General features: G+C 49.1%; 1 protein-coding gene across 1 annotated transcript; it reads left to right on the top strand.

The window, feature by feature from the left end:
* The first annotated feature begins 43,103 nt into the window (after nucleotides 1-43,103).
* Nucleotides 43,104-106,918, top strand: Delta (neurogenic locus protein delta). Its single transcript, XM_076366620.1, has 6 exons — nucleotides 43,104-43,243; nucleotides 52,365-52,667; nucleotides 71,478-71,541; nucleotides 82,858-83,109; nucleotides 94,522-94,582; nucleotides 104,762-106,918. The coding sequence occupies exons 1-6, from the start codon at nucleotides 43,184-43,186 to the stop codon at nucleotides 106,794-106,796; spliced, it is 2,775 nt and encodes a 924-aa protein (XP_076222735.1). The 5' UTR covers nucleotides 43,104-43,183; the 3' UTR covers nucleotides 106,797-106,918.
* The last annotated feature ends 3,410 nt before the right edge of the window (nucleotides 106,919-110,328 follow it).

The following is a 110,328-nucleotide window of genomic DNA, read 5'->3' as shown; positions in this document are numbered from 1 at the left end:
ATTTTCTATAATCTACCAACACATGGAACATCGAAATAAAATAGTTTCGTAACTTAATTTATCCGAGGCATTGTTTTATATTAATTGTAAAAAATAACATTGATATTTCATGAGAAAATAAGGAATGTTTGTGGCGAAAAATATTCTCGAGTGCAAAGGGTTCTGATAATAACGGTTGTCAGTCCCATTCGTGAAGGGCTGGTGTAAATATGTTGACTTCCGAGTTACATGACGCGACAGAGGGCCAACGAGTTTATTACAGTGGGAAACGATGGGAAAACGATTACGAAGCTAGACGATTGACTCGCCAGAGGCTCGAGGTAGATAAGGGAGGATCCGTTGACGCTGGAAATTACAGATATTAGAAGGGGTACAAATTGGATTGGCTAGAATAATGGGAAACATTGCTCGGCAGCTGGCCTGCGCGAGAGTTCGACGAAATTATTAATGCCTCCGGCACGCTCGGTAATTATGCCGATTATTGCCTTCATTTATTTGAATCTCACTCGCTGCGTCGAACCACGAAGATATCGAGTCAACGTTGTTCACTCCAAACAACATCATTCATTGCTAAATGGTGAAAACTGGCATCAGTCTTAAGAATCTGCAGTATCAAATTAAGTAAAAATAGAAAGCAAACTTCTAAGATAATAGATTAAACAGAAATAACTCGAGAACAAATGAAAGAATGAAGAAGAGGAAAAAATCAGTGAACATTACGGTGTTCGAGAAGAGTCCCCGTTAGTTCCCATCGCGTCGACATTAATTTCCAGCGCGAATAATCCCGAAAAATAAACAGACTTGCTATGTTTGCATTTGCACGGGACACGGTTCCCAGACGCCGAGATCCTTCGACCCCAGGTTGATCCTGATCGATTCGAAACAGGCCGCGCGCCGTTGGCTTCGTCCTTCTGGGCCGGCCTGCCGGGGAACGACCGTTGCCGGTCGCTGTCAGCGGCGATGACGAAGAAGAAGATCGGAGGAAGACAAGAGGTACGGGGCCCTGGGCCGTGATTCAAAAGATTCCCCGTGCTTTTCGGGGTGTCTCGCAGCTGTTCCTCGCCCCCTACCTCCCCGACCGACTCTCGGCTGCGCCTCCGAGCGCGTCTTCTTTCCGATCCGCGAGCCGTGCACAGCCGTTTCTCGTCATCTAATTGTGAAAATAGCCGGTGCACTCCGTTACGCAAGGGAGAACGATTTAACCTCGCCAACCCTTTCGGCTGGATCCCTTTCAGACGAGAGGATCTCTCTCTTCTTTGGAACGAATGTTACTCGAGGCGGTGATGTATTCTTCACCGCTGTTTCGTAGATTCTAGATGCTTCGAGTGGATTAAATTGTGGAGATCGAGTCTACGTCAGTTTGTCCGATAGGTTGAAGTATTAGGAAACGATACGGTCCTTCAGATTTTGTTGAATTATTCATGTTTCATCTTAACCTAAGTTCAGCAAATTACTCAAAACCGGCGTCCAAAATCGCAAAGCTGCAGAATTCCTGAAGCAAACCAAAGATGCATCAACGATAAAGCTAAAACCAAAGATTCCAAGATCCAGCGAAATAAACAAGAGCAGCTCTACTTCAGGAAAAAAAAGGCGCAAGGATAATGAAATCCATATGACGTTCTCCAGATCCTCCGAGGAATCCTGAATAGCCCCCGCACATTGTACCCGTGCAGTTACGGCAACAATAATTCCCCTGCATAATTACGAAGCTCTCGGTTGCGTCTACGCGTATCGACAGAAGGATTTATTCAAAGCGGGCAAGGGGTGGACGTCGGGAGGACGGCGGGGCCGGGCGGAGAGGGAGGAGTTGAAGGCCTTCTGTCGGCCCAGAAGGTCCTGCGGGGCCGGAGAAATCCTCGCAGGGAGAAGAGGAGTCAGTCGTGTAGCGGCGTGAAACGAAAGGCCAGCGAAACGAAAGAAACGGGCCGGCCGGCTGGCAAACCCTCTCTCTGTCTCACGATCGAAGCCGGCAATCTGTCGTCTTTGCGCCCTCCTCGATCCTCCGGGATCGAATCCTTCGCCGAGTCCTCGACGTTCCAGCCATTTCTCCCTTTATCGCGCCCTCTCCTCGACCTCCTCCTTCCATTCCGCTCCAACCCTCTCCCGGTCTTATGTAATCCTCGCGAGGGAAGATCGCAGATACGCCAGAAATCCTGGCGTTCGCAGGAATCCTTCGGAAGGGGTGTCCGCCGAGAAACTACCAACCGGGGAAACTGTATCTTGATCGGAGACGCTGCTTGGGACCTTCTGCGAGCTCCTTTTTTAAGGGTGCGTCAGAATATTTGGGATTTTCGGAGACGGAAATCTCGCGCGCGGTTGTTTTACGTTTCGGCGAATTTGTTAGGAGTCTCGTTAACGAGCAGCTTGGCAAGTAATACCCGTGGAAAGCCTCCACGGTGGACCTGTGGGAACTTTGAATCTGTAAATAGATTTATTTGGGGATGCTCTTCCGCTTCCCGACCCCTGACCGGAAGGCAGGGCGCAGGTGGTGTCCCGGGAATTCTGTGACTGCCAAACGAGGAAAAGTCTGAGAAAAATTGGGAAATCTCGGTTCCGTGCCTCTGTATTCCATCCGAATACCAAAGTGACTAAATACTTCGTATATTTGAACTGGAAGTTTCCATGTTTCGAACACTCAGTTCCAAACGAATGATTTAACTACTTCAACCCTTAGCAGAAATATCCAAGCAAACCAATAGAATCCGCGTTTAACCCATTCGAGACCGATTGCACGTGTGTGCAATAATAATAATAAAGCAATAAGAAGATTGAGTTTCTATGACCATCGTCTAGAGATTTTAACCCCTTGCACTCGAAAGTTTTTCACTTGAAATATTCCACACCTAATTAGATGTGGACAAGATTCTTTAAAATGAATTTACCAAGAAATCACACATAAATTAGGGAACGAAGCTATTTTCCTTCGATATTTCACGTATTGATGCAGTATACGAAGGTTAGTGATAAATACCAAAGTTTCTAATTTTCCTGTATCGAGCCATCTGGCGACTGGGAGTCGCCTCTCGAGTGCAAAGGGTTAAAAAACCTAATCGGAAGACCCCGTGACAGAACTTCGCTCCTGGTGTTCGAAAAAAATCGCCGTCTCGAATGGGTTGAAGGGATGGCGACGAGAAGAAACCCTTAGGCGTTGCCCAGGGCGAGGCCCGGCCGACGCTCGCATTGATTTCAATCCATTTACCGAGCAATTCCGGGACTTCGATCGGCTCGCGAATTCCTTGGAAGCGTTCCCGCGCCGTTACGAGTCCCCGGCCGCATTACGGGAGGGACGCGGAGGCAGGAAAACGAAAGTGGAAAGGTCGTAAACCACGCGGGAACTGCCTTCTTCCTACGGAAAGGGTTGCCAGGACCTCCCCCCCTGCTGCACGCCGTCTGGCACCGAGAATAAGTCTCCGGAGCTTAATAAAGAAGCTACGCGAGGGTTGTTCAACCCTCAGCTCCTGGCATCGCGGCAGATTTCTGTAGTCTCTTCTTCCTCCCACTTTTTTTCACCCCGTTTCCCTTTCTTCCCCCTTTTTTCCATCGGCTTCTCGCATCGGCTGCCGCTTCCTGCGGTATTTTCCTGGAAGGGTTGATCGATACTCCGGAAAGGGGCGACAGCCGGGCTTTTTGCTCCATTTTTTTAGCGCATCCTCGTGTTTTGGGTCGAATTAAGCGGAGCAGTGAGTTAAGTAGGAAATATTAAACTGCTCCTCGTATAATCGGGGGATTAGCCTTGGTACTTTTCGTGAATCAACCTTTTATACGATGTTCAGGGAGAGGGATTGATGAGTGTTTGAAAGTAGGTTTAATCGTGTTTATGGTTACATCATTGGATCGGTACTTTATTTTATATCGAATCTGTGGCATTAATATTTACTTCGAAGTATCTAAGGAATTGAATGAATCACTCCATAATCTGTGCAACGTTAACTTTTCTATAACATTAACACTAGAACTACCGGGGATTTAATACGACTAATATGTAATCCCTATAAAAATTGTAAGAATAGATTATTTTCAGTTTCTTCAGACATTCATTATAGTATTCAAGTGAAACTATTTATTTTCAAGATCATTTCGAATATTCAATGCTTCGAAGATATCAATAATTGCTAAGCAAAAAAATCGATACCAGTCATTTTGTACGGTAGTTCTAGTGTTAATCTTCCTGAAACATAAACGAGAAAAACATACTTCAAGTAGTCATAGTCCCCGCGTATTACGAATTAATTATCATCAGGCGACCACGAAATAGAAATACTCAGAGGGAACTTGAGTTCTCGGCGGAGGATATGACACAGTGTGAATAGTCGCTGTGATATCTCTCGGCAAGAACGCGTCCTCTCCGGCCATTCATTCCGTCACGGGCGTCGTGTACAGATTGCCGGGGTGAATCTTCATGAAAGTCATGAGGGGCGGGCTCGTCCACTCGACACGTTTCTCCGATTGGAAGCTGGAACCGGATCAGAGTGACGAACCTAATCAGCGACCATTGCTTCCCGCTCGTTCATTGAATGAACCGTAATCCCGGCGAGGCTGGGTTAGGTCTGGGTCAGCGTTCGTGTTCGCACGTTCCTCACGAGGATTCTAATCTTCACCAATGAAATTATTTTTGCGCCTGAATGTTTATGGGCGTGTAGCTTGTCCTGGAGTAATCTGAGATCTGGGCAGCCTTTCGTATCCGTCATCATCATCGATATTTTTTAACATTTAAATTATACATTGAACTCCAAAATATCGAAGGAAAAGAGATCTGTGCGTTGATCCTGTGCTATTTGATATAACAATTTCACGTTACTAAAATGACACTCTTCAAAGGGTTAATTAACCTTGCGATAGATGACTTAAGTCTTTAGGATTCTTTAAGAGAACCTAAACAAGTGAGTCTAAATTTATAGCACTAGAGATTCGAAGATAACTACATAGAAATGATCAATGATCTTCCAACAGAAATTAATTCTAGAATTAAAAACAACACTAGAACCACCGAGCACTTAACTATCTTTCCAAAATTCCTTTGCAAAATCTGAAAGCGTGGATTTATCGAGACTTCAGTTAGTTCGTATTTCAGTTTAAGTATTACTAAATCAGGTCACTAATCCTTTCTCAAACAACTGTCTTAGTTTTAATAATTGCAAAGACATTAGGCACTGTCATTTTGACCTGGTAGTTCCAGCGTTAACTCTTTCTACAAGACTTACACTTTCAGTGCTTATCCTCTCCAACCAAGAAACTCCCAAAGAAACAAAAAGGGGGTGAAACAATCTCCACCACTCCCATCCCCAGATAGCTCATGAATCCTAAACAGGTAGCTCAGTCCGTTATCCCGGAAACGCGAGCGATAATCCACGAAGATGATTTCCGGGGGTTGCGGGAGTGGCGCGGTGAAAAGGCTCGGCATCGAGAACGAAGAAAAAGGGGGACCTGTAGTTGGTCCACATATGGGGGACACCGTGTTCCCCCGGCGTAGCATCCGCGAACGACGGCACATGCACCGAAAGAGAGGAGCATCTGTTGCATCGTGCATCGACACCACCACCACCACCACCACCACCGCCGCCGCCATCACCGGTCGCAACCACCAGAAGGCACCATCACTACCACCGGCCCTGACGACCACCAGGTGCTACCCACCTTCCGTGTCTCCCCATCGTCGTCTTCGAAAAAACCTTCTTCGTGTCTCTCCCCTGCCCTCTCTCGCTCTGGTGGCTCTTTCTATCTCTCGCGTTCTGCTCTCGCCTTTATTCTCCGAGATTTCCACCATCTGCGTCTTGGCTCCTTCTTGCTCGCTCCTCGCCACGGTGCACCCCTGCTGTCGTCCTCCTTTAACGTTCGATCGCGTTCGGAGGGAGAGCGCGGTTCCTCGGCGCGGATGGATCCTCGGGGACTTCTGGCGAGCTTCTGCTGGCACGCGGCTAATTTCGGCCGATCGTTAGTGGAATCGGTTAATCCTACGTTCGCCGGCTTTTAAAAGATTTTATTGGTTGACACGTCGCACCGCGGACGGACGATCGTTAAAACTTCTATGTAGCTGTTGAGGAGGTTTTTGTGGCCGAGGGAAACTGGCGAGTTAACACTAGAACTACGTAACAGTCGAAATGACTGGTTTCGATTTGTTTGTTTCGAGAGATGACCCTCACCACATGATTTCATGCAGTAAGACTATAATATTTGATATTTAATATTATACTTCGTATAGTGCATCAATTTGAGAAATATCGAAATAAAACAGCTTTGTTTCTCAATGTACGTGTGATTTTTCGTCGAGTTAGTTTCACAAAATATTGTGTTTATCTCGTCAGAAAATATTCAAATATTTTTAGTGGAGAAACTTCCGAGTGCAAAAGGCTAATACAAAAAGGAAATAAGTAGTATCATACCAGAGAAACTGAAAATAATCTATTGTTACAATTTTTATAGAGATTACATATCAATCGTATTAAATGCTCGGTAGTTCGTAGCGATTCGTATGGTGTTCTTGAGTGTTGCGTAATGGAACTTGATTTGTTCGATGGCGAAGAAAATTAATGTTTATGGTTATTGATTGAGATTGGGAGGTGAATGTGTAGCTGTTGGAATGCATGTTTACAGTTGGAGGTGTAGAACTGGAAAGATCTTCGCGATAGTCGAGGATAGATCGATCGGCGTCTTCTAAACCGAACGTTCTAAAATAAGATGGAGTTTTATTGTAGAGATTTATGAAGTATTTAACGTCGGAGTCGTCTCACTTTCCCAGCTAATCGCGAAATCTGCTCGATCTTTTTGTTGCCCGGCCGAATTGGGCAGGACGTAATCCGATTAAAGATTGAAGGTTCCAGTTAACGTGGAGTCGTGATTACTAAGTAATTTGGTAACTGTGATGGATGAATAAGGGATGCAATTAAAGCAAATACAATCAACCGGCGTGATTAACTTAACGACCATTAGTCACGAAACGATTGGACTCGGATGGATTTCTTGCGTTCTGCGAGTGCCTCATCCTTGGAAACTCCCGACAAAAAATTAATTGTTCCTCCATTAAACGAACGCAAATTACTATCGACAGTTTATCTCGGTAAACGTTGATCACTTATTATTACTATTATAATTTAATATAATTACTGTGATTGTCACCAATAATCATAGTAATCACAATAATAATGTAATTACCATCATTCTTACCGACAACGATAAAAATTAATCGCCATATAATCTATTGTCATTCAACTTTGCCATTACGTTTTCAACCCCCATCGTTTCTCTTCATAAGCACCCATTTCATTCGTGAAATTAACGTTTTTTCAAATTATTTCACGGTTTCTAATTCACGTATTTCGATCGTTAAAGCGATATAAATTATTTCACTCCCCCCCTTAGCAGTAGAACTACCGGTTCAGTCGAAATGACTGGAGTTTGTTCGTTTTTCTATTGTCGATGCGTTCGAAGCATTGAATATTCGAAATGGTTTAGAAAATGAATAGTTCTACTTCGATGCTGTAATGAATGATCGAGGAAACAGGAAATAATCTATTGTCACGGGTTTTATGGGGATTGCATCCGCTTATTCTTGCAGGATCGTTACGCGGAAGGCGAACCCCCCGCAGGAGGGTGAAAAGTTGCCGTTTCCCTGTTTTCAACGGACGCCGCCGACCGGTTCGTTCTGTACGGTGTCGTTAATGGGACAGACGGTTGCGCGTCTGGAAGAAAAGGCGACAAGGGTAGATCACCGGCTGAGAAAAGGGGGAGGGTGCGCCGCTGGTATTCTTCGCAGCAGGGGTACAGGTATGTGGTCCCATTGTGATTATCACGGAGACACCGGTTCCTTGTATTCTTATGACATTCGTTAATTTGTCAACTGCTAGGAATCTTACGTTCTTGTGGCAGATATTAGCGATATTTATATTTTGGTATTTAGTGATATTCGTATTTCGGTATCTAGTGATCTTTATGTTTTGGTAGTTAGTGATATTTGTATTTTGATATTTAGTAATTTGTATATTTTGGTATTTAGTGATCTTTATATTTTGATATATAGTGATCTTTATATTTTGATATTTAGTGATATTTGTATTTTGGTCTATAGTGATACTTATATTTTGGTCTCAGAAAAATGTTTATTGTTATTGTGAATTTTGGTCTCAGAAATTATATCATTTATCGTCATTAGAGATTTTGGCCTTAGAAAACCAAATTTATTTTGGAATAATATTAGTCTGTTATTGTTGTCACGAATGGATCCATTATGGAGTCCAAAGTTTTCCATAAATTCTTGGAACGATTTACCGATTCTCACGATATCCCTCTGAAACAAATCACGCGACGAGAAGTTGAGTAGCAATTTACCGAAAACAATTTCATCGTGGTCGAAATGAAATCACCTGGCTACGAGAGATCGCAATTAACGTGATCCTTTTGTTCCCTCTCTCTTGATCACTTTAATTCAACGATGAACAGCGATTGAGTTTACTCAATGATCAAAATATAAAGCTTTGTATCCACTTGTACATCGTATAACAAAACGATACACAGCGCAACAAGTAATACGACAGTTACTCTTAAATATTCAAATTCCTCCAATGCATTAACAAATACCTACAATTCCCAATCCTCTTTCCCCAACATCCCTTAATTCCAACTAAAAATTTCAAATTCAAACGCTCGATCCACCGACCAAAAATTCTCAAATATCCCAAATGAATCTGAAATCGAAAGAAAAATCTATCAATGAATACTAATCATTCAAACATCGAATATTCCTTTTTTCTAATAGTCCTTCAGTGTACACCTACATAATTCAATTTTCTACGAAATGACCTTTCGGTAATTCGACAAATTCTCGTGTCGAATCGAGCGCAGAGCAGTGGATACTCGGCTTAAACGCGAGGTATCGGTCGTCGCGCCGCGTTTAATGCTTCGCGATGATCCCGAGGAGATACTGGGCCGGACGGTAAACGCTGTTAAGTGGGCATGCGTGGCCGCGGGATGGGGGCCCGGTAATTACAGTTATAGAATCGGGCCGAGACGGTTCATCGGTTCAATGGGAACGATTATCATCGTTAAAGCGAGCTCCCGGCCCGGCCGATTCGTTTCTAATATATTTGCCGAACGGTATAACATAATCGCCGCGCGGCTCGAGATCTGTAGGTAATTACCGCGGACGGCACTCGGCGCGCAATCACTTCGCGTGATACCTGTCGGCTGTGGAAACAGGTTGCTCGGGGGAATTCGATGCCACTCGGCTTTTTGCGGTCGACTTTTTTGGAATAAGCACGTTTTTGCTTTCGATTTCGATCTCGGCGCGCCTCGCGCCCTTGGAATGTTCGTTTACTGGAAGATGTGTATCTTTGTACTCTCCTTTTCGTTTATTTGTCAGGTGGAGCTTGCATCGGTTACCTTACTTCCGTTCGATTTCAACTAGTTTTATTGCTTTTGATTTGTTCAGCGTTTTCGACTTCGATCTCGATCCCGGCGCGCGTCGCGCTCTTGGAATGTTCGTTTACTGGAGGATGTGCATCTTTGTATTCTCCTCTTCGTTTATTTGTCAGGTGAGCTTGCATCTGTTGAGTTACTTGCATTTTTTTATTGCGAAGGTTTCGGGAATCTGGGTTTCTTCTTGAAAAGGACACGTTTGAGAATCGAATACTCTCGAAAGCGGAAACTAGGAAGTATTGAGAATCTTTTAGAAACTTAAAGCTTCACTTTCGAAGCAAGAATATTCGCAGCTTTCGAAAATCTACGAAGTTCGACGATTTGGCTAGCTTAGAGTCCCAGGAGAAAATTGTGAATCTTCGAAGATCGAATACTTTGTTTTAGAAAGTAGGCGCTCTAAACTTTTGAAAAGCTTCTGAAAATTCAAAGCTATATTTCTCGAAGCAAGAATATTCACAGCTTTCGAAAATCTACAAAGTTCGACGAGTTGCCCAGCTCAGAGTCCCAGGAGAAAATTCTGAACGCTTGAAAGTCGAATGCTTCCTTTCGGAGCTTTCTTTTCGAAGCGGGAACATTCGAAAGCTTGGGGAACCTAATAGATCTCTATCAACGGAACACCCAGCACGACAATCACGCGTCCGTGACAACGGCAGTTGAGGTTCGCGCCGCAAGCCTCCCTCGAAACGACGCGAAGAGGCGAGTTAAAAAGTTTCTGCTTTCACAGCTGCTCTTCCCCGGTCCCATTGGAAAGTTGTTTATACTTTCGCGCGCGGGCACGCGTATTTTCGAGAAGAGTCACGAAGAGGATGGACGGAGGCTCGCGAGGAAACTCGAATGCTTTCGTAACAGTAACCGTGTATCGGCTCAAGTTTGCGCAGGTGATGCAACCGGCGGGCATTTCGCCGGTTGGGCTTAGTTTCGCGGAAAACGACGAGATTGCTCGGGCCGCGCGCACACCGGTGTCCCCTGTTGCGATTATCAGCATCGTACACCCTCCGTCGCTGCCATTTTTTGTTGGGACTTCAGCTTTTGATAGTCGGATCCTGACATCTGCGCGTCGCGATTCGTTGAACAGGAATTTTTTGCTAACGTTATTACTGGAGTTTCTTGAAATACTCTCGCCAGACGGTTTCAAGAGCGCCGGCGAGTGATTTTAATCGTGGGTACAATTGCTTTAATTTGCACTTGATTAATAGCAAAGTAATTGTAGCAGTCGTTGACGCGAAAGGTACAAAGAGTTGAGAGTAGCGTCAGAATTACCTAAACTTTTTGCTGAAACTTCTGCTTCATTAATTTCCCTTTGGAATATTTTGATAATTTTTTAACAATCAGTTGTGCGAATGTAGGATTTGAAACGAAGATTGAGAGTTGCGGTGGAACCTAGCAAAAATTTCGCAAGTTTACTCGGAAAATTCGATTTGGATCGAATTTCGCAGTGGACGGAAAGCAAGGACCATCGAATTATCCGCGTCGAATAACGAGCCGGTTTGATGGGCCTCGCGGAAACGAAAGTTCGGGTTCTAAGCAACATCGCGGTATAGAAAGCACCGACATTCCGCCGCGCCGGCTGCCCGGAGCAATCGATTTCTCGATGCTCGCAACGGAGGCATTTCGCGCTTCGCGATTAATTAGCCACGAGGCAGTTTCGCCTGAGCAGCTCCTCGCCGCCGTTTCACCTACCACTCTGTCGCCCCGTTTAATTTTTGCTCGACAGTTTCGCGAATCTCTCCATCTCTTCTGGGCCAGGTCTCCTAGACATCTTAAATGCAATACTCTTTCTTTGCCATCGACAATTAACACTATTTCTACCGTAGGTGTCAAAAGACACTTTCTGAAATTTTAACTTACAATCCTCTTCTCAGTTTAATAATTCTTCCCCGATTGAATTTTGGACAGTCCCCGTAGCTAACGTTATAATCGTTATTGGTAAAGTCGAAGGTCAGTTCAGAATATACGACTAAGTTTGGAAAATAGTTTTAATAGTTAATTAAAAATTGATTGATTATTAAGGTATTAATAGTTAATACCTTCCTTCATCGTCATACAGAAAAATTCAATGCCCACATTAGAATTACGGAGCAGTCAACTAAAGTTCCCAAATTCTCCTATAAAGACTCTAAGAACGCACCTACCGAGATTTCAATTAACTCACGACTCAATCTGCGTATTACTAAATCAGTTTCTCTAGTAATTTCGCAGAGAAGCATCTTTTTAATAATCTGGAAAGAAGAATTTAGGGATAAGTCAATTTGACTCATTTGGTACTATCAAGCATCTAAGATCTTAATTTTTTCTAGTCACTTGCAGTCTACTTCTATGTCGAACCCTCTAGAAATGTTTAAACGCTATCAATTTTATCGTTGGCAGTTAATATCTCCAGACGAATCTCATTTTCTACATGTTAGACTAATTCCTTAATTACTAAGCACTTTCGACATATGATCATCCGCCTCCAGTCTCCCGTCCCTAGAAACGATGCAACAATCTGTTCTCTCTCGCTGAAAACAATGTTTAGAAACGTAGGCGTTCCGCAGGACTGATTTCTCTGGACTGCAGGCAGGCAAGAAACCTCGAAAAACGCGGTGGGAATTAATCAGTTGCAAATTAAACATAACCGCGCGGCCACGGTGGATCTAGCAGTCGCGCTGCGTCGTATGCTTCACTTCTCTCTCCCTTCATGCTCCAATTCGTCCGAGCGCTCGCTCGTTCCGCGAACAACGGAGCGCTCGCCGGAATTTAATAGTCGGCGATCGACACGGCTCGCCGTGAAAACTATTCGAATCGTGAAATTCACCTGGGAGGAACGAAAGGATTCGTCATTTACATAATCTTTCCTCCGTTTCTTCCCTTGCCATTTTTCTCGCGCCTTCTTGCGCAGCGTTACATTCAAGATTTATTTGTATTCGATCGTTTCCGCGGTGATGTTGCGTAATAGTTCCGGTGTGAACACTGTCGCTTTCGATATTATTAACCACTTGCGCTGGAAAGACGTTGCTGTTGCAAAACTCTCAATTGATGCCTCGTTGATGAATATACGATTCTTACATTTTTCGTCTTAACCCTTTGCCCTACAATCTCGTGTCGCGTTGAAGACTTCAAATAAAATTTAATAGATATAAATATCAATCAATCCTTCCAAGTCCGAATAGAATATTATTTTCCTATTATTAAATTTAATGCTTCCAAACGTAGACATAGAATTTCCTTTCTCTACCGAATTATCAGCGCTGAAATATCTCTGTCGAGCGCAGCTCAGAAATCACAAGGCAAAGGGTTAACAGCGACACAGCGACGATTTCTTATTTAGAGTTCGTGGTGCAACCTCTTAGCACCTAGGTTGTCAATCAGCAGCAAGAACAGGGTGAATAAAGCGAGAAGCGTGTAAACGGGCACGCGACGAATTCGCAGACAAACGAGCACGCTCGATTCATCTTAATCCAATTACGATAACCCAGTAGCACTGTTTCTAATTAGCGCCGCTTTCGCGATAGAGATCGCGTTACACTTTCGCTTATTCGCGAGCCGCCGAACCGTCGACCGGTCGATTCGTCTTGCGCAGTTTCGATTTCTGTTGCCGAACCTTGCGTTCTCTGCCAGCAGTGGTATCATACTCGACGCGTTAATTGTGATTATTACAGCAACAGATTCGAGAAGATTCTAGTCTCTTGGGACTTCGAACTGTAGCTCTCGTTTGACACTTTGTAGACGAATTCCAACGAGGCTTAAGGTATTCCACTAGAACTACCGTACCAGTCAAAATGACTGGTTTCGATTTTTTTGCTTAGCAATTATTGATATTCGGACATTCGAAATGATTTTGAAAATAAATAGTTTCATGTGAGTACTACAATGAGTGCCTGAAGAAACTGAGAATAATCTATTGTCACAGTTTTTATAGGAATTGCGTATTAATCGTATTAAATGCTCAAATGGTCACCTTGCAAGACTCTTTAAACATTGACCAATGATAAACCGACCGCCTCCGAAAATTTGAAAAATCCAAACGAACCAATCCACCCTCATCACTACTTCAGAAATTGAAGCGTTCTCCCCAAAAGAATAGAGCCGCTCAAAAATTCCAAAACTTATTCATCGAACAACCTGAAAAACAGTGTCACCAACAAACAAAAAGTAACGTGTCCTCCCAAGTGAAATCCACAATCCCCAAGCCCCGTTGTACTCGAAATCCCGAACGACCGTGGATCGAGGCGACAGCACAGGTCCCGACGCGGATTCAACAGGCGTCAGCTGTACGCGCCGCGCAGCGCGCTTCTGCTAGCGGCCACGAGGAAGAGAAAGAAAGGAAGGAAGGGGGCGAGGAGTAAAAGGAAAAAGCAGAGAGGAACGAAAGGAAAGGTGCAGGCTGCGGATCGCGGGTCCAGGCTGCGCCAGTGCAGCGCGCCGCGGCGGGCGCCCAGAAACGTCCCACGGTTTTCGGGGTTCACCGGGGTTAAAAGGAATTACATTATCGTGAAGCGTTCGGCCGTGGGAGCACCGGGTCCCGAGGATCCGGCTGATGCACCCGTTGCACCCGTTGCACCCGCGACCTACCTTCCGCACTTCCTCCTCCACCCACGGCCGGTCTTTAACGCGGAGCCTCCCCTTTATCTTTTCATCCACCTACCGTCCCTCGGGGAACCCCTTTTGTGCCGGGGATGCACAGGTGGGGAAGACTCCTCGGCCGGAGGAAAAACAAAAGTGTTTTAAGTCGCGGACGGGGGTGTGTCCGCCTCGTTCACACGGGGATCCCTTCGGAGATCTGGGCCGATGTTTGCGGGAAAATTGATACTTTAATTGGGCAACCCTGTTTTTGCCCGGTTTTTTACGCAGGTTTTTGTTTTCAGCCTTTAACCCTTGTTTTCTGTTATCGCGGATTACGGTGTTACGTGCGCGATACGGAGCGAATGTCCCAGCGTTTCACTATGGAACTAGTGAGAAGTTTCTGGAAACTTAAAGCTTCGCTTTCGAAGAATATTCGCAGCTTTCGAAAATCTACGAAGTTCGACGAGTTGGCTAGCTTGAAGTCCCAAGAGAAAAGTGTGAATCTTCGGAGATTGAATGCTTTGTTTTAAAAAGTGGGCGCTCTAAACTTTTGAAAAGCTTCTAAAAATTCTAAGTACTAGTGAGCAGCGAGACTGAGCGAATAAGAGGGCTAAATTAAAATGGAGTCCGGACAAATCTTGCTTAACGGATTATCATCTCAGTTCCAAATTCTTCGAAGCAACTACACATTTACCAATTGCTTTAATAAAGTCATCTTCGAATGATCGAGAAAGATCTCTCAAACCAGGACACACATGATGAAGACAAAATGAATCCTCAGTTCCCAAGAAACACGGTATCATATCAAATATCCTTGAGAACCTTATCGAATCGATGCTGATAGCGAACAAGGGAACCGGAAGTGCTCGAGGGAAGGAATAAAGAAAAGTAAACGGTCACCTGTCCTCGGAGGAAGTGGAAAATGATGGAAATGACACGGTGCGCCGTTCCGCATCGAAATTCCAGTGTTTCCACGGTCGCGCCAGCTTCCAGGGGAAGCAGACTGCGTGCTGGACCACTGACAGGTAGCCGGTGCGCGAGGCCGTGCGTGTATGCGTGCGCAGCAGGTGAACAGTAGGTCAACCCAGCTCGCGTGTACATTTATATATGCGTGCGTACGTGATGCCTGACGCGGGAGAGTTCTTTGTTTCGATCGAGGGACCACTCGATCGTCGTTAAATTAGCGAACGAGTTCGGGCGAGCCAAAAAGTTCCCTCCGTGTAATTTTCTTCGTTGGTGCTATAGCGTTTTTCTTTGTGAGAGGGAGACTGTCAAGGTCGAACCGATATTTATCAGCCTTTGTGCGTATCTTCGAAAGAGAATGCTTCCTGAAACCTTCGCGGGCGAAAAGGTACACAAAACTTGCAACATACGCAGCTGAATTGTACATCGATTCCTTAAACAATAGAAAAAGAGTCAATTTTGCCATGTCGCTCGAATTCGGGTGACAGCAGTTTCTCCAACTTGAAAATTCATTCTCTTGGTGACGTATCGAACTGCATTTTGTTAGATATTAAATATAGAAAGAACAGGGCAATCGTGAAGAATTTTGACCTAAATTTCTGTTTTATTGAACATTGTTTTGATCGAGCGGAGCTTTTGGTGAGCGTTTATTTGGCAGTCAACGTGTTAATTACAGCCACTGCTGCGACTACTTATTCATCCGTCAGAGCTGCCACATTAGCAGCCTGTCACTAATCCCGCTTACTCTCAAAGATTCCAAGCAAAATGCAACGAGCGTAACAATTCCTCAGAATTCAAGTGATCATTCCTCTCTTCCCAATCATTATACACCCAATATACACTATCATCAACGATTCCACGTTCGATACCATTAGCCCCAGAGGAAACGCGACCGAAAGCAATCGGAGAAATGAAGATGCTCCAGTTCCTCCGATCGCAACACACCGCATCTCAGCAAATTGCCGAAAGATGTTCGACGATCCCCAATCAGCAACCCAATTACTCGGGGCCGGTCCAGCAACGGTCCGGACGCGGTTAATACGCGTTAATGCGCGTTAGGTTAATAACGGTGTACCCGAAGCGCGAATAATCCGAGTTTCACGCGCAGCCGGTAGGAGAAGAGGGCCGCGCGCGGCAACGAAACGAATCACTCGCACACAGACAGAGAGCACCGGAGTCCCGGGAGTCAGGTAGTAAGGTGGGTAGGTGGTTGGACGTTAGGTAGGTAGGTAGGTAGGTAGGTTACCTGGTAGGTAGGTAGGTAGGTAGGTAGGTGCATACGCGTAGCGTGGGAAGGTCCGGCAGCTGAGAGCTGAAGGGGCCCCAAAAAGCGGCTGCAGCTTCTTCTTCTTCTTGCCCGTTCGCTGCCGCTGGCTGCCTCTCTGCCTCCTCGCCTCTCGGCCCTTCCTCGTCCGTGGGACCTGCCCACTCCTCCTCGGATATACGAGCCCCCTGGCCCCGACCATTCAGACGGGCCCCCGGACCCCGCGACTTTTCCGTTTTCCTTCTGCTCGCCCGCGACTCGACGCCTCTTCAGCTGCTGTCTTCGGAGCACTTAGGGGATGGGCTGGCCAAATCGTCGCGCATGCGCCAAACTTCGCGCATTGGACGATTGCATTGCAATATTGCATCGCGTCCTTAAGTCTACTTGTTCTTTTTGAGTGCCCTAATAAACGTGTGCCTCTTGAACTCACGTAAATTAGTTCATTTAATCATGAAATTGAGTTACTCCTTTTCCTCATCTAAGCGAAGCAGATCTTGCTCCTATCCCTATTTTCCTAGCACAACCGTGAATGGAAGGAAGTCGAAGATGTGCTTGAATTGTATGGTGCATCTGAACTAGTCTGTGAACAAAATTGACGTATGGTTTGCAAAGGTTGAACAGCTTTGACTTAGCAGATGGGATCGGAGGAAAGTGATGGAGTACTGCAGCCTGTTTAGGTGATGATTGAGACTCTTTCGGGTGGGACGTGTTGGGTAGTATGTGGGAATTGAGTTACAATTTACACCCTGTAAAACTATAAGCTTTGATATTTAATATTCTACCTTATATAACGCATCAATTTAAAAAATATTGAAATAAAATATGATTTCTCTGCGAGTTCCATAAAACATCGTCTGTATACAATCAGGAAATGCCCAAATATTTCTAGTAAAGCTTCCGAGTGCAAAGGGCTAATATTGAGCGAAAATATTTGCGTTATTAATGAGACGAAAGCACTCGACCCTCTTCAGAGATTCGTTGCTTACCCAGAATTCACTTCGAATTCGCCTTAATTCCTGTGCACCTTAAACGATCGTCCGCTTCCTTACACTCTAACTTTCAACGTGAAACTCTCCGATTGCTCCGTTCGGCGTCTCCGAATCGAAAACAAAAGGAACCGCAGATCGACGACGCGAATTCCTCTAACTGGCACCAATCCTACATTCATCTTCTCTTTCTTCCGTTCCGTTTGTCTTTGAAACGTGTCCAATAGCTTCTCATCGCGGCGAGGTAAGTTTCCACGGTGATTCCCGATCGCGGATGCGAGACGTCGCTGGACGACAAGAACAACGACGACCACGACGACATCCTGTCCCTTGAATTGAAAGAACGATGGGGCCAGGGGGAGGCATTCGGTGAAGGTCTCATTATTAATTGTTCGAGTTCCTGCTCTCTGAAACGCTGAGATTAAATCCGGGAGGAACTAATCCGGCACGTAGTGGCCTCTTTATTCCGCCTGTCCCACGTAGGGAGGGATCGGCCGCGTTCCCGCGCACGTTCTCGCGGGCTGCGCGCCGCGTTCCTCGAGCGGAGCCCGTTTTCAAACGAAAACAAAGGAAAAAATCATTCGAAAAAACTCTGTTTCTGTAAATCACAGAAGAAACGCGAGTTTGTCTCCTTCGAGGCTCGCTGGCTCGATGATACTTATCGTTTACTGTTCAAGGTAAAGGCACCGGTAATTGATCATTTTCTCTGTATTTAATCCTTTGCACTCCGATTTTTAATATAACCTTTCAGCAACTCCGAATCAGTTTTAATATGAATCAGCTACGAGCGTGTCTCTGTAAAAGACTTAAGACCCTGCTTTGTCATTAAAAAAGCGCGTGTACATTTTAAAGTTACGTTTGACTAAAAGCGAAGTTATAAACTTGTCCTACAATGTCGCCGTTACGGCGACAAAGTGCAAAGGGTTAAAGGAGCAAGCGTTTGCTATTCAGGCTGAAAATTGTCAACTGGTGAACCACTGCTTTTACCTTAATTAAGAAAACTGTGCATCGCAAAGTTACGGAATGCGGTTGGAAGGAATAATTCCAGACGTTATGCGGTTCCTCTTATTATAATATAAATGGTATTAATGTAACTGTCATCCGTCCGACGTCGGTCTGTCAAGCTAAAGTCCAAGAAAAAAGAGTATAAAGACCTCCTCGGTTCCACGACACGAATTTATCGCGTGATTTTGAATGATCGTTTCACCTTGGAGCACGTGAAACGTGGATCCCCGTATAATCGCATGATCGTGGGTACACACACGCTTAACCGGCTCGTTCGCTGTGAGGGTAAATACTCGGCGGTCCGGTCCGTGTAATCGTAGAAATTTCATGAATGAAATTTCAACCCTCGGCGCTCTCGAGTCCCGTACCCGGCGCGATTGTACCTTCTCCCCTGTCTTTTTTCCTCTCCCTGATTTTTTGTTTCTCGTTTCGTCCATTCCATTCCGACTGGACGATTGAAAATACCGCGAGCCAGTGAATCAAAGCGAGCCTGCGAAACATTCCGGCGGTGGGGGTAGGAATTATGGATTAGGTTACTCGGCTCGCGGGACGCGCCTCGAAATTGTAATTCGAGACATCGTTCGGGGACCATTAACCCTTTGCCCTGTGATCCTTTCTCGGCTATGATCGATATCGCGTTTTTATTAATAACTCGAACGACAAAATTCCGGGCGCATTCCGTGTCCGCGTTTGCTCTGAACCAGAAGAATTGACAGTAGAATAAAGTTTCGTTTAGATTCGAAGAATTTTTGAATGTGCAGTCTTCAAAGGAACTCATTGATACGTTTAAAATCTGTTGGAAAAGATCGCCACTCGCATCTAGATCCTGGATCAATCTCAATTCTGCATATTTCTGATTTATATTATTAAGCCCCCCTCGTCATCATTCGACCGACGAAAATACGTTCACACGAGACAAAAGTTCCCGGTATAAATTAGTAACAGCCACACGGACGCACTGTGCATTTAAAAAGAAATCAGGAGACAAACAAGCAGCGATCACGAGCCCGCATCCGAGGTCCATTAAACGGCCCGGATCAACTTCTACGGCCGCTATTGCGGAAGAGAAGAAACTGAGAAACGGAGAGGAGAAAAATACAAACAACAGCCTAGTCGAAAACCAGCGAGAGATCCAGTTTTAAAAACACGGCCGTGTTTACACGCGGATCCGCAAGCCGGCTCGAATTCGTGAATTCGAATGCGGGACAGGAAGCGCCGGGCTCCCTCGTTCTCAGCCCTCGCACGTACCCACAGGAACAACCTTCTGCAGCCTCTTCTTCCTCTCTTCCTCTTCCTTTCTTCCTTTTTACTTCTTTCGCTGCCTTCCTCCTTCGTTTCTCCGTTTTCATCGCCTCTTCCCTGTTCCACGTTTTCTCTCTTTCACCCCCTGTACTCTTCCTCTTAACTCTGTTTCTCCTTTCTTCCTTTCACTTTCTACTTCCCTCTTTTCCCCTTCGCTTTCCCTTCATTATCTCACTCTGTCGCTCCTCCAACTTCCTTTTCTTCGTCTACTTTCCCTCTTTCCCTTCACCACTTCTCTACATTTGCCCTTGATTACCTCACCCTCTCACTTTACCGCTCCTCCAACTTCCTTTTCTTCGTCTACTTTCCCTCTTTTCCCTTCACCACTTCTCTGCATTCGCTTCATTACCTCACCCTCTCGCTCTGCCGCTGCAACTTCCTCTTCTTCGTTTACTCCTTTCTCACCGTGCCCGTTTCCCTCCGGTCTCTTCCATCATCGGCGTCCCTCCGCCCAGTTTCTCGCTGCGTTCCCGATGGCCCGCAAAAAGGCGGCGCGGCAACAAAACGCAACAAAAAGCGCTTCCTTCCGTTCGGTCTGCGGATACTGCATCTGGCCGTCCGATTGACCGGCCACTCTCTCGTCGCCTCTCGATACCCTCCTCACCCCTTTCCCTTCGTTTCGCGTCCACGTACGCGTTCCTCCCTCTCTCTCCCTCTCTTTCTCTCTCTGTCTCGATAGACCTACCAAGGCCCTTTCCTCTTCTTCCTCTTCTTCTTCGACGCGACGCTCGAAGTACGAGCGCGGTGCCGCGTCCCTTTTTCCCACCGAGGGCCACGGTAGTAGTGCCTTCTGGCGCGCGAAAACGCCGGCTGTCGGCGGACCTCCCCCTCGCCCTCCTCTTGCCCTCCGACCCTCCGGCCAGCCCTTATCTTCGGAGAACGAGGCGCAGCATCCTTATGGCACAATCTGTTGCCAGGATCTCCGGGACCTTGTTTCGGAACTCTCGACGCGTCTTCATCCCTTTCGCCGGCCGTAGCCTCGAACAGTCTCCCCGGAGAGTGTAGAGCGCGTAAATATTGTGTTCGTTCGATTAAGGTCGTATTGGATTTTTCAAGGTCACACCGAGGTCGCCAGGTGAATATGTTATGGAACAACGGTTAGATTAATCGGTCAGTAGCTGGCAAGTTCAAGGTCGTTGGGTAGCAGGTTAATTGGTAGTAGTCATAAAGCGATTAATTTTAAAACTATTAATTTTCAGCGTCGTATCAATGGTAGATACTTTCGAGATATCGGTAATTGCGAAATAAGAAGATTAAAACCTGTTTTGCCGGGTACGGCTCCAGCGTTAATTAATTAATATTAATTTAACCTCTTTCGTGTTCAGGGTCATCCCAAGTTCACAGAGCGAGCTAAGAGCGATAAAAATCCTTAAATTGCCCTGGTAATGAAACGTTCAGGTGACCTTGATGGAACATAAATTGGGTGCCTTTGAATCGAACTACGAACTTCATCGAGTTTATAATCGAACTTCAAGCTTCATCACGAATATCGTGCAGGAGATTTAGTACCCCGCTCCGGATTATAATTAGTTGGGACTGGCCTCAGTTCTAAACTTCACAGTCAGCAGCTTTTAGGCAGGCTCGGGAACCAGTCCCGGCCGAGCTCGGAGCTACACGGGAGGGCAGAAATCAGGGCCTCCTATCAAAATCTACTATCATCTTCGCTTGAACGGTTCTCCACCCCCCGGGGTGGGCGTGGAGCCGGCCACCCATCCGACGATCAATCTACGTCTTGGTTACTGGCTGCCTAAACTGCTCGCTCCTGCGGGTCAGGCTGCGCGGATTCTGGGTACCCTTTGGCTGGATGAAGATTGCTCGAGCAACGGAGATCTGAGGAAGCGAACGCGCATGAGAGGAACAGTTAGTCTTAACCAGCTAACTGTGGAATTTAGAAAAACCTCTGGTTCTGCGCGCGATAAAATCGAAAAATAGAGTGTATTGTAGAGTGTATTTTAATCCCTTGGCGTACTATTTACTTTCGTTACTAAGTTCGACAATTTGCGAGAAATGTAACAAAATTGTCTGTTCTACTTTAACACTGACTGGCAATAATCAAAACTCCCGTGCAATCGATTCTCTTAACCCTTAGTACTCTGTAGGCTCCAATATTGCGCCAGTTATAATATTAAATATTTTAATGAACCTTAAAGAAACTACCCTACAATTATTCGATTTTTCACACATCCAAATTTTAAGAAATGTTATAGCATTGTTCATTTTCGCTAGGGGTACTATAAAAATTAGTTGCTGATAGATTACAAAACCATCTGGAGTGCTAAGGGTTAAAGGTAGCATTCCAATGACTCCCAAATATTCTTGAATAAACAAATAGAGCGTCATACTAAGCTGTAATTAAATGAACTAACGTCGACGTGAACCTCAAACTGAGAAACCAAGAGCACTTCGGACGGCAAGAGGTTAAGCATAGCAATCGCCAACGGAATAATCTTCACTTAAAAATAGCCGAGTAAGATCTGCGCTGTAAATATTCAATTAAAATCTCCACGAGCCTGCACGCCATCGTAGCGCCAGGGGTTGAAGCGCGCAACAGCCGAGTACACCCGCGAACAAGCTACCCGGAGGAGCGAGTAAAAAGGAAAACCGGACAAAAACGAGAGGAGAATGTATAAACGGAGGAAGGCGGAAGAGCGCGAGGAGGGATCCGCGATCGTGCGAGTGCCGAGCCCCGGGGCAGGGCGTGTGCGGGAAAGAAAACAAGGAAGGAAACGGGAACGGCCGCCGGAGGACCGAGAGGACCACTTATTTTAGGCCTCCTCTTCGCAGAAGTAAGTGGGATACACTCTCCAGGACCCTCCTTCGTACGTAACACGTGTGACAAGAGAGAGACGGATGAAAAACACAAGGTGGTTGTGTGTACATCGCAGGCCCCTCAATATAGCGGAAGCCAAGGTGGTTGCAGCCTCCCCGAGCGGCTCACTTCCGCCCACTACATCCCTCCCCGCTCTCCCCGCTGCTCCTCCGCGAACGTATTCCCACCGAGCTCTCCTGTAGGCATCCTTCGGATCTTTTCTCCATCCCTCGTTCCTCGTCCCTCTCCTCCCGTTTCTTTCTCTTGGTCTTCTCTTTATCTTGGCGTCGTCTCAGGGACGTCTTCAACCCTCTGCACTCGACTATTTTTCACTGGGAATGTTCAATGTTCTCTTAACTTAGCTTTGTTGCTTAATTTATCCGTGAATTATCGTTATTTTATTGAAATACTTCACGTAGTAATACAAAGTTTCATTTAAAGTTCTAAATATTCAACTGCATAGTGACTGAGAGTCTCCTCTCGAGTGCAAAGGGTTAATCTTTGGAATCAAAATCGTTTTGTATTGCTAGCAGATATTCTTATCGATGTTTGTACTTGTTTCGTCTGAACGCTGGAATGAATAGATTCCTTGATGTATCAGATTTTTATTTGAGGAGGTGATAAATGTATCTAACAGAGGAAAATGTGTTTATGAAAGGAAGTTGTACGAAGAATCTATGCTAACCGGAAATTTTTGTAGATTTTAGTGGAATAATGTTGTGTAGTTACAGGAGTCACTCGTTTCTTCGTCTTTTCTTGGTCAGAAATATGTTGTATAATCATTTTAGAAGCCAGAACATCAATTTTCTCAATGTTTCTTCTCTCGACTTAATTGCGTTGGCTTCTGAGCGACTCGAATGTTGAAATGTTTCGAAAGTTTATAGGCATTTTATGTATGTGTTTATGTTTTTGCCAGGAAAATATTGAAGAGATTTTATTTTGTTTATTCTTTTGTTTTTTATTGAAATATTGGGATATCGTAGTCAGTCGTTACAATAGTCATCGATGAACCGAGGCTCAAACCGTGGCACTTCGAAATTGAAAGCACGCGATTTAGGGGGCTCCGTCTCGTAACTGCGGATATTGACTTTCGAAAACCTGCTGTTGCCATTTGGCCGCGTACCAATTGTTCGTTTTATTGTTCCGGTTGTCTCGTTACAAGTCAGTGAAAGTAACATGTGTTTCGGGAATTTTTCGAACAGTTGCGGCACGATTTACAAGTTCAAGGTTCATAAACCTCTCTCTCTCTCTCCGATAAAAAGATGCATGGGCCCCCTTAAATTCAGTCTCCTGCGACACTTTATCGCATAAATTAACGATCCCGGGTCTCATTACGACGGTGCCGTGTTCCCAAACTTTCGAAAACGAAGCGAGCGACGCCGATGATACATTTGTTCGCGCAGTGACAGGTTTCACCTGTCGATTGAGTAACGCGTAATGATAATTAACACTTTGCAGCTTCTGAATGCTTATCGCGTCCCCGGATCACTGTGCTTGCAGCAGAGATTTCTTATTAAGAGGATCGATTCGTTGCGCCAGCCATTTATTGGTGAAATCGGTTACCTTCGGTTCTCGATTTTCTTTCGATCGCGTTATCGCAGCGTTTGATCGACTCTTTATTGAAAATAAGTTTCCTTATCACTCGATTTAGCACTAGGGAATAATAAACATTCTCTTAGCCATGCAAACATTGCAATAATGAAGATTAAGTACACACTATTTCACGCTTTTTACATTTTATTAGATCAACGCTACAGTAATAATAAAGCAACGCACGTCCTATAATGTTTATTTCATTCTCCGGTTAAACGGGAATTTTAGAAAGCAGTACCGCATCATGTTTCTCCTTTTTGTTTCGCGAAGTCAACCGATTCGGCCAACGGCGGCTGATATATACCGTAAGAGAATGTATTTACCCTGTTTTATAAAAAGGAAACCTTAAAACGCGGAGAATCGTGCGAAGAATGTCCGAATTTGTCAAAGATCACGGTGTTGCTTGATCGAAAATAGAAACTCGCTTCTCTCCGGCAACATCTGCCCTTCCTTTCACACTTCTCCCCTTTCTTCCTCTTGTCCGGCGACCGCAAAGGGTTGACCGTGACTTTCAGTACAGATCGAACAATAAGAGAAACGAATCTCCTCGTCTTCGGGGGAATTTCGTTCTATACTTCTTCTTCATCATCGATTTTTTCAATGTTCTACGTGATATCCGCCGACCCACCCTCCGTCGTGCCGTTCCCAGCCGTTTTTTTTCTCTCCTCCTTCTTGATGGGCCATTCAGGAGAAGTCTTGCGAGCCGGCCGAAGCACAAAGAGCCATTGTTGCGTTCACGTTCCAGTGCAACAAATTTTCCAAAGTGAATTGCGCGGCTCGACGCATCGAATTGAGAACATTACTCCCTCGACTTAACGATAATGTTGCTAATTAAATTCCATTCTAACCCTTCGTCTCGAAGTCGTGTCTATTGTATCGAGCTTTCTATACATCGACATGCGAAACGTTCAAATAAAATAGTTCTGTTCCTGAATTTTTATATGCTTATCAATTAGTTTCAAAAAATTACTATTACTGTTACTAATATTCAACGTTCACATTGAAGAGTAACAATTCTAACGAATAAAATCACTAAAGAAAGCGAGAGACGAAAGCTCATCGGACAAGGAGCCATTTTTTCACCCTTTGCACTCGAGAGGTGCCTCTCAGTCACTCGATTGGTGCATCAATATTGTAAAATTCCGTATTTAACATTGTCTTAAGTAATCTGTCGATACGTGAAATGGGGAAATAAAATACCACTGTCCCCCTTATTTTGTGAATAGATTGCTCGTTAAGTTAGTTGAACAAAATGTCATCTATATCTCATAAAAATAAATTCAATATTTCTAGTGACCAATTTTTTGAGTGCAAAGGGTTAAATGGTACAATTGTGGTACTACAAATAAATATAGAAAAAATTGTTGAAACAGATAGAGGTTGCAATAAAATAGAATGTCGAGTCTGACTAGACATAGGACTGCTAAGGGTTAACGTCCAGTCCCCTCGTCAAGCTGTGGATCGCTATTCTAGTGGATTTCCTGGGGAATTAGTATCGTCCGACGCCCACGTCGCCGCGACACAGGGCGCGAAGCGAAATTGATTAAGCTGCGAACAGAGTTAATTAAAATTCGGCCCGGTTAGGGGTTGGGGCGGGGGTGGACGACGCCCGGGGTCATTCCGCAGCTGACAAGATAATCGTCGGGCCACGTCAGTTGGTCAATTTCGGTAAATGGATGAACGCGGCCTAATGAACCGGGAAGACGGATCGCTTGCACGCCTTCGTTGCTCGAATATTTCCAGCGTTGCTCATCTGAAAGTCGACCTTTATCGCGTTCGCTGCCGTTGACGTTGATCCGCGTCATTTTAGAACCCATTGCCCCGACGTTACTGGATATTTCAATGGAAATTTAATCTAGACGTTTATTTCAAACCTCGGAGGAATACAAATCGTTCCATTAATATGGAACAATCGTATTTTATTCTATGAATTAATGGTATTTGTTAATTGGTGGACTGTACTAATTGGAAACTGTAAGAAACAGTACGATTTTTGTGCTACTTACTTTTATGCTCAGAAATTAAGATAAATTTCTCAATTTTTATAATCTAGTGAACCTTTTTCTATTTCTATGATCTAGTAAACTATTTCTGATTTAATTACAATGCATAGAAGGATAGCCTATAGATATAATAAAGTTCTTAGTCGAAAGTAACGGGGGAAAGGTTTCTTTTGAATGGAACGAGGAATGATTTTTAAATTGCAAGATGTTTCGTCTACAGAGGATATAATTATTCGGTTATCTTTATAGATGGATTAATGTTACCGGCGCGGGTACGCTTCCTGGTTTATTTATTAAAAAAGAACGGATCCCGCCTTTACTTTCGTTGCGAGCCAACCGTCCCGTGAAATTCCGGGACAGATTAATTAAACGTTTAACGCCGACAGATTCCGCGATCGCCGGTCCCGCGATCGTGATTCATTGTTAATTAGTGGACTGCGGATGTTTGCGCGCAAGCGCGCGGAAAATATGCAGGATTCCCGGTTTTGTATGCAAAATAAAACTCTCGCGCCATTAAAATTCTTCGGGCACGTTTTTCGACTTTGTAGCTACACAGTTGTTAACAAGTTGCTAATATTTTATCAATCGCGCCGCCCATACTTCAAAGAAAACGAAGAATCCGAAGATAGCATCACTCATTTATAATTATCGTATTATTCTATTAGTTTCCTCGCTTGATAATTCATTTATTTTTCCAACGACAACCAGGTTCATTAGTCATCGAACCAATGAGAATTATTTCCCGACGATGCAGATTGCTTAATAGTATGCACGAATACCCACACAAATTAACATCATCGCAAAAACAAGGAAAAAGATTCTTCCCGTCAATTTTCCCCGGGCAACCCTAGGAAACGGAAATCAGCGCGCAGACCCCGGAAGTTGAATACTTAACGAATTCATTCCGTGCGTCGGTCGATTACCATTTCCCATAAGTTAATCACCTGTCGGTGGAGCAGCTTTATGAATTCATAACGGCATGGTTTGTGGTCAAAGATTCAATTAATACGTCGCCGATTAGTATCTGGCCTGTTAATTAGCAATTGGGAGAAGGGAGCGTGGGTACCAGCGTCTCCTCTCGTCTGTGATTCACCGTGGCCGAGGCCTCCTCCGCCAATTAGCATTTAGTGGATACACCAAGACAATGCCGAACAGGCGTACGAGCTGAAGGGGGCTGACGGGGAGGGGGGGACGAAGGTGAGGACGGTAATAGGGAGGCCGTTTACCTCGAAAGACCCGTACTTTCGGAAAGCCGACGCCGGCCATACCAAATGAATACGCGTGTAACTCCGATCATCGGACGCCATTCCTGGTATTTACGTGAGACGCGTCGGTATAGCGGCGGCTAATTGCGCGACAGCTTCCATCTCTGCGTTCACGGCTTGAACGAACCGGGATGAGGACGAGATGAAACGATCGAAGTTACCTTGGAATCTTATTGTATTTCGTCGTTGCGTTTTCCTTGAAGATAATTTGTTTCTCGAGGGTTTAGGTCGGTTGCAAGTGAAATTCGTTAACCAGGATTCGGAAATATCTGAAATTCAAGCGAAACAATCTCATTTCTCACTTGATTTCGTGGTAGTCGAGGGTTCAAGCATCCTCAGTCTTAGATGATCTAGTCAAAGGATGGGTCCCAGTCCTAATTCTTTCAAAAACAATCGTTTTTCCCCGATTTTCGATAGATTCCAACCTAAACTCATTAACCTGTAACTCTAACAAATCTCAAATTCAAGCACAACGACGTCATTTTCCTCTTGATTTCGTGGTAGTGGAGGGTTCAAGCATCCTCAGTCTTAAATGATCCAGTCGATGGATAGGTCCCAGTCCTAGTTTTTTCAAAAACAATCATTTTCCCCCAATTCTGGATACATTCCAACTTAAACTCATTCACCTCTAACTCTAACAAATCTGAAATTCAAGCGCAACAGCGTCATTTTCCTCTTGATTCGAAGCTAACCGATACTTCGAGAATGCCGATACCATATGATCGAGTCGATCGATGGATCCCAGGCCGCGTCGCCGATAAATCACGACTCCGCGCGACTCCGCGCGCGTACTTACTTACGCACTCCCATTAGCGCGACGGATTCGCGTCACGTAGGAGCCGCGTGTGGGAAACCGTGGAGACAATACGCGCGCTCACGGCTATGACGAACCACACCGTGGCCATTGTCATGGTAAAAATGGCCGGCGACCGCTCGTCTTCGCCGGGTAATCGGCGCCGCGATCGACATGTAACGCGCGTCGCTGCTACCTTTCTCCTTCTACCCCGGGTTCCGTGATTTTCGAAATTATTCGACGGACACACCTGCCCTCCACCTTTCCTTGCCTCCCCCTTCTCGCTCGCCAACCTCTGTGCCGCTCGAGTAATTATTCGCTCGAACTTCAACTCGCTGGAAATAGAATTTCGCGTTTATTCGGCAAAACTGCATCGATTAGACCGACGATTAATAGAGGATAATAGATTTTCTATTGTATTTTCCAGATGAAAGAGGATTCTAAAGGTGACTCGCAAATAGTTGTTTGGATTTGGAAAGGTTTTTTTATTTTTACAAAGTTGTTCCATTTAACCCTTTGCGCTCGAGAGGTGACTCACTCACCACTTGATTTCATACAGTAAAACTATAAAATTTGATATTTAATATTATATTTTCTATAATGCATCAGGTTGATTTCTCGTCGACTTAGTTTCAGAAATATCGATTTTATCTCATCAGAAAATGGAAAAATATTTCTAGTGAAAAATTTCGGAGTGCAAAGGGTTAATATTTGCCGAGGAAGACTCGACAGCGTTGAAAATCAACTTCCCTTTGCATCTGCAGCACTGTTATTCGAATAGTTCTAGCTGTTTCGTAAGAATTATATTCTTAATTATTTCCTAAGAGTAGCTGATTCGTTCAATAATTAAAAATTAGAATCTATACCTATCAAATTGATGTTAATCGAGTCAGATTGTATTGCCTATATACATAGCTGCAGAGTAATCACGTCGATTACAGGCAGTTTCTCTCCGCAAAGTAAGATCGCAAGAAGGTTCACTTTCTTGCAAGAAGAACGGCTTCAACCCCGTCTTTCTCTAAAGGGGTCACCGAATAGCCGAAGGTGAGAAACCGTGCAAATAAGCCAGAAAAAGCGAGTAACAAGACAGCGGACTTTCGAGCAAGAATCGGCCGGCGATTGAGTCGTCGTCCGCCAAGTTTTTCCCGGCGTTCCCTGTCCTTTTACTCGCGCGCCGCTCGCGGGGAATGTATTCCAAAAACACCGAAGAATTCGTTGATATTCGGGGGAAGCGTCCGGCTCGGTCGCACGGTGAACAAAAACCGGCGATTTCCATTTACCTACGCGTCGCGAGGAGCCGCCACCCGGACATCACGAGTCGATGGGACGCGTGGATTTCGGAATGAACCTGGTATTATTCGAGGGAACCAGTCGACGGGTCATTGTCGGTGTCACAATGCCTTCTTCATCCTGTTTTTCTGAAAAAAACCACAGGAAAACAAGACACCGAGAGACCTTTATATTCCACTTGCATTTTTTCCTTCGCGCGCTGGTCGCACCGAATCGTTCGACTTCTGGAAGCGCGGTATCAACGCCGGCCAATGAATTACAAGGAACATTTAACCCCTTGTACGATAACGAGTGAGACTCGCGATGAACATTTCTAGACTAATTTAATAACAATCGATGCTCGTTTATTTAGATTGTGGAAACTGGAGATTTGATAGTAGGTAATTGGGGTACATGTCAGTGTGATCGCATCAATCGAAATCGGCGTAAACATTTACAAAATAATATTTCTAAAATCCAATATGCGCCAATTTGACGCGTTCCGTAAACCTAGTGTTAAAGAGTTCATCCGAACCGATACTTGAACGCTGCTAAAAATACATAGCAAAACCGAGGACCGCTTAAGAAACCATCGCAAGATGTCCGAAAGTCTCGCGACATTCGAGCGACAGCTTCTCAAAGAGCTCGATATCGAAAAATTCCGCAGAGTCGACTCCACTCGGGGCAGAAACTTAAAATTCCTGAGAAGCATAGCCTCCGGAGCGGTGGCGATCCGAAATCCGACTAACGAGAGATCGGCCGGCCTATCCGAAAAAAGACGAGGGTCGAGGAAAAAACGAGCGGAGCAGCCCGACCCCGTTGACACCGGAGAAAGGGGTGGCGGGTCCAGCCAGAGAACTGTCTCCTTTGGTTTCTGCCGGGTGTCGCTGGATGCGAGCATTCTGCCGAGCCGCCGGCCCAGAAGGAGCATCTCCGGGGCATATCGGTTCAACCCGTTACGCCTCCCTTCTGTGCGGTCACTCCGAGAGGCCTATTAATTTCCAATGATCTTCGGGGTAACCAGCTGCCCCGGCGAACGAAACTAAAAAGACCGTCAGGAGCGCACCACCGAAAAAAGAAAGGGAACCACCGGCGAGGGGGGCACGGGGAAAAAATCGTTCCGAAGGTCGGGAGTATCGATACTCTTCTCTCTGCTCCTCTGTCGGGCCACTGCTTCTTTTGCGCGTTCGGCGAATGTTCGGAACGAGGAATAAATTTTGGGGAATTGTTATTTACGAGTGGAGGATATGTTATTTACCTGTTATTGGGAGGTAGTGAATCGAACGTATTCGTTTTTGTTTCGTTATTTAAGTTTTAGATGGTCCTCGTCTGAGCTGCGGAGAAGTTGCTTTGGTATTGGAATTGGGAGTAATAGATTTTCCTCGCGAATTAATAGAGTCAATGGGTGAACAATTGGAAATATCATGTTTCGGCTTCTGAAGTGATTATACATATTCAGAAAAAGGAGTAAATCTTTGAGTAATTAAGAAGAATATTATTTATTGAAGCTTCACGAAAGTCAGAAAATTCCAATCGACAACCACATTAGCTTCTCGACTCAACTGTTTCTAGACTCAACTGTTCAGCTAGATGAACACGCAACAATCATAATGCAATTCACTCGAATGATTCAATATTATAATTCTTCTACCTAAAATTATTACGTACGTATTATAGTTCTTCAATCTGTATCTCGACGAAATCGCGCATAATTGTTCGTTACTTCCGAACAAGGTGCTCTCCAATTTTCGTTGATTGCAACGAACAATTTCTGGCTGAGCGGAACATTGGTTCTCGCGCGCGAGGCTCCTTTGAGCGTCGTTCTACCTGTCTCTGTCTACCTGCCCCGGGTATACGCTACACGTTGCCTCATCCCGGCGAAGAGAAAAGCGAGGGAACAGATGCTGGCTGGCTGCCTCCTCGGCCAGCCGCACGAACGGGCGCCTCCTTGCTCCCTCCTTCGAGCGTTTCCACGTCGCGCGCAGGTAAACGCGCCAGTCAGATGCAAATCGACGCTTTTCCTGTGGAGGTAGGTCCTCCGCGACTCGAGTGGCCGGGGCTATTGTCGCTGCCACTTCTGCCGCTTTTTTCCCCTCCGGGCCTTTTTTTCCCTGTCTCCGTTGTGTCTTGGCGCTCGGAGGACCGAACAAGAGGAGTCCGGGGAAACTGGCGAGGAGTTTGTGGAAATCCTCTTTGTTGGGACGGCCTTTTGTCTTCTCGGCTTGCGGCTGAGGGGATTCGTTGCGCTACCGATGTGGATCCGCTGGTGTCTTTAATGATGGCTACTGGAGCTGGTCCCTCCGTTTTTGTTTTCTTTGTTGTGGCGTTCAGCCACTTGTTTTGTTGGGGATAAGTGAGATTTATTGTGGGATTAACTGTCAGTATTATTCGGGTTCAGTCGGAAGCTGGGATGTACTCTTGGAACCGACTTAATTGCTCGATAACATTCCCTTGCTTCTAACTGAAGACAGCGTTATCTAAGATTCAGGGTTGAATTCAAAGCTGAACTTCAGAATGTAGAAGTATCATTTTACACGAGAATCCGAAGCTTTCCAGAATTCACTGCGGAAACCAGAACGCTGAATCAATACTTCGAGCGAAAACAGCAAACTCTAGCTTTCAAAACATAGCTGTCCAAGCGAAATCTCCTCGAAGAGGCTCACGCACGGCGCTCGGTAGTTATTTGTTTAGGAAGCTGAGGGGCCTGAGAAAGAAATCAGGCCGCGCGAGCCTCGGATAGGTCGTCCAAGGAAGCGAGGAAGGAAGGAAGGAAGGAAGGAAAGGGAACGGAACGGAAGAAGGAAAGAAAGAAGGTCCGCCTGGGCCCCGCGACGGGAGAAACAGCAGCTGCAACACCCGATACGTATCGTGTGTTGGGTCCGGGGCGTGGTGGGGAATATGCCCGGCAGGGTCACTCCGCGGAGAGAGAAGGAGAGAGAGAGAGAGAGAGAGAGATTATTATCATTTGTATCGGGCCCAGGTTCGTGGGTTCTCGTGCATCGTCGGCGCAGATCGGGCGCGTGGCACGCGTGCCGCCGTCTACCCCCACCACGTTCACGCCACAGGCCGACAGAAGAGGGCCCATTCCGGCCGACCGGCCGGCCGGCTCCTCTCTGTGGTCCCCGACAGGGTGTCCCGGGGATATTGCGCCGGAGACCGAACAGAGGAGCCGGTCGGCCGCTCGTAAACGAGGATATTGTGCCCCGAATGAATGCGGAAGAGCTCTGGGCCCGCGGACACCGCCTATGCTTTCTATATCCGGTATCACCGATGACATTATTAGTGGTGCACAGGGGGTGGATGATTGCAGACGATTCGTAGGATTTAGGTATAGTTTCAGAGTTTTCAGGAGTTTGGGAGTTTGGACATTTGGGTCTTGGAACTTTGGGATTTTGGGGTTGGAGACTTTGGGGTGTTGGGAGTTTGGGACTTCAGGATTTTGGAATTTGGATTTTGTGCTGTGGAACTTTTGGTTGGAGACTTCAGGATTTTGGGAGTTTGGGACTATAGGACTTTGGGAGTTTGGGACTTCAGGACTTTGGTAGCTTGGGATTTTGGAACGTGGATTTTGTGCTGTGCAACTTTGGGGCTTAGAAATTTTGGGATTTTGGGAGTTTGGGACTTTGGTAGCTCGGGATTTTGGAATTTGGATTTTATGCTGTGGAACTTTTGGTTGGAGACTTCAGGATGTTGGGGGTTTGGGACTACAGGACTTAGATAGATTGAAACCTTAGAATTTTAGAACTTCCAGATCCCCATAAATACTAATTAATTCGATAGACCTTTTGATACAATACCCAAGTTCATCCTTAGAATATTCCCATAGCATTCTACCATTGAAGCCGAAATGACGATGCTCGAGTCACATTCCCCCATCTATCCCCTAAACTCTACACTCCTCAGACCTACTTGAGAGCCATTAGAGGGTGAAGAAAGGTGTCCCACAGCTATCCGGGCATCCACGCAAGATCCTTCTCAAAGAACGTCGAGCGCACGTCCTATAACTCAGCCGGCGTCGGCTCGAGAGAGTCATTAAAAGCTATAAAGCATGGTCCAATCGACATCCAAAGAATAGCACTCCTCGGAGGATCGATTCACTGGACATCGTGGCAGCTGTAAAGAGACTTTAATTCGTCGCGGCGTGACGGAGCCGGCCGGGCCAGGCTTTCGGGCCCCCCCGCCCCCGCCAAGGTAGCAATCTACCCTCGATAAATCTCTGGCAATCGGCTGGATACGTCGCTCGGGCATTAAGGGGATTCTACGGAGGATTACGAGTCATTACATGAATCACCGGGCGAATCCTAACGCGGCCGGATACCTAATAAACGAGTCCGGAACAGGCTAAACGCGATCCCGTATTTCGCGTCACGAACTTCTATCCGGCTCGATTTCCATCCCCCGCTCTAATTGCGGCGTCGGAGGGGTGGCTGCTGGGATAATCCTCGGCTGCGAGATCGTTTCATTAAGATATCGTTCCCGGGCCAAGCGTTTTTCGGTTGCAACGCGATCGAAATATACGAGTTTAGAGTGTTCCGTAATCGCGCGACCCTTGGGAACTACCCTCTTCATGCAGGTCTGGGGTGGAAGGCTCGCGATAGGGATTGGCAGATATACGGCAGAGGATTAGCAGTGCGTGGGAGTTGAGGAGAGAAGTTTAGAGATGCTTTTTTTAGCTCTGCAGAGTGGGAGGGCTGAAAAATCGGAGGCTAACTGGTATCTTCGCTGATGAATGCCCTTTTGTTTGGGATAATGGATGCACCTGTTGTGGCAAGTTGTTATTGTTTATACTTTCATCTTGTTTCTATTATTTTTACTATATTGTAACGTTTATGTACAACTAGTTTTTAATGCGCTCCAGTTTTCTTTGTTATTCTTTTCAAATTATTGCCATCGTCTGTCAGCTAAGACTACGTGAACTATTAAGCGTTCACGTTATTTTGAAGTATAGTATAAATTCAATCAATAAAATTTGCATTTCACGATCGTTCTGTTGGAAGAAAGATAGATCAGAATATTCGGATAAAATAAAGTGACACGGGTTACTTTAGATCCGAAAGAGATACCGCAACCAACATGGCGGCCGGCCCAATTCGAATAATGCCGGTCGTCGCGCGTCCAACTCCGCAAAAAGGGTTCATTCGGCGCGCGGTCGATTCCTCCGCGTTTCTAATTAGGATGATACCAATGCAAACTGTTCCACGTGCCACGCTGTCGCTGATAAGAATTATTTAGGATAACGCGAACACGAAACCCGCATTTCCGTGACTAAGCCGATAATGTCCGCTTTCCTCCGAACCGTTGCGACATCCACCGCTGTTCGTTACTCGAATGAAGCGATCGTGAAAGCAAAACCATTTCTCTAATTAGACGTAAATAAAGTTGTCGCATTTCTTCGGCTGATTACGATTCGAACGTTCACGTTGAACTTTACAACCGAAAAAGACATTTGTCGTCAAAGCATCTTGATAGTAGAACCGACAGAAATAAATTAAGAAGTGTATCAGTTTATTCTTACATTTAATTTTTTTAAATAGTTCAGTTGACATAGATAGTGTCTTTTCGAACGATAGTGTTATCTATAATTTCTTATAAAAATCAGAAAGACATTCGAAATCTGCATCTCACCGTCAAGAATATCCTATTATGAACTCAAAATTAACTCGAATGCTTCATAGATAAATAAACAAATCGTTCATAAATATAAAGATTCTCTCAACAGAAAGTTTCTTTTTCCAAAAAATCGAGAACAATGCATCGCATTCCCACGGAGCAGCTCTTCAAAATTGTTGTGAATTTATTTTACTTTCGATAGAAGCTTTGGAATTCCAGTAATCCTACAATATTTCCAACCGAACGATTCCGACTCGTCTGTGAATTTTACCGTGAATAAAACAACTGCCCCATGTCAACGTCCCCATAGCGTCGAGTCAGGTTCACGATGGACGAGATCGAGTTTCGCGAAATCTGTACGGAGGCTGTATTCGGCGTATCAACTGTTCGACGCGATCATCACGGGTCCCCGATCAGGGGCAGAATGTCGAGCAATTTTCGGTTTCACCTGCGCGATCGTGGACCCCGAGAGAAACTCGAGCCGTGCGCATACCGCACACGCGCGCGTCGCCCACGTAAACGCGCAATTAATCGAATTAACGGCGGCGTGTCGGCCGGCTTGTACGCGGCCGCGTACACGACCGCTCCGCCGTGAACGGAGTGCATGCCACCGACGGAATCCTCTCTCGCCATCTTGCAACGAGGGAACCGATGTAACTGGACCCCCGTCGAAGTGGCTCGCTAATGAAATTACGGCGAAAGGTGCGGGCGACCATGTAAATAGCCAATTTCCAGAAATTCCAGCGCACTGGGCTCGACCTCTTTCGGCTTTGGACATCTGGACACGTGGCAAATTTCGTTCTGTTGGAATGCGTACGGTAAACCGACGCGAATCGGATCGGTACGGATTTCACGGAGAAAATAACAGTTGAAACAATTAACGCACGTTTTAGCAGGTTTCTTGTCAGTAGATATTCAGCCTCGGTATTAACACATTGCGTACCGGGTAATTTTCAGAAAACTGAATTGTGCGGATGGCAATTTTCACTGAGGTCAACTTATATCATAGAAAAACTCAGATATCATATTGTTATGTAATATATTTTAAATAGATAATCAATTCAAATTAAATTTTATATTTTTTTCAATAAGTGTCTTTATATAAAAACGAGATTTCTCGTTACCAGTGCGCAATGTGTTAACACTTTGACTGCTAAGTAAATAACCATTAGAAGTCTCGTGCAATCGAAACAGTTCTCTTAATAAAGCAAAAACTAGAGTCAAGATTCTTCGTAACAATTATTTCACTACTCTTCGTATATGTTATACATTCAATAAGAAGTTCGGTCGATTCAGCAAGAAATTGAAGAACTTAGAAACCATTTTCCTGTGAGATTTCTCATTTTCCATGTTTCCGCTTACCAACTTTTGTCTTTTGATGCAGCTAGTACGTCTCAGGTTTTGTAATGTACAATTCCATTTGTTCGATTTCCATCGAGAGTCCATCTAATGAAGTTTCAAAACGTCAAACTTCAAAGTCCAAATCCGCAACCCCACTTTCCCCCTGACCCAATTTCCGTCAATCGGAACTCGAGCCACGAAACCCGAATAACCAACAGTCCACGTTTGAAAAAGAAATCATCCTCGGAGCACCGACGACTCAACTACCAGTCACAAGCCCAAGATATCAATCAGCCTTTCACATACCTGAACAAGTCCCGAAGACATCGGTACGATAAACAAACTCCCATGATTCGCAACCCTCAATGATCCCGGGCCTCTCCGTTGCTCGTTCGGTCGGTGCTCGGCGCCGATCGAGTCAGCAGATGTCGCGATCGAACAGAAATTGAACCGTCGGGCCGTGGGACGCGGAATAAACAAGCAGATGGACAAGATGATCGTAATAAAAGGGTGGCGAGGGGGGCGTAGAGAAAAAGGAAAAGGCGGCTGGACGGGAATTAAGGAAATCACCGGTTATTCGCGCGGCCCGCTCGATCGACGGGGGATTAACGAACCGATAAAGCGTACGGGAGCGCGCAAATCGCCGGTCTCTCGCGGGGAACCGTGGCGGACGACCGCAAACTACCAATCATAGCGTGCGAGAAACCCTTTTTCGCTTCCGCGCGTAACACGTACACCGCCGCGCGGAGCCGTTCGGACACTTTCGCGTTCGCTAGGCGCGCGTGAAAGTGAAGCGACTCGATCCAACGATTTAACGCGGCACCGATGATGACATTAACCCTCTGTAGGCCCGTGTAACTTTGAAGTCACGCGTCAGTGTATCGGCATCTCGTTCGTCTATTTGATTTTGCACTCAAAGTGGTGAATAAAATTAACACTAGGTTTACGGAACGCGTGAAATTGACGCATATCGGATTTTAGAAATATTATTTTGTAAATGTTTACGCCGATTTTGATTGATGCGATCACATTGGCATGTACCTCAATTACCTACTATCGAATCTCCAGTTTCCACAATCTAAATAAACGAGCATCGCTTCTTTTAGGGATAATAGAATCAAGTGTACAATAAATGCCCGTAAACCTAGTGTTAATAGTTCTGTCTAATAGTTAGAAATGCCACTGAGTTTCTTCGCATTCAAATTAAGTATTATCTCTGTTATCTGCCAATCCGTATTATAAAATATCGTCTTCATCTCATCGGAAAATGTTGAAATATTTCTAGTGAAAAACTTCGGAGTGCAAAGAGTTAATTTGAATGCGGAGAAATTCAGTGGCATTTCTAACTATTACATAGAACTATTAAGTATCATCTCTATTATCTGTCAATCCGTACACCGAAGATACAGAAATCCTATCTTCAACGATAAATTCTGAAACGACCCTGAGACATCGCAGCCGTTACCGTACAGAATGCACGTGTTGCACAGAGGATTCGAGCAGCTTCGCAACGGAGAGAATGCGACGCGCAGCACGGTGCATCGAGCTAGACTCTCTCCCGCACTTGTGCTACCTGAACCAGTCGGCAGTTCATTGAGTCGCGGCTCCTAAGTGCGCCGTAACCAGCGCAACGAGCGCATGTGCCGGCGCGCACGTTACGGTCTCTCGGCCCTGGTCCGCGTATACACGCGTAACCGGCGCGTTGCGGTGGCTCGTCCTCTACACAGGCCGCGGTGCTACGTATGAATGAAACACCGACGAACGAAGAAAGGAACGAAGGGAGGTCGCGTGACGGATTCACGTGTTCGTTCCTGCTACCCGCGACCGGCGAGTCGACGCGCTCGCCCCCGGGAACTGCCGCGAGAAACGGTCTGCGACCGATTTCGGATCGTGCGTCCGCTGGATCTGTTGGCTGCGTGATTTTTTGGACGGTAGCGAGCCGCGTATGTGCCGAAAGGATCAGTTGTTCAACCCCTTAACCTAATGTTGACCCTTAGCACTCGGAAATATTTCGTTAGAGATACTTAACATTTTCTAACTAGACACAGACGATATTTTTTGAAATTAACTCGAAGAGAAATGGCAAGTGAAGGGAGAAACGAAGCTTTTTTATCTGAATATTTCACCGATGCATTGTACAGAGTTCAATGTTGAATATCAAATCTTGTGTCAGACTCGTGACGAAAATTTTCAACTGAATTTGACAAATCTAAGTGTTTACCAGATGAGGCAGAATGAACCCAATTTTTTCCTTTAGTATTATTGGAAAGAGATACCTGTTTTAGAAATTATTGCGGAAGATTTAGTAATACCTAAATTGATAAGACAATTGAAATCTCTGGAAAAAGGTCTGCTCTTTATTTTCTATATCCTTTGAACTGTTGCAGAGCAAGGTCAGCATACAGCGAACCTGAAAGATCGAACATTCGTAAAACTTCGAGAGGTTGCCACTCGAACAACGCCACTGGCAACTGAACAGCAGTTATTTTGATGCGTGGTGTTTGAATGGGAAGAATGGAAAGCGTACCATCGATCATTCACGGACACCCAGTACAAGTGCGATCGGGGGATCGAGACGCGGCGAGTGCGTGAAGCGGGTAAAAGGAGGAAAAGGATGAAAAAGGAGGAACTAGCGGCAGCGCGCGGCGGTAGAAGCGGGGCCGGAAGTGGTTCCATCTGGCTCCCCCGTTGGTCTGACCTGTTGAACCACCTCGTGACCGGAAGTATACCATACACCTACGGGCACCGTGCGCTCGTCGTCCCCCGGCCCTGCGGTGCACGCCACCAAAACAACAAAGGCTTCTTTCTGCCCCGTGACACCTTATCATGGCTCCTTGTCGGCCTGTTTACTTGATTACGTGGCCATGATTTGCCTCCCTCCTCCGCCCTTGGACCCTTCTTCCTTCCCTCGACCGCAATATCCTTGGAAATTGCATCGGTTTTACTGCAATCGTTATTACTGCAACGAACAGGTTGGAGATACGCCTTTTCGAAAGTTTCTTCGCGGAAGTACGATTCCATTGTTGAAAACTACGTTTGATTTCTAGCGTGCGACGCTGTTTCACAGGACATTGGTTACGCGAACTCGAGAACGTACTTCAAGGTCAACGAATATGGTTCACGCGGAATACTTTCACGAAGCTTCAAGAAAATTGCATTGGCGCACCCTGTATGTAGATGAGCTACAAGTAAACAACGAACTGTCCTACAGAAACTGCAAGCTGCATGAAATCAGAGTCAAGACATCACCGAGGGAACCTCGAATATCTACGAGGTGTACTTAAAAAACAATTTTCTGGCCGAGACGACGCCGAGTTAGCGTTGGTTAATAGTCGAGCAACGGGGTCGTAACGCTGGATTTACGAGCGCCATTGGCTTCGACACTTTGCGGGACAGGCTGCGAAAGCAAAATAAAGGGTAGGGAAAAATGCGATTCGCGCCGGGGAACAATGGCGCTGGAAGAGATGGGGACGCGGATGCGTGGCCGAGACAGGTCCAGGGCATTATGTTTCGAGCACAATGGCTCGCGAGGAGCAGTATGCGCTCCGCGGTAATCCGTCGCCCCGTGTGTACTTACGCGTCCTCGTTGCGAGCAGGGGTCGGGCCTGGGGGATGGGGTGCAGCGACGTGTTTTCGCAGCGAGTGACGTAAGGGAACGGCCCCGGAGACTTTCGCGCGTTGCGCGCTCGTTGAAAGGGACCGGATAGGGTGGGTAGAGCTCTGGTTGCTGGGGGTCGCACGTAGGAACCTCGCGGACCGATCGTTTCTCGCGATGGACGAGGAGTTCCGGCGAGATGCGTCGCGCAGGGTAAATGAATCATATTTCTTTCGTGTTCCAAGTTTTGTATTTATTGTATACTTCTATAATTTCATAATTCTATGGTTCCAGAGTTCTGTAGTCTGATAGGACAGCTCGAATCCTGCATCTACCCTAAATCAGTCGGTCCATCAGCTCTATCAAGATACTCGTCGCCTCGCCGAAAAGGTGCGCACGTAGCACTTTCACGGAGAAATCTCATTTCTCCGCGAGAGAGCGACTGTCAGGGCCGTGCGAAGGTTCTCGCGAGCCCTACAGGCCCGCATGTTCGACGCAATAGTCCCTTTTCGTGCGCAGAGCACAAGACTATCTCTCGCTCCTCGACTCCCGGCTCGAATAACCTGCAGCATCCAGGATAATCGGGGTCTAACCAACTGCGGCGTGACAGTAATCAAATGATCAGAGGAGAGGCAGCGGCGGGACGGAGGAAACTCGAGCGAGCCGGGCCGGGCCGGGCCGGGCCGGGCCGGTCCGAGGCAGCAGTTCACCCGTTCAGCGAACGGGTGGCGGCGGTGTATCGCGGCCCGTAAGAAGCGTAATACGCTTAAAAAGAAGGGTATGACGTCACGAAGAGGTGGCACGCCGCGGCGCGTGCCGTCGGATGGGGTACGCGGGTTTATCGTGGCCCCGTGGGGAACAGAGACAACAGACCAGAACAGGGGAGTGTAACCGGTGCAACCTGGCCTCTGTGGCAGCGCAGGGGCCCGGCGGCGGGAGGGGGCAGAAAAGCTTCGGCGGAGGGACGAGGACCGACGAAGAAGTTCGGCGAGCGAGGAAGACGGACGGCAAGATAGAGAGAAGAGAGAAAGGAAGAAGACAGGCGCCCCGAGGAGTCTACGACAGGCGAGCAGGCAGGCAAGAAGTCCGCACGAGTGGCTGGGGTGTCGTACAGGGGCTACGGTGGTGGGGGTGGGCGCGTGCAGCCGGCCTGCAGCTGCCTCGTTCCCCGTCCCGTGCCCCTCCCTCGGCGATCACGTCGCGAGCCACCGGCGCAGCCGCTACCCACCACCCCTCTCGGTCGGCAACCCCTCTCGCCGGGGGCCCGGCGGGACCACAATTATAAGTAGGGGTGCTCCCGGCTTACTACCTCCAGTCGAGGGTTGCACGCCGTGGTGTAGACGCTCGGACACAGACGCGTCCCATCCAAACGTTCTAGCGCACGCGTGTAGCCGAATCGTAACACAGTTTTTCAAACGTTCCTTTTCTCTCCTGTCGTATCAGTAGACGGAGGATTCGAGGTTGGACGCACCGGTGCGCGACAGAGCTCCGTCGTGGTCCAGAGCAGGATAGAAAGCATCAGGACAACATAGCCGGGGATACGTCTCGGTCGGAACTGTTGGAAGGTTCGCAGGATAACCGACGTTTCGAAGTTCGTTCCAATCGGAGGACTCGCCATCTGTCGATCTAGTGCCTCGTGACCGGTCGACGTTGCCCAGTGGTTCCGGGAGTAATCGCGGTGTGGCGCTAGTGTCGGCTCCGTTAGTGGCGCGCGCGGTAACGAGGACCCTCCGTGAGCGAGAGAGGACTGCCCGAGGAGTAGAGGATAGAGAGGATCGAGAGAGAGAGGGAGTGCGTCGAGGGAGGAATCTGACGGAGAGAAGAGCACCGACCGACAAGCTGTTGTACCGTGGATACACGTATACGCACGGACAGCCGGGCACTTTCACAAGGAAAAGCCGTCGTACCAGCACGCCTGGCAAGGGGCGCATCTCTGGATCCAGTAGTAGCTCAGCTGCGGAGTGGTGCCATTCGTGCCGGTCCTCTCTTGGCGTGTTACTTCTTCGTCTTCTTCTTCTCCCCCTCCTCCCACCTATTCATCCCGGCCCCTAACGAAAAACTTCCCCTTGCTTCGCGGCCGAAGCACATTGACTCTCTCCCCCGTTCTCTTTGACTCCTCGTCGCACACGAAGAGGGTATCGCTCCACCTCCACTTGGTCCACCACCACCACCACCACCACCACCACCACCAGCACCAACCACCACCACACCACCAGCAGCAGCAGCAGCAGCAGCACCACCACCACCGTCGCCGCCGCCGCTACCCTTCCATCGCTTCTTCCTCCCACTCCGTTCACCTCCACCAGTGCTACCACCACTCCTCTGCCGACAGTCTTGCCGGTCGCCGAGGGAATTATTCCTCACGGTTCGTCGACGGCCAGTCAGTGCGCGACTCGTCGTTGTTGCGACGGTTGGCGAGGCGAGAGTGGTGTTTTTTTTCTCCGTACGTGCCCGTTTTTTCTTGGTCTCTCTCTGGGATCCGACTCCCGGCGGAAAGGGAATTATGCTCGTGGCGAATCGTCGCGACCATCGTCGACGACGTGCTGGCTTGTGCTACGCGGACGAACGCTCCGCGAGAGCGTAGACATAGAATAGAAATACACACACGAACACACAGGCGCGCAAACGACGCGAAGAGCCGACGGGATTTTCTTTTTCTCTCTCTTCACGTCGGAAACGAGCCCAAGAGGAGCGCCGACAAGTACGACCGAAAGGATCATAGGTACCCGGTGTGTTCCGCTGATTGTCCTACGCTCGACAGCACTCTCTGCCATCCGATATACCCTGGACGAAGGCTGTTCGACGACTCTCGGCGTCCCACGGATAAATGGAATAAAGTGTGTCACAGCAGTGTTCAGTGATCGCGCGTGATTTATATATATATATCTCTGTATATCTATATAATTCGCTCGCGGGAAAATCTACGGGTGTAACGTACCCGGCGACCAGTGTATGTATTCAGTGCGACAGACAGACCAGTGAACACGCGAGTTTAACACCCTCGTTTTTCTTGCCCCCTATTATTTTTGTTGATCTCCTCCTGGTTTCCGTTGCTTTTCTCAACCCCCGTCGCGTTCCGATATATCGCACACACGTGAAACCGAATTGCCTGGTTCTACGACTTCTTCTCTCTCTCTCTCTCTCTCCGACGCCAAGGATTACGCATAATAATTCGACACGCACACGTACCTCGGCCGGCACACGCACACACGCACACCGGGCAGCCGTGTCCGAGGATCGGGAGAGTATAAAGGGTGCGACGGTGCGTGTGTTACGTGGTTCACAGTGGGCTATGCAGCCTCGCGAAATCAACGCGAGGAGGTAACGCCGACGAGCGCACACACACCAGGGCACCACGGTCCACACACACGCAGATCCGCCGTCGACAACGCACCGGCGGCGCGTAAACATCGGGAACCGAACCAACCACCAAATATGTGGACCACGATGCTCGTGTGGACGGTCGCCGTCGTGCTCCTGCCGGCACCCCGAACGGTAAGTGTCGTCGCCTTCTTTTTTATTCCCCATGATCTCGTTCTCTCTCCCTCCTCCCCCGTCTGTCTCGCTCGCGGGACCAAAGTTACCGAAGGTTACCGTTTATTTAGGAGAACGACAATTTCCGAGAGCCGGGAATCTTTCCATTTATTTTTAGTGTGCTCCGTGGGATGCGCGAAACCGCCTTTTTCCCTTCCCGTCCGGGGTCCTCCGGACGCGCACCCTCCCCCGAGGCTGGAGTCCTTAATTCACCCGTAACCTTGAAACGCGTTCGAATATCTGATGGAGATGGTTAGGTTCGTTTTATGGTTTCTTAGTTTCCCACTCGTGGTAGCTTAAGTGTCCTATCATCTCGTGGTCCCATGGTCGTCCCGCAGTGCCGATACTTTCCCACGTTTTTAGCACTGCGGTTAACACTGCAACTACCGACCACTTAAACCGACTTTGCAAAATTTCTTTATAAAAGCTACCGCCGTGAATCTATTCGGATCTCAGTCGATTTACGTTTCAGCTTAGGCGTTAGCTTCGTAATTTCTTAGAGATATTCGTACCTTCTTCGCGAAAGAAAAGGTCAAGGAATGGGTACATTTTTGCCCATCTGGCAGTTCTAGCGTTGACCTATCAACGGTCCTCGAACCAGCGATTCCGGTGAACCCGAGAAATCGAAACGTTCGAGGTGGTCCACGCCGAACCGCGGACACACCGGAAGGATTATTTTGCGAACGGATCCACGGTGCCGCGAGAGTGATGTTGTCAAACCCGACGGATACGTTTGTCAACTCCAGGGCAGGCCCCGACCTTCGTCGGCTGTCGATGAATGGCGGCGATGTTTTGGTTCGAATTCCAAGACGTTCCCATCTGTCAAACCGGTCGCCTCGCCGTAAGCCCTGTTGGTATTCGCGGATAAAAACGACGACACGTCGATGGGTTCCCGTTCAGAATAGAATCCCTCGGTCTATATATTTACCGTCCGTCTTCCTCTCGCTCTCTCTCCGTTGCGCGTACGCCTTTGCGTCCCCTCCCTCCCCGCCCGCGCGCCGCGTCTAATTAAGCACTTGCGTAAGTGCGATCGCGGCTTATATTTATCCAACCTATATCGGTGTCAGCCTCGCGTAGAATATCCTTCTAGACGCCGCGCGTGCTTTCCAATCTACCCAACGAATCCGGGATACGCATCTTCTCTCGGATTTCGCCGGTGAGACCGTACAGTCGTCGTTCAGGTTAAATAGCCGCGGACTGAGAGTGATTCAGATCTAGCCAACTTCGATCAATCTCGTACAAACTTGATCCAGTTCCAATCGTGACTCAAACCCTTCGCGCAGGATTCTTCAGAATATAGAAAACCTACGAAGCTTATACTTCGATTGCTTAGGTAATTAGAAAAGAAACGACGTGATCTGCCGTTAGTAATTAACCCCTCGTACTACGACGAGTGAGACTAATAAAGATTTCTAAACTAATTTAACTATCTTGTTCATTACCCACGGATCAAAGCAAACTGTTTTGCTATTATCAATGTATCATCTTCAAATGAAATTTCCACCTGAAGTAGAAAATTTTGTTGTACTTACAAATTGTCGATAGTAAAATACTCCAAGGGGTTAAATCATTCCTTCGACTCAGCAAACACGATTCGTTCGTCCGCAAAGGGTTGATCGCGAACCGAACCTACCCAAAACTCGAATGCCTCGAGAGTACTCGCGACTTCTGGACTTTCGTACAATGTATCGCCGCGGCAGGGACCGTCCGCGTCCGCGGAACTCCGCAGCATTGTAAACGCGGCAGCAACTCGGCTCGAGTTTCAGCCTCGCGAGACAGCCAAGAAATAGAGGCTACCGAATCCTGCATTCCGCGTTTGCTCGAAACGCGTCGGACAATACGTCGGAGAGGATCGTCGTCGAGTCTTCGAGATTTCGATTCTCGAGAGCGAGTGCCCGGCCACCAGGGGCCAATGGTTCCTCCAGCAGGAGCAGTGGAAGACGACGACGAGGTTGCGTGTCCCGCTAGTTTCGTTTCAGTTTCGTTTTTTCCCCCGCGCAGCCACCCCGCGGCTATCCAAGTGTATTCTTCCTGGGAGAGATGTTTTTTTCCCCTCCCGTGGTTCTCTTTCTTTCTTCCCTTCCTTCTCGGTCCTCGCCGTGCGCTCGCCTCGCTCCTCCTGCCGCGGAGTCACGCGCGGACACACAGATCGGGCCCAGACCCGAGCCATCCGGGCGAAAGAGGAGAAAAGGCAACAGTATTTCGCCGGGTACAACAACTCTAAATCTGGAGCCACTCTTTTAGACGTGTCTAGCGCGGTGATGGCTAACCTTTCTAGTCGGGCTAAAATTGGAAGAATATTCTATGACACCGCGATGCTACTTTGCAACTCGACGCTCGAGGCGTTGTATCGGCTGATGGGGTGTCTTCGATTTCCACTCTTTTTCTTTCTTCTCCTGTCTCATTTCGAGAGATAATTATACCGCATAAATGTATCTACTTTGCAATCGGAAATTTTTCACTATTCAGTGTTTAGATATAGACGCTCTATAAATGAAGAAAAGTTATTTTACAGAAATATTTCATATATACATTATACATTATATTATATACGACCTTATAATTTTCTATCGAATCAAGTGACCGAACCTCTCGAGTGCAAAGGGTTAATGGAGAAGTTTGAATGAATATGTTGAAGGTAGAATTTTCTATTGCTCAACTGTCGCCGGTCGGCGATCTACCGGGTGTCTTCTTCGTCCTCGGTTTTCAGCAGCGGCCGCCTCTCTCTTTCCCGTCGCGTCTCGGTCCGCACGGTGCTCGACCTTCACGGGACACCCTCGGAAATCGCCGGATCGGACTCTTTGTTTCCTCGTCGGGTCTCGGATAGTTTCTCGATTTATCGAGAAAGCGGCGAAGAGAGTGCTCGGAAGAGACGGCGTCTCAAAGGGTGCCTCTGAAAATTGTTTTGTGACGAAATAACGTCGGTTGTTGTATCCGTAAATAGTCGGCGGCGGCCATTCCCGTTCCGAGAATAGCGCTCCAGCGCGCCAAAAATGAGAATTCCTCATCGAGCGGCGGGAACAGCGCGCACCGAGCCGCTTTTACGCTTGTACACACGCATAGGTACATCACCGTCCATAATTGTTGGTGCGTTCCAGTCGGTCGCGGGAAATGAAAATGAAAATGCCGATATATTCGGTTCGTTAATGCATTATTCCTTTGCAGACCCCTCAGACTTCTCGTTCGCTTTGATTTATAATTAAGTATCCGTCTTTCTGCTATAATTAATCGTATTCAAACATTCCTGAATCAGCTATTAACGTCACTTTAATTGAAACGACTTATAATCGAATCAAATGACGACGCAACCTTCGAAGTGGACTTTCTGCACCATAAAGACTCTGTATCACAATAATAGTATATATTCTACGGTAAACGACAGTATGTACAAGAAAAATTAGCATGTCAATGACAGGAATTAGCACGTGACAGACGTGGCATTCGCGTGTAGAATAATTAGCCTTAATAGCTACCGGTTATCGGCTAGATATTTAATCAATGGTTACAGTATCGTTTAATCGAGTAGGTAATAGTTAACCCTTTGCACTCGACAATATTTTTCATTGGAAATATTCATTACTTTCTGGCCAAACATTAACGGTATTTCTCGCAACTGATACAATTGATTATCCTCTATAAATTAAGAGACAGAGCTATTTTACTTCGATGTTTTATGTGTTGATACGTTACGCAAAGTTTAATATTGAAAATTTTATAAGTTTGCTGGGTCGAATTCGCTAATTACCACAGTATTGAAAAAATATAAAATTTAATTCGAATCGATTATCTATTTAAAATATATTACATAGCAATATGATATTTGAGTTTTTCTACGTATAGTGATGTAAGTTGACCTCAGTGAAAATTGCCATCCGCACAATTCAGTTTTCTGGAACATAGCCACGCGAAAAAATGGGATATCGGTATCGTTCGGATAATTATGGCCGGTAGTGTACCGTGTGTTTCAGCGATACGTAACGAGAATAATCCTCCGTTGAATTCGCGGACGAGCCCTCTCCCCCGTGCACTGTATATTTTTCCAGCTCGCGTCCTTACGACTCATAAAGGCCCGCCATGTTTCTCTTACCTCTCGGCGGACGATCATTCATCGGTGCCCTCGGCGAAATGAAAAACGTCGCCCCGATCATGGGAAGCGGTTTCTTTTTCTAATTCCGAACCCGTAACTCGAGAACGACGCGCCGCGGAAAAATGTTATTCGCGCCGCTGACTTTAACTGTGAACCGTTAATCATCGATAGGTTATGTGACTGATGAGATAGGCCGGCGGTACGGTATTTTTAGATGCAGTTGAATTCCATTTGCGGCGTAACCGCGTCGACGTATACGGAGATCCTTCGTTAACTTCGATTCCGAGCGGAATTTTTCCGATTCGGTTCCGTTTCCTCCCAACTTTACGGCGCACGCGTCGTGGACTATTTTTCGACGCGATGCGAATTCATTTACAAAAGTAAATAGCGAATAGCCTCTCGCTGTACTCTTTCCCTTTCCTGCCGGCGCGTCGATCCAACAAACACTCGAAAACCAAAACCTCCGCCATCTTGCCACAAATACCTTCAGTCGGTATCCCAACGTTCACGCCGCATATAATTGCAACTCACACGTAACACATGCAACAACCCCTTCATTTCCCTCGAACCTTTCCGTCGAAACGTCTGAAATAATTTCCACCTCACGTTTCAATTTCGCTTGAACGAAATTCGAGACAAACGTCTTCCAAGACGTTTCCACTCGAACTTGTCGGGACGCCAAAAAATGGCTAGATGGAAATTCCATTGACAACGCTAGATCTACCGGGTGGATCGGACTGAGCTATTCCTGGTTGCTTCGAATTCTAAAACACAATTCTCTGTTTATTAAGATTTCAATTGGTTTATATTTCTGAGTAGGTATTACGAAATCAGCTTCTTTGACGATTTCTCAGAGAATCTGTACCTTCTCTGACATCTGGCAGTTCTAGTGCTAAAGAAGTTGCTTTAGTAATAATATACTGAAATATAAGCCAATTGATATCTTTTATTGAGATCTTTTAATAAAAATCTAATAATTAATAATAGAAAATCTAGTAATTTCAGGGTAGTTTCTCTAATTCATTAAAATATTTAATATTATAACTGGAGCGATATTGGAGCCTACAGAGTTCAAAGGGTTAAAGTGCTTGGTAGTTCTAGTGTTAAACTCATTCCTTCCGTCGACAAAAGTCTCACGAATTCAAAAATCTTAGACAAATATATTCCAAATCGTTTCTACACACTGAAACTTGCCCAAACACTATGAAATGGCCAGCTAGAAATTCCATCGACCCAAAAGAAAAATGTCGGCGCTTCTCACCCTGGATACCACATGTTCTTTCTTTTCGTCGAAAAAAGAATCGCGAATTCAGTACGGGGGTGTAATGGACGGTAGGGCCGAGGTGACCGGCGAGATCGTAAAACGATCCGCAGTCTCGATAGTAAGGTTAGTGCGCTCCTCTCGTTCACGTGAGACGATATATGTATAGTTTTGCTCGGCTATACAATGTCTCGTGGGAAGGCTCGCTTGTCTGCTGCCGGCTGCGCGCCTCTCTCTCTCTCTCTCTCTGTCTCTCTTCTCCTCTCTTCGTCCGTGAATACGTGCGCTCGCTCGCTCGCTCGCGCGCGCGCGTCCGTACACGCAGGCCATTGTCCAACAGTGGTCAAGAACTGTTGGCCGTAGCGCTAGCGAGACGAGAGGGTAGGAACGGGAGAAATATTGACGCAACGGCTCTGTTTACACTGGATACTGTCGCACAAGAAAAACGGGGGTCCCCCTGGATCACTCGAGGAGACGAGGCTAGAAATCTTCGTCGCGACCGTAACGCGAGTGCCAATCGATTTTATTAGTAACCTCTTGCCCCATGATTTGTTTTCTAACTGATCGATACAGTAACCTTTAAAAAAAGAGAAAAATTCTGTGTAGATTTTATATCTACATTTGCAATATGATCATTGATAACAGAAGAATATCTAATTAGAGTTCAAAGTAATTGAGCGGTATTTATGTTCGTTAAATTCTATTTGAAATTCACCTTCATTACAAGGTTAACCCTTTGCACTCGAAAGAAATATTCAACAGTTTCTGGTGAGATGGACACTTTTGAAAGTTCGATTGTTACGAGATCATTCAACGAAGAAACGAAGCTACTTTGTGTCGATGTTTCATATACTGATGATGCGTTATGAGCTTCATATCAGGCAGCAAACTTATAAGTTTTTTGTGTCACATCATGTGGCGACTGGGAGTCGCCTCTCGACTGCGAAGGGTTAACCGTCCGCACGCCAGAAGTTTTTCACTGGAAATATTCGACATCGAATATTGCCGAGAAATCGCGTGTACATCGAGGAACAGAGTCGTTTTGATCGAACGAAGTTCGATGTTTAATATTAAACTTCGCAAGGTCACTGTGTCGAGTAGATCATCGACTGAAACGCCTCTGGAGTACGGAGGGTTAGTAAACTGTTCGTATTTCATTATTTGAGAATACGAAGAGACAGAGTCGCGATAGATATCTTTCTTGCGGCGAATGTTGTACAAAACGCTTTGTATATTTAGCTTTCTACGTCTTGCACGGTCTGTGAAATTCCGTGTTTCGCACAAACGAGAAGTTCACGGTGTAATTATTAGGTTGCCTGAAAAGTTAATGGGCCTGCCGTGTTTCGCTTGTGTCAACTATTTTCACTGATTCCGGAGTCAGATGTTTAGTGCTCGCGTTTCGAGGCTCCGTGTTCAGGTTGTAACAAGTAGCTCCGGGGTTAATTGAGTGATTAGGTTCTTGGGAAACGTTGGTATATTGTACCTCTTTTTATTTGCCTTTCTTTATTGTGCCATTGTCTTCCCTTTTCCGATCGTAATCTGTTCATCTGATGCATCGCGCGGTCTGTTTCGCGCTGTAAAGTTCTCTGTGGTTTCTTTGTACCTCGGCGAGTCCTATTAGCTAGATTAGGGTGTGTCTTTGCGTAGCACTTTCATACTATCTTACAGGACTCGTCTTGTAAATGCTACAAAATTAATGGCACAGCGGTTTCTGCCCATTTTTCACATGCTTTCCACAGTAATTGCACTTTCCACCCCGCGCCATCTCCATCAGCTGATAATATAGTTCCACTCGCTTCTGAATTTGATAAAAATTCCTACGATATCTACCCTCCTACCCTTCAACCTTTCGCACTATTCTTTAGCCGGGCGAATTCCGAGCCGTGATAGCCGCTGGTATCTCACTCGTGATATTTACGCCTGAGAGACTCGTCAAAGGGGTGCAACGGGTTAAACACCTCGGAGGAACGAGATCTCGTCGTCGCGAACTCTACCATTCCACTGCTCGAAACAACCCTCCGTCGTATCCCTCGCGTCAACCCTTCGCACTCGACCGCCTTTTTCAAAAAAACTATTCTATTTCAACAATCCGCATATCAATGCGCTACACAAAGCTTAATATTACATACAATTATACAATTCAAATGGCAATCCTTAAGTGTTCTCCAGACGTTCTCGAGGATTTCCCACCTAAACCATCCCTTATTTTTTCAACCAACTCTTAACGCAGCTGAAACATTTCAAATCAACCAAACTGTGAATAGTTTCCATTCCAACAACATCGACAAAACCGATAAAACTTCACCATACACACCATTACTCCCATCAAAATCCCATGCCCTTACATAAGACTGCTCCCTCAACAATCAAACTCCACCTCGATAACTTATCTCAAGACAAGTCGAGCGTCTCGAAAACCGGCATTCTCCCGACAGGGTTGACTTGGTTCCGTGAATCGGTCGCGAGAGCGAAGGGGTTAGAAGCGACGCGGAGCGGTTCGGTGTCGCCCGCTAATACGTTTACGAGCGGCTCGGTTTTTCACGCCTCGGGAGACGCCCCTCGCGTTCCACATGATCCGCGCGTGGCGAGATGTCCATCTGCGCCGGATCCCCCCGGCTCGCCCCCTGAGCTCTCCTCCGTTCCGCGTCTCGAAAGAGCCAGCCGAAAAACCGTGGCCGGGGAAGAGAGCCTTTTTGCCGCGGGGTCACTCGGCGCGCGGATATCTCTCCTCCTGGGAGAGGCGCACGCCTGCGCAAAAAGCCGGTCGCACACGTGCTGCTGCTGCCGGTGGCGGCGGCGGCGGCGGGCGCGCGCCCGACGGGCACGAGGCGCGGAGACCGACCCCCGGACGCCCGCATCCTGATTCTCTCGCGGAGAGGAGTCGCCGGGCCTCTCCAGAGAGGGTTTGCTTCGGGGAAACAAGTAAACAAAGCGGCGAGGCGAGGCGAGAGCAGCCATGTGTCTGCTGGAACGTGCCAACCGTCTAGACGGTTAAGCCTTTGGCTGCGGGGGTGGCTCTCTCGCCCGCCTTTGGTCGGCAAGGATTGAACGCTGCTTTGTCCGCGGAGCTGTCCGACGACGCTTTTGTTCCCGGGGTTTCGCGAATTAGGCGACTCGCGGCCGAATGGGTGCTAGATGCGCCGAAATGTTCGCGTGCGGACTAGTCGCGAGTGATTCAATTAGAGCGAGATAACGCGTGGTTTCCTATCTTTGTTAGCTTCGTGTGTTGAGTTGCACGTTTCGAAGAACTTTCGTTCGCAGGATGTGCCTGTAAAGTTGGGGGCTTCGAGAAGTTGGGAAATTTGGATGTTTCAACCCCTATGATTCAGTGTGTTGAGGTTTTGTACGTTTTGAAGAACCTTCGTTCGCAGGGTGTGCCTGTAAAGTTGAGAAGTTTTAACCCTTATGATTCAGTTCCGGGAGAAACTGGGGTTCAATGGGAATAGTTCTGATATGAAACTACGATGAATACCTTCAGTCTCTCCGAATTCTCCGAAATATTCCTTCATGAACCTTCAACCCTTAAGATACGGAGATCCAGTCGAATCCTCTTCCTCCTACGAAACTGTCGGTGATAAGCCACGCTAATTGATCGCGAGGCGCGAGGTTAGAGGTTAGATTTTCCGCGAGACCGTGAGAAATATCGCAGGTTTCCAGCAGGTTTCGCGGCGAGAACGATCCTGCGTCGATTGGTCCCCGTTTACGAGCGTTGATGCAAACTCCTCGGTTTCCAGGTAAACGCCTCGGGGGTGTTCGAGCTGAGGCTGAAGTCGTTCGTGAACGAGTACGGGAAGGACAGTCTGGGTAAGTGCTGCTCGGGCAGCACGTCCAAGACCGGCGAGTGCTCGGGCGTCTGCAAGACCAGGTTCAGGGTGTGCCTGAAGCAGTATCAGGTGAAGATCGACACGACGACGCCGTGCACGTACGGCGACGTCGTCACACCCGTCCTCGGCGAGAACATCGTTAACCTGAGCCCGAACGTCGCCATGCCGAGCTTCACCAACCCCATCAGGTTCCCGTTCGAGTTCACGTGGCCGGTAAGTCTCTTCTGTTTTCCTTTCGAACTTTTCTTGTTAACACGTTGACATCCCCGTGTACCACCGGTGGCTCACGTTCGAGCGTGGGCATCATTGAACATCAGATGTGTCTGTCGTGAAATATGACTCGTTTAGCGCGTTGAACGCGATTTCGCAGAGGAAAATACACAGAATGGAAAATATGATATTAAATCATTCGATTGAATTGCATTACTATTCCACGTATTATGTAGCATCATTTACAATATAGAAATGTTTTCATATAATTGTTTCATTGAGTGTATAATTCGATTTGGTCGGGGGTCACCGGTGACCCCCAGCATTCAACGTGTTAATCGATTCGCTGGAAAAAGTTGTCGCGTGAAATACGAGATTCGTCGAATCGATTCGCTAGAAAGAATTGCCGTGTAGTTGAAAATTTGAATAAGTTAAGAGCTGTAGGGATTTGAACGTGTTAACAAGCTTGTAGCGTTTTACAAGTTCCGTGACTTCAGCGATTTACGCGAGTAGTAGACTGAAATAATTGTCGGATTAGAATACTATAGTCCGAGATGTAGTTCTTAGATGTTGCTTTGAGTACTGTATTGCGTAAGTGTCTGTTCGGTTGCCATTCCGGAATTCGTGGATCGACGAGTAACGAGGGGATTCGTTTATCGAAGTCCCTTCCTCCGGTGCGAACGTATCGAGTTACGATCTGCATTTATCTTCGCGATTCCATAAAACACTACTCGATCGCGGTAATTACTCTCGATGGGTGCTCGAACGACCGGAGATAATTCCGCGTCGTAAAAACCCGGAGACAATAACAGTCGCTCGAAAGGCACGCCGAGAAAAATTGGAAAACAGTTGTAACGGTGTTTTTATTGGTGATTTTCGCGTGGTAAATCAATGAGCGGAGTCGGGATTACGTGTTCCGGCACGCCCTGTGCAATCGCGATCCGAGATAAGCGAAAAGCCGCGATTCCGCGACATTTCCGTGCCTCTTACTCCGCTTTTTTTCCCTCTTGTTTTCGCGATCCCCGGTCGATTTGCATATTATCGCGTGCGGCGGCGTGGGACGCGAAAAACGGCTCGCAACGGCGAGCCGCGCGAACGGAACTCTTATCGCGGGTACGCGTAATGAATCGCGGAAAAACATCGAATCGTTACATGCGACGGCCAGCTCGCGATTCGCTTCTCACGTTCATTTGCGAAACATCGATGGCGCTGGCGCCGCGCAAGGGACTGCTCCTTTTAACGGCGACGACGATCCTGCGATTAGATTCCAGCGCGAAAAAACATAGGGACAATTAGATCCGACTACCGATCGCGACGATCTCGATGCTCTGCTTTTAATAGGCGCTACTTATTCCATGAAAGTAGATAGAAATGAAGAATTTAGTCGATTCTTCACAATTTTCTACCGAGATGGATTCTTCGATTTTCCAGCGACTTTCGAAATTTCAATGAAATAAATGCGTCGTTAAAATGAAGTGTTATTATAGAACTATTTTCTGCTGAACAATTTGCCAATAGTAAAAGGACACTCCCACTATAAAGCGAAATTTACGCCGACCATCGAGCATTAAATTAATTACAGAAAAATATCGCGATAGTCGTAAAGGATTGCTTCCAGAAAAATCGTTTATCGTCGTTTGCGTCCTCGAGATCGCCATCGAAGGATCGTTTAAGGACACTTCGTCGAGGATTTGATTTCTAACATGCCTAGCTGCGAGTCTCGTTTCCAGATTAATTTATTAAATATCTTGCGCTGTTGGTAATCGACCGCAGGGGGTTGAAGGGTTTAAGTTCCTCGTTCGAGTCGCGTCTTAACTGCGAGACGGGGTAAATCGCGGTTACGGTGACCGATCCTCCGGAGGGAGAGCCTAGCGTGCGACCGGCCGTTAACTTTTATCTGCCGGTGGTTCGCCGACGCGCGTTTCACAGCCTCGTAAAACGATCCCCCGGATCGCGGCGTTGCGCTTCCCGGTTTCCGTTGCAATCGATAACGAACAATTGAAAAGTAAATTGGCTGATTAGGGAAGCGTCCCTTTTAACGGCCGCCACGCTTTCGTTTTAACTGCTATCTGTGCTCGAGATACGTGCCAGAGGAAATTGTTACTTTTCACGATAGTTTGTTAGGGATATTGCACTTTGAAAGCTTCGGTGGTTTCCCGTATCTCAATGATGATTTGTATTTTATAATAGAGATGGTCTTGGTCGACGATTTGGAAATTTGAATATTTAAAAGTTTGAAAATTTCCAAGTTTGAAGGTTCGAAAGCTTGGATATTTAGAAATTCGAAACTTTCCAAGTTTGAAGATTCGAAGCTTGGATATTTAAAAATTTGAAAATTTCCAAGCTTAAAAATTCGAAAGCTTGGATATTTAAAAGTTCGAAAATTTCCAAGCTTGAAGATTCGAAAGCTTGGATATTTAAAAGTTCGAAAATTTCCAAGCTTGAAGATTCGAAAGCTTGGATATTTAAAAGTTCGAAAATTTCCAAGCTTGAAGATTCAAAAGCTTGGATATTTAAAAACTCGCAGACTTTCCAGTTAGAAAATTCGAAAATCCAGTAACTGAAATAGCCTAAAATAGAATTCTCACAGCGCGGACGCTACACAAGAGCAATCCCCAAAAGTTAGCACTGAAAGACACCTCCCCTAGAAGAAAGCCTGGCGCACTCTAGAGCCGAGAAGTTCCGCAGCTCGAGGGATCGATGAAAAAATAAGCGCAAGAGATACAGGGTTTGGATGAGAAAAAAAAGGGAAATCGCGCAAACGAAACGCGGTCTTCCTACTTTCTCGTGGTGGCCAAAGAAAGGCAGAACACGAAAGCGGCGGGCAGGTCGATCGCATTAAAAACGAGCATTTCGTGGCACGCTGCACGCGTGCATGCGCTTCCCGGGTGCGACGAGGATCGCGCGACCGAATGGCAGATGGTGCCAGAGGCCCGCCGCCGGAGAGAGACGGGAACTTCGGTGAAAAAGAGAGAGACAGAGAGAGAGAGAGAGAGAGAGAGAGAGAGAGAGAGAGAGAGAGAGAGAGAGAGAGAGAGAGAGAGAGAGAGAGAGAGAGAGAGAGAGAAACGATGGCACTTGTCTCTCCCTCCCGCTGTTCGCCGCTATCGTTCGCCGGTCGTTGTTTCGATCATTCCTCTCGCAACGGCGAGATCGGTGAACTCCTTTAACACGAATTACAGCTCGCTCTAACCTACATTGCCCCGAAACTCCCGCCATTTTCCGAGATGAAACGCCGCGAAAAACCGTTGATTTGAAATCTCTTCGCGGTTCTCTTAAGAAACGTTACAATCGCTTGAATAAACTTAAGGTCTACTCGATGACGATTTAAATACATCGTGTTCCATTAGAAATCACATTTTACTATCTCTCGTTACATTCAGTCGCAATGAACACGTGTTGCAGAGTTAAGTTACAAATCGCGGCGAGTATTTCAAATTCTCTATTTTCAGTTACTTATGAATCTTGAATAGAAGTTCAACTATTCCTACGTGTTTGCTTCCGCAAACATCTTTTTAATAAAATATTGACTCACTATCAGATATCTGGATAAAGTAACGATTAGATAGAAAGATCGACGGACGAGTAAACGCGAAATTGTATCGGTCGCTGAGCGTTGCGACTCGAGAGAAGGCTCGCGCCTACGCCAATGCTCGCACGCCGTCCCTGGCGTACGTCAGCTCTCTCGTCGCCGTTCGCGCACTTCTGCCTATGAGACGCACTGCAGGGCCACTGGCAGATGGCTAGGCCTTTTGTGCTTCTATACTTCCCTCGTAATCTCTCTAATTCCCTCTTTCTCTGGTCCGCGGGCGCGGCCTCGCTCGTCTTCGGGGCTCTCTCGCGGGCAGAGTTAAATTTACTAACCCATATGGCGCCCCTCGCGCCACCTCTGCGACCGGTTCCCCTCGTCCCTCCTCGGGAACGTCTCTTCCTTCTGGTCGGCCGCCTTTCGTCGCGTTTCCAGCGCGCGCCGACCGTTCATCCCTTTCTGTTTCCGATCAGATTCCGTTTATCGTTGCGTTCGGGGATCTTCGAGCTGGACGATTGATCGGAGAGACGCGTTTCGGAGTCCTCGTACAATGGTTACTGAAAAACGCGTGTTCTCTGGAAGCTGTCGGGCGAATGGGGTGTTCACCCTTTGAATTTAGCGTAGCAACGTTGCGGTGTAGAATAAACTTTGCGTCATACGTCGATGCAGGAAGCATCGAAGTGAGTTTCCCTCGTTCGACGCGTGAAGTGTTAAATGGCTATTTCGTTAACGCTCCTCCGAGAAACACGCGTCACCAGCGCGCACAGACGCGGTTCGCGGGAGAAGTCTTCCAACAATAACCCTCTGAATCTCTTGAAACGTTCTCCTATCTCCTCTTGTTGCGTTCGGCCATATTGGTATCGGGCAGATATTAGCGTCTATATCAGTCGGGCCGGTTTTCGGACGCGGGAACACGTTCCGGCGAAGGGAGACGGAGGAGGGGCAAAAAGAGACGGCGAAAAAAATGGAAGAAAGAAAGGAACGAAGGAAAAAGAAGTTGCGTTCTCGGAAGAGAGGCTGCGCGCGAGAGGAATCCTGCGAGAGAGAGGCAATCTTTCAGATCCGGCACGGTAGTCTGTCTACGCCAGTGATGAGCAACCCGCGGCCCGCCGTACGCGCACCTCGAAATTACGAACTTCAATTACAATTTCGTATAATTCGTTGTTCCATTAATAACGCGTCGCAGTATTTAATCCGTCGAGTATGAACGTGTCGCCGAACTGTCACAACTCGCGGACGAATGACTCAATTATTCGGAACAAGTCGAAACCAGTCATTTCGACTGGTACAGACGTTCCAGTGTTAATGTTAACCCTTTGAACTACGTAGGCTCATATTAGGTATTTTAATGAATCTTAAAGAAACTACCCTACAATTCGATTTTTCACACACCCAAATTTTGCACTAATGAAAATGAAAGATCTAAGAAATGTAGCATTGTTCATTTTCGCTAGGGATACTATAAAAATTAGTTGCTGATAGATTACAAAACCATCTGTAGTGCTAAGGTTAATAAACAGCAAGTTGTCAGTGTTCTATGTTAACTTATAGGCTCCCGTAAAGCGTTAACAATAATTGAATTCTAATTCAACAATTCCACTTTCCATTACTCATACATTATATAAACGTGACTATTTCAGATTCGTTTCATTCAGTTCAATTCACTGTTTCGATAGTCTCAATGCACTTGTTTAAAAACACGCGTTGACGCATTCCGCATCAAAGGGTTAAACACACCCTATTTAGTTTAATTTCCCGGATAAAAAATCCTTGAATATTCGAGAGAACTCCGTTCCGAATCGAGTTAACGTCGCGTTGGATAGAATATTGTTCCGAGTTCGCAACCAGAAGAAAACAAAGGTTGCTCGTCACTGGCGCGCGACGCGCCGCGCCGGGGAAAAGGAATATAGCCGGCGATGGCGGCGGCTGCGGCGGCGGCGTCGTAACGTGTAATCGCTATTCGGAGTGCCGGATTTATTTTCGTTGCGCCGGTGCGTGAGAATGAGCTTCCGCCGGGCGAAAAACCCGCGCCGCGCCGCTCCGGACCCAATAACACGCGCTCCGCGCCGCGCGCCCGTCGCCCCCGCGGCCGCCGCATAATAATCGCGGCCCCCACGACTCGCCGGGTACACGGAAACGCGTTCCACATCGCGCGATTCGCTCGGGCATGCCTGTTTTTGCGACGGTTCGCGAGGATTCTCCGGGTACTCGTTTGGATAAATGTTGCGCGGAGATTTTCGGCGATTCGGAAGGACTCGAGGATCAGACCGGACGAATGTCGACATTCTAGCGAGATGAAATTGTTGCATTCGGAAAACCAGGTCGCGAACAAATGATTGAATTAGTCAAACAAGAGATCAGCACGTAGTTTCCTTCTTCTTCTGTTAATTAAGCAATTGGTGTATTTAGCTTAAACTCCTGAAGGTTTCGTATATTTCAAAGAATTCTTGAGATCCTCCAAGTTTATGAGATCTATTTTCCAGTTTAGGATTTCAACTTTGAAAATTGCAATTCGCGCACGAAACTTTGCGAATCGGCGTGCATGGGATTGTCCAATGTAGAATCTATCGAACTCCGCAAACTGGACTTCGCAGTTCACGTTCCTCGAGCACGATTTTCCAAGCGCTGCGCTTCGAATTTGCTTTCCAAGCAGGATTCCGTGGAACTCACTGAACCCCGCGAAGAGCAAACATCCGTAATCCGCCTCCCGACCCCGCGGCAACCCGGGAAACATCGTTAATTGCAAGATTACGGATGTTTATTTATGAGCCTCCGTCGAAAGGTGCGCGTGCAGCGTTCCCCCGCGAGAGCGCGTAATTGAAAATAGCAGGGAACGGGGTGACGCGTTACGCGCGAGGGTGCGGGGGTTGCTATTGACGCGTTCTCCTCGTTTTCACGCCCGCGGACGATCCCGCGCGGAGGCCGTCCGACGTCGGAGCGCGGTGTTTCGCGGTTCGACGTAACCGGAAACGCGTTAATTACTGGAATTATCGCGATGCACGCAGAACCGGGAGCAACAATGTGCCATTAATAACAGTTAGGCGATCGGCCTCGGCTCGGCCGGGAGAGCGAGATTCTTTCATTCGACGCTGCGAAAAAAATAGAAGCGTAATTGCCGGGCATTGTCCGGCGAATTTCCACGCGGAATCTCTTCCTTGCCTCTCGCGCCGCGCCGCCGTGTCACGGGACAATGGGATTCTTCGTGTTCCTGGTACAACTTTGTTAACTAAAGTGTCGTCCGTGCGTTCCCCATTGTCGAAGAATATAGATCACCGGTGACACTGCGAAAATTGGAGTTTCTTAATTTAGATTTTTGATTTACGATTCGGTTTGCGTATTTCTGACCAACTTTAGTAACATCTCAATAGTTGTGTTTCAAGTAGCGCGACAGAAGAGTTAACAAACTACCGAGCATTTGATACGATTGAAATGTAATCGCTACGAATATTGTAGTAATAGATTATTCTCAGTTTCTTCAGACATTCATTAGAGTATTCAACTGAAACTATTTTCAAAATCATTTCGAATATTCACTGCTTCGAAGACATCAATCGCGAAACAGAAAAACTGAAAGCAGTCATTTTGTCACGGCAGTTCCAGCGTTAAACATCTTCCACTTTCCAATAGCGACGTCGAGATACGAAGGAAAACGGGGAAACAAAGGCGGTTGCCAAACTTTCTATGCGTCAACCGCAGACTCTCTGGAACGGTGTATCAACCGTTCCTTTGAGCAGGCTTTTACAATATTTCTCAGCGCATCCTTTCATCCAATTATCAGGCGGCCGGCAGTCAGCCGTTAATTACCTCCTGCTTTCCGATCGCGGGGCAGATAAGTCCGAAGAAAACGGGACGAAAAACGCGGGGAGGAGTTACCGAAACTGCTCTCGCCGGAGTAATAGACGAGGGAGAAGAAGCACGACGACGACGACGGTGGCTCCGGTTGCGCAAAGGCGCGTCGGTTTCGCGAGCGGAGAGGGGAAACGCGCGTGTCTGCCGTTAATTAAGAGGCTGGAAAAGACAGAGGAGCCGTGCTTGATACGTAATCGTAACCTTCGTCTCGTTGGATCAAGATCGGTGTCTCGGCTCTCCTCTCCGGCAGTTAATTGCTTCACGTAACCGCTGCCATGCTGCTCGACTTATTAAAACAGCACGACCCGCGACAGTGCGGCCACTGTGCGCCGCATCGCGCTGCATTTTCCGCGTGCCTTTCGCCGGACATCCCCCAAACTTCTGCGGATCGTTCGTTTACCTGTTCCTCGACTTTCTTTCTGCTCGTTTGTCGCTGAACTATGCGAGGTTCAGCGTTCCTTGGAAAGTTAACCGTTTTCTGGCGAACGTCGATATTTCGGCGAGACAACTTTCATGTTTTAAATGCTCGAACAGCAAGAGAGCACTCGGTTTCCTCTTATTTCGTTAATTATGCAATTGGTGTATCATTTAGCTTCATCTGCCGAAGGTTTTGTACACTCCAAGTATTTTTTGTGGCGTTCAGATGCGTTTACCGAACTTGCAAATACAGTTGCAATTTTAATTAGGAATTTACTTGAATTTATGATGCAATTAATTATCGAAGCACTCGAATATTTGGACGTTCAAGAATTTGGCGCTCGGTGGGATGCCAACAGAAATGGTAACTTCCGTGGGAAGTACCATCGGGACGCGAAACAAAAGATATTCTTCGGGAACGTCGTGAGAAGATCGATTCGAAATCGGAGAACGGAACGAGAAACGGCGGCGTAGCGTTGACGAGCCCGGGAATAGAGGAAGTAAGCGACGAGGTGCTGAAAAGAGGTCGATCGCGGGTGGTTCTAAAGATACTCGGCCCGAAATCTGTAACATCTGGCCCCGGCCGTGCAATAAGTTCCGCGCGCCACCGAACCAGAACCGTTTGATCTCGCGACATTGTAGAAAAACGGAGCGCGCCGACGACGCGCGTAGAAAACCGCGAACGATTCGATTATTCCCGCCGCGACGCATATTCGGTGACAATACCACCGCATTACTCGGCCTCTGCTGCAAATGATTGCACAAATCCGTTCGAAGTTCTCTTCAAAGAGCGCCGAAAATATCATTTACCTCATCGTCGTTCGATTCGATCATCGAATCGATTTCCGAAATATCTTCGATACTCGAAGCGTCCATTAATTCCGCCGAACAAAAGAAAACATGAGCTCGCGCCAAGGAGCGCGCAACCCGCGCAGAAATAATTACAAGTAGATTGGCAATAACGTACAATAAATAATTACCGTGCAATTACCGGCGAGGTAACCATTAGAAGCTTAACGAAACGAATAATAATGAAATTCCGTCTGTCCGACTAGCCGCGCCCGGCAAATCCGCTAATTCCCAAGGCGGCCGGCCGGCTCCCAAATCAAATTTCCATCTCATTTCCTTTAATCCCCGAATCCCACAGTATTCCCATCGAAATTAACGATTCGAGCGGAGAAGTATCCGATTCCCCCGCGCCGCGGTACTTTCCCCTAATCTGCGCCCGCTAACTCGGCGAGAGGGCCAAAAAAAGGGAAGCAATTAAACGCGCGGAGGATCAAGAGTCCGGGGCCGGATCCTCTATCTAAGACGTAATTTATGCTAAACGCTTCGCGTCGTGGAAGCCGCGCGCATCGCCGAGTACACCGAGTCGGCCATTCATCGGACGCCCTTCGTCCGCTAGTTCCTTCGTCTGGGACGCGAATCACGCAGCCTTTTCGGCCGTGGGACCACGATCCTCCGTCCTCCTTTCAGGCCCACCTTCTCTCTCTCTCTCTCTCTCTCTCTCTCTCTCTCTCTCTCTCTCTCCGTCCCTCTCTCTCCCTGTCGTTCCACCTTCGAGCTGGTGTGCGCTACCTTTATGCGCCCCTTCTTTCTCCGTCTGTCTCGCCGTCTTCTTTTCTTTCGCCGCGGTTCCATCTTTTTCTCTCTTTCCATCGTCGTCCCGGGTTCGAGCGTGTGTGCATTACCTTTATGTGCCCTTTCTTTCTCCTCTCGTCTTTTTCTCCTTCGGTCTTAACGTCCTCTTTTCTTCTGCGCCGCTTCCATCCTTCTCGCTCGTTCCGTCGTCACCCCGTCTTTAAGCCTGTGCGAATTACCTTTACGCGATCCTCCTCTCTCTCTCGCTCTGTCTGTCCGTCCGTCTCCTTTTATTTCATTGCGTCTCCTTTCATCCAGCCGAACCGAATTACCTTCGCGTACTCTGGCTTTCTCCTTCTACCTTCCACCTTCTCTCGGCGTGTTTCCATCTTCTTATCTTCCCCATCGCCACGCCACCTTGAAGCTCGTGTGCGTTACCCTCGCGTAGCCCTTGCGCCTTTTCCTCCTCCCCTCTTCCGTTTCTCTCGCGCCGTCCTCCTTCCTTCCGCGCGCCTCCATCTTCCTTCGTCCCTGTTTCCCGTGGCACCGTCCTTGCTTCGGTGCCCACGATACGATCCACGGGGTACACGCGCGTTATCCGCCGCTCCGCGGACCGGTACACGCCGGAGACAGGATAACGACGAACGGAATTTTTTAATGATCCTCCGGGACCCGGCCTCTGCGACCCGATGACCGTCCGCGGCGCTGGATTCTTCGGCCGAGGAGGATCGGGTTACCGGCGTTCGGATAAACGATCGAGGGATTCGCCAAGGAAATACGCGGTGCCGCGATGGAGGAGAAAGTCTTACGAGTAGCTTGCTTTCTATCGAACAGCTTCGCGTCTTAACACCGCACCGTAATCAGGAATCTTTTGTCCTCGCGGTAGCAAGGATCATTTCTCGGGAGATCATCGGACGTCAGTTTCACTAATCTCAATAGCTCTCGATCCTGTCCCTCCATTTTCACAAAATTTCGAGGATACCTGTGAATAAATGTAAGATCTCTTTGCATTTGTTCGATAGCTTCGCGTCGAAACTTCGCAAACTCGATGATTCTCCCGTGAAAGGAAAAAGCGACGCGGCCGAAACTCGAGCCTCTCCGAGGCGCGAGCCCGCGTTCCCATAAACGAATCCGAAAGCGTGGATTATTGCGTTACCTAACCCAGACACGAGGAATTCCATCGCTCGGATCGGTATCCGCGCGAGCATCCCGGCAACGATTATTATCGTTGCGTTGCTCGCTTCCACGCCGTCGCCGCCCGTAAAAAGCCGGCGCGATGATACCGTTCCGATCGCTCGTCCGGGCACCGAGGGAGTCGTCGAAGGAAAACACGCGAGCCGGGTGGCGCCTCTCGTCGGGTTTATATTGTTCCGAATCGTGGGAAAGCCGGCTAATTAACCGTCAAAATCTAATTAGCGGTATAACCAATTAGAGCGTTCCGCGGCCGCGGGCGTATAATCATTACAAACTCGACGGGAACTTATCTACAAATAGCTACTAAGAGTCATCGGTAGCCTACGGGTACCGGTTTTACTCTCCGAGGGTTGCTCGGGTGTCGTTAAAGGATCGCCAGAGGGGGCAGAGGAGGGAAAGTAGTCCTTCTACAGGGTGATCGGAAAGAAGGGTGTCCTGCTCGAAGAACTCACCATAATCCTTGAGAAAATCGGAAAGATCGATGCAGGTTCCAAAGCGATTCCTATTTATTTATCCATCTATCTTTATTCGTGTATCAGTGTTAAATCTCGCAACACGCGCTCAAAGCTCGCTCGAAGTAATGACAACTGAGATTTCAAGATACGTTACTCGAAGGTGTCAGCCTCGATTTTTGTAACACTGTATATAATGCCACTGCTCCCTTACGCGCGTCCGGAGGGAACGAAAGAAGAGGGCCGCGTAATAATGGCAGAGAGTGGCTCCGTGGCCGCCGGTTCCCGCCGGGCATCTTTTTGCGTTTGACCGCCGCGGATAATGCCACCGGGGCTGAAAGAGAGACGGAGAGGAGTCGACGGACCTGTCTCTAACGTCGTTCGCGACGAGATGCGCGTAAAACGGTCCTCGGGTGACTGGCCCACCTGGGACCGACACGTGGTCGTCGTCAGCTGATGGTGTTGACGTTGCGGCTTGTTAAGCCTCCGCCGGTGGCTGGGTCTAATTTGACCTGGTGTTATCACGGCTCAGTTTGCGGAATTACTTAGCTTCCTTGTATCCCGCGTAGACGAAGAGGTCGAAGGGATCATCTATCGACCAGTCGTCAGCTCGAATTCCGTGGTTTCTTTACGCCGATTCTCGTCGCGAGAAAATTAATTCGAAGCCATCTCGGACGTTTCCCCGGAGCGTTTATCCGTTTCGAACGTCGGCAGCAGCACCCTCGTCACAATCGAAAGACCATCAGCGTCAATTACGTCGAGCATTCCTCCCCGAGGGTCGGACAGGTGTCGAAGTAAAAGGCGTTTCGAAAGAGCCGCTCGCCGTCGAAGTAAAAGTTCTGTTTACAGATACAACAGTGCGCGCTCGTTTTTTCCCCCTTTTCCCTCTATTTATTTTTTCGTGCCGAGAGCCGCTCGTTTTTCCAACCGACGTTTCCATTAGAGGCCCCGGCGTATTATGGATCGCTGGATCCGCGATCGGTATCTCGGTTTCTGTTCCAGCACGTTTCACTTTTTGCGCCCAGGGACTCCTCCCGGCGACGCGCCGCTGCTCCTCTTCGCGTCCGCCGGACCAACCTCGCGGGGAACCTCGCGGGGAACCCCGCGAGAACGATCGGCCGGGATCGAGCCGGCGAGGGGGCTAGAAACTCTAGACGGAGGGAAGAGTGAAGCGATAAATCGAGGTCCGCGGAATATATATCCATTAACGAGGGAACCTGCGCGAGTCAAGAGGGCTTATGAAAGCGTGACTTTTGTTCGCATTACTCGAAACGAGGAAAGGAACGAATAAAATTATTCGGTTGGCGTAATAATCCGGTGTAACGAGTCGCGATTGAAACGCGCGCGCTCGCTCGCTCGCGCGGATTCGAAGAAACGCGTTTCCAATTCGCGCCGATCGAATTTCTCATCTTCTTGCGACATCTCCGCGAGATTCTCGAACCGCCGATCGTGCTCCGGAGATACGTTCCTTTCGAAGACACGGTGACGGGCGATTCCGATCGTTCGCGTCGCTCGAGGACCGCCATTTTGTCGCACGGGCGGCGACGTTCGAATTCCGTCGAACTCCCGACGAGTTTCCGACGCGAATTCCGCGGACGCGGACGAGACTGTCGCCGCTCGTTATCCTCGGTTTCCTCTTCCTCCTTTCGACGCCGAATGGAGGCCACGAAAATTTCTCCATGCGGAAATGCCACGCTCCTCGAGCGCCGAGCCGAGACCCCGGCCGCGTCTACGCGCGAGAGACATTAAAGCGTGAATGGATAAAAATAGCACCGCTAGGACGACCGTGTTTCCGCGGTGCCTCGTCGAATATCGTCCTCTCCTCCTTTTTTCCCCTCTCGCCGTTCGGCGACCGTTATCTCGTTTGCAGACGAACCTGACAATCGGTCGCTCCCCCCGATCATCTTGGGAAATCGGATTTATCGGACGGAAACTCGCTCGACGTCCGACGCTTCTCTCCATGAACCGTTCGAGTGCCACGGGCCTTCGCAAAATTTACATCGAAAAGCGCCGCGATCGAGCTCCGTTCTTTTCAGTGCAGAAACTGAATCACTTTTCTGTGTTCGCACAAAAAGATCGTGAATAGCGCGATCGTAGTTTCTCCCATTTCTAAGTAGGCACTAAGCATGAATAATTCGAAGGAAAACGAATAGATAAACTCGATTCGATGCGGCGAGCCGATAGCGCCGGTTACTACTGAAACGGTTAAAGCAACGAATCCTAATGAAACCTAATGAAGTCTAATGAAATCTTTTCATAAAATAGCCTATCAAAGAAACAATGATCCCCTCCCGCCTCCGCGTTACACCGTTCCGTTAGCTCTGATACCCGATTCGACAGCCATGTTGGAAAAGCCGACGGCCAGAAGAAAACCGGCGACCTCTCGTTCCCCGTCGGCGAATTTTTCTCGATCCACCCCGGCACGACAATAATTTCTATTTAACGACACGGTCACGTGTGCGACACGGTAACCGGTTCGAGGCCTCGATCGTCACCGTTTTCCCATGCGGAGCGTCTCGAAGTCGCCTCGACGTCCGGCTCCCGTCCCCACCGCGCGCCGATCCCCGATGAATCACCGTCTCTAAATCATAACGAATGATCCGCGAGAGAGTCGGTCGGCTACCTGTTCCCTCGCCGTCCCCCTCCCCCGCAGCCTCTCGTTACCCGCGACCGTTTTCCACGATGATTAATACCCTCGCGGGGATGCATATACCTACGCGGCGGCCGCCTCGGCGAGCGGACTGCTCTTTGCCGGTACCAAAGAAGAGATTAGCTTGCGGTGGAGGACCGATGTACCGTGTGGCGGCGAAGTCCCGCCACTCTCGGCGCACGCGTTTCACCGAGGAAACTCGGATAACGCTCGGATAAAGCCTCTGTCCTTTCTTTTCCCATGAACGCGACAGCAAAGTTCGAATCGCGATTCACCTGTAAACCGAGTCGCTTCGACCTCGACTGAAACTATTCCGTAGAGAAACCTCGGAAATCTCGTCACCTCGGCTTCTAAAACGATCTCCGAATCGGTTCCCGAGGAAAAGCCAGCACGCGAGCGGCAGAGTCCGGTGTTGCATACCCTTGGCAGGAGGCCCGAGAGAGCGCGAAGCGCGGAAAGAATCGGCGTAGTTAGATAGTCACTCGATAGACGCTCGGCGAGCCCGCTGGAAGAAGAAACTCGCGGGACGAGAGAGTCGGATAGAGAGAGAATCCGGCCGGCCCGGTGAACCACCGGGCGTGCGGGCGGACAGAGACGGCCGAAACGTGGATCCCGCTCGCCGGAGAAAGACGCCGCGACCAGCTATGCCGCTCGCCGGAAAGAGAGAAAATCCGGCGGCGGGAGAAAGAGAGAGGCGAGAGAAGGTGGAGGTATGCTGCGCAGCCGTGGGAACCGACTCCCGAGTGAACGAGCCTTGTTCCCTTCTCGCTCGCTCCGATAAGCGCCTCGTCTGTATCACCGGCCGCTCGCTCCGTCGGTCGGCCGATCGCGGCGATCGCTCCGTCCTGCTCCCTCTCTCTTTCCCTCGAACCGTGGCCGGTTCTCCTCTTCCTTTTCATCATCCAGGTTCCTCCTCCAGCTCTCCGTTGTTCTCTCTCTCTCTCTCTCTCTCGGTCCCTCTCCCGGTCGGAGAAACCGCTTCTCACTCCGTCCTCCTCCGACGCGTTCTCTCGTTACCCTTATCGCTGGCATTTTTTCCTTTATCCCCTTTCGTTCGTCTCTGTTCGCCAGCGTTCACCTTCCTCCTTTTCCCGGCGCGCACCGGTCGCGCTCTTTCTTCTTCATTCAAACCGTTCCTCCTACTCCGTTCTCCGTCCCTCTTCTTTCTCGCTCGGCCCTCTTTGTCTGCCGACCGGGAGGGGAAACGTTCCGCCGAACACACCCAACACATTGTTCCGCGGGATGCCTGCGCGGAGCTTTTTCAGCTTTTTGTCGGCTTAATTCCGATCCCCGTAATAAATTAGCGGACGATCACGGTGGCATTTGTCTCCTCGACGATTTATTTCCGTCTCCGATGCCCCCTCCCCCTCCTGCGCGCCTCCTCTTCTTGTTCCTCTTCTTTCGAGGTCCTCTCGAGGGTCCTACCCTTCCGTGGCCTCTCCTTCTTTCTCTCGCTCCCTGGAAGGCTTCGTCCTTGCCGCGAGAGAAAAGGGCGGTCAACGATTCTCCGCTCCGGGGCCCTCTCCCCTTTCGGCCTTTTACACCTTGCTGCCGACCCGTTCCTCCATCTTGTTTCGTTCCCCACCCCTTTTTCGCCTTTTTGCTTCGCCGTGTTCCCGGCCTTTCCTCCAAACCGTCTGCCCGCGGAATCTCGCTGGGACTTTCTAGCGCGGTGACATACCTGCCGACGGGCCCTATCCTCTTGCCGGGAGACAAATTGCCGTGCGGCAAATTTGTCCTTTTTTCGAACCACCCCTCCCTCCCCTCCTCCGCCCCCTCGCCCGGCCATGAGAACCACTGGGATAAGGAGGCGAGCATCGGGTACACGCTACCGCTGAGAAATGTTTGATCAGCGATCTCGAGATAAAAAGAGGACGGGGAAGGGATGGACGGTTTGTTCTCGGCGCTGGCTAAGCTCCGCGTTTAGGGGATTCGGCGTGACGCTGGAATTGGCTCGATCGCTCGTTTAGAAAGGTGCTTCGAGCCTCGGTTCGGACGCGATTCACGGCGAACGAGTAACTCTCGATTAAGGAAACGCTTCGACTCGGCGGCGAAGCTTCGTTTCTACGGTTCCGACGGAATCATCGGCGGAATGTATCGCAAATATTGAAGTACTCGTTGAACTACGGAAAACATCGAACTCGATCTTGCCCGAACCTCGACAGAACTTCGCGATAAGTCCCGAGCGATAAGCTCCTGGGAAACGCGAGCAGCAGCGCAAACACTCGAACGCGACCGAGTCGCGCGCTACGGAAACAGACTCTGAACGATGGAAGCTAATCAACCAGCCCCAGAAGCATTCCATCCCTTAACCATATCGCTGATCACGCGATCCATTAGCAATCATTTCCCCATCGACGCGTGCACACGATCACCGGCGCAGCCCATGAATCCTAGCTGGCAACTGGGTTAAGCAGCGCATCGATAAGCGAGGAGACAAAGATTGACCGTCGGCCGCGCGAAAACCGATTTCACACGCGATCCTCCGCGGCGTGCGGGTCACGTATTTTTTTAATGATGGAGTCGTTCCCAGTGGCGGTCGTTTACGCGAACAGGAACGGGCGACGATGACAGGGAGGCCGGATATAAACATTTATTATTCACGGTGCGGCAACGACTAACGAGGTCGTGTGTAATACCAGCCGCTCCTCTCCTCTCTCTCTCTCACTCTCTCACTCTCTCTCCCTCTCTCTACCCCTCTTTCTCTCCCGCTGGCCGCGAGTCAGGTACACACGGCTTGTCTCCGTGTCTGGGTGCGTGTGACGTTAATAATTAAACGTCGCATTATCGCGGCGTGCACACGTACCGCGTGTACGGCACGTACTTATTACACAATAATACGAGCGTGCGTTGTCGCCGGGCCCCGGAGCGTGGGCCGCGCCGATGTTTGTCCATAGGGAGGTATCGCGGCTGGATTTATGGTCGCGCGAGCGATTCGACGCCCACCGCGGGCCCCCGCCGCGCCCGCCGGACCCGCGGGCAGCCTTTCCCGCCGATTTCCACGCAGACGCGCGCGCGGACCGATCGGATCGGTTTCCTTTTCCGCGGACGCGCGACGTCGTAGGTGGCCGGGAATCGATTGCGGGGACGATGTGTGGCCCATTGTTGGGTAATCCGTTGCTCGCTGCTCGCCACGGAACGGGGTTTCTAATGAAATTCGATGGGAAACCGGGGGAACGCGTCGCGACGCGACGCCCCGGAGATCGTAAATCGCGAGATTTCGCGGATTTTCGATCGGATCTTTCGGTGATCCTTTAGCTACCGCTGGGAACAATGTACGAAGCTGAACACACCGAAGCTGACGATTAAATTGACTCGGGAAGTCGAGAATAATGGACCGGTCGTGTTGGTTCGGTAAACAAAGATTCTCCAGTTTCGTCGTACCGAGCGTTCGCCGCCTCGAACGAATCTCCGTCGCGAAGACAATGATACTGCTAGAGAATTCCGATCAGATTCGAGATCAGCGAAGTCAACACGTGTTGCTCCGATTTCCTGTCGCGAGCGTCGGCGTCCGGTAACAGGTTTCCCTGTTCCGGGGAGCGCGCATTCCGTGTAAACCTTCAACCGGTGTCTATCGATTATTTATTTTCGCGTGGCGATTAACCGTCACGAGCGGCGGGGCACGTGGCGTCCGCTCGTTATATAAAACCGATCCGCAACCCCCGTGAACGAGGAGGGTTGCGTCGGACACGAGTCGACTCGTGTATCTGTCCGCTCGTGACTCTCGCTTCCTCTTTCTTTCCGCCCCCACCAATTTTCCACGGTAATTCCGGACGGGGGCTGACTGCGGCGCAGCGGTTCTCAACCGTTTCTTTCGTCCTCTTCGAACGGACGCGAGCGAATCGGCTTCGGATTGAAATCATTCCTTGAAAGAGTGCGAGCTATGCGATGCAACGAGAATCAAATATCACTCCACGATAGTCTATCCAAATCACTCAATTAAAATTCATCGAGAATCAAATAATCTTATACGACACTCTATCCACAAATTAATTAACGAAAGTCGCGAAAGAATTGGTTGAGAACCACCGCGACGGAGGGTTGCCACCGACACGCTTTATCTATCCCGCGACCACGTGACCGGGTCGCGCGCCTACCGGCTTTTTAGGCAGGCGCTCGCCGGCCACGGCACCCTTCTAATGCGCGGCAGGTGCGCGCGTGACGCGCCACGCCGCCTCGGGACGCTTAATTTATTGTTAATTGCGATATACGCGACGGCCGGCGCGCGCAGCTGCCGCGTTTTTCGCGCCGAAACCGGGACATGTTTGCCTTCCTCGCGTTCTGTTCCGCCTCGTGTTCCCTCTCTTTGTTCCGTGAGTACCTGTCGTTCGATCGCGCTGCTGTCTCGAAGAGGACGGGCTGTGCTCTTCGACGTGTCACCTGGGCCGGGAGAGTCGTAAACAGAGGAGGGTGTGTTAACCTTTTCAAGGATACGAGGACGTTTAATTCTCGGTTGATCGTCGGGGTGAATGGTCGTCGTTTCTGCCGAGTCCCAGTCCTTCGACCGGGGCACCCTTGATTGGCCGAGGGGGTGGCGAGGGACGCGAAGGAAGCTAACGAACAATTCATTATTCTCGCGTCGCATTCTTGATTTCTTCCTTTCGCAATGATTGGAGGGATAACGCGATTCTCCGAGAAATCAGTTAGCTCAGCGATGATCGGACGTCACTGTAAATTAACCCTTTGAACTCTAGGCTCCAATATTACCAGTTATGATATTAAATACTTTAATGAATCTTAAACTACCCTAAAATTATTAGATTTTCTACATCCGAATTTTGTACTAAGGAAAATAAAAGGTCGAGGAAATGTTATAGCATTTCTCATTTTCGCTAGGAATACTATGAAAATTAGTTGCCAAGGGTTAATAGAAATCCGAAACTTTTCGAAAGTCAATTAGGTAGTTTTACCATTGATGTTGAATCTAGTAGAGCAACCGAACAGATCAGAGCTAAGAAAGCTACACAAGAGTGAAGCTAATCAATTCAACTATCTACATCATCCACGTGAACGTAGTGTACCATAAACTTTACCAGCAACTACCGATCTAGCAGTCTACCTTCGAGACAAGCTAGACGGAAAGGGGCTGGATGCCCAGGCCACGTGATCGATACGCTAACTCTGGTCCTTTCTGTTCCCAGGGCACCTTCTCGTTAATAGTGGAGGCTTATCACGACGCAGACAACACGACACACCACTCATCCGGTAAGTAACCTTCCTATTAAGCGTTATCTGCCAGTGCGTACACGAGCGGCGGTGGCGGCGGTGGCGGCGGTATCAGCCGCAACGGGACCAGTGCTTCCGCACGCGCCCACCGGCTAAAAAAACGAGAGAGGGAACCAGCCGCCCGGCCGCTCGCGCTCGCGCTCGCGCGTCGTTGAAAGAACAGAGAAACGGCTGAGGAAAAAACCGGCGAGCGGGAAAAAGAAAGGAGACGACGACGGAGCCTCGGAGGATGATCTTAAAATTAGTCCCCGGTAACGTTCTCTCCGTCTTCTGCCTCTGTATGGCTCTAAATACGGGGAAGAAGGTTTTAAATGGTTCCCGGGCATGTGCAGTCCAGCTGGGCCGGCCCGATACGCCAGGCATCAGGTCCGAACCAGTCGAGAAGCCACTTCCGGCCGCGCGACACTCACCAGACGACGTAACCTCCGCGCGACCTACTCCTTTTTCCCTTCTTATGGTTTCGATACGGTTTAAAACCTTGCTCCCTTCCGTTCGGCCTCTCCCCCCCTCTCTCTCTCGCTTTCGTGCCGGCTTCCTGTGCCGCTGACTGACTTTTCTGCGGACAAATATTTTCCCTTTTTTCGAGAGCTCTGGTTAACTTCCTCTTGTACTCGTCTTTCTTCCGCGTCCTCGGGGGCTGCGTAAAAACCGGATGAAGCTTCGCCTTTTTTCTGGTCCGTCGATTCCTCGAGTCAACGAGCGGACTGTTTTCGTTCTTCGACAGACGATAGGTTTTCCTGGGGATGATATCGAGTTTAGGTAAACTCCGACTCGTTTCTCCTTCGTGTAACTCGTGTCGGAACGCTCGCACGCTGGCGCCTGATAGCAGTTCGCCACTCGATCGCGCAAAAATTCGAAGATCTCGTCGAGCTTGTTCCTCCACTCGTCGATTTTCCGAAACAAGCTGCTCTCGCTCGCATCCTTCGGATCGCGCAGCGATACGCGGCGCTTCCATTTGCCATTCCGCCGGCGCGTTCGGCTTTCCCATCGAGACCGGCGGCGGCGGCGGCGAGTTGCCCGCATTCTGCCGATCGGTTCCAGCTGCCTCTCCCGGTCGCTGGCTCCTCTTCCACGCCGACCAGTTTTCACTCGTGCCCGACTCGCTCATTACCGCAATACGTGCTCCACGTGCACAAAGTGGCGGCGGCGGCGGCTCCGTTGTGTCACCGCTTTGCGCTGGCGAACGGAGAACAACGCTCCGCGACGGACACATGCGCGCCGGGAGAGAAACAGGGACGGAGAACCGGGCGGAGGCACTAGTGTTTCCTTCCTGTGTAACCGTAGCACCTAGCTTCCACCGGTAACACGAAACCTTCTGTACAACGGGGATACGGATGGATCCTATACGCGCGTATCCCGAATCCACCTAACCACTTCGATCATCCTTCCGTGGAATCTAGACTCCGCCAGCTTTGCGTTTTCCCCCCTTTCATTCATGAACGACCATCGCACGGAGACGGAGTCTTTTCAGACTTTTTTGGGGTTCTTCGGGATTCTTTCGGCGGAACGGTTTCAATCTCTCGCGAATACTCGGCATTCCGTTTCATTTCGAAGAGAGCTACCCACCTAGATCACTAGTTCTTGTTACGATTAGCCGCGGCATGGTACTCGTATCGCGTGTCCGTGGTCGTGTTACGCGGTTCGCGTGTGGTAAAGGCTATTTCTCACCGAGATATTGAATCTCGGTAATCGATGAACGAGACGAATGATCGAACTTCGAAAGCCTCGTGACAGCTCGTCTCGGAGACGTTCTCTCAACACCACGAATCAACCGCGTAATCTCAACCCTTTGCACTCGAGAGGTGACCCTCAGTCGCCACTTGATTTGATACAGCGAAACTATAAAATTGAATATTTAGTATTTTAAATGAAACTTTGTATCGCTATAGGAAATGTTTAAATAAAATGACTTGGTCGCTTGATTTATCTGTTAATTATCGTTGAATCAGTTTCAAACAGTGTCGTCTATCTCGTCAGAAAATGTTGAATATTTCCAATGAAAAACTTTCGAGCGCAAAGGGTTAACATTCGAGACGTAGAATCAGATGAAGCTTATTCATTTTTCTTTTCCTTCTAACTATTCATTCTTATTTTTCTTATTGCCCGCCTAAAACTGGAAAAACCTAACGATCGCGTTACTTAAAATTTGTTTTCGTAAAAATAGAGAAGCGTCATTCAGTTTCTAAATCGAATGGAAACAAGCGCGATCGCTTCGCTTGGCATTTCTCGACCGGGTTTCTGCGAGAACCCGTGGGACTCAAACGGTTAATGCTCATCGCGTCCGAAGTTCGACGGGTACATTAGCAACAGTAGCTATCGCCTTATCTCGTGCCTCCCGGAGACCGGGTTGCCTCTAAGAAGACCGAGCGACCGCTTAGTTTCTTTCCCCGAGGTCCTGCGTCTGCCTGGCAATTAGAGTGAACCGGAGACCGGAAGCTACGCTCGTCCGTGCCGGCGCTCTCATGCGTATCGCTCGTCGGCGCTCTCGGAGAGTCTCCTCTCTCCCGTCGCTAGCTAACTCGCTCGCTCGCTCGGCAGCAAATTGAATTTCGTTATTTCGGCCGCGCCGCTTGCGATCGACGGTTTTAATTCGGCGTTATCTCGCCCGTGATCTGCCCCCGGCGAGCTTTCCCCGGATGCGGAAGCAATAAACATCCTCGCCCGATGGAGTCATTTGCATGCACGGTTTCCCGGAGCCGTCGTTCGTCAGTGGGCAACCCTGTCCGAATCATTCCTGCCGTTCGACAGACGTTCGTTCGCGGAACGCGCCATTTGTCGGGATTCTTGGAGTTATTGGGTGAACGATTCTCGCTGATTTTCGGGTATGTATGGCGCTCGCGGGGAAAATTAGCTGCTGTCTTCGGGTCTAGAATGATGGAACGCTTGGAGTATCTTGGGAGACTCGACGCAGAACTGTGTCTTTCAAAGTTGAAACGAGATATCTTCCATTGTTGACACGCTGACGCTCACTTTGAAATCTGTGATGGACAAGCAATTTTGTTGATTGATCCTTGGTTAACTGATTATTTATAGTACAGTACTTAGAATATAGGAGAAACATCGCCGCCATTTGCACCTACATTCATAGACAACATTCATCAACGTGTCAATGGGAAGCTCCGTTTCAACACTTTGCCAAGTAAACTCATCGAAGCTCCTATGCAGTCGAGAATTTCTCAATAAAGCAAAAACTGAGTCAAGATTCTACTGTTTTATATCTCATCAAAAAAATTTCGGCTCATTCGATGCTTCAAGTTTCTAAAGAATAGTGTCACTCAAATTCAAGTGACAGTCAAAGTGTTAACTCTTTGCACTCGGTTGTTTCTTACCAGATACATCTAACATTCCTTTACGAGGCGAACAAGTATCGGGGCATTATACAAAGTTTAATATTAAATATCACATTCTATATTTTTACTGTGTCAAATCAAGTGGCGAGAGTCACCTCTCGAGTGCAAAGGGTTAAATTACTCATTCCCCAACCAATCGATCTACACGAACAGATCACAGCCACTACCAATAGCCCTATCCTCCACTTAACTTTGACCGAAAATCCTGCAGGTTCTTATCCCATGGCTCATCGGAAGCCACTAATTACCAAGTGAATCGAGGAACATAAAGAGCAGGGTCCGGTGCTTCCTCTTTTGTCTCGGGGCCACCTCGAGAACGGAATTCCTACCGTTATCCCACAGCCGCCGAGAGGAGACGAGACGAGACGAGACGCGACGTTCTACCTGGCGCGGGGCGAGAAACGGCTCCCATTAATATCCGCGGCCGGTCGGACGTTGTTTGGACACGTTCCTGGCCTTTATCGCCGAAACACCGGCTCGCATTGTGCACACGGGCTCTATCGCGCCGCGCGCCGCTCGGCCACAATATAATGCCCCCAACGGCCCGCTGAAACGAGCCCTTTATTGCCGTTCGCTGCTCGGATGCTGCTTCCTTTCTCAGGCTCTCGTACCCTGCTCTTTCTCTCTCTCTCCTCCCGTCGGCGCGCTAGCGTCCTCCTTTCCCGAGGCCCTCGCCACCCCCGCGCGCTCCCCTTTTCTCTTGCCGGTGGCTCGGCGTTTGCCGCCCACCTCGCGATATTGTTGACGATACACCTGTGAGACGGTTTTCGCTCTTCCCCGGTCGGACGTTGATCTTTCCGAATTTTTCGGACGCCAGACCTGGGAACTCGGGAAAGTAGACTGCTCCGATTGGCTAGGATTCGCGTTGATCGCTTTGCTTTTGGATAGGAGGGACGCCTTTAGTCGCTCGAGGTCGCTCGATTAACACTAGAACTACCAATTCCTATAAAAATTGTAACAGATTATTTTCAATTTCTTCAGGCATTCATTATAGTACTGAAATGAAACTATTTTCAAAATCATTTCGAAGATATCAATGATTGCTAAATAAAAATATCGAAACCAGTCATTTCGACTGGTAGTTCTACTGTTAATTGCCTCAGTCTATCTCTCCGCGCATATTTCTGGAGTATCTTCAACCTCCGAGTTTTCTAAGGTGTAAACGACGCGGATATCCCTAGGATGTCTCGAAAGATTCCGAAGATACCTGCGAAGTCTCCAAATTTAGCTTAGCTCTATATCTAGACCATCTCAAAGATCCCTGATATATCTTGGAGCCATTACTTAATGGCAACCATCTCTTAGCGCGTCTCTATCCACATTCTCGTCGTCATTCCCGAAGAACCAAGGACAACGACTGAACTGGAACCCCGAAAGACCGTAGACCGTTTCACCGTTCGATCCTGAATCCACGTTCGCGCCGTCTCGTTCGCACAAACTCGGTTCCAGTAACGCGATCCTCGTCGCTTTTCCTTTCGTTCGCATCTCTCGGCCTCGAGGTCTCGTTTGCGGTGACGTTCGTTTAAATGAATCGCGGCGGCGGCGGCGGTTCGTAAGGATTTACGAGACGCGGTGCCAGCTCTCTGTTGCGGTGTGGGCGCTTGCGAGCGCGAGCGCGACCGGCAACGGGAATCCGGGCTTCGAGCCAGTGACACGGCTTACGTCATCGTCGATTGTCAACCTCTCTCTTTCTCTCTCTCGCTATCTTTCTCTCTCTCTGTCTCTCTCTCTCTTTGTGTTCGCTTTTCTCTCGGATCGGTGCAGTTGCAGCGCGCTCGCTCGCTCGCCTCTCACTCGCGCGGCGCACCTGCCTCTTCCTCGCGCGATGGTAATGACCACGGGTGGCAATTGGTCCGGTTACCGCGTTCGCGAGACGATAAGCGGCCGGAAACCTTGGGAATTCGGGGAAGAGATCGTGTCCGAGGCCGCTCCTCTTTATTCCACTGTTGCCTGACGATCTGACTCGGAACTCGTAGCGATCGTTATTGTGTTTTTATGGAATCGCGATTGAGAGCGGACGTGTTTTGTGGACGGTTCGTTGCATATCAACGTAGGTGACATTTTTTGTGTAGTATTTATTTTAACTGATTTTGAATTTTGAACTCTATTCAACTTTCAACGTCTAAACGAACAAATCGATAGCATCTGATACCCAAAGCAACTTTTATGAGTCGTATTTATAAAGGGTCAACAATTTCGCGTGCAACTTCACAGTGAAAAACTCACAGTCACCCTTCGTTAACACAGCAAAACCACGAAATTCATCATATTTACTACGATCCAATGGAACAAACTATAAATTAATTCTACCCGTAGATTCACGTATTATCTCAAACACTATAACCACCCAACATTCACTACGATTAACACGTAATCCCTCTAAAAGCTCTAACAATAGATTACTCCCAGTTTCATTAAAAATTCATTACAGTATTCAAAACAATTTATTCTACACGTCACTTCAAATATTCAATCCTCGCAACACAGTCAACAATCACAAAAGAAACTCGAAAGCAGTCACTTCCAGTCATTCCAGTGTTCGCAGAATCAACGATTTAATCGGTACGTTATTAAACAAACTAATGGATGCACGCACACAGGGGAAGAAGCTCGGAGCGCGAGGGGTTCGAACGAGCGAAGCGTCGTCGCGAGGGATGGGAAACGGGGTTAACCGTCCGAGACAACACTAGCGATCGGGGTTACGAAACGGCTCGTCGTTTTTTTTTTCCCCTCCGGTCCGCCGATAGGAGAAGGCGGGGAGGAAACGGCGTGTAAGTAATGCATCTGGCTACCTGCCAGCTCGGGGCTATCCTTCGCAGCCCGCTCGTTTCTGAATGAACAATAGAAAATGTCTGGCTACTTCGCGGCGCGGCGCGGAGCGGAGCGCAGCGCGCGTCCGTTAATGAATACCTTGAATCGGCGCTGGCCTCGAGTTCACCGGGCGTTTACAGGTGCGCTGCGTACACGCGGGCGCCCCGAACAGCCAGAGACCGGCGGCCGGGCCTGGAAACGCCGCTGAAATTGCACTCCGCGGGGATAATGCGTCGAAACCGCCGACGCCGACGGCGGGAACGAGGGGTTTTCGACTGGCCGCGTTAAACCTGGAACTGGGGCGACGAGTTTCTCGGCTCGGTCCAGTTTTAGGACCCTTCGACTAGCAATTTCTCCTCGTCTCGGCACTCCGGGGCTGAAACTTTCGATTTCGCAGCCCGTCCAAGGGATACGGAAGTCGAAACACGGAACGATCTTCCGAGGTTTCTGGAGAATCGAAGGAAAGCTCGAAGTTTTTGTTACTCTGCAGTTTTCTCTCGATTTTCTGCTCTTCAATTCTCTATTACTCCACAATTCTCTATTACTCTTCAATTCTCTGTTAATCTTCGAATTCGCAGCCCGTCGAAGGTATACGGAAGTCGAAGCACGAAACGATCTTCCGAGGTTTCTAGAGAATCGAAGGAAACTTCGAAGTTTTTGGATTTTCGAGCAGCAGAGGGATCTTGTTAATTGGGAATTGCGGAATTTTTGGTTCTCGAGGACTCGATAGTCGAGAATTGCAGGTTTCATTGGGACTAGAGGTTAAAGGGGAATGAAGATCGATTTCGGATCAGCTAAAGACTCGTCGGTGGTATCTTCCCGACGATTTGTCAAGGTTTCTAGGGCAACCCGGTGAATCGAAGGTTTCAATAACTCAATGTCAGATGCTCCTCCGAAGATTAAACTGGAAAGTTTCGCGAAGCAATTAACGGAGTTGCCGGATGATAAATCGATCCAGACACCTGATTCGTGTTACTCGTTTCACTGGCACTCGGCCTGTACAGTTACTGATTTGAATCTCCGCTCATTTTCGCCTAATTCCTACGTCGCCGCGGTTGCTATCCAGACGCGCTCTTTAAACAATTCACACGCGCCGAATTATGAATAATTCCGTCTTAATGCAATTATGTTTCATACGTCGGTGAATATTCATCGTCGGCGTTAGCGATTTCTCGTTAACGAGTCCTCCGGGGAAGTTCGAGGCCGAGGAATCCAGAAAATTTCAATCCCCCCTCTCTCCGCCCCCGCCCCGCGCGGGTCGTCGAAGAAAGAAACGCCGGCAATTTGTCGTAAAAGGAAAAAGCGCGGATTAAAAGCATCGCGCGGTCATTAGAATTACTAATTGGTACGGTGCGGCGTTTTATTCGGCCTTAAAGTGTGCTTTAACGGCCCTCGAAGGAACACTAAACCGGCGAATAACACAATAATCCACGGAATCCCCGTACACTCTCATTTTTTATTTCGAATTCGTTTCACACACGCTCATTTGCATATTCGTATACGCTACAACTTCCTCCTCGCGCACAAAAGATCGTTTTCCCGCACAATGGCGCATTAACCCATTCGCCCTGCCGTTTCTGTTTCGAGTTTTCGTTGTCTCCTCGCGAATATACGTATACCCACTTTCGTAATGAATCTTGTTTCCACCGTTTCTCCAGTGTCTCTTGCAAGCTCTGCCCCATAATCTTCTCTCGTTCGAATAAATTACAAATGTATCCAACCGTTAACCGATTAATCGACAACCGTTAACCAAGGATCATCCTCGAAGAGCGAGAACCCGAAGAAACGAGTCCTGCTCCGATCCCCCAGAATCCTACGACGAAACCGGTGGGCGAAAGGGTGAAGGTCGCGGCAAGGAGAAGAAAAAGGAGAGAAAACGTGGAAAGAAATCACGAAATCACGGAGGATAGGACGGGCCGCTGTGTGTGCCAGGTCCGGGCCGAAGGATGAACGGAGTCGATGGCGCGTACACGATCCATCTGCAGTGGCGTGCGAACATCGGCGTTTTCAGAACTCGTAACAGCATCACCTGGGAAGATAGCCCAGCCGCGCGAAAGGCGGAGAGAGAGAGAGAGAGAGAGAGAGGAGAGAGGGAGAGAGAAGGATTCCCGTTTCGCCGACAGCGGGACGTTACTTCCCTTCTGGGAAGAAGCTATCCTATTTAAGTATCCCCGGGCACGCCATCGGCGAATCCCGCCGCGCGCTGCAGGTCCTTTTGTTTTTTCCTAATTTTCTTTTCCAATTTGTCCCTCTCTCTTTTTTCTCTTAATTCCCCGAGACGTTTCTTTTTTCCCCCGGTCGGCTGTTTGCGTTCTCCGAAGGAGGCCCGCTCCGTTCTCTCCTGCCGAGTGGAACGAAAGGACCATTTTCTGGCCAGCCGGCGTGTACGCGCGCACGTGAGCGCAACGTTCAAAGGAGGAATCGATCCCCACGGGAATCGTAAACGTCAATTTCGCGTTTCGCGGGCTACCAACCCCGATGGAATCCCCTCGCTTTCGTCTCGAATCGTAAAGTGCGGCCAATCTGCGGCGCATTGGTGCCGGGGATGATTTCAGCGACCTGCGACCGTGGACGCCGAGGATCGCTCGATCCTCTCTTGCCCGCTGAGATTCCCGAGTGTACTTGCCGATCTGGAAATTACAGTTTCGTTTCTAGTTTTGGAAGCCTTCGATGTCGATCGCTTCGAGCGTTTCTCGCTGACGCCTTTATTCATCGGTTTTCGCGTTGAACTTTAACACCAGCAACTTATCAATTCGAGAACTCGACAGCTTAGAAGCTCGAGAAGCACGGCACGGCTGAATTTTTTTTTATTCTTAATTTACCTCTAACAGTTTAGAATAATAATTAGTAATACAATTGGGCATAATATATGACACATTGGTAGCGACGGAGCCACCATAGTGGCGCGTCGTGGCCAAGAGGTTAAAGCTTCGAGAAGAAACTCCCATGAGCCGCGGGAACAACGATGCATCGCCGCAGAAGAGACCCAAACAATCCTGCGGGACTGAACCGTTCGAAAACGTTGGCACCGCCGTTGGAAGCATAGATCACGGGTCCGCGGGCCGGGCCCATGCTGCGGGGAACTGGGTTTCGGTGGCCCGGGGCCGTCTCCGTCGCGCACGCACGCACGGACCGTAAAACTGGTCCGGCCGGGTGCCGGCCGTAGATCCGCAGCCCGCGGCTGCATCGTGAGACGCGCCGTTTTTCGGTAGGGCACCTGATCCGCGGCCGAAACCTGCCAGCGAGGAGGGAAAGGGAGAGACAGAGGAAGAAGAGGAGAATAGGCAGCCTAACAGCGATCCTAATTCCCCGAGCGGGGCGCCCATTACGATAATGCGTTTAGTAGGAAGCCTTCGGCCCTCGATCCTCTTCCTCTGCGCGAAAACAGGTAGTGCGGAGTAGCTGAACCGAAGACGCGCACCGGCCGCGTTCGGGGTGCACCGGAGGAAGATGATGATCAACGGAGGGAAAAGGGATGTTCGGGTGGTTAGGACGGGCAACGGAGAGGCAGAGGGATATATGGGTGGAGAGAAGAAAAGAAGAACGCCTCTTTCCCAGAGCCGCAACGCGCGCGCTCTGTGTATACGCTGCTTACTCTCTTTGTGCCGGATGCGTGCCGCCGGCGGAGTAGCAATAGCGGACGAACGTCCGGTCTGCCCTCCCTCCGATCTATCTCTTTCCCTCTTTACTCGCTGCCTCCTACTCTCCGTGTTTACCTCTCTGTTGATTCCCTTGCTGTCTTCTGCTTGCACTTTATTCCTGTCTTTCGAATTTTCTGGCTTCTACTCTTTCATTTGCCTTCGTCTTCGTCCTCTCGATTTTCTATACTTCAATTCTCTTTTACTTTCTAGTCCTTCTTTGCTACTCTTTTGTTCTCTGATCTTCTCTGCTTTTTACTGTTGCCTTTGCCTCTTTTACATTCTGGAATTCTCTGCTTTCATTTACCTTTCCTTCAGTTTCATTTTCCAATTCTCTTTGACTTCCTAGTTCTCCATTTTTTACTATCTATTGTCTCTCTGTTTTCTGTTCTGGAATTCTCTGCTTTCCTTCGCCTTTCCTTCAGTTTCATTTCCCAATTCTCTCTGTCCGTTCCTTGTACTTCAATTCTCTTTGACTTCCTAGTTCTCCGTTTTCTACTATCTATCGTCTCTATCCCTTTTCTGTTTTGGAATTCTCTACTTCCATTTACCGTTCCCTCTCAGTTTCATTTCCCAATCCTCTCCGTCCGTCCATATTCTTCTCCGTCGATCTCTCCCTGGTCGTCTCCGTCCCTCTCGGTGGACGCATCCATCCCGGTCCCTCGGCCGAGGCCGATGCACTTCGATCGCATCATCGGGCGCACCTCCTGCCCCACCGATCGACACGCTTAATTACTCTCGCGTTTCGGTTCGTGCCTCTTTCGACCGGGCCCGATTATCGGCGGCGGCCGCTGCGCTACGTGCATTGCTACGTGGATACATAAATGCATCGAGAAAGGGAGTCGGTTGTTGCCGGTGATGTAGCGGTGATGCGCGAACGGTGTTCGTGTTTGAAAACTGGACCACCGTCGATCGCGAGGAGGCTGGCTTTTCGGTTGGTTCCGCCGATCGTTCGTGGAACGAGGCTCCGTTCGAAGGGGAATCAGGTGTGGAGAGTTAATCGCTGGTAAATTGAAAGCGAGTGTCGGTGGTCACCGGGAAATCGCTGGGATTGCCGGCTGTTGGACTTTTGGGGGGGGAGTGATGTTATTATATACCAATTGAAACGGTTGTTGCTCCTTTTGGAGTACTGTTCGTCGAATTGTACGTTTCTTCTTCATTTCGATATGGCGTTCGCGTTGAAAATTGAGAATCTAATGATCCTAAAGGAGACTTTATCCTTACAGTTCCCTCGAAACGATCGTTTCGAAGATTTTCAACGTAAACCCCCTGCGGAATAATTATCGACAGCGTTATCGTTAAGGGAATTTATATCTAATAAGACTCATCGATAACGTCGACGAGCTCCGCTCGAATTCTCTCGGTAAACGAGCGAACAAAGCGTTCGTAGGATCATCCCACGGATCTCTCTCATTATTAGAAGCTCCGCGATGAACCGCATCGATAAGGCGATCGATAACAATGTATCTAACCGATCCCCTTTCTCCCGGTTGCAGAGAAGGTGCTGATAACGAGGCTGACCACCCAGAAGTGGCTGGACGTCGGTCCGAACTGGACCGAGGACGAGTACAGGAGCGCCCACTCGAAGATGGTGTACGAGTACCGGGTGACCTGCGTGGCCCACTATTACGGGAAGGGCTGCGAGAACCTCTGCAGGCCGAGGGACGACAATTTCGGCCATTACAGCTGCAGCCCGACCGGCGAGAGGGTTTGTCTCTCCGGATGGAAGGGCGACTACTGCAATACCCGTGAGTAGACTTCTATAATTCCCTCTCTTCCTATACTCTCTCTCTGCGTTTCATTCTCTTTCACTCTTCTGTTTTCTCTTGATTTTATACTCTCCAATTCTCGCTCTTCTTTGCTTTGGAATTCTTTGTCTTTGTCTTTCTGTTGCCCTTCAATTTTCTCTGTTACTCTTCAATTCTCTGTTACTCTTCAATTCTCTATTACTCTTCAATTTTCTGTTACTGTTTAATTCTTTATTACTCTTCAATTCTCCCTGTTACTCTTCAATTCTCTATTCTCCTCAATTCTCTGTTACTCTTCAATTCTCTGTTACTTTTAAATTCTCTGCTACTCTTCAGTTCTCTGTTACTTTCGAATTCTCCCAGTTACTCTCCAACTCCCTGTCGCTTTTTAATTGCAATTCGCTTTATTTCTCTCCGCGACGTCTCTCGTCCGCCGTTCGCGCGCTCTATTATCGTGGCAGCGCGGCGTGCACACGTACACGATGCGCGCACGACACTCCCACGCTTCCCATCGCGACTGCAACCCGCGTGACATCCCTCCTTTTGTCGGAATTCCGTGTATGAAATTACAGAGACGATCTCTCGCTGCTCTCCCCCGCTTTTTTTACGTTCGACGCCCGTTGTCTTTCTTTCGCCGGCTCCCGTTTTCCACGAGGTAACCGGAGACCAGAATTTCGCCGTTTTTTGGGGGTTGATCCCCGAAGGGGTGGACCGTGGGCGTTGGATTACGCGGGAATTCCAGCGCGGTGAGAAAGGTGACGAATCGCTCGGACTGCGCGGGGAATTTCGACCAAATTCGTCTGGGATTCGTTCATTTCGTATTAAAGTCTGTTCGATGTTATGTTCCACAGATATTCTGTTCGCTTCTCAAGTTCTTGATAGTTGCATTGTAACAATCGAAAATGTCCAGCGAAGAATCACGCGTTGCGAAACTTAAAACTCAGTTTCTTCGAGTGCATGAAACGGGATAGAGTAATATTATTAATAACGTATCTCACCGATCGAAACGAGTAACCTAAATCAATACTCTCACGCGATCCCGCAAAAAGTCCGTGGTTCGCCCATTAACGTTCGATATCTAATAATCAGTGATTAAGCGCGAGCCCGATACTTCTTTACCAATTCCTCAGCATCGATTACTCTCGTGAAGCAACGAGTCCTCTCGAAACAACCCGGCCGAGCCGATCCTTCCGAGAAATATCGCTAAAAGAAGCCCAATGAAACTTGTCTCTGATAGACCGCGGGTGCGTTAACCAATCTATTAATAAGCTTCCGGTAACCGAGCCATGGGACTTTCGCAGGAAACCGTCGCCGTGTATCTGGCGCGCATAAAACCCCAATAAAATGTACCCGAACCCGGGGGACCTACTTGAACAACCGATTCATCGATGAACGCCTCGATAACCCGACCTGTCGCGATCCCCTGTCCCAGGGATTCTCAAAGCGATCGACAATCGACGTTGATTTTCCATCGAGGAAACATTCGAAAATACGGTCTATATATACGGTCTATAATTCTGAAACCCTTCAACCTTCTACGCTGCAGATCAATTCCGAGATTTGTCGAAGTCTCGCGCGAAGAAATTTCTATTCACTTATCTTACGCAGATACGTACCCTAATTTCGTTTATTAGACACATTACAAAATAATGCAAAACCCCTTGGCGTACAATTTACTTTAGCCACTAAGCTCACGTACCATTTTACTATCGACAATTTGGAAGAAATGCAACAAAACTGTCCATTCTACTTCAAGTGGAAATTCTATTTGAAGATAATACGACGGTAATATCAAAATAGTTTGCTTCGATCCGTAACGAATACCATCGATCGTTAAATTAGTCTAGAAATCATCACTCGTCGTTGTACAAGGGGTGAATACGTTGAACTCGAAGGTTCCTTATTCAAAGGCATTCCAAAGCATCAATTTCCACCGACCCAATCCCTCCTCAACTACCACTCATCCTAGAAAAGCAGCTGCTCCAGCCCATTAACAGAAAACGGAATAATCACCGTATCCTGCCACATCGATCAAAGTATCAATAAACCGAATCGCGGCGACGCGTAGAAGCGAACGAGTCCCAACGGAGATGATCGTGGCCTAATCTCCGGCGGCAATCCCCGAAAAGCCCGAAGTCCTCCAGCGAAGCCAACAGCACACCGGCGTATCCTCTCTCCAGGTCGTTATATAACTCGTCCGTGTTTTATAAAGCGGCGGGTGAAACGAAACTCGGCTCGGCCGCGAGAAGGAGAGGCCCGGTGCAGCGCGCGGAGAGGCAGCGTGTCGGTGCAGCAGTCGGGTCCGAGCGTGCAGCAGCTTCCCACGCTTGGCTCGCGCGTGTGCGAGCCCTCCGCTCCCCCTCCGGCCCCCGCTCGCCCCGCGGGCCTCTCTCTCTCTCCCTCTGGTCCGCTGTCTGGGACACCGTCGCCTCTCCCTTCCTCCCGGCTGGTCTCTGTTCAGCGGTCGCCTTCCATCTTCATCGCGCCCGCCGCGTATATCGGCGCGTTCGTCTGCATCCGAGAGGCAGCAGGCGGCTCCTTGTCGCTCGGCCGCGTACCTGAGCCGCGTCGGCCGAAGGATTAATCCGTGTGTACGTGCACCGGGCCCCGCTCCTCGCCCCGCCGCCCCGGCTTTCCGCGTGCACACGTTTTCTGCGCGGCTATATAAGCAGCCTCGGCCTGCGGAGTCCTCCTTCGTGTGTGGCTCCTTTCAGTCTCATCGCGGATCCCGGTATCTCGGCCGAGCGGCTCGAGATAGCGGATTGATTCGGATGGGATCGTCCGCGGTTCGATCCGGCCTCGGAGATTTGGGACGCGGATGCTCGATAAGGGGACCATGGGAAAGTAATTGGGGATGAAGGGATCTGCTGCTCGAGGTGTTCGCGCTTGTATTAGTCAACTGGAGCGGGATGCAGTCTCTGTGGCTTTCCAACGAGCGCCGTATCGGGGAAGAGATAGTTCGAAGCATCCTTCGAATCGACGCTTTAGATACATTAAATCCAAATTTTCGAGCATTTGTGAATCGAAGGTGTAGTCTCTGTAGCTTTCCAACGAGCGCCGTATCTGAGAAGAGATATTTCGAAGTTTCCTCTTCGAGTCGACACTTTAAGTACATCAAATCCGAATTTTCGAGCGTTTGAGAATCGACACGCGTAGGACACTTCGTGTTTGAGTTTCCGAATATTCGAGAATCGAAATCTTTAGGATATTTCGTATCAGAAGTTCGAAACGCGAGAAAGACGGAACGGCGAGCCATTGAATACCCGACGCACAAAGCAAAAGCGACTCGTTCGACAACTAGCGCCGAAACCCGTGAGCACTTTAAAAATGCCCGCACCCAGCTGACGATCCGCAGGTTCCTCGCACCTGGCGCATCCCCCGCACAAAGCGCTCTTTTTCCCGGGGCGAGAAGGGAAAGCCGTCGTCCGCGACGGCGAGCAACGCGGCACCGGCGGCCGTCGTCTTTCAGGAATTCCGTTTCGCCTTTGTCGCGCGGAATTCTTCGGTATAAGAGGTATACACGCGGGGAGGAACGGTTTCGCAAGGCAACGGGCGAGCGAGCGAGCGAAGCGGTTAGGCCCGACGATGGCATCCGAGATTTAGAGTCTCTTTTGCTTCCCTCGCCGGCGTGCCAAGTCCCGGCATTCCGCGTCCGAGGGAGAAACGGCATTCACGAGCGGTGACGGTCCTCTCCCAGGACGCGTCTCGTTCCTCCGTTTCGACTTTTCGATGGAAAACGGCTGGAATCCGCGCCTCCGACGTTTACGATCGCGTTATGAATCAGCGGCGCACGGGATATATTCTCCGTTGCCCCTTAATCCTCCCTTTGCCCGATCGGGGCGGCGAGAGATCGAGGATTTGCGCGCGACCGCTTTATTAACCCCTTCACAGGCCCGATGAATGCCTCCGACGGTATCCGGCGAATATTAATTCGCTTCTTTAAGATCAAATTAACCCCTCGCTCTCGAACCTCTCTCGCTAGAAGTATTCGAGATCCTCCGATGAAATATGAACGGCGCTTTTGAAGGCTAGTTTATGGAGGAATTACACTTAAGCCGGCGAACAAAGCTATTTCACTTCACTCAGAAGCCAATGCTTTCGATCTTTCGATGTTCCTTGATTTTCTTCAATTTTCATGGAACAATATCCTTAATTATTCAAAGATTTACTCGTGTCTATACAACCTTCTTTTCGCGTCTTCCGAATATGTAATATGAAACATCTCAAATTTTCTTCCCCAAATTTCGCAATTCACTTCCGAACGACTCGTTTCATGCATTTACAACTTGCATATTCGAATATCGCATACCCAAAGGTTCACATAATCAGTATTTACGAGTTTAGCCTATAATTCCGCTTTCTCCGTTGAACGTATCGACGATTTCGAAAAATCCTCGTCAAGAAACGAACTCGAAACATCCGTCTATCCAAGGAAAAACGTCGAAGATCGTAGATTCCCGAGTTTCGCGGGTCTCTCCCGGTTTCCTCGGGCATCCTCGCGATTCGTCGAGTCGACCTTCCGCGGTCGTCCTTCCCGAGAGCCCACGGGCTCGCGTCGTTCGTGTCCTCAGCCGGCGAGACCTCTCTCTCCCTCTCTCTCGTGCTCGTCCTCTCCTCGTGGAGGCGATCGGTCGTTGCACTCCTCCTCGGGCCGCCGCTCGACAAAGTTTCTCCGCGCATTGATTACTAATAGACTGCTTACTCCTCATTTCGTGACATTCCCGGACTTTCGTGGAATCGGCGGCACCGCGCGCGCGGAATTTCGCGGACGGCCGCGCGTGTCCTTCCTCCTGCGCGCCGTCGGCTCCGTTCCCCGACGGTCTTTTATCACGTGTCGCTCGCGAACAGGAATCTCTTAATCCGTTTCCAGCCGAGTTCATCCCTATGAATGAGGCGGACTGGCCGATTGAATTGCTCGGCGGCTTTGTGCCCAAGGAGTTTTTCGTCTAGACAAGTTGGACGGAAGATTTGCGAGCGTTCGGTGACGCAGCAGTCGATTGGCGTTCGATTTTACTAGTAAAAGGGTTGGTATCTCGTTCAGATCTTATCAAAAGATCTACAGATAGCCTAGCAGCAACATAATCTCACGGCAATCGCGATGAAAAGCAGAAACTACAGCCTCGTCGTTTCTCTCGACTTTCCATTTCGAGTTCTAATTTACAGACTCACCCTATAGTTCCGTGGTCGTTTCGCGCAGTCTACACACGATTTTCCACAATCCCGCATCCACGGTTCCGACGATAGCTGGAAAGTTACGATGTTCCGATCCATCCGCCCCGAGACACCGCCCGGCTCTCGTAACCGATCTCCGTCGGTCGCCATCAACTCGGGCTGTTAATTGCAGCTGGGAATAGAGCCACGGCGGACGGGTTATTTTGAAATTGAACTTGCCCCGGGGACGGGTTCCGTGAGAACGGGATTTCGTTGGTAAAAATGGAAGTCGGAAACGCGGAGCACGCGTGATACCTCCGTCTCTCTCTCTCCTCCTCTTCCTTCGCCGGCCCCTTTCTGCCCGCCGGACCTCGTGTCTACACCGAACGTTTGCTCGGCCGACCCGGTGTGTGTACGTGTGCCCCGTTTTCACGCGGCGCGGCCGGGGAAAGCCCGTGGAACCGTCTGGGAAATGGGTTACTCCGGATTTCGCGTGTCGGTCCGTGAAAGGTCGAGCTTCCGCGAGAATTCGGAGTTCTCCGATGGCGTTTCTATCGAGGATCGTTGAATTATAGTTAGAGAAACGAACGAGCATCGAAGCGTTCGGTGATTCTACCGTGGATCCGAGTAAACGACGCGTCAACGATACGATCTCTCGACACCTCCGTCCCCGGAGGAACTTTCCCCGAGTCGCTGACGGATCGAGCGACAAACGGTGAAAAGTTCACCCCTGGAATCGATCGCCACGCGCTGGGCTAATGGGTTAAGCGTCGAAACACGCCAGCGAGCCCGTTGCGAACGGTTAATCACCCCCTTTCGGCCTGGAAAGCTTCCGCAGGGGTGAGCGAGAAGTCGGGGCCAGTCCCCGACGGCGATAACACTTTGTCCCGTCCACCGTCGATCTCTCGCAAAGGGGTTAACGAGGCCGGCGCGGCTGGTAGGGGTTGCGGCGACGTTATTTTCGGGGGTGCCGCGGTGCGACAGGGGTTGCTCTCGAGAGGCAGCTGCAACGCGAGCCGAAACGGGCCCCCGACAGCTGCGCGGCACCTCGGCGCTTTAACCCAGCGTTTCCCAACCGGACGAAATCGATCTCCGGGGGAACAACAATTTCTTTTCAATGTACAAACCATTCTAAACAAATCGTAACGCGAAGAAATCGTAATACCGAGTTCCACGAATAGTTCCATGCTGACTGTAGTCTTCAACTTTATTTATTCATTTATGCGACTTAAAATCTGTTGAAACTTCGACTTACACTTTCATCGCTGTTTCGCTCTGAACACTGAACGATAAACTCCTCGTTCTTCGAAAGAACGGTGTTCGCTTCGAATTCCATTCGTCCAGCATGAAAGCTCGTTTATTTTTGTAGAATATCGTCTGTTATTCGTCGCTATTAAAAAATCGCGCGTCCGCGGACGAGAACGGTTGAGAGCCGCTGTTCGAACCAACAGCTGCACCGGCCCCGTGTTCACAATCCGCTTCCATTTCAACCCCACCGCCCCCCTCCCCTCCGGAACCGTGCACACGCGTTTTTCCAGCTCCTTCCAGGTCTTTATTAGCCTCTCTCGCGGTACCTGCCGAACTCTCGCCGTCTTCTTTCACGCGCTTTCTGGTTGGGCAACAATGCGCCTGGGACAGGTAGACCGCTTGGGGGTAGGTTAGGAGACGGAAGGAATCTTCGGGGGGTGGCGCGCTGTTGGGACACCGCCGTGGGGAGCGAAAGGTCAGGAACATCGGGAGTGTCTAGGAAAAATCGATAGGTACGTTGGACGGCGGAGGTTCCGCTTTGGGGGTGAGTTTGTCTGGGACTGCTCTTTGTGGGCAAGCAGAGTGTAGTTTTGTTTCGGCGATTCGTTCGGATGAGAGAGTTTGGAACGCGAGGAACTGGGGAAAGTTGGTTCGCGTTGACTAGGAAGTAGGAAAAGTCCGTTGGTAGGATTCTGGTATCCAGAATCAGAACTTCTTCCTTGTAAGATCCTCGACATTTACTCCACAAATCACACACTCCCATTTGACTTTACTTTGAAAGTGGCTTCAGTCCGCCAAATACAGAACTATCAAAGAATAGAACCATTATGTAGAGTCGTAACAATTACAACAATTAATCTGATTGAACGCTAGAATTAGGGTCAGAATGACCAATTCCTAGTTTCCTCTGTTACAATGATTACAAAGGTCCAAACGCTTCAAGAGATAATTAAAGAATTTAATTTAGTAACGCCTAATCTAAAATATACCAATTGAAATCTCAATAAGTCCACGCTGTCAGTATTTATAAAGAAACTTTCAAATGTCTAAACGCTCGGTAATTCTAGCGTCAAAAACTGGACTCGATTCGCTCGGAATAAACGTCTCATTTATCGAATTCCTCGATACCCTCGACGATAGCCAGCCAAAGCTGCGCCCTCGGCTGAATTCCTCGCAGCGTCGGCTGCTCGGGGCCTCTCTCTCGTGAAAATTCCGGTTGATCACCTGACGAATCGATCCCGAAGTCCCGCGAGCAGCTGGAAAGCCTGTATCCCCGGAATCCACGGTTACACCGGCGTATTACCTCGCAGACGCTCGGCGTCCAAGTATAACTCGTCGATCGTAATCCGGGCTGTTTAATTCAGGAACACCGTTCCTCCCGCGGCGTCTTTTTACCGTGTCCAGGAATCCCTGGGATTCGAGGGTTCCCTGGACGATCGCCGAATCGAGCGGATCCTCCGTCTCCCTCTCTTTCTGTCTCCTCCGGCTCTCCGCTCTATAAATACCGAGCTCCTTAGCGCTGGTCCTCTCCTCTCTCTCTCTCCTCGGATAGCCGCTGCATCGATAGGCCGTTGCGCTCGGTGCCAAGGTCACGCGGAGCCGCCGGCCCATCTCCTGTCCTCGCCCCCGCCGAGTCCGTGGGCTCACCTTCCATCCGGCCGAACCACCTTCAACCCCTTCATTCAGGAAGACACGCGGGTCAGCCGCGTTCCTGTGGACCCTTAGGCTCGGTCCACAATTACCGGCTCGGCCAGTCCTTCGTTGCTTAAGACTGAGCTACGCGTCTAGGGTCAACCCTTTATAGTTCCTTTGGACTTTCAGACTGGCTCTGTAATCTGCCACACTTGCATCTGTAGTTTCACCCTTGCGGAATGTCGACGTTTCGACATGAAACGTTCATATTTGGAAGGTCAAGTTGCAAATGATCTGATTACTCGGACAGCAGATCAGTGGTTCCTTCTATTGACACGTTCGCGACAGTAGAAATTCTAACGAGCAAAATGGGAAAAACGCGGATGCTATACTCCGAGGGTTAAAGTGCTTAATTTCGAAAAATTCAGGCTATAGAATTGAATTCCTGACAATCTGTCTTGTGAATTTCAGTGTCATAGTTATGTGATTTAGCTTCATCTGTCGGTTTCGTTTCAAAGAATCTTCCTCCGTAATGGATTAACGTTAAGAGTCATTAAGATGCGGATCAGCAGTGCAACGACCGAGTCTTCCTCGACCTCGGAAGGGTTAAGGTTGCAACGCAACGTCGCGACAGTGGTCGTTTTGGAATCATAGGGAAGGTTCTCCTATTTCAAGAGAAGGATAAGGATGTTGATCTCGTATCGTAGTCAGTCGATCGTGTACGATCGGACCGAGAGCCGATCGATACTGTGGATCGACCCTTACCCTCGGCGGCCGGACCTTCGGGGCCTCCTTCCGAGATCCTCTCTTTTCTTGCCGGCCTGTTCTGTCTCCGTCTGTTTAGGAGGCTGTTTGTATCCTTCGGAATGAATGACTGGTTTCGCTGGCCGGATGACGCGGTCCTCTGGAGACTCTGGACTCTCTAGGAGCTTACCTTTGGGGATGCTCGCCAAAAATAATATTTGCGCCAAACAAGATCGTCCCGCGGAGAAAATACTTAACCGTTTAAAACTAAACATTACGGGAACGCAGAACACTGACACACATGCAGACAAAGCTTTCATTTACATAAATCTCGCGGGGATCCACTAAATCAACTCACACGCGTTGGCGTCGGGCCAAAGATACGCTCCTATATTCTCGTCCCTCGGGCAACATCCTACTCGTAATTTCGTTACGTGGCCCACCCCTTTCTTCGGAAACCTTCCCGCGTTGCACGAGGAGCACCGGGGGACACCTGATTCGTCTTCATCGCGCCGGAATTTGCCAATTGGCCCGCTCGTTCGAGCGAATCAACGATCGCGTCGAACGAGAAGCAGAAAATTTACTTAAATTCGTCGACTGTGAACTGTTATATTACCATTTACATAGTACTGTACCATGTTCACCTGAATAAAAATTTCCAAAATTACCTACATAGAACGAATCGAACGATTTACAACCCTTTTCGCACGATTCTTTGAAATCTACGAAACCTTCGGCAGACGAAGCTAACTTATACATCGATCTTGAGTAATAAACAAAAGGAATCTACGCACTGATCTCTTGCTGCTCGAGTAATCAAATTCTCTGCTGTTTAGCGTTTCAAATCTGAACGTTTCATCTCGCCGAAGCGCGTTCTTTCTTTCGCAGCTGTGCTTAATACAAGTACTTCGTTAATTTATTCCCTGTCTACGTTTACTCTAAGGAAACATTGCTAACAAAAATTTCACTTTCATAAAATAAATAATCAGATTTCTCGAACTCAGACAAAAATTCCCATCGCGAGTCCAACTCGATATTACAAGAGAAGGGGTGAACGCTCGAAACTAGGAGCCGGGAGAGTCTATCGAGCCACTTTGACCCGTGAACGGCTCAATTAGCAGGGCGTTAGGGGCGAGCACCCGCGCCGATAAGATACGGATCTTCACACGTGACACAATTTTATCAGCCTTGCGGGACGCGCGCGCTGCCCGAGCGACGACCGTGTACCCGTCCCGTCCGTCGGGTACGTGCAGCTATGCGAGGCATCGCGCGCGGCCGGGTCAGACTCCGTTCCCATCCAGGATTCCCGGAAAACGGGAACGATGCTCGTGGTTACGTACGACAGAAATTTTAATCAGCCGGTGGCCGGCGTGTGACGGATCCCCATCGGGAATTCGAGGTGTGAACGCTTCGAGACTTCGCCTTCTCTCTCCCGTCCTCAGCTTCGCTCTCTCTTCTTCCCAATGCGACACGGGAAATCGCTTCCTCTGCCGGCCGTCGCGAGGGAACAGAAAAAAATGTGCACGCGAGCATCTCAGTGTGTCATTCTGTCGAAACCGTTGCGAGGATTCATTCATCCGGTGGCCTCAGATTTGGTAACGTTTAAAGGGCAATGGGGTTTGAACGTTAGCTGCCTTTGGGAAAGAGAGGGAACTTTGGGAATTCTGTGGCTGGAAGTAGAGAGTTTGGGGAGTTTTCAGTTTGGGAATTCTGTGCGTGGAAAATACGGAGCTTACGGATTTCGAAAGTTAGTTTTATGTTTGGAAAGTACGGAGCTTGGAAATGTCTAACTTTTGATGGTTCTACGCGTGGAAAATACAAAGCCTAGGAGTGTCTAAAGCTGCTAGTTCTAAGCTTAGAAAGTACAAAACTTAGAAATCCCTAAATTCACTAATTCTACGCGTAGGAAATACAGAGCTTGGAAATGTCTAACTTCGATAGTTCCACGCGTGGGAAATACTGAGCTTGGAAATTTCTAAGTTTGGTGGTTCTACGCGTGGAAAATACAAAGCCTAGGAGTTTCTAAAGTTACTAGTTCTAAGCTTAGAAAGTACAAAGCTTAGAAATGTCTAGATTTGCTAATTCTACGCTTAGAAAGTACAGAGCTTGGAAATTTCTAAATTTGCTAGTTCTACGCTTCGAAAATACAAAGCTTGAAAGTGTCTAACTTTGATAGTTCTACGCATGGAAAATACAGAGCCTAGGAGTTTCCAAAGCTGCTCCTTCTAAGCTTAGAAAATACAAAGCCCAGAAACGTCTAAATCCACTAGTTCTACACACAGAAAACGCAGAGCCTGGAAACCTCTAAATCGCCCAATCGCGCGCATAGCTAACAGAAAGAAAGTAACGCGACGAGCCGGGGATGCAGCCGATTTTTCGATCGCGGCTCGCACAATCGATTTTACGACTCGATTAACAACGTCTCGTGCCCCCCGCCCGGCCGCGATCGTCTCGGCCTCAGCCGCGGCCGGCTCCGTGAATTATTGTAGTTCCAGTACCCGACTACTATAAGGAGGAATGCATCGGGATGCATCGGTATGATACCGCTGGCCCGCTCGTGCAGTCGTGAGGGACGCGATCGACCTCTCGCGGAGAGTTGCCTTAACCTTTAACATTTTTTTTTCTTGCTCGTTTCAGCCCGCTGTCTGCCCGGATGCGACGAGCAGCACGGACACTGCAGCCGACCCGACGAGTGCATGTGAGTACCACGCATACATTTATACCTATACGTGTATTTTACATAGAGTATAGATACCATAGCCGAAGAAATGCACACCTACAACCTACCTCTGCAGCCTCCTCTCTCTCACACGCACACAGCCTTTCCGTCCACCTCTGTCTTCGGCTCTGATGATCCTCCTCGCTGCCTCGATATTATTACATTCCCCGGCTCCGAGCAGATCGTATGCGCCGTGTTAATAATCGAAAGGTTTTCCCGTAATATCGACAGTTCTCGCTGCGCGATTCTTACTGGAATTCTGCAAGAAACCTCCTCTCGCGACCGAATACGCTAGACAGCCTCTTTGGCGACTGCATTCTCCGAACGAGAAATTTCAGCGAATCTCGATAACTTTACGAGTCTTCGAGATACTCGCTTAAGATTCCATTCGAAAAATCGGTGACGTCCGAGGAACATCTGTCTCCGGACATCCTACAATTCGTCCATCGTGCAGTGCCACAGGAATCTCCCTTAGATCGTATTTAAGCGGTAATTCCGTTCGAGGGATCGCAACACCGTGAAACAACCGAATTCCTCTGCACTCTATCATCTGTTCGAAACACTCATCTCCAAGTCAATCGCGTTTAGACCCCGAGCTGTCCAATACTCGGAGAGGAATACGCGATCCTGACCCCGTGGAGGACGGCCTCCCCGTGAAACTCGATTAGCAATAACCGCCTCGATCCCGAAGCTATCGCAATCCCGCGACGATCGGGGTAATGCTCCTGTCGGGAGGAGGAAGAGGGAAAGATCGAGAGCCCCATCATCGGCGTGTTCTCCCGTTGCCGATCGTTTCGCGTGGCGGCGGCGGAATTCGGTGAAACGTAATCTGATCGGCAGGCCGGGGATCTTTATGGAAATTAGGATTTTCGAGAATTTCATTAGGAAACCGGAATCACGGGGTTTCGCGGCGAATACTGTAAATAACCGAACGTTATTGATCAAACGAATGAATTAGCGTCCTCTTCTTTGGAACGTTCGGTCTTTACACGAAAAATATTCCCACGATCGACTCGCGCAACAGAATTCCGACGCCCTGTTTAATTATTCACCCCCCGCGGACGAAGGCTGTTCGAGATATGGAAAACTTTGAGCAGATGGAGTTCGATTATCTGTGGACTGCTTAAATAATAGAAGAAAGGGAAAGTGCCGATCTCTCGCTGCGAGTCGTTGAACTCGTTCGCGACTTGGTCTTTTCAGTTTTAACGTTTCATTTGGAAATGACGTTTCTTCGGGGAGGGTTGAGAATCTGATGTTGAGGAAAGTAATCGGGAAATGACAGCGAGAGGTTAACCCTTTGCACTTATAGCCAGCGAAACTATGAAGTTGCTGTAGGAAATATTTGAATAAAATAGCTTCGTCGTTTAATTCATCTGAATTATCAACGTTATCGTTGGCTGCCATGAAAACCTTCAAAAGATATTTCGCAATATCTAAGATTGCAAAGATAAATAAGAAGCTCTGGTCGTGACGTAGCAGCCAACGTAATTGAATTACTTTGTTCTTCGCTAATCAACTACAGTCCAAAAAGGATCAACGAAAAATATTAACCCTTTGCACTCGGAAGTTTTTCATTAGAAATATTTGAACGTCTTCCGACGAGAAAGACAGAATATTTTGTGAAACCAACTCGACGAGAAATCACACTTCCATCGAGGGACAAAGCTTGTTTGAATTCTCAAATTGATGCATTGCGAAGTTTAATATTAAATATCAAATTGTATAGTTTTACCGTATGAAATCAATTGGTGAGGCACCTCTCGAGTGCAAAGGGTCAACTATTCCCAGTGAAATCTGTCGAGTGAAAAGGGTTGATGCTCGATCAAATCGCGTTCCGGCGAATCGAAGGTTCGAGGAATTCGCCGCACCGGCGAATATCCGCAAGGAGGCCCGTCGCGAGGTGGCAATCCGTTCGTTCCCGTGACCCCCCCTGTCCGCGCACCTAGCGCGGCTTTTTCTCTCCCCGTGTCCCAGCCCTATCGTCGCGTCGGTCCTCCTCTCGTTCTTATTCCGCGGCGGGACCGTCCGGTCCGTTCTCTCTTTCCGGGACTCTTTTGCTCGCGTTGCGTGTCAGTCGTTGAACCCCTTCTAATTCGATTCGGGAAAGAAAGATCGCAGACGGACAACGTCGCGCGGGCTAAAGATCGATGCCGGGAATCTCTGGATCCGCGGAGAATCCTGCGCCCGCGGCTATAAATACGGTCCCGGTTCAAAGATCCTATTCTTCCATCGGGCATTCGTCTTCTCTTTGTCACCGCTTTCGTTTCCCTCGCTCTTCCTTCATTTCTCGATCTCTCGATTTCTCGATTTTTCGATTTTTCGGTTTACTGATTCTTCGAGCGAGAGGTTGAATTTCGAGGATATGGACTCACGATTGAGAATCTTGAATCGCGTTGACACGTTCACTGCCGTGAAACAGCGTTTTATTCTGTGTAGCAAAAGGGAGGGAGAACTACTAATTAAGTTAGGCTACTGAGCATTTTGATGTATCAGTTATCTTACGAGCTCTGATTATTGTCTTGTAATTCGGAAGCTCCGGTCATCGGTGACTGGCAGTCAACCTATTATGCAAATGGCTGTGCCAAATGTAGTACCAGCTGAACAATTCGCGTTTAAGCAATAAGTCCAAAGGAAACTGTCTCGCGTTATATAAAGAGGACATTGGGTTAGTCTGTAAATGCCAATCGCCGTGGAAGCATCGATTAAGAAATCCCCGGCCGTTAATTATTGGGTTTAAAGGACTATTAAATAAACCGCCGGTAGGTTGAGCGTTAAATACTGTTTGAAATCCTCTTCGTTAAACTGCGCCGACACAGTATTACAAGGCGCGCGGCGTTCATAAAATTCGCGTTTCGCGGAGAGAGAGTTGTTCTTTAACGAGGAAAATCGGCTAGAAACTCTTGCCTTGTTAATAAACCTGGTGCCTTGATTACAAAACTTTTCCTCCTCGAACAGCGATATCAATTTCCCAAAAATCAACGTAAAAACAAACCTTTAATCTTTGCCCGATCCTTATTTCGTACAAACTGCATCGTAATCATCCTAGAGAATTCGAATTCTCAAGATTTCTCATCGACCGCAGAAATTAGAATTCAATTTTCTTTAACCCTTTGTACTCGGAAGTATTTCGTTAGAAATACTTGACATTTCCTAACTAGACGAAAACCATGTTTGCTGAAATGAATTCAAAATCACAGGTAAATTGAGATACAAAGCTTTTTTATCCCAACATTTCACGCACCGATGCATTACACACAGTTCAATATTAAATATCAATGTTACTTCTCTCGGTTGATTTCAACGAGAAACATCCCCAACGCGATAACGCCATCGAAACCCATGGAAAACCCTCGAGGCTCGTTTACGGGTTCGCGTACCGAACCGATACGACCCGTCGTATTCCGTTATTTCGTATACAAGCGGGGAGAGAGAGCCGGCCGTGCAATAAAGTCGTTATTGCGACCATTATCTCGTCAAAGAATCGTTTCGCTCTTCCGCGGCGGTTTCGTCGGCCAACCCCCGTTGTGTGTAACGCAACGCGCGCGATAATTCCATTTCCACCGTGGAGCAGATAATCGAATCGCGTCGACGGGGCATACGCTATCGTGCACAAATATTTCGGCACTTTGCTACATGGTTTCTTACACAACACTCGAACCATTCTTATCGTTAATTCACTGGAAAGGAATACGATTAATATGCAATTCCTATAAAAACAGTAACAACAGATTATTTCAAGTTTCATCAGACATTCGTTATAGTACTCAGATGAAACTATTTTCAGAATCATTTCGAATATTCAATGCTTCGAAGATATCAATAATTGCTAAACAAAAGAATCGAAAGCAGTCATTTCGACTGGTACGGTAGTTCCAGTGTTAATTCCCATCGAAATGACCATATTTGCCAATTTCTCTATCAGCACACGAATGGCCAACGGTGCAACAGTATCGCGTCGCAAACAAAAGTTCCACGAGACTCGCGCGAAACGTCGAAACATCGGCGCGCGATCGGCCAGCGCCGAGAAAGGGCCGTGGAGATAAAGCTAAAGGGGAATCCCGGCGGTGGCCGTTAATTCCGCGTGATTCTCCTCGTCTTCGCTCGAATCTCGAGAGGGAAGCGACGTTAACCCGAGGTTTAGAGTTAACTCGATCATCTAATTACACCACGGCCGGGGTTAATTGTCCCGTTAGCCGGCGGCGGCGGCCTGCGGCTCGCTCTCGCGCTCGCTCGCTCGCAATGGCGTCGTCCCGACGCGATGATGGAGCAACGAGAAGAAGGAAGGAAGGAGAAGACCAGTTGACAGCTACTCGACGAGCGTTTTCTTCGATCCGGCCGGGCAGGGATCAGCGAAAAATCATATCTTCGAAAATAGACGTCGAAACACGGTCGGCGGCGGCTCTCCCTCTCCCCCTCCCCCCTCTCCGCTCGCCGGTTTCTCTCGGCTCTCCGTTTTAAACGTCCCAGACGACCTGGAATTTACGAGCGCCGCGAAACAAACTGCTCGCGAGCCGCGTGTAAATTATCCCGGCGACGGGCTTTGAGCGGCCGCGCTGTTCTCCTTCGGTTTTCTGCGTGCTGCCACCCCCGACGCGTCGCGAGGGTCAACTTCGACCCCTACGGCCGGCCGGGTCAATGGGTCTCTGGCGCGGCGCTCTTTCGGGAAACAAGGGCAACCGGTTCACCCTTTGCGCTCGGAAATTTTCCACTGGAAGTGTTCGACGGTTTCCGATGAAATATAGACGACGCTCTTGGAAATTAACGAATGAGAAACAAAGCTATTTTATAATATAATGATAATAATATTTCACATATTGATGCGTTATACGAAACTTAATATTATATACAACACTTTGGAATCTTGTATGTCAAATTTAATGGTGACTGACAGTGACCTTTCGAGTGCAAAGGGTTAATAACTAACCATATCGGATTCAAATGACGAATTCTAGGTTTTCCTTCGTATATGTAACATTAATATTGATTCCTATCATCTGATTACTCAGTCTCTCAATTCTTGTCCGTTTCTATTTTCATTACGAAACATTGATCATCCAACTTGTTCATCTGTATTTTACAGTTATTTGACTAGTGCTAGACTAGCTAACAACCGCCACATCGAAATCAGGTTCTCTCATCGTATTTTCCAAGCAGTTATCGAATCGCGAGTACTTTTCCTCGGAAAGCGCCGTAAAGGTTAATTTGTCGAATAACGCCGGTTCACGCAGGGGAAATGTTCCTCGGGTTCCATCTCGATTCTCCCGGGAACCGAGCGTACGCCGTGTAAAGTTCAGTCGCGCCGATTTCCCGTGCACGACACGATCGACACGCGGCACTGGTAAATCCCAGCTGCATTCTAGGCGAATAGGAGATCGCCGGCGAACCGTGCCGCAGCGCGGACGCGAGCATCTCGCGACACCGCGACAGGTATATACGTTTTAGCCAGCTGCCTCGTGACTGTGATCTGATTGCGTTTCACGTGCAGCGGTTTAGAATAACTTTCCATCGAAACGACTTCGATCAGCTTGCGTACTACCACGTGTATCAACCCTTTGCGAAGATCCTCCGAAATATAGAAAACCAACGGATGAAGCTAAATTGTATATCGATCGCTCGAACAATAGGAAAATGAACTACGCTCTCTTGATATTCGAGTAATTAAATCGTTAGTTTACGACTTGGTCTTCGAAACATGGAAACTTCATCTCTAAATCATTCGAAACTATCGTAATCTATTCCTCCAATTATTCGCCGAAAGATTGAACTAATTACCCAGAATTCAGGGAAACGTGAGATCCCGGAGCACAAGATCGTTAAAGACACCCTGTAGATCGAAACGTTTCCACCGTGACTCGTATACGGTGAAAACAGCCGAAAAATAAGGAAAGACTTGCGCAATGGAACGTTAAGATTCCGGAGCCTAGGAGATTCTCGATTCGTCGAAAAGCGGGCTAGAATGCTGCCGGAATTAATCGTTCGATTAGGCTTTCGGGCCGCGTGCCCGTGCGCGCGGAGATGCTCGATATGGATCGCTAAACGGCGTCGCCATCGGAACACGCGGATGGGATGTCGGCCCCGTTCGCGTTTCTACACGTGAAAGAATCGAGCCGTGGGTCCCGCCGGCGCGTCCCATTGAAATTTCGGAGTCCGCTGTCGGTCGTGCCGCTCGGTATCTGAATACCGATGAAGATGATGCACAATCGTGCATCATTTTACGATCCTAGCTTTCTCCCGTGTCCCGAGTACAGCCGTGTAACCGGGTCTCTCCCGATCGCGTCCACCGAAATCCGTTCCCACGTATCGGAGCGAGTACCGGTACTCCGAGTACACGATCCGCGGCGAGTACCGGTACTCGCCGCAACCGGTGCTCGTGAAGGATACCGATACTTCGGAAACGCGAATACTCGGGACGGTCGGTACTCGCGGGTACTCGGGAGTACCGGTACTCTCGGACTACCCATGCTCGTCGAACCCATCCCATTCGAGGACGGCCCGAGTACTCGAGTACCGGTACTCGCGGTACTCGAGTACCGAGTACAGGGAAACGCTGAAACTGAAATCATGATCGGCGAATCGCGAGTCCACTTTCTCACAGCGTATCCGCGATGCATCCGCGGCCGAGTACCGGTACTCACGCCCGTCGTTCCAATTCCGAGTAGCCGGGAGAGTGTCCCGCGTGTGTCCGATCAGAAATCCGTTCCGCGTCCCAGGAAGAGCCGAGCCACGGCCGGGAGAGAAGCGAGCGACAGTTCGTAGAAAATCACACGGATGCCCGTGGCATCTCGTTGGCCGAAGGCGCGTATACAAACGACTACGAATATCCGCGGCACAGTTCGGCTCCGTTTCGTACCCGGCCTCTCTCCGTCTCGCTCCGTCCGACGAGTCCTCGCGAGCGCGGCGTTCACGATCTTCTTCTCCGTACGCTCTCTCGATTACGCTTGCTCCTCGGTGTGTACATGGGATTTAATGGTATAGTCATGCGACGTCGACGGCTCTGCGGCCGCAGCGCTCGCCGTCTCTCCGTCTCTCTCTCTCTCTCTCTCTCTCTCTCTCTCTCTCCGTCTCTCTGCGCCTCTCGGTTCCCCTATCCACACGTCCATCTAGCCGTCCTCTTCTAACGATATACATAGGCGATATACATAGAGTAGAAAGAAGACGGGGAGAGAGAAAGAGAGAGAAACGGACGGGTATTAGTGGGCAGAGCAAGGCGCGCGCACACACAGAGCGGCGTAACCTTTCCTTGACCCGCATACTGAACGGCTGTGCCGAGGCTCGAACCGTGGGAACACTACTCGACGACTCGTCTCCCCACTCCACCTCGAATTCTACCTCCTCTACCGTCTCCCTCTTCACCGTCGCGTCTTTCTCCTTCTGTCTTCCAGCGAAGCTAAGGCTCTTCCTCTCCTTTCCCATCTCTGCTCCTCTCCTTTTCCTCCTCGGTCCTGTCCTCTACCTTTTAGACCGGTTGTCTTCCTCTATCTCTCGTCTAGCCCTGTCCCTCCTCGTCCCTCTATCCTCTTTATTCTTTATTCTTTCTTTCCTCCTTTCTTTCTTTCTTTCTTTCTTTCTTTCTTTCTTTCTTTCTTTCTTTCGTTTGCTGGTTAAGAGTCCACATACACGGGTTCCTGCAACACCGTACACATGTACGCGCACACCTCTTCTTGGACCCCTACCCCGACTCTTTTCTCCGGACCTCTTTGTCCTTCCTGCGCCCGGTGTGTAACCCCCTTGCACGTAATGGCCGACCACCATATCCTTCTCGACCCCCCTCCGCTACCCTCTTCCCTTGCTTCACCGAATCCTTTCTGCCTTCTTCCTCTTCTTCTTCTGCTTCTTCTTCTTCTTCTTCTTCTTCTTCTTCATCTCTGGATTTATCCTTTACGTATCTGTCGTTGGTAACTATCCTTCGCTACCCTGGTGTGCTCCTTTCATATTCGCAAGCTTCCTCCTTGAACATTTCAACCAAACGTCTCGGAATAACTGCTTTCCGATTTCGTCGTTTGCAATCGATGCATAATAATAACTAGCCAATTCTCTGCCGGTAGTTCTCGCGTTAACGCTAGATCTTCGGACATTTATTGCAGTTTGCTCGATAAATTCCTTATAAAATTCAGTATCTGCCAAATTGGCATTTATCGTAGTTTACTCTATTCTTTGAAACATGTTCGTTCGTATAGATCTAGGAAACTGCATATTTAAAAATGTCTTATTGGGAAACATATTCGCATAATTACGTCAATGAGAATTTACCTAAATATCTATCAAATAATATGTATAGAATTCAGCTAAATATCCACCAAATAACATTTATAGAATTCAATATAAAAATCGGCTCGTTAATCTAGCGTCAACGACACCGTTCGCAGGTTAGGTAATTAGTTCCGATATTTTCCGTCAGCTCGTCGACAATCGTCCCCGACGAGACGATCGCACCGTCGTGTCCCGCGGTCGTGTCGGTTAGAAGAGCGCGTTCCGCGAGGGACACCCGGTATGAAGCTGTTGCTCGCTGGAAACGGGAATTCCTCCCGTTTATCGCGCCACCTATCCCCGCGTCGCTTTTCATGCGCCGTTTAACGAGGTTCTTGACGTCCCGACCGGCGGGGACCGTGAACCGCGGGAATAATTCGACAGGTAGAACCTACGTTTATGCGGGACCGTCGGCGAGAGAGTCCCATCGCCGCGGACCCCGGGAATACGCGATTCGCGCGCCGCGTTTTGTCATTCTAGCGCGCCGTTCGCCGCGGCCCGACTTTCGATAAATATAAACGCCGCTGTTTACCGTGAATAACAAACGCTGCTGGTTTACGATATCGATCGCGATCGAGGCATCGCGATTTCGCCGTCGATACTCGACCGTTTCCCGGTCCGTTCGTCAACCGAATCATCCGCGAAACTGCGTAACACGCAATGTAGAACGAAGCGGTGTACATTGATTTCGGGAATTTCGAAAAAGAAAGGAAACCTTTCGCTTGAAACTTCAGTTTGCCAGTAGATTCACGGAACCCGTTAATTTGATGGATATTGGACCTTTTAAGAATTAATTGGTTGCAGTTCAAGTTTATCTTCATTGCAATTTATCTCCATTGAAGTTTATCTTCGTTGATCTCCAGTTGTGCTAGTACATATTAGAATTCTCCTTTCTTGAAACACTGATTTCTGCGATCTATATGAAGAATTAACACTGCCGAGCAAACACTCATCAAAACTACTGCGCAATCGAAGCAATTTTCTTAATCGAGCAGAACCTAAAAGGTCGATATTCTTCATAACGATTGCTCCATCTTTCTAGTACCTCGTGCATCTAACAGATGGTTCGTTCGTTGCGTCACCAAGGGAATTAATATTCAAGTTTACGTAAATAATGGTGTCACACGAATTCGCGAGGCGGCGGGCAAAGCGTTAATTACCGCGCGTTAGAATCGTACGCGGGATTGCCGGGGTAATCCGCTCGAAAACGGTCGGAAGCCGAACAATCCTCGGTCGCGGGATTGCCAAATAAGCCGTAAAAACGGGGGGTCATCGAAAGCAGCCGAGCCGCGCGCTTTCAAATTACAAGCCGAGTCGCACGGTAGTTTCTCCGTCGCGGAAACCTCGAGAGCAGAATCCCCGACGTAAGCGTTCGCTTGTTCGCTCGCTCGGCGCTCGAGAGATATATTCCGCGCGCACTTTCACCGCGGAAACCCGCGATCCGGCGCGCGCGTGCAGAAGAGAGTCGGGGTGGCGAGCCTAAATTTTACAATTTCCGATCGGCCTTTGTCGACCTTAACGGGGTAACTCGGGTAAATCTCGATGGAATAAATAACATTCTCTTCAGTTATCGAAGGATTTACTTTTCAATGTTTCCTTTGCGAACTGAATTTGTGATTGCTAAGCAATCAATTCATCGAAATTTGAGACATTAACACGTTAAACGCCATATTAGTCATCGATAAGGCTTCCGAATTGCTTGGAAGCAATGGTAACGCGAGATAACGATGAAAATGTTTGATGACGCGACTAAGCTGACAGTAGGATAGTAACTCAAAGTAATCAGCGATTGTACCCCTTTCTCCTTGCTGCAAACAACTGTATAATAAAAGGACAGAGATTTTTGCTGAACGTGAAACGTCTAACCCGAAAGCAGCCAGCTAACGAACGCTTCCCCGTTCCGTGTTGCAGATGCCACAGTGGCTGGATGGGCGCGTACTGCGACCAGTGCGTGAGGTACCCGGGCTGCCTTCACGGTAGCTGCCAAAAGCCCTGGGAGTGCCTGTGCGACGAGGGCTGGGGCGGTCTGTTCTGCAACCAGGACCTGAACTACTGCACGAATCACAAGCCGTGCATGAACGGCGGCACCTGCTTCAACACCGGCCAGGGTTTGTACACCTGCTCGTGCGCGCCGGGCTTCACCGGCACTGACTGCGAGAAGCCGCTTTTGGACTGTCACTCGAAGCCCTGCCTAAACGGCGGCTCGTGCACCATGGACTCGTCCTACAGCAATTCTAGCCTGACCGCTCTCGCGGCGAAGAGCGGCGCGGACTCGTCGAAGCAGCAGCAGCAGCAGCAGCAGCAGCAACCGCAGCATCACAGGACAGCGTACAAGTGCACCTGTCCGCCCGGTTGGCGGGGCAGGCACTGCGAGATCAGCACGAGATCCTGCCGGGACTCGCCGTGCCATCACGGCGCCACCTGCGAGGACGACTCTCTGCGCGGGTACGTGTGCCGGTGCCCGGCCGGCTACACCGGCAACGACTGCGAGTCCCAGCTGAACGAGTGCTCGCCGAATCCCTGCGAGAACGGCGGCAGCTGCACGGACATCGTGAACGGCTTCAAGTGTACCTGCCCGCCGGGCTACACCGGCGACCGCTGCGAGACCAACATCGACGACTGCCAGGGCGACCCCTGCCTGAACGGCGCGACCTGCGTGGACCTGGTGAACCAGTTCCGCTGCCAGTGCGTGCCCGGCTACGTCGGCAGGATCTGCCAGGACAAGGTCGACTACTGCCTCGCGAAGCCCTGCGCGAACGGCGGCGGCTGCATCTCGGGGACCAACGACTACCGGTGCGACTGCAAGCCCGGCTTCACCGGCAAGGACTGCAGCGTCGACGTCGACGAGTGCCGCAGCGCTCCGTGCAAGAACGGCGGCACTTGCCGCAACCGGGTGAACGGCTTCATCTGCGAGTGCCCCGGCGGCTGGCACGGCGACACCTGCGCCGAGGAGATCGGCAGCTACCCGGACCACGTGGCCGCCTCGGCGGTGTCCCCGTCGAACACGGTGCCGGCGGTGCCGCCGTCGGGAGCCAGCTACCTGTCCGGCAACCTGTCCCGCCACGTCGCCTCCGCGGAGCCCAGGGACGCCGGCCTGACCACCGAGCACGTCGTCGTGATCGCCACCCTGTCGACCGCGGTGCCGGCGTTCGTCCTGGTCGCGGCCGTCGCGGTGATGTGCATGAAGAGGCGGCAGAAGCGGGAGCAGGCGAAGGCCGACGAGGAGGCCAGGCTGCAGAACGAGCGGAACGCGGTCCACAGCAGCATGAGCAAGCGGAGCGGCGGCGTGATGGGCGGCGTGATGGGCGGCGTCGGCGGCGGCGTGTCCACCGGCAGCACCGTCGGCATCGGGAACGTCGGCCTCCTCGGCGGCGGCGGCAGCGGCATCATCAGCGGCGGCGTCGGCGGCGGCAGCGTATGCACCCTCGGCACCGGCGACGCGCACATGATCAAGAACACCTGGACGGCGAACAAGAGCGTCAACAACGCGGCCTCCGCGAGGCAGGACGACCTCGACTCGTCCTTCCAGACGGACGTCACGCTGGACAGCTCGTGCTCCGGTTACAAGCCGGAGCCGGTGCTGCAGGACGGCCGGACGCGGACGACCAAGCAGCTGAACACGGAGGCGGCCGCGCACAGGGCGTCCCACCTATTCCAGAAGGAGAAGGACTGCCTCGGCCTGGGCCTGGGCATCGGCGTCGGCGTCATCGAGACCGCGAAGAGGTCCTCGGTCTTCGCCGGGAACGCGGCCGACAGCTGCTGCTCGGCGGCGGAGGCGGCGCTGCTCAAGAGGCCGCCGACGACCATCGCCGAGAGCACCGGCCCGCCGGGCAGCGGAGCCGGCGGCGGCGGCTCGGCCGACAACGGCGGCTGCGGGGTCTACGTGATAGACGACCACTACAGGCACGACTCGTCGCTGGCGGCGACGCTCGCGACGGAAGTGTAGTTCACCCCCGCCACCCCGGCCAGAGACGCTTACCCAGCGACTCGTCCCGTCGGCCCCCTCCCCGGCCCGCTGACGCATTCTTGTGGACGTTGTTGTTCGACCCCCGTTGACGAAACCCGCGAGCGGACCGTCGATCCTCTTCTCTCGGGAATCCCGTCGTTCTCCGGGTGTTCGTCGGTCTAGTGCGCGCCTCTCGCGAATCTCGCCGCGCGCGCTCCATCTCTCTGTCTCTCTCTCTCTCCGCCCCGGGAAGATCGGAGCCAGGGGCTGGTCGGGGACGACCGCGACGGAGACGAACACGGAAACGAAGACCAGGGGCGGCGATCGCGCCGCGATCGATCCTCGCGGACGAGGGAGAATTCTTTGTCCCGATGGAAAGACGTTCTTCTATGATTTCCTTCCTTTCGTCTTCTCCTTTCTCCGTGTGCCCGTGTCTCTTCTTTCCTTCGAGCGAGGAGCTCGACGAACGGAGCGGGAGAAGGGTATATTATATATATACAGACATATATATACTATACGGAAACGAGATGCTGTGGTGGCGGGCGACGCGGACCTCCGTCGTCCGACCCGTTCTTAGGTATTAATATTTTCTATCGTGCGGAGAATCACGCGGAGATGAACACTTTGTACAGAACTAATTTATTATTATTTGTTATTTACTATTATTTGCTACTTCTTCGCTCTATTATTATTATTATTATTATTATTCTAATTATCATCCTAATTATTATTATATTATTATTATTAATATTATTCTATCGTGTCCAGCCCGCGGCCGCCGCGCGCGCGCGCAACCCCGTTGCAACCCCCGCCCTCTCGATTATCATTGTCGCGTAACTCATCGTGTAACGCTCTCTTCTCTCGGTCTCCCTTTGTCCTTTTCTCTTCGCCTCTCGAATGCCGTGATTCCCGACCCTCTCTCCCTCCCTCTCTCTTCCCTCTCTGTCTCTCTCTGTCTCTCTCTCTCGAGCCCTGTTGGTTACACGCTCGAGAATCACTTACAAGATTGCCGCAGAGAGCGACGGAGAGGGAACGATCGAAGGAAAAAAGGGACGGAGAGATTGCGAGAATGTGTTCGTATGCGTGCCAGTGTGTATGCGTCTGTATGTACGCGCGCGCGTGTGTGTGTGTGTGTGTGCGCGTTTGGTTCGCGTGCGATAGAACGTGTAGCGTGCATGCATCGAGAGTGCTCGCTAGTGCCCCTCACCCCCGCCCCCCGACTCGAACGTTTTGTATATATTCCGTGTACATGTACTTCTTCGTAACCGCGTCCCCGTACGTTCGCTCGTCTCGCTGCGAAGCGGACAGCGAGAGCGCGCGCGCGCGCGCGTGCCTGCGACACCGAGTAACGAGCGTGGAGGAGGAGCGTTTGTATGTACCGTGCGTATATAGTTACGAGCGAGAAAGTTTACGATGAATTAGGGATTCAAACGATGTCGCCCTTTCGTGAGATTTTTTATCCCCCCACCCCCGCCGTTTTTCGCCCGCCGGAGGATATATCGCGGTGGTTTCTTTTCGACCCGAACCGTCGGATGTCGATCTCCCCCGGGATATTCGATGCTCGAGTTGCCACGCGGGACGCCGTCGAGCTGTGCAACCGTGGAGACGGCTCTCGGGTTCTCCGACCATGGCTCGTCGCGGTCCCCAGCAACTCCCGAGTCCAGCCTCGAGAGATGTTGGGGACCTGTGCACGGTGACCTTGAGCCCCCGAAATTCTTCGTTCGTGTAAATATTCCCGTCTATTTATGATTTACCCGAATTCTATACGTTTATTCCTCTCCGTCGAGTCGCGGCACTTTTCAGTTTCCCGTCCGGCGGACTGGGATTCCCCGCACTCTTGGCAACCCCATTCCGCCGGACCTCATCTTCTCGTCGTCGAGCCGAGACGAGCCCGGAGAACGGCAGCCGTAACCCCGTAGCCGACAGCGTCCCCGTCGAACGCGGCTAAAATCAAAAGCGAACCGACCGTCGAGAGATCCTCCGCGCGACTTCCGTAGAGACACTTCCGCGGAGAACCTCCCCGTTGTTCTCCGGCGAACGCGGAGAGGGAGCCGGAGCCGAGGAAAGGAAAGCTCGCGAGTATTTATTGAAATTTCGAGGCGTCTTCCTCGCTGTGTAATCGTTTCGTCCGGGCATTACAGCGGCTTCGCTGGTCTAGTTACTTCCTCCTAGTGACTTTCCTTTCTCTCACCGGCAGGCGGAATCACGCCCGACGCGGCACACACACTCCCTTGACGTTCGCGCGTTTCCCGTAAACTCGCGACGATGGCATCTTCAGGCGATCCAGCGGACCCATTACTCGGCGATTATGTATAAACAGATTAAATAAATAAATGAATATATGAATATATAGATAGAAGAAAATATGTATGTATGAATATACGTGTACACATGCGCGAGCGTCTGTGCGCGAGTGTGTGTATACGTATATTTATACGTGTATATGTATATGTAAATGAAGAGAAACCGGCGTCGTCAGCGGCGTTTCGACGGCGGGACGGGTTATTCCATGTTTTCGTTGTCGAAGTCAGCGAGAAGAGGAATCGGCGATCGCACCGGCGGATCGAGAGGACGATCGAGCGATTCGCTTCTGTCTCGCCGGAATTGTAACATACGTATATACAGAGTAGTAGTTTCGTTTCGAGAAACGTCGAGATCCCCGCCCCCCCCCCCCGTGTATTTTCGTTTTTTATTATGGAATTTCGATTGAACTGTAAATTATTCGCGAGCAGAGGGAGAACTCCTCGGGAACCACGCGCGCTCGCCCGCTTCGACTGCGAAAACGCGAGACAAATGACAATTATGCGTTGTTGTTATTATCGCACGGTTGATGATAATTATTTATTTATACGGATGATGCTGCTGAAAACAAACGTATTTGATGATGATGATGATGAACTGCGCTGATCGATGATGATGATATAAACAAAAAAATGAACGATGATTGACACCGATATATGTATATATACATATATATGTACATGTGTATACATATATACGTGTGTATATATATACATGTGTCTGTATATACGTTACATATATGTGTATATATCTCACACACGTTACATGCATTATGTATATTACACGTGTATGCGCGTGCGCGCGTATATCGATACACGATTTTCACAACACACGACACACAACACACACGCACGCACACACACACACACACACGTGCGCGTCGGCATATGGATGTATATACATGTATACACGCGTGCACGCGCGCAAGTGTACACTACGACGCTACTTGTCCGCAACGATCAATTAACGCCGGTGGTGATATTCAAATGTAACACACGATAGTGATGATCACACGCATACAAACACACACACACATGCATAAGACATACATACACACACACAGACACGCGAATTGTAATTGTAGTGAAACGTACGACGATGACGATGTAACGAACAAAGATTCGATGATGTTCCTGTTAATAAATAATAATGATAATTAAATAAACGAAATAACACGACTACCAACAAACAACAACTGAGTCAGGTCGCTGCTTTCTTTATTCGTCTCTGT

Source organism: Nomia melanderi, chromosome 4, assembly GCF_051020985.1.
Source record: "Nomia melanderi isolate GNS246 chromosome 4, iyNomMela1, whole genome shotgun sequence".
Lineage (NCBI taxonomy): Eukaryota > Metazoa > Arthropoda > Insecta > Hymenoptera > Halictidae > Nomia > Nomia melanderi.
Note: the sequence above shows the minus strand (reverse complement) of the source record. Positions and strands in the feature narration are given on the sequence as shown.

Excerpts from the sequence above, each read along its gene's own strand:
- Delta (XM_076366620.1), top strand. The coding sequence starts at position 43,184 with ATGTGGACCACGATGCTCGTGTGGACGGTCGCCGTCGTGCTCCTGCCG. Across the intron at positions 52,668-71,477 it reads CGTTCGAGTTCACGTGGCCG|GGCACCTTCTCGTTAATAGT; the intron begins GTAAGTCTCTTC and ends TTCTGTTCCCAG. Across the intron at positions 71,542-82,857 it reads CACGACACACCACTCATCCG|AGAAGGTGCTGATAACGAGG; the intron begins GTAAGTAACCTT and ends TCCCGGTTGCAG.